The sequence below is a fragment of the Salmo trutta genome, chromosome 4 (assembly GCF_901001165.1).
Source record: "Salmo trutta chromosome 4, fSalTru1.1, whole genome shotgun sequence".
Taxonomy (NCBI): Eukaryota; Metazoa; Chordata; class Actinopteri; order Salmoniformes; family Salmonidae; genus Salmo; species Salmo trutta.
The window spans coordinates 2,687,130-2,831,308 of NC_042960.1; the positions used below are offsets into that span (position 1 = coordinate 2,687,130).

General features: G+C 43.4%; 4 protein-coding genes and 1 long non-coding RNA gene across 6 annotated transcripts in view; 4 read left to right on the forward strand and 1 right to left on the reverse strand.

The window, feature by feature from the left end:
• Positions 1-19,205: 19,205 nt before the first annotated feature.
• On the forward strand, positions 19,206-30,682 carry LOC115191578 (uncharacterized). Its single transcript, XM_029749366.1, has 10 exons — positions 19,206-19,345; positions 22,417-22,525; positions 22,934-23,095; positions 23,793-24,065; positions 25,985-26,381; positions 28,717-28,818; positions 28,926-29,087; positions 29,207-29,349; positions 29,468-29,568; positions 29,900-30,682. The coding sequence occupies exons 1-10, from the start codon at positions 19,206-19,208 to the stop codon at positions 30,039-30,041; spliced, it is 1,731 nt and encodes a 576-aa protein (XP_029605226.1). The 3' UTR covers positions 30,042-30,682.
• Positions 30,683-62,750: 32,068 nt separating this feature from the next.
• On the reverse strand, positions 62,751-66,018 carry LOC115190906 (CD209 antigen-like protein C). The gene is made up of 6 exons (XM_029748946.1): positions 65,746-66,018; positions 65,484-65,585; positions 64,441-64,611; positions 64,210-64,334; positions 64,033-64,133; positions 62,751-63,085 (listed from the first exon to the last, which is right to left on the reverse strand). The coding sequence occupies exons 1-6, from the start codon at positions 65,930-65,932 to the stop codon at positions 62,929-62,931; spliced, it is 843 nt and encodes a 280-aa protein (XP_029604806.1). The 5' UTR covers positions 65,933-66,018; the 3' UTR covers positions 62,751-62,928.
• Positions 66,019-105,968: 39,950 nt separating this feature from the next.
• LOC115191654 (uncharacterized) lies at positions 105,969-107,030 on the forward strand. Its single transcript, XR_003877752.1, has 3 exons — positions 105,969-106,087; positions 106,175-106,275; positions 106,763-107,030. It is a non-coding gene; the product is annotated as an uncharacterized LOC115191654 (long non-coding RNA).
• A 5,959-nt stretch (positions 107,031-112,989) lies between these two features.
• LOC115191653 (CD209 antigen-like protein E) lies at positions 112,990-116,685 on the forward strand. The gene is made up of 6 exons (XM_029749457.1): positions 112,990-113,389; positions 113,568-113,666; positions 114,539-114,709; positions 114,816-114,940; positions 115,059-115,159; positions 116,368-116,685. The coding sequence occupies exons 1-6, from the start codon at positions 113,173-113,175 to the stop codon at positions 116,522-116,524; spliced, it is 870 nt and encodes a 289-aa protein (XP_029605317.1). The 5' UTR covers positions 112,990-113,172; the 3' UTR covers positions 116,525-116,685.
• An 8,256-nt stretch (positions 116,686-124,941) lies between these two features.
• Positions 124,942-144,179, forward strand: part of LOC115191657 (rho GTPase-activating protein 7) — a 149,457-nt gene continuing 130,219 nt past the window's right edge. The window contains exons 1-4 of one of the 2 annotated variants that reach the window (XM_029749459.1): positions 124,942-125,717; positions 128,072-130,185; positions 136,915-137,082; positions 137,606-137,749. In XM_029749459.1, coding sequence (XP_029605319.1) covers positions 128,134-130,185; positions 136,915-137,082; positions 137,606-137,749 — 2,364 coding nt within the window. In that variant the 5' untranslated portion in view covers positions 124,942-125,717; positions 128,072-128,133. The remainder of the gene's footprint in view (positions 125,718-128,071; positions 130,186-136,914; positions 137,083-137,605; positions 137,750-144,179) is intronic. The other variant, XM_029749460.1, reaches the window with a different exon arrangement.

The following is a 144,179-nucleotide window of genomic DNA, read 5'->3' on the forward strand; positions in this document are numbered from 1 at the left end:
GGGTGTAGCACAGGGACCGTCGTTGACGGTGGCCACCCTCCCTTCCCTCGCTTTAAGTTTGGGGTTGTTTTTGTGGGGTTTTTGTTTTTGAGGTGCATTCGGGGCCTGCACCTTTGGGGGGGGGGGGGGGGGGGGGTACTGTCACGTCCTGACCAGTAAAAGGGGTTATTTGTCATTGTAGTTTGGTCAGGGCGTGGCAGGGGGTGTTTGTTTTGGTGTTTTTGGTTTAGGTTCTATGCTTTCTATTTCTATGTTTAAATCTAGTTTTCTATTTCTATGTTGGGGTTTTGGCAATGGCCTCCAATTAGAGGCAGCTGGTTGTCGTTGTCTGTAATTGGAGGCCATATTTAGTTGTGTTTGTTTCACTTGAGCCTTATGGAACTGTTTCGTTGTTTGTTTATTTTGTTTAAGTGTTTAAATAAATTAAGAAGATGAGCACTTTACCCGCTGCACCTTGGTCCTATCCTTACGACGCCTATGACACAGTTATTTAACCAGGTAGGCCAGTTGATAACAAGTTCTCATTTACAACTGTGACCTGGCCAAGATAAAGCAAAGCAGTGAGTCAAAAAAACAACACAGAGGTACACGTGGGATAAACAAAAGTACAGTCAATAATACAATAGAATAATCTATATACAGTGTGTGCAAATGGAGTAAGGAGGTAAGACAATAAATAGGCCATAGTAGCGAAGTAATTACAATTAAGCTAATTAACACTGGAGTGATAGATGTGCAGATGATGATGTGCAAGTAGAAATACTGGTGTGCAAAAGAGCAAAAAAAGTAAATAAAAACAATATGGGGATGAGGTAGGCAACTAACGTTGGATGGGCTATTTACAGATGGGCTGCGTACAGCTGCAGCGATCGGTTAGCTGCTCATATAGCAGATGCTTAAAGTTAGTGAGGGAGATATAAGTCTCCAACTTCAGAGATTTTTGCAATTTGTTCCAGTCATTGGCAGCAGAGAACAGGAAGGAAAGGCGGCCAAAGCAGGTGTTGGCATTGGGGATGACCAGTGAGATATACCTGCTGGAGCGCGTGCTACGGGTGGGTGTTATGGTGACCAGTGAGGTGAGATAAGGCGGAGATTTACCTAGCAAAAACGTATAGAAGACCTGGAGCCAGTGGGTCTGGTGACGAATATGTAGCGAGGGCCAGCCAACAAAAGCATACAGGTCGCAGTGGTGGGTGGTATATGGTGCTTCGGTGACAAAACGGATGGCACTGTTATAGACTGCATCCAGTTTGCTGAGTAGAGTTTTGTAGGCTATTTTGTAAATGACATGAGTCTCCTTCCAGACTCATATTAAGCATCTCCAATCCAAAATGAAATCTAGAATCGGCTTCCTATTTCGCAAACAAAGCCTCCTACACTCACGCCGTCAAACATAACCTCGTAAAACTGACTATCCTACCGATCCTCGACTTCGGTGATGTCAGCAATGTGGTTCGACACCAGTGTTGCCAACTGCTCAGTAAGGAAAGTAGCTATTGGCTGCCCTAAAAGTTGCTAGAAGTCGCTAAATGACATCATCACCTAATTTGCATTATTGGCCATGTGCATGTAATTGTGATGGACGCTGTAGGAGAGAGGAAGAACGTCTTGGGAGAGACAAAAAGTGAGTAAAATAAACTAAATATGTTTAGAACTACAAAATAACTTTCTTCTGTCGATTCTTGATTTTTTTTATGTCACAATTCCAACCCTTCTCCTTTATCCGGGTTTGGGACCGGCAAAAGTGACCCATAAGAGACACTCTGGCGGAGTTACTTATTTATTAATTTTTATTTTTTAGTTTAGTTTTCTTAATTTGGTTTGGTTTTTAACCTTATGGTCCACTTAGGAGCCTACAACAAGTCACAGTAAAACATGAAAATTTTTAACCATAACATCTTTTACATTTTTTGTACACAATCTACATTAACAATCTAAATGGACCAAAAAGAGACAATAGAATAAACTGTCAAAGACAATGTGAGAAAATGATGGTAACTTGTCTGGCCCTAATTCAGGTTAATTGTTTTTTTGAATGTAAGCCAGGGCGGGATCAGCCAGAGGCGGCTTACCGCATACGCGATTCATTTGCAGTCTGGACGCGGAGGGGTGAACATCTGCTCTGACTGCAGCTGGGAGTGACTGCTGCGCGAGGACTGGGCCGCCTGTGAGTGCTTTGGGACGGGGGCAGCAGCCGCTGCTCGTTGAGAAGAGTAAGAACGATAGGTGCTTTCACGTCAGAGTCTCCAATAACACCAGAAAAAGTCGCTAGATTTGTCGCTAGTCGCTTTTTTGAAAATGTGTTGCTAGAGGGGTCTGAATGCTCGCTAAATATAGCGACAAAGTCACTAAGCTGGCAACACAGTAATCAACACACAAGTTAACTTCGCTATATTAGTACATACATTTACACACTTTATTCTTACCTCCCGTCAGAAACAGCTTATGGTATAAAGAATATACAGACAAGCGTTCATGTTTAATTTAAGAAACGTTTATTGTATTTGTCACGTCCTGACCATAGAAAGCTTTTATTTTCTATGTTAGAGTAGGTCAGTGCGGTGTAAAAGGCTGCATGTGTTCAAATCTGATATAGGAACAAAGAGTCAATTAATTTTCATATTATGTTAATATTTATTCAGCAGTTAATAAATGGCAAATGCAATTTCCGTATATACGGGTTCACTGTAACACCTCGCAGGGCAGACAGAGAACTCAAAATGTCATCACAAGTTCTTCTTTAAATACTTCTTGACAGACGTAGTTCCCACTCCTTGCTGGGCCTGTCAGAGTAGAGACTGGGTGTGGTTTAGACTTACTCCAGCCTATCGTAGGCGTGCAGGTTGGTCCCAACCTCTTGACGCATCACATGTTGCCTGGCGTTGGATCTTATCTTCTTAGTGTATACTCAAGTGTCAGCAACCACTCAATTTCCAGTGATTTACTTATACTGTTGTTTCTCCACTCTACCCGTTCCTCACATGCTCCCCTTGTGATGGGTTTCACAACCTCCTATCACTAAGTCAGCTGCCTACAATGCACAGTTCTCTAAAACCCCTACATTGCAACCATTATCTTGTTATTGCTGTTGTTCAGCAGAAAGCTCATGCAAAACCCTGTTTTAAAGCATCAGCATTCTGTCCACATGACCCACCATCACATCGTTGCATTACACAAGTTGTTTGTTTTAATATTACGCAAAGTTTCATTATACATATTAGTTTAAAGGTATAGCTTAAAGTTTAACACCCCATTATGCAGGGCCAAATCTCACAGCGGGACAGAGGGTTTTCTATTTGTTATTTTCTATGTGGGGTTCTAGTTGAGTTTTTCTATGTTTGGTGATTGGTATGATTCCCAATTAGAGGCAGCTGGTAATCGTTGTCTCTAATTGGGGATCAGCTGCCTCTAATTGGGATCATACTTAAGTAGCTTGTTTTTCACTTGGGGGTTATGGGATATTGTTTATGTATAGTTGCATTGTAGTCATGGCTCGTCTATTCGTTATTTGTTTTGTATTTGCATTACGTTTCCCTTTATGATAAATTATGTGGAACGCTACTCACGCTGCGCCTTGGTCTGATCATTCTAACGAACGTGACAGTATTTATCAATGTTATTGATGAGTGTGTTGTTTGGTTCTGTTTCCTCTCTCTCCGTCTCTGTAGCTTCCGGGTATGCTGGGATAAGGACCAGAGCTGGCTTTGTAGTGCCTGTTCCGAATGTCTCGTTTATGTGAATGGGCATATTGGAAGACACCATGTCAGTAGGGATGGGATTTTGTAAATGTGATATATTGGTATATTGCATCATGAGAAACGGATTGCAAAGGTGCAATGTCCCGTCATGTACTGTATGCTCTCTCTCCGGTGCTCTAGGGCACCATGCTCCAGTGTCTCAGCCAGATTGACAGGTTTCCTGCTCCTCAGCAGAGGTGACCGGTCCGCTCCTGATCCCCAGGATTGTCATTTTGGTAGGGGTCCTGTGGCTGGAGCCGCGCATCAGGGAGGGGGTACTGTCACGTGTGCTCCCTCTCGGCCTCTAGGTCACCAGGCTGCTCATTATGGCGCACGCCTGTCACCATCGTTACGCGCACCTGCGCATCGTCAAACTCCCCTGGACTCCATCACTTCCCTGATTACCTTCCCTATATATGTCACTCCTTTGGTTCCTTCCCCAGGTGTTATTGTTTCAGTTTCCTGTCTGTGCGTTGTTAGTGTTTCTTGTTTTGGATTATGTTTATTTTATTAAAACACTCACTCCCTGAACTTGCTTCCTGACTCTCAGCGCATATCGTTACAATTGAGCAGTTGATGGGGCAGCATTGTTTTTAGCTGTCCCATAATGTATACTTTTGATGGCAGTAATGTTTTTCTTCCAGATTCACTATGTAAATAAACACCCATACAGAGAAGTACTTTTGTGGCTCCGCCATCTTTTTATTTGAGGTTAGGTTTTTCAGTTTAGCCTTCTGGCCTACTCTACGTGACAGGAGGGAATCAGTAACATAATGGTGAATATAAACACAATATTGATGGAGGGAATCAGTAACATAATGGTGAATATAAACAATATCGATGGGGTGGTGGGACCACAGTGCACATGCTAACAAATGTCAACATATCACAAATTTCCATTAGATTAAATTTCAACAAATTACTATACAACTTCCAGAAATTCAATCTTGATCTTATTCTGAGCAAACAATGCAGGTTAAACTTTTTTAACAGGATCATTCCAATGGAAAGGAGTGTAATGGTTCCAGATTACTTCTCGTTGGACATTGGTGGGAGGGAATCAGTAGTATATATGAATGTATTAATTGAATGTATTAATTTATATTAATTCATGAAATGATCAAGACATGTCAACAATGTAAAGAGGAAAACACTAACCATTACAGGTTTAACTGGATCATTATAACAGAAATAGAGTAATCTGAACTTTCCTTCTGGTACATTGGTGGGGGTTGTGGAAGGATTAGTGATATACAGAAAAGATGGACATAATACAGAGCATTAAGTAGCCTGTAGCTGATGCTCTGCTGAATGAAAAACAGCTGCTTCTCAAGATTGATTTTGCTACATTTGGCAACTTGACACCACAGTTTATTTTTAACATTTTGAATAGAACAGAATATAATAAAATAGAACATCTTCATTGTTTATTAAAATATATCACAATAGCTAAATATGGAATGATACCAGTCAGTCAGTCATCAGGGTGACTTTATGCATGACTTCTCACTGCTGTTCAGCTCTTTCCTAATCTCAGTCACAGATCTGTTTGGGCTGTCTTGACAATTGTATGCAAACAATAACTATCACGTTTGAAGTTAAGACCCAGGTACAGACAGTGTCGAAGTAACAAAAGTTTATTAAACTGCCTCCTACTCAAACTCAGAAGCTAGGATATGCATATTATTAGTAGATTTGGATAGAAAACACTCTGAAGTTTCTAAAACTGTTTGAAGAACATTACACAAAGAAGTTCATTTTATTCTCCCTCCCCGCTTACGCACATACCTCCACACAAACAGTAGATATCCTACGCACACCCATACACACGAACAGTAGGTGAATAGTATCCCTCCCCGGACTTCCCACCACGGTTAATCACTATCCAGCACTGCCTGTTCCTTTCCCCTGAGATTAGGGGGACCTTGAAGGATACTCCCTGTTTCTTCACACACACATGTCCACCGTTCCCTTAGGTCCACTAATCACACCCACACCCACACATGTCTCTCCCTTCCGGGTCTCTACTAGACCTTATGGGACTTCCGTTCAGTACTTTAACCTGTCAGGGCTAGGGGGCAGTATTTTCACAGCCAGATAACAAATTTACCCGATTTAAACTGGTTACTACTCTTTCCCAGAAACGAGAATATGCATATTATTTGTATATTTGGATAGAAAACACTCTAAAGTTTCTAAAACTGTTTGAATGGTGTCTGTGAGTATAACAGAACTCATATGGCAGGCAAAAACCTGAGAAGATTCTAAGCAGGAAGTGCCCTGTCTGCGATTTTGTAGTTCTGCTTTTGCTTGTCTATCGAAACTACAGTGTCCGTGGGGTTATGTTGCACTTTCTAAGGCTTCCATTGGCTCTCTAAAGCTGCCAGAAAGTGGATTGGGGCGTCACCTGTCTCTGGGCAAAGTATAGTAACTCATTTTGTCAGTGGACTGCCTGAGGACAAAGGGAATGGAAACGCGCATTCACGAGACCTCGCAATTTTTTCTCTTCCTTTTGAATGAATACAGCATTGTCCGGTTGGAATAGTATCGCTACTTTACGAGAAAAATGGCATAACAATTGATTTTAAACAGCGTTTGACATGCTTCTAAGTACGGTAAAGGAACATTTTGAAATTCTTTGTTTCGAAATGCACTCGCGCGTTACCCTTTGGATAGTGACCTGAACGCACAAACAAAACGGGGATATTTGCACATACCTATGGACTATTTGGAACAAAAACAACATTTGTTGTGGAAGTAGCAGTCCTGGGAGTGCATTCTGACGAAGAACAGCAAAGGTAATCCAATTTCTCTAATAGTAATTCTGAGTTTAGGTTGCCCCGAAGTTGGCGGGTGTCAAATTAGCTAGCTGTGATGGCTGAGCTATGTACTCAGAATATTGCAAAATGTGCTTTCGCCGAAAAGCTATTTTAAAATCTGACACCGCGATTGCATAAAGGAGTTCTGTATCTATAATTCTTAAAATAATTGTTATGTATTTTGTAAACGTTTATCATGAGTAATTTAGTAAATTCACCGGAAGTTTTGGGTGGGAATGCTAGTTCTGAACATCACATGCCAATGTAAAAAGCTGTTTTTTGATATAAATATGAACTTGATTGAACAAAACATGCACGTATTGTGTAACATAATGTCCTAGGAGTGTCATCTGATGAAGATCATCAAAGGTTAGTGCTGCATTTAGCTGTGTTTTGGGTTTTTGTGACATATATGCTTGCTTGAAAAATGGCTGTGTGGTTGTTTGTGTCTATGTACTCTCCTAACATAATGTAATGTTTTGTTTTCGCTGTAAAGCCTTTTTGAAATCAGACAATGTGGTTAGATTAACGAGAGTCTTGTGTTTAAAATTGTGTAAAATAGTCGTATGTTTGAAAAATTGAAATTATTGCATTTGAGGTTTTGGTATTTCGCGCCACTCTATTCTACTGGCTGATGAATAGAGTGGGACGCTGACGTCCCACTGGCCCAGAGAGGTTAATTATTTATTACCCATGCTACATAACTACAAATTACTAATTGGTTATGTGACAGGGTCGGATTCTTTATTCATTTACCTTTATTATATAATTTTCTTATCACTAACCTTTGACGATCTTCATCAGATGACACTCCCAGGACTCAATGTTAGACAATACATGTATGTTTTGTTAGATAAAGTTCATATTTATATCCAAAAAACCCATTTTACATTGGCACATGATGTTCAGAAAATGTATTTCCACCCAAAACTTCCGGTGAATGAGCACTTCAATTTACAAAAATACTCATCATAAACGTTGATAAACTTTACAACAGTTACAACAGTTACAACAGTTATCAGATTTTAAAATAGCTTTTCAGAGAAAGCACATTTTTCAATATTCTGAATACAGAGCTCAACCATCAAAGCAAGCTATACAGTTACCCGCCAAGTTCTGGAGTCAACTAAACTCAGAATTAGTATTATAAATCTACACTTACCTTTGCTGATCTTCATCAGAATGCACTCCCAGGTCTCCTACTTCCAAAAGAAATGTTTGTTTTGTTCGAAATACTCCATATTTATGTCCAAATACCTCCTTTTGTTCGCGCGTTCAGATCACTATCCAAAGGCATAATGCGCGAGCGTAAATCCAGACACGAAAAGTCAAAATGTTCCATTACCGTTCGTAGAAACATGTCAAACGTTGTTTACAATCAATCCTTGGGGTCTTTTTAACATAAACCATCGATAATATTCCAACCGGACAACAGCGTATTCATTCCAGAAGAAAAAGAAGGAACGGCGCTCTCGCGTGCTCGTGCTTAACCAAGTCCTTTGTCCTCAGGCAGTCCACTGATTGACTGAGCTCCTATTTTCTGCCCAGTAACAGGAGAAGGATGAATCAAGTTTCTAAAGGCTGTTGACAGCCAATGGAAGCCTTATGAAGTGCAACATGACCCCACAGACACTGTAGTTTCGATAGGGATTCAAAAGAAAAACTACAATTCTCAGATTTCCCACTTCCTGGTTGGATTTTTCTCAGGTTTTTGCCTGCCATATGAGTTCTGTTATACTCACAGACATCATTCAAGCAGTTTTAGAAACTTCAGAGTGTATTCTATCCAAATCTACATATTCTAGTTTCTGGGCAAGAGTAGTAACCAGTTTAATTTGGGTACATTTTTCATCTGACTGTGAAAATACTGCCCCCTACCCTTAACAGAAGAAATTCTTACTACAATGACAGCCTAGGAACAGTGGGTTTACTGCCTTGTTCAGGGGCAGAACAACAGATTTTTTATTTTGTCAGCTTGGGGATTTGATCTAGCAACCTTTCAGTTACTGGCCCAACACTCTAACCACTAGGCTACCTGCCACCCACAACTGTCGTGTGCCACGTTATCGATTTCGCTGTCGGGCATCAGATTTAGAAGGAGTGCAAGGTCAAATTCAAGTTGTTACACATGCACACTTCAGAGAAGAGATAGATAGTTTTAGATATGTGTTCTATTACAGTCTAGATAGATGGGTTCAGTTATGTGTTCTAATACAGTCCAGATAGATGGGTTTAGATATGTGTTCTATTACAGTCTAGGTAGATGGGTTTAGTTATGTTTTCTCATACAGTCCAGGTAGATGAGTTTAGTTATGCATTCTAATACAGCTTAGAAATGTATGTTTAGTTATGTGTTCTAATACAGTCGAGGAAGACGGGTTTAGTTATGTGTTCTAATACAGTCCAGATAGATGGGTTTAGTTATGTGTTCTAGTAAAGTCTTGGGAGATGGGTTTGGGTTAGTTATCTGTGTTACAATACAGTCTAGGTAGATGGGTTTGGTTTAGTTATCTGTGTTAAAATATAGTAAAGGTAGATGGGTTTGGGTTAGTTATCTGTGTTCCAATACAGTCTAGGTAGATGGGTTTAGTTATGTGTTTTAATCCAGTCTAGGTAGATGGGTTAAGTTATGTGTTCTAGTAAAGTCTAGGCGGATGGGTTTAGTTATGTGTTCTAGTACAGTCTAGGTGGATGGGTTTAGTTATGTGTTCTAGTACAGTCTAGGTAGATGGGTTTAGTTATGTGTTCTAGTAAAGTCTAGGCGGATGGGTTTAGTTATGTGTTCTAGTACAGTCTAGGTAGATGGGTTTAGTTATGTGTTCTAGTACAGTCTAGGTAGATGGGTTTAGTTATGTGTTCTAATACAGTCTAGGTAGATGGGTTTAGTTATGTGTTCTAATACAGTCTAGGTAGATGGGTTTAGTTATGTGTTCTAGTAAAGTCTAGGTGGATGGGTTTAGTTATGTGTTCTAATACAGTCTAGGTAGATGGTTTTAGTTATGTGTTCTAATACAGTCTAGGTAGATGGGTTTAGTTATGTGTTCTAGTACAGTCTAGGTAGATGGGTTAAGTTATGTGTTCTAGTACAGTCTAGGTAGATGGGTTTAGTTATGTGTTCTAATACAGTCTAGGTAGATGTGGTTGGGTTAGTTATCTGTGTTCCAATATAATGTAGGTAGATGGGTTTAGGTTAGTTATTTGTGTTCCAATACAGTCTAGGTAGATGGGTTTGGGTTAGTTCTTTGTGTTCCAATACAGTCTAGGTAGATGGGTTTGGGTTAGTTATCTGTGTTCCAATACAGTCTAGGTAGATTGGTTTGGGTTAGTTATCTGTGTTCCAATATAATGTAGGTAGATGGGTTTGGGTTAGTTATTTGTGCACATACAGTAGTGTGCCCTTCAAACCACAAACACTAAATCCCCAGCCACGCACAAACACACAAGTACACACAACAGAATATAATAGAACATCTTTATTGTCCATTTAATATTTCATAAAATATTTTTAATTTGATAAAACGTGGAACGATACCAGTCATCAGTCAATCATCAGAGTGACTTCTGACTTCTGTTTATATCTTTCCCACTAACAAGGTACCTTTTGTGGTCTTCCCCCCTCAGAAACCCCCTGCTATCAAGACTGAGGCTGTCTTGAAGGTGTGACACAGTCATCATCAGGCGTTTAGTGCAAACAGTTATCAGAGAACCAGTTTAGTCAGTAGGTAGTTATGACAGTTAACCTGTGGATAGACAGTAGATGTTATGACAGTTCACTGCCACCCTATGACCTCTGTTGTCTCTGCTAGTCAACATGATGGCTGCTGAAAGCTTCTTGGTAACTGAGTCCCTCCCCATCCCTCATCCAACCCTGCTAAATTGAAGTCGCCTGCCAGATCTCACAACTCCTGGATAGATGTGGAACATACATTTATCAGCTAACCATATCATATGCTATAGCAATCTGATGCCCAACTGCACAGTCAATGACTTGGCCAGCAGCCATGGGTTAAATGGCTGCAGCCTGTGTGGAATGAGACTGTCCTATCCTTGCTGTGGTTGATAGACTGAATGGTGCTGAGCTCTGACCACACAGACACAGGAAACTACTAACCCTGCTACTGTTCTCCCTCCCATCTCACTCTGACCTCACAGATACAGGAAACTACTAACCCTGCTACTGTTCTCCCTCCCATCTCACTCTGACCTCACAGATACAGGAAACTACTAACCCTGCTACTGTTCTCCCTCCCATCTCACTCTGACCTCACAGATACAGGAAACTACTAACCCTGCTACTGTTCTCCCTCCCATCTCACTCTGACCTCACAGATACAGGAAACTACTAACCCTGCTACTGTTCTCCCTCCCATCTCACTCTGACCTCACAGATACAGGAAACTACTAACCCTGCTACTGTTCTCCCTCCCATCTCACTCTGACCTCACAGATACAGGAAACTACTAACCCTGCTACTGTTCTCCCTCCCATCTCACTCTGACCTCACAGATACAGGAAACTACTAACCCTGCTACTGTTCTCCCTCCCATCTCACTCTGACCTCACAGATACAGGAAACTACTAACCCTGCTACTGTTCTCCCTCCCATCTCACTCTGACCTCACAGATACAGGAAACTACTAACCCTGCTACTGTTCTCCCTCCCATCTCACTCTGACCTCACAGATACAGGAAACTACTAACCCTGCTACTGTTCTCCCTCCCATCTCACTCTGACCTCACAGATACAGGAAACTACTAACCATGCTACTGCTCTCCCTCCCATCTCACTCTGACCTCACAGATACAGGAAACTACTAACCCTGCTACTGTTCTCCCTCCCATCTCACTCTGACCTCACAGATACAGGAAACTACTAACCCTGCTACTGTTCTCCCTCCCATCTCACTCTGACCTCACAGATACAGGAAACTACTAACCCTGCTACTGTTCTCCCTCCCATCTCACTCTGACCTCACAGATACAGGAAACTACTAACCCTGCTACTGTTCTCCATCCCATCTCACTCTGACCTCACAGATACAGGAAACTACTAACCCTGCTACTGTTCTCCCTCCCATCTCACTCTGACCTCACAGATACAGGAAACTACTAACCCTGCTACTGTTCTCCCTCCCATCTCACTCTGACCTCACAGATACAGGAAACTACTAACCCTGCTACTGTTCTCCCTCCCATCTCACTCTGACCTCACAGATACAGGAAACTACTAACCCTGCTACTGCTCTCCCTCCCATCTCACTCTGACCTTACAGATACAGGAAACTACTAACCATGCTACTGCTCTCCCTCCCATCTCACTCTGACCTCACAGATACAGGAAACTACTAACCCTGCTACTGTTCTCCCTCCCATCTCACTCTGACCTCACAGATACAGGAAACTACTAACCCTGCTACTGTTCTCCCTCCCATCTCACTCTGACAGTTTCCTCTTCTCTTATTCCTGTAGTTACTATTAAACTCTTTGGCTTCATGGTAATTTCAAAGCCATAACTAATTTCATGCTGAAAAATAAAATCAAATTATTCAATTTTACATTCAATTTTCATTACTGCACAATATAGATTTATTTTACAAAAATAATCGTATTCTTAAATTGAGGAAGTAATGCGGGTTTAACCATTTAACAGGATCATTACAACTGAGAGCTGAAAAAGATATATTTGTTTCAGATTACATCCCGTTGTACATTGCTGGGGGGATGATCAGTAATATACAGAACAAAATTAAAGAGAATTTTGTTGCCTGTATCAGCTGATCGTAAAAAAAAAAAAAAACGTTTAAAAAAACTACTTTTCTGATTTATTTTGGCACCAATTTGCAGTTCAGCTCTTACAAAGTCCAGTGGTCTCTAATGTGTAGGTGACTTCACACCACAGTTTTTTCTCTGGTGGCTTCATCTGGATGTTGGTCACTGTGAATACCTCATAGGGAGGAATTAAGACTTCTCTCTCTCCTGTAAATACAGAGTAATATAATATGTCAACTCCAAAATATGTGGAGATCTCAAAGCAGGACGTCTCTCCAAATTAATCTCTGTCTTTTCCCCTGCATAGAGTGTCCGAGGTGAAGGTGCCTAAACTAATATTTTTTGTTGACAACGTTCTGATCAAAATACACTTTGGTTCTATGATAGGTAGTAGTGCTGAGTGATTAGTGCTTTTTGAGGTTGGTTCGGTTTCTGTTTGATGATTAAAAAAATATATATACTTTTTTTAACATTAAATACACTATGCATTATGTGGGTTGAATGATGTAACAACACAAAATAAAACTATTAATAAAGGTCCCATGATGGTAGTGACTGACCATTACTGGTTATCACTTAATCATTTTTAACCATCATTTATTCACATTACTTTAATTAAATATTTCAGTTACATTGGTTTTATTTTATGCCTTTATGTCATTCCAAGTCATCATCTCATCTCTATAGAGCTGCTGCCTAAACTGTCTGACAAAATCACTATTTTAGTGTTGTAAATATATGAACACTATTGTGACTATGAACATAGTTAATAGCTTTATGTAGCAGTAGCCTGTTTCTATTGCTTTACAATTCAGGTCACTTCCATTTCCCAGTGCTCTTTAGAGTGTAGACGACTTTACACCACAGGTTACTGACTGCTGACTTTGTCTGGATGTTGGTGACTTTGAATACCTCATAGGGAGGAATCAAATCTTCCCCCTCGTTTGCAAAGGCAGAGTAATATGTCAGGTTAACACCAAAACATGTGTTGATCTCAAAGCAGGATGTGTCTCCAAAATTGTATAAGGTCTTAAGTAAAGAACTTGAGACAAAATAACCAAAGCGCATTTCTTTGTTGACAACATTCTGATCAAAAGTTATATTGGTTCTAAGGTAGGTGGTCCTACATGTTGTTTGACTTTGTTTGAGAATCTGCATGGCGTCAGTTAGATAGAAGTGCAGGGAATGGTACTGGAATGATGTTACATACCCATAACTGCCTTGTCTAACTGCTTCGTTGAAGTCTAGGTAGATGGATTCAGAGGGAGGTTGAGGTTTGTTATTTGTGTACAAATACATAGGGATGGAATGCACTTTTTGCAGACCATCTTTTGGAATGGATGCATGTTTCTCTGCTATGTCCCAGCCTTTTATAAAGTTAGTGGTGGTGGTTTTCTCATGTGGGAGGTAGTAGCTATTCACCCTCTTAAAGGCTTCATCTCTGCAGCCATCATATTTGTCATCAACAGAATCAGGTGCCATGTCCAGTGGGAAAATCTTGTTCTGTAACAGTAACATTCTTTAGTGACATTCTCTTTATTCAGACCCAACAGGTCCCTGCTTGGGTGATGAATTGTTTACCAATCCCTTATTCGCCACAGCTTCCTGTTTGTGAGGCCAAATATGATGAAAACAATAGTAAGTCAATGTGCAAAATGAAAGTACAAAATAAAGGCACCGCCAAAGTCCTAAAGCAGGATGACAAAGATCTGATCCACAATAGTTTTTTTCTGCATAGCTCAGGGCGTAGTCAAAACAACATGAAGCCTATTCACAGGTACTGCCCATAACATTTAAGGACTCTCTTTTCTTCTCAGAAAAAACAATCGTGGGACAATCTTTTATTTTCTTATATCTCTGTAAAAGGAGTACTTGTTCAACTTAAAAATATAAATGAACCCTGCTGGTGTTAAATGTAATGTTGTATGTAACAATATAACTATGTTTTATTGGCTTTTCGTTTACTCAACTTGATTTCCTGATTTGAAATAATTTATTATAATCAGGGTAAATAAACTAAACTAGGTAAATTAAATATTACGTGTGAGGTTGTATTTTTCTTAGGGTACCTGTTTCACCAGTCCAAAGTGAAGACAGAGAATCAACATCAAGACAAAGATTGTGTTTCTCTTCTTCTCAGTTCTCTTCACATCTAAAGATGAGAACAAAACCAGTGAAAGGATGAGAAACATTTCCATTGTGCCTTTACATACAAATAAGTTACAGATACATACAAAACTGTTGTCATTGTAAAACATTATTAAAAAATCTCACCATCTATTAAGAGATATCCACCACCACCCACATTGCAGTAGTTGTTGGCCTCAAATCTACAGCATATTCAAAGTATAGTTTCCATTGATAAAGATTGATGGATTGATGTGGTTCAGAATGTCAACACATTGGACACACCCAAACACGTATGGACACACAGTGGATGTTAACAGTTGGCCCTGTGGGTGACTGTGTCGTAACAGAGGAGGCCATTAGAATGAGAATATACTGACACAATCATAGATTTCTACAGATTCTTAAAGTAGGTGTCAATGTTCTCTCAAGAACGCTGTAGAACAGAATGTCTGCATTCCAGCAACGTTTAGCAAACATTCTGATGTGTTTGGATAAAATGGCTCCATAGTTGTACATCTGACCTGGGTCACTAAAGTTGTCACTGATGTTGTATTATAAACTGTGTGGTTCCATCCCTGAATGATGATTGGCTGACAGCCGAGGAATATCAGACTGCATACCACGGCTATGACAAAGAATATTTTTTTTACTGCTCTAATTACGTTGGTAACCAGTTTATAATAGCAATAAGGCACCTCAGGTTTGTGATGTATGGCCAATATACCACGGCTAAGGGCTGTGTCCAGGCACTCTGCGTTGAGTCGGGATGAAGAATATCCCTTAGCCGTGGGATATTGGCCATATACCACACCCACTCTGTCCTTAATGCTTAATTATACCACAGCTGTTCAGTATTGCTAGTGCTAGAGAATCTAGCAAAGGTGAAACACATTGACGGTGATTTCTGGGTTGAGAAATTAGGTCATGTTTTAGATAATAACAGTGTGGTCCTAGCGATGTGGTGGGTTTGATTCCCACTGGAGTCACATATCCTAAACTCAAATTCTATGCACCCACTGTACTGTAAATCACTTCGGATTAAAGAGGTTGCTAAATGACTAATATTGTTATGTAACAGACTTCAGCTAAAGGTAATCTTATTAAAAAACTACGTATTTTGGAGACGGTTATCACCTACAGTATCAATCCTGATTCAACCACAGTGTGTAGAGTACAGTATGTAACAATACTGTATATCACCTACAGTACCGGTCCCGATTCAACCACAGTGTTTAGAGTACAGTATGTAACAATACTGTATATCACCTACAGTACCGGTCCTGATTCAACCACAGTGTGTAGAGTACAGTATGTAACAATACTGTATATCACCTACAGTACCGGTCCCGATTCAACCACAGTGTGTAGAGTACAGTATGTAACAATACTGTATATCACCTACAGTACCGGTCCCGATTCAACCACAGTGTGTAGAGTACAGTATGTAACAATACTGTATATCACCTACAGTACCGGTCCCGATTCAACCACAGTGTGTAGAGTACAGTATGTAACAATACTGTATATCACCTACAGTACCGGTCCCGATTCAACCACAGTGTGTAGAGTACAGTATGTAACAATACTGTATATCACCTACAGTACCGGTCCCGATTCAACCACAGTGTGTAGAGTACAGTATGTAACAATACTGTATATCACCTACAGTACCGGTCCCGATTCAACCACAGTGTGTACAGTACAGTATGTAACAATACTGTATATCACCTACAGTACCGGTCCCGATTCAACCACAGTGTGTAGAGTACAGTATGTAACAATACTGTATATCACCTACAGTACCGGTCCCGATTCAACCACAGTGTGTAGAGTACAGTATGTAACAATACTGTATATCACCTACAGTACCGGTCCCGATTCAACCACAGTGTGTAGAGTACAGTATGTAACAATACTGTATATCACCTACAGTACCGGTCCCGATTCAACCACAGTGTGTAGAGTACAGTATGTAACAATACTGTATATCACCTACAGTACCGGTCCCGATTCAACCACAGTGTGTAGAGTACAGTATGTAACAATACTGTATATCACCTACAGTACCGGTCCCGATTCAACCACAGTGTGTAGAGTACAGAATGTAACAATACTGCATATCACCTACAGTACCGGTCCCGATTCAACCACAGTGTGTAGAGTACAGTATGTAACAATACTGCATATCACCTACAGTACCGGTCCCGATTCAACCACAGTGTGTAGAGTACAGTATGTAACAATACTGCATATCACCTACAGTACCGGTCCCGATTCAACCACAGTGTGTAGAGTACAGTATGTACCTACAGTACCGGTCCTGATTCAACCACAGTGTGTAGAGTACAGTATGTAACAATACTGTATATCACCTACAGTATCAATCCTGATTCAACCACAGTGTGTAGAGTACAGTATGTAACAATACTGTATATCACCTACAGTACCAGTCCTGATTCAACCACAGTGTGTAGAGTACAGTATGTAACAATACTGTATATCACCTACAGTACCAGTCCTGATTCAACCACAGTGTGTAGAGTACAGTATGTAACAATACTGTATATCACCTACAGTACCAGTCCTGATTCAACCACAGTCTGTAGAGTACAGTATGTGACAATACTGTATATCACCTAGTTGGAAGACGTGTTTAAATTTCATGTGGTATTATGTGAAAAGGTACTGTATGATGTTGTGTTGTCATGGCTACAGCCATGGTTCTCTTCTCTGTTACTGATGTTGTGTTGTCAAGGCTACAGCCATGATTATCTTCTCTGTTCCTGATGTTGTGTTGTCAAGGCTACAGCCATGATTCTCCACTCTGTTCCTGATGTTGTGCTGTCAAGGCTACCGCCAGGATTCTCCACTCTGTTCCTGATGTTGTGTTGTCAGGATACAGCCATGATTCTCCACTCTGTTCCTGATGTTGTGTTGTCAGGCTACAGCCATGTTTCTCCACTCTGTTCCTGATGTTGTGCTGTCAAGGCTACCGCCATGATTCTCCACTCTGTTCCTAATGTTGTGATGTCAGGACACAGCCATGCTTCTCTTCTCTGTTCCTGATGTTGTGTTGTCAAGGCTACAGCCATGATTCTTCACTCTGTTCCTAATGTTGTGTTGTCAAGGCTACAGCCATGATTCTCTTCTCTGTTCCTGATGTTGTGTTGTCAAGGCTACAATCATGATTCTCTTCTCTGTTCCTGATGTTGTGTTGTCAAGGCTACAGCCATGATTCTCTTCTCTGTTCCGGATGGTGTGTTGTCAAGGCTACAATCATGATTATCTTCTCTGTTCCGGATGTTGTGTTGTCAAGGCTACAATCATGATTCTCTTCTCTGTTCCTGATGTTGTGTTGTCAGGGCTACAGCCAAGATTCTCTTCTCTGTTCCTGATGTTGTGTTGTCAAGGCTACAATCATGATTCTCTTCTCTGTTCCTGATGTTGTGTTGTCAAGGCTACAATCATGATTCTCTTCTCTGTTCCTAATGTTGTGTTGTCAAGGCTACAATCATGATTCTCTTCTCTGTTCCTGATGTTGTGTTGTCAAGGCTACAGCCATGATTCTCCACTCTGTTCCTGATGTTGTGTTGTCAAGGCTACAGCCATGATTCTCTTCTCTGTTCCGGATGTTGTGTTGTCAAGGCTACAGCCATGATTCACCACTCTGTTCCTGATGTTGTGTTGTCAAGGCTACAACCATGATTCTCTTCTCTGTTCCTGATGTTGTGTTGTCAAGGCTACAGCCATGATTCTCTTCTCTGTTCCTAATGTTGTGTTGTCAAGGCTACAGCCATGATTCTCCACTCTGTTACTGATGTTGTGTTGTCAGGCTACAGCCATGATTCTCCACTCTGTTCCTGATGTTGTGTTGTCAAGGCTACAATCATGATTCTCTTCTCTGTTCCTGATGTTGTGTTGTCAAGGCTACAATCATGATTCTCCACTCTGTTCCTGATGTTGTGTTGTCAAGGCTACAGCCATGATTCTCTTCCCTGTTCCTGATGTTGTGTTGTCATGGATACAGCCATGATTCTCCACTCTGTTCCTGATGTTGTGTTGTTAGGGCTACAGCCATGATTCTCTTCTCTGTTCCTGATGTTGTGTTGTCAAGGCTACAGCCATGAATCTCCACTCTGTTCCTGATGTTGTGTTGTCAAGGCTACAATCATGATTCTCCACTCTGTTCCTGATGTGATGTCATGGCTACTGCCAAAATTCACCTGATGCTTGTACAAACTCGAACCCAGTCACAGAGAAACACAGCAAGCAGAGGTAAGGGTAAATCCAGATATTTACTTAAAATATAGGCAGAAACAAGTTAACAGCACAAGAGTGCACTAAACAAAACATAAGACCTAAGCAAGGCTCCAGGCCAACAGAGGAACCTAAATAGCCAGGCAACCAGGTGAACAGAGAGGGCAATCAAACACAGGTGAAACCAATAAGAACAATCAGGGTAACCTGGAGACTAGAATCAAGGTATGGGTTCTCTCCAGTGGTAACCAAAAGAAACACACACAAAAGAAACAGAAACTGTGACATATGGGCAAGGACTAGGCTACTGTATGATGAGGGAGTTGTCATGGTAAACTGTTGGGAGGAGCTAAGATAACAAAGTGTGTTATTGGTTCATAATTACTACTCCCTAATCTCTCTCTTTCACTCTATCTCTCTTTCTCGTTCCCTCCCCCTCCTTCTCTCTCTTCTCTCCCTCCCTCCCTCCCTTGTCATCGACACCTCAGGCAGTATGAGTGACGATGTCACTGATTCTAAGAGAGTGTCCTTCTCCATCATGGACAGTAAGAGAGGAACCCAGCAGGACCCTTCATCATACATCCTGGTCCCAGATCAGCAGGAACATACATCCTGGTCCCCTTCAAGACCCAGGTGGGTGTTAGCCTGGTCTCAGATCAGCAGGAACATACATCCCGGTCCCATTCACAGACCCAGTTGGGTGTTAACCTGGTCCCAGATCAGCAGGAACGTACATCCTGGTCCCCTTCAGAGACCCAGGTGGGTGTTAGCCTGGTCCCAGATCTGTTAGTGCTGTCCTACTCTGACATTACGATCACGTCACATGCCAAATGCCTTCCCTGAAACTGGGAGCAGAATAACTGTTTTAACCCAAAGTTCTTTTTTTTTTACTTGTGTGGAATAAAAAAGTTTCACATCCAAACAAATCTTACACAATTAGTCTTTTGAGGTGTGTGTGTTTGCAGGATTTGGGCCTCTGATCATCACAACAAATGACAGACATTTTCTAACAGAGCATCAACACCCTGACAGCATCAGGAGGAGGAGATGTACCACAGCTGTGTCTGTCAGGACTACGTGTGTGTGTGTGTGTGTGTGTGTGTGTGTGTGTGTGTGTGTGTGTGTGTGTGTGTGTGTGTGTGTGTGTGTGTGTGTGTGTACAGGCAAAGTCATGAGCAAAAGTTACTTTCACAGAGCTGGTTAGTTAGCCAGTGGACTGAACATGTTCTTTCCCATAGAGTTCCAGTACTTGATCCCAGTGTGGTCTGACTCTCTGTGTGTGTTGTAATTCCCAGCTGGCCCTCACGGTGGCGCCACCCTCCTCTGAAATCTTTGTGTTCACTGATGCTCCTGCTAAAGACAACGCACTGAAGAGCACACACACACACAAACCAGTGGAGGCTGGTGGGAGGAGCTATAGGAGGACAGGCTCATTGTAATGGCTGGAATGGAATCAATGGAACGGTGTCAAACACATCAAATATATAGAAACCACATATTTAACTCCGTCCCATGAATTCCAATCCAGCCATTACAATGAGCCCGTCCTCCTATAGCTCCTCCCACCAATCTCCACTGACTGTCACCAGCCTCATAGAGAGCACCAAGTCTGTGGTTACTAGGGCTTTCACTACTGTTTATTTCTCTATCTTTCTTCTCTCTCACTTTTTGTCTCTATCTCTTTATCAATTCAACTCAATTACATTTTTCAATTCAAGGGGCTTTATTGGCATGGGAAACATATGTTAACATTGCCAAAGCAAGTTAGGTAGATAATATACAAAAGTGAAATAAACAATAAAAATGAACAGTAAACATTACACTCACAGAAGTTCCAAAATAATAAAGACATTCCAAATGTCATATTATGTCTATATACAGTGTTGTAATGATGTACAAATGGTTGAAGTACAAAAGAGAAAATAAATAAGCATAATATGGGTTGTATTTACAATGGTGTTTGTTCTTCACTAGTTGACCTCTCTCCTCTGACACTCTTCTCTCTCTATTTCTGTCTCTCTCTCTCTTTCTGTCTCTCTCTCCGACACTCTTCTCTCTCTCTCACTCTCTCTCTGACACTCTTCTCTCTCTCTCTGACACCCTTCTCTCTCTCTCTCTCTCTCTCTGACACCCTTCTCTCTCTCTCTCTCTCACTCTGACACTCTTCTCTCACCCTGTCTCTCTTTCTATCTCTCTTTCTCTCTCTCTCTCTCTGACATTTTTCTATCTCTCTCTCTGTCTCTCTTTCTGTCTCTCTCTTTCTCTCTTTCTCTCTCTGACACTCTTCTCTCTCTCTTTCTGTCTCTCTCTCTCTGACACCTCTCTCTCGCTCTCTCTCTCTCTGTCGCTCTCTCTCTGACACTCTTCTGTCTCTCTTTCTCTGACACTCTTCTGTCTCTCTTTCTGTCTCTCTGACACTCTTCTCTCTCTCTGTCTCTCTCTCGCTCTCTCTCTCTCTCTCTCTCTCACACACACACATTCTTCCCTCTCTCTCTCTGTTTCTCTTTCTGTCAATTCAATTCAAGGGCTTTATTGGCATGGGAAATATATGTTAACATTGCCAAAGCAAGTGAAGAAGATAATAAACAAAAGTGAAATGAACAATAACAATTAACAGTAAACATTACACTCACAGAAGTTCCCAAAAAATATAGACATTTAAAATGTCATATTATGTATATATACAGTGTTGTAACGATGTACAAATAGTGAAAGTACAAAAGGGAAAATAAATAAATATGGGTTGTATTTACAATGGTGTTTGTTCTTCACTGGTTGCCCTTTTCTTGTGGCAACATGTCACATATCTTGCTGTTGTGATGGCACACTATGGTATTTCACCCAGTAGATATGGGAGTTCATCAAAATTTGGTTTGTTTTTAAGTTCTTTGTGGATCTGTGTAATCTGATGGAAATTTGTGTCTCTAAATGGTCATACATTTGGCAGGAGGTTAGGAAGTGCAGCTCATTTTCCAAATCATTTTGTGGGCAGTGTGCATATAGCCTGTCTTCTCTTGAGAGCCAGGTCTGCCTACGGTGGCCTTTCTCAATAGCAAGGCTATGCTCACTGAGTCTGTACATAGTCAAAGCTTTCCTTAAGTTTGGGTCAGTCTTTCTCTCTCTCTCTGACATTATTCTCTCTCTGACACTCTTCTGTCTCTCTCTCTGACACTTGTCTGTCTCTCTCTCTGACACTCGTCTGTCTCTATCTCTCTCTGACACTCTTCTCTCTCTCTTTCTGTCTCTCTGTCTGACACTATTTTCTCTCTCTCTCTATGCATCTCAGTGTATCTTCTTTCCTTACTCCTATCCTTTCATTCCTTTTACTTTCCTTTACTTTCATACAGGATTATACAACCATACAGGATTATGGGAAGTCAGTCTGAACTCCATAGAGTCCTCCTCACTGAAGGTCCTAGGTCAGCATAGTGGAGAGTGGTGAGCCCTGATCCCTGGTCAACAGTAGATCATTATGTAATAGAGTTCCATTTCAGAAATTGTCCATTCTCCAAATGTTCCCTCCTCATCACAACATTAAGATATCTATCTATATTCTCCATGTAACAACTGTTTAATGGATCAGCTAAAGTGTGTATGTGTGTGTGTGTGTGTTTCAGGTCAGAGCTCTGTTCATTTTTCCTACCATTTCAAAGACGGCCGTCCTCTAACAGGTAACAATAAATCACAGAAGTACCCGTCTTCAGTACGGACTTTGTCATCTTCATCTTGGCCCTGATCGAAGCCTCTGGATCAGGGGCAGAAGTCAACGGATCTCTGAAGTTGCTAGGCGGCACTGGCGGCGGGGACTTCCTGGTTACTATGGCCAGAGTCCCACAGGGGAGTTTGTGATGCGTCTGAGGGGAGAGAGAAACGGCACCACCACCAAATCATCACCTAGCCTCTTCCAGAGACAGGCCTCCACTCAGATAAACACTTCCAGCATCTCTGTTACGGTCAGCTGGTTTCCTCTTGTAGAAATCTCTGGCTGGGTCTGAAAGTGCACACTTTTCCTCTGGACCAGGGCCTCTAGTGTTCTGGTGAAATGTAGTCCACTATATATAAGGAATAGGATTCCATTTTGGACACTGTATTATTGTTAAAAAGTGAAGTTCTTCTCTCCCCAGGCCCAGGCTAAAACTACTCTAGAACCTGGTTCTACCATCTCTGTCCCCTTCACTGTGATAATGGCCAACTGAACCGGAGGAACCTTTACCGTCCAAGACATCAACAACCTTCACTTCCTCCTTCCCCGCCGGCATCACCACGGTGTTCCTCATAGCGCCTGCCAGCACACTGTCGGGAACGGACGTCACCCTGAACATTGAGTACGCTGGAGCCACAGACTTGAACGATACAGACCAGCGTCTCTCTGTTGTCAACAAGGTAAGGATCATGTTCCAAAACTCTATAATGGGCTTCCTTTCCTCATATCGTCTCCGGTCACTGATTTCAAAGGACTTGATTGGTGTAAGATACCAGCTCTACTGATCAGAGATGGTGCCACCATTACCACCACTACTACCACTACCACCACTACTACCACTACTACCATTACTACCACTACTAACATTTCTACCACAACTACCACTACCACCTCTACCTCCACAACTACCACTACTACCACTACCACCGCTACCACCACAACCACCACTACCACCACCACTACCACCACTACTACCACCACTACCACAACCATCGCTACCACCACTACTACACCACTACTACCACCACAACTACTGCCACTACCACCACTACTACCACTACTACCACGACTACCACCACTACCACCACCACTACTACCATCACTACTACCACAACTACTACCACCACTACCACCACAACCACCACTGCTACCACTGCTACCACTACCACAACCACCACCACTACCACTACTACCACCACTACCAAAACAACCACCACTACTGCCACCACTACCACTACTGCCACCACTACCACCGCTACCACCACTACCACCACAACTACCACTGCGACCACTACCTCAGTTGTCTGACTAAGCTCTCCTGTGTCTCTGTCTCTGTCTCCGTCTCTCTCTGTCCCTGTGTATCCATTTCACCTCCAGGTGACAGATCCCCCCCACTCGTCCAACTGCCCGGCTGACTGCAGTGCCTCTAACTGGCAGCTTTCTGCCAACCTGACTCAACAGGACAGGCATCGTCTGTGTCACTCTATGCCAGGGCAACGAGACCCTGAACACTTCCCCAGGGCCGAGAACGTGACCCGGGTGTCTTGCAGCAACACCTGCTGTTCAAAAAAGGTGGAATTGGTGGCAGTGGACAGGGCAGGCAATGTGGATGTGTATCTGGGCTCAGTGAAGGACTCTGTTGGGGTGGTTGTGAGCTCTACAGCCCAGGGCCCCGTTTCCCAAAGCATCTTAAGGCTAAGTCCATCGTTTCAACCATAGGATCCTATTGTTCTCAGATGAACTTAGCCTTAATATGCTTTTGGGAAACCAGGCCCAGGTCTCTGTCACCAACACTACAGCTGTACCTGTAGTTAGTACTACGTCCACCCAGGTCTCTGTCCCCAACACTACAGCTGTACCTGTAGTTAGTACTACGTCCACCCAGGTCTCTGTCACCAACACTACAGTTGTACCTGTAGTTAGTACTACATCCACCCAGGTCTCTTTCACCAACACTACAGCTGTACCTGTAGTTAGTACTACATCCACCCAGGTCTCTGTCACCAACACTACAGCTGTACCTGTAGTTAGTACTACATCCACCCAGGTCTCTGTCACCAACACTACAGCTGTACCTGTAGTTAGTACTACATCCACCCAGGTCTCTGTCACCAACACTACAGCTGTACCTGTAGTTAGTACTACATCCACCCAGGTCTCTGTCACCAACACTACAGCTGTACCTGTAGTTAGTACTACATCCACCCAGGTCTCTGACACCAACACTATAGCTGTACCTGTAGTTAGTACTACATCCACCCAGGTCTCTGTCACCAACACTACAGCTGTACCTGTAGTTAGTACTACATCCACCCAGGTCTCTGTCACCAACACTACAGCTGTACCTGTAGTTAGTACTATATCCACCCAGGTCTCTGTCACCAACATTACAGCTGTACCTGTAGTTAGTACTACATCCACCCAGGTCTCTGTCACCAACACTACAGCTGTACCTGTAGTTAGTACTACATCCACCCAGGTCTCTGTCACCAACACTACAGCTGTACCTGTAGTTAGTACTATATCCACCCAGGTCTCTGTCACCAACACTACAGCTGTACCTGTAGTTAGTACTACATCCACCCAGGTCTCTGTCACCAACACTACAGCTGTACCTGTAGTTAGTACTACATCCACCCAGGTCTCTGTCACCAACACTACAGCTGTACCTGTAGTTAGTACTACATCCACCCAGGTCTCTGTCACCAACACTATAGCTGTACCTGTAGTTAGTACTACATCCACCCAGGTCTCTGTCACCAACACTACAGCTGTACCTGTAGTTAGTACTACATCCACCCAGGTCTCTGTCACCAACACTACAGCTGTACCTGTAGTTAGTACTACATCCTCCGGGAGGCCACGTTTGAATCTGTCCCTGTATCTAATCAGTGCAGAGAGAGTTGTCTCATTAGATGTAACCAGTATGTATATGTTATGTTGTACTAAAAGACAGGGTTTAGATATTATTTTTTGTCATAAAACAAGTGAAGGGTTTTTTATTCCTCTTTCTCTTAAAACTGTCTAACTGAATCTATGGAGATATTGTCAGAACTTCTGCTTTTTCATTCTGAGTAACTCTTCACAGACGGCATAGATAGAACAAAGACCCTTATACGGTCATTGGTGACCTGTCACACTTCGGGGAAGTTTCCCCTAGGTACAGATCTAGGATCAGGTTCCCCTCCCCCAATCCTAACCTTAACCATTTGTGGAGGAAATACAAAACTGACCTAAAATCAGCATCTAGAGGTAACTTCACCCTACACCACCAGTCACAGAGTGAGAGCCCTAATATGGTCTCCCTTTGAAGGCTGTGAGTGCTGTAAACTCAGTCAGGATATATGTAGTGTATATGTCAATTAACAGGATCCCAATTTGTTTTAGCACATCCACAATTGGGACCCTGTGAATTCACACGTACATCATATAGCATGATATAGAGTCATATCATGTAGTATATTATCAAACTAAGACTGGTGTGAGTCACGTGGTGGCCAGTGTTGTCTTAATGTCACACTGTGGTTGACTGAAAAATAGTGTAACAACCATAAGTCACACAGACACAGGACAGTGCAGGGAGAAGACGCAGGACAGTGCAGGGAGAAGACGCAGGACAGTGCAGGGAGAAGACACAGGACAGTGCAGGGAGAAGACGCAGGACAGTGCAGGGAGAAGACGCAGGACAGTGCAGGGAGAAGACGCAGGACAGTGCAGGGAGAAGACGCAGGACAGTGCAGGGAGAAGACACAGGACAGTGCAGGGAGAAGACACAGGACAGTGCAGGGAGAAGACACAGCTACAGACGTATATTAGAGTTGAGGTTAGAAGTAGAAGTTACTGTATTTGATCACAAGTGTTTAAAGATGTCAGAGGGAGTCTATGAAAACTCAGATGGATTTAAAGACGATGAGCCTGATGCAATGAAGAACACAGACATTTCAAGAGATGGAGTTGTTGCTTCAGGTAAGATTGCATGAACACACCCACACACACACACACACATTTTACACACTATATATTAAACAGGTGAGATTACCCTGTAGTGCTATATCTTTATTTTTCCCAATCCTGGATGATACAGTAAAACATATTACCAAAGATCTTTAATCATTTGTGATTCAGTACATGTTCAGTGGTGGAAGAGACCCTCAGGAGTTGTTGCAGTGTGTCTGGGGCTGCTGTGTTCTCCTAATACTCTTTGAAAGTCAGGCTTTGTTGTCAAGTTACATACTGTATAAGCACAGTATCAAATGCTTATATTTGACTGTTGTTCCCCTATATGGGTCCCAAAAGAGGGAAGTGAAGTGGATCTTTTCTGTCATTCAACCAGCTGTCACTCAAAATCTCCTCGACCAATCAGGTTCATTAAGAGAGATGGAGGCAGGTCGTCTAGCGTTTAAGATTGTTTGGCCAGTAGCCGAAACGTTGCTAATTGTCACGGCTGTCTGAAGGATCGGACCAAAATGCAGCGTGTTCGTAGTTCCACATATTTTATTTACCGTGAAATTAAATGCAATACACTAAATACTTGAATTTACAAAAAAAAAAAATCGTGACGCAGACAGGAAAACACACTACTCAAAAAATAATCACCCACAAACCCAGGAAGAAAAACCCCTACTTAAATATGATCTCCAATCAGAGGCAATGAGGACCAGCTGCCTCCAATTGGAGATCAACCCAAACAAAACCCCAACATAGAAAGGGAAAAACTAGAACTAAAACATAGAAATAGAAAAACACAAAACACCCCCTGTCACGCCCTGACCTACTCTACTATAGAAAATGACATCTTACAAGGGTCAGGACGTGACACTCATCAAATTCCCGAGCCGACTACGCGAAAAATCTGTCGATGTGCCCTTGAGCAATGCACTTAACCCTAATTGTTCCTGTAAGTCTCTCTGGATAAGAGCGTCTGCTAAATGACTAAAAGGTAAATGTAGATGAGAGCCCTGGTGGTTGCTGTTGTCATCTCATCCTCACTGGTTAAGACTACCCACCCTCAATATCCACTTGGAGCAGTTTGTAGTGTCACATCTATTGTAAGGACATTATAATGACCCATGTTTGTAGTCCTGGACCTCCTGAACATGTTGATGTATATTTGGGAGTAAACAGAGGGTCCAAATCAGCAGAAAGGTGAAAGGAAGGCGGAGTTCTGGAAAATCCCTGAATTATCTTGTGGCTGTTACATATGATATTTAATATATGTTAACAGCTTGTCTTTGTTCTCCACTTCCCCTCTATGATCTATATCTTCCTGGTATGATAGTGTCCTGTCCATCATCAAAAATAGCAAGTCCCATTCCCTGGACAGGAGGACTGTGTTGAGATATACTCTGGACAAGATGACCATGTAGAGACATGATATGATTTATATTGTGCTGCAGAAAATGGTTTAACAATAACCACTGTAACAATCTCTCACACGCACACATACAAATCAAATCAAAGTGTATTTGTCACGTGCGCTGAATACAACAGTGAAATGTTTACTTACAGGCTCTAACCAACAGTGCAAAAAAGGTATTAGGTGAACAATAGGTAAGTAAAGAAATAAAAAAGAGGGGTTGGAGGAGGGGCACACAATGGAAATAGTCCGGGTAGCCATTTGATTACCTGTTCAGGAGTCTTATGGCTTGGGGGTAAAAACTGTTGAGAAGCCTTTTTGTCCTAGACTTGGTACTTTGATACCGCTTGCCATGCGGTAGAAGAGAGAACAGTCTATGACCGCACACAAGTACACACACAATTACACACTCAAGTATGCAAACTTGTTCTATTTTTTGTATTAGAACAGCCATAGCTACCTGTGTCATTTTGTTGATACTTCCCTGGAGTTAACACCTACAACAGTCACACAGACAGAGACACAGATGACTTAGAGACAGAGATATCACTAGAAGCAGAGACTTAACATATAGAGGGCTGGAAGTTGACGTACGACGCCTCCTGGCGGCCATGTTGGAAGACCACCACATTAATTCTAGAAGCAGAGACTTAATGTATAGTAGACCTACATAGAAAGAAAGACCCAGGCATTGTTAAAGATGTCAAAGGTCATCTATGCTGAGCCAGACATGAACAAGAAGGTCAAGTTTGACAGAGGTGAGATGGAGGAGAGGATTGTGGATATCTACGTCAGTGCAGACACCCTGAGAGACGGTGAGACCAGCACCAAGAGAGAAGAGACAGCAGACACTGCTCCTAATTATGGACCAGGAGACCAGCACTCAGGTAACACACACACACACAGACACAAACAAAATGTGAAGTCTCTTGTACGTGTCCACAGAGCCTGATAGCTCAGAGAAGAGACCCTTCCTAGTTGCTGCAGTGTGTCTGGGGCTGCTGTGTGTTCTCCTACTGGCTGGGATCATAGGCCTGTCCATCTACTGTGAGTTTGTGTCCAAGTTCATTGCTTATCACCTTGTTATAAGAGGTGCTGGTTACTATGCTTATTTACCTGGTGTTTTACCTAGTTACTGTGTTTACACGTTGTAGATAACAGAGCCATTAAAGATTCTGAGGATAAACGGAACACCTTCTTCCAGAGTTTCTCCCTTTATAAAATCAACGCAACTGAAGAGAGAGACCAGCTACAGACCAGCTACAACAACCTGACTAAAGAGAGAGACCATATTCAGGCAAAGCTTTTGGTGATAGGTGAGATATAAACTGTGATAAATTAGAAGTAAAATACACAGTAATTATATATCAATGGGTTTATGAGTATAAAGATACTGGCTAAGTTTCTCAATGTGTTCACCTTTGCTCTTCAACAGAGCAGCATTGTCAGGAGGGATGGAGATACTTTGACTCCAGTTTGTACTTCCTCTCTACTGAGAAGAAAACCTGGGAGAAGAGCAGACAGGACTGTCTGGAGAGAGGAGCAGACCTGGTGATCATAAACAGCAGAGAGGAACAGGTGTGAGAGAGAGAGAGAGAGAGAGGAGCAAGTATAATTTTCATCAGTACACTACTATGTTTGCAGTATTTTAGAAATATATTAAGCATGACATCATCTTTATCTTTCTGAACAACAGACATTTCTCTTCAACCTCAACCTGAAAGCCTGGATTGGTCTGACGGACTCTGTTACTGAGGGGACCTGGAAGTGGGTGGACGGCACAACACTGACCACAGGGTGAGATATTTGACCATTTTACCCTGTGATATGGAGATTAAAAACAACAATGATATATTGCTTCTCGTCATTTTCATCAGAATGTGTGTTTCTACTCATGGATGTTATTCAATGAGAACTATAGATTTGTCACAGTAATCAAGTCATATTTTTAGATTAAAATGTCATTATATAAAAAATAAAAAATCTTAGTTAATGGCCCATTCTGTATAATGGTGTGCTCATCTTACAGAATTTGTCTTTAAAACTGTAAAAACATTGGACTATGTTTATAAATGAGGGTGATGTTTGTACCACAGTGTCTGACTGTCTGGTTCTCTGTGTTGTTTAGGTACTGGGGGGCAGGACAGCCTGATGATAGTGGGCAGGAGGACTGTGTTGAGATATACTATGGACAAGATGACCCTGTAAAGACATGGAATGATGACAAATGTGGCACAAATAACAACTGGATCTGTGAGAAAGTGGTGTAACAATCTCTCTCTCTCTCTCTCTCTCTCTCATTGTTATTATCATATTGATGGTTGGATACAGTACTGAATGGTTTAGTGGTGATTCCACCTGGTGGTTAAATTCAGAGATGAACACACCAAAGAGGAGAAAAAGTTGTATTACAGAGTTGCCTAAGGGCTCTTTTTCAATTAGACCTTATTCAATTCCTCCTCACATCCTCTCTCTTTGACTCCTTCTCCAAACACATTGGAGAATACAATCCTAGGGGAGGGACTATGGACCTTCTCCTCCAGTAGGGTTGAGAAGGAGGAGAGGAGGGAGGAGGAGAGGAGATAGGAGGAGAGAAATCTAGCAAAGACTAGTTGAGATAGAGCCTTAGTGTCAGAGAGAGCCATAGTGGAGGAAGAAGACATTTAAGAGAATGAGGAAGAGAGGAAAAATAATTGTTGTGTTTAGATTTAGAGGAGAGTATGTAGACATACTGTATTCTGGAAAATGATTCTTCATTAGTTTTATTAGAAACATGTCATGTGATTTGCCATAGGCTTGTGCTTAGTAAAAAAAAGTGTGTCCAATTATTAACCCATGCTTATCGCTTTAATAATAAGAATAACAAAGTCAAAGATTAATAAATAAAGGAACAATGTTCTTTAACAAGGTCTACCAGCTTCCTGATTGAATGAGATTGGATAATTAAAACAGTGTGACCTGGACACACACAGAGGTGTCATGACGTTGGCCTGTGGGTAAGGTTTATGACCCCCCCCCCCATAAATACCTTTCTCCCTTCCCCTCTCTGACCCTACTGAAGGACTTGAATAGCCTGTGTTAAATATAGAGAGTCTGGGAACATCAAACAAATGGGGAAAGGAACCATATTTTGGTAATAAAACCAGTTGGAAATATGCTTGATAACGTAATGAGTATAGGTCAGTTCAGTTGTCATCTGAGACATTATGACTGATGACAGGACGACATAAACTGTACCTGGGAAAGTATCCACCCTCTAGTTATCAGAGTCACATGGAATTGCTATGCAATTGAAATGTTTGATATTGAAATTGTTTGTTAGGAGATTAAATGTAATTTTAGCTTCCAAATGAGAGATTTGGGTTTTCATAAGGAAAGTGCCCTGCTTGATCAGTGGCCCACCCCTGTGAAGAGGAGGGGTTATAAACGATGAAACACATCCTTCCCCCCTCTCCACTATATAAGCCTTTGACGAAAAGATAACCAGGTTGTTCCAGCACGTGAGGTCTGCAGCCTCTACGTTAGAAGGACACACATGTCAACTAAACCATATCAAGGACAGAACTAAGCCAACCTCGGCGTGAGCTATGGTATGAACTGGTATGAACTTTGAGCTTATTCACTACAGAAGTGATACTTCCTAGCCGTTGAGTTAGCAGCGGCCGCTGTAGACGGGGGCTAGGAAAGGACGGACGACGGATCCAGTCTAACAGACGGACGAAGATACCACCACGTATCCAATTTACCACCAGAGACATTGTTCCGAGTACAGGAAGATCTGTTGGCCAACCCGGCCAGCATCTACGACCAATCTACCGAAGCGCAGCTCAGAGTAAATATTTATTGCATTTTCCTTTTCCAAATGGGCGGTAATTTAGAATGCATAAGATAATGTATTTACGATAGCATAGCTGCTGTTTGTGGTTCCTAAGTCTTCCCGCTCTTTCATTCAAGCCCAACCCCCCTTTCCTTTGTGTAACCAGGTTCCGTCCACCGGGACGTTTTCTGTATGACATCATTTGTATTCTGTGTGATTAATTTAGGTATTTTGTAAATAAATAATTAAACCCAATTTTGTATTGTGAAGATAACCAAGAATTTACAACTTTCATTATGAGACTGAAAATAAGACAAGGGTTAATATTGACTGCTATCGATGTAAAATATTACTAAGTATTTTAAGAGATTATTCGGAAGATAACGGCTCTATAAACGTTCTTCCGTGGTGCCCCGACTTTCTAGTTAATTACATTTACATGATTAGCTTAATCAGGTAATATTAATTACAGAGAAATCATTTTATAAGTTAGCATGTCATATCACTTAATCCGGCATAGCCGAAGACACGACAGAGGGCAGAACAGTTATGAGGAAACACACACACACCCAAAAAAAATATGCTAATGAAAGGTGATAATGACACAAACTTCACTGTTGGGACAACGTCTAGGTTACCAATAGCAACACCAAGCACCAGTGGACCTGCCTGCTACATACCCACACACTCATCATGGGGTCTATCTGCTGTTGTGTCTCTTCCTGGAGGTTGCTGTCTGCTCAAACCACTGGTTAAGGTATGAAGTCCTCCCTACATCTATAACACTGTAAGTTCTCAGACACAACAGACTGTTAAACTAAAGCAGCTGTTTAACAGGATATACAACATAATATACTGTCTGTTGTACTGTGTGCATATCTATAAAGTGCATTTAGAATTAGCCTTTATATGGAGCAGTCTGAGGAGATTTTTGCTAATGTGGACAGGAAGAGCTGTGGACAGGATACAGTGAACAGGACCATAGATAAACAACCTGAATCTCAGAACACTGGTAAGTACACCATAGTCATAGAGACACACATATGGAAGTGTAAACCAATAGTTATTATTCTTCCAATTGTCACACAAACAATTTGGCTTCTGTTAATGTGATGAGGTTGGCTGATGCCCCATGCCCCAAGGCTTCAAAATTCATCTGAGTAAAATAAACTGGAACAAACAGATGATTAATATTGAAAAACAGAATACAATGTGTCTTCCAAATGAAGGTACCTTACTTCACAAGGGAAAGCTTTTGAAATGACATATTTTCGGAAATTGACACATAAAACGCTAAATACTACATCTCCTAAATGAAAGGTTGTTCCTTTAAGACTAGAGGTTAAATGTTCTGAAATGTTCGAGGCTCTAATTCAGGATGTATAGTAACTGCAGAAACATCCATTTTCATGTTCATAAAGTCCTATGTAACTCGCCATTGTGTATTTCCAAACTGCTCTCAAAGCATTTCGTATTATTCTGTACATCAATCCGTGACACTCCATTTTATATGATTTGTTACCTTTCATATGGTATGTATCAATTTGTGGATGCCCATCATCCATTTTGAATGATGTGTTACGAATTACAATGTGTATGATGTGTTACGGATTACAATGTGTATGATATGTTACGATTTGCAATTTGTATGATATGTTACGAATTTTTTCAAAACGTACAATGTGCTATGAATTTGCTAAACATATGATATGTTCTGAATTCTACTAACATTAACTGGCTGGCTAACGTTAGCAAGGCTAAGGGTTAACTGTAACTGGCCGCTATATTTCCTGTTGATGTGAGACAGGAAGAGAGGTGGTGTGAGATCTGATCACTTTAAAAGTACATCTATTCATCCCCCATTTACATATGATATAAAATAGATTCTTAATACTCTGGGATCATATGGGGCAAATTCTATCTTCTGATTAAGTCAGATGTGCACTTAGTCATTCATTGATGTCAATGGGAGTGTAACAACAGTTGTCATGGAGAGAAGACCAAGGCGCAGCAGGTATGTGAATACTCATATTTAATTTCAAATAAGGAGTAAAGCATCCACTTAACAAAAACATTAAAGGTGACAACAGCAACAGTTCTGCAGGCTATGAAACGCAGTGCAAAAACAACCACCCACAACCCCAAAGAAAAACACACACACCTATATAGGACTTCCAATCAAAGGCAACTCAACACACCTGCCTTCAATTGGAAGTCCCAAATCAACAATCAAACATTCACATACACAAAAACTGTCACGTCCTGACCCCAACACTAAAACAATAGCTCCATCTGCTGGTCAGGACGTGACAGTACCCCCCCCTCAAGGTGCAGACCCCGGAATGCACCTACCAACAAAAACCCCCAACACAAAACCCATAAACAATAACCCTAAAACAATAAGGGAGGGAAGGGAGGGTGGCTGCCGTCACCGACGGCACTGTGCTACACCCTCCCTCCCCAACCCACCTATCCTGGAGGTGGCTCAGGTGCAGGGCGTGGACCTTGTTCCACCTTCGGCGTAGCCCACTTCGGTGGCGCTGCTAGCTGCGCCGGGCAGATGGGCCACTTGGGCTGACCCTGGCAGACGGACCACTCGTGCTGGGCCGGAGGACAGGAGGGCCACTCGGGCTGGGCCGGAGGGCAGGAGGGCCACTCGGGCTGGGCCGGAGGGCAGGAGGGCCACTCGGGCTGGGCCGGAGGGCAGGAGGGCCACTCGGGCTGGACCGGAGGGCAGGAGGGCCACTCGGGCTGGACCGGAGGGCAGGAGGGCCACTCGGGCTGGACCGGAGGGCAGGAGGGCCACTCGGGCTGGACCGGAGGGCAGGAGGGCCACTCTGGCAGATCCTGACAGGCCGGGCACCCTGGCAGATCAGGGCAGGCGGGCACCTCTGGCAGACCCGGGCAGTCTGGCCACTCTGGCAGAACAGGGCAGTCTGGCAGAACAGGGCAGTCTGGCCACTCTGGCAGAACAGGGCAGTCTGGCCACTCTGGCAGAACAGGGCAGTCTGGCCACTCTGGCAGAACAGGGCAGTCTGGCCACTCTGGCAGAACAGGGCAGTCTGGCCACTCCGGCAGAACAGGGCAGTCTGGCCACTCTGGCAGAACAGGGCAGTCTGGCCACTCCGGCAGAACAGGGCAGTCTGGCCACTCCGGCAGAACAGGGCAGTCTGGCCACTCCGGGAGAACAGGGCAGTCTGGCCACTCCGGCAGAACAGGGCAGTCTGGCCACTCCGGCAGTTCAGGGCAGTCTGGCCACTCTGGCAGTTCAGGGCAGTCTGGTGACTGTTGACTGGCGGGCAGCTCTGGTGACTGTTGACTGGCGGGCAGCTCTGGTGACTCACGACTGGTGAGGCTGGGCTGACGCACCAGACTCCTGATGCGTGGGGCTGGTACCGGGCGGACTGGGCTGTGCGTCCGTATCGGCGAGATGGTGCGTACCTCAGCGTAACATGGCACCCTCCACCTCATACGCACCTCCCTGTAGTCACGGGTAGCTGGCTTACGGCTCTTCCCTGGCCTGGCCAAACTACCCGTGTGCCCCCCCAAAAAAAATCTTGGGGCTGCCTCTCGGGTTCCCTTAGCTCCCTTAACTTGTCCTCCCAGAATTGTCTCTCGTCTTGCCAGGTCCATTCCTCCTTTTTTCTCTCCTGTGGCTTCCTCCTCTTCTGCTGCTTGGTCCTGGTTTGGTGGGTGGTTCTGTAACAACAGTTGTCATGGAGAGAAGACCAAGGCGCAGCAGGTATGTGAATACTCATATTTAATTTCAAATAAGGAGTAAAGCATCTACTTAACAAAAACAATAAAGGTGACAACAGCAACAGTTCTGCAGGCTATGAAACGCAGTGCAAAAACAACCACCCACAACCCCAAAGAAAAACACACACACCTATATAGGACTTCCAATCAAAGGCAACTCAACACACCTGCCTTCAATTGGAAGTCCCAAATCAACAATCAAACATTCACATACACAAAAACTGTCACGTCCTGACCCCAACACTAAAACAATAGCTCCATCTGCTGGTCAGGACGTGACAGGGAGACTAAGTGAAAACTTGAATTAACGGGAAACTTCAGGATTTAAGCAATGATGCCCTTTACCTACTTCCCCAGAGTCAGATGAGCTTTGGATGCCATTTTTGTGACTGTATCCAGTATGAAGGAAGTTAGAGGTAGTTTCGTTAGCCAATGCTAACTAGAGTATGACTGGAGGTGAATGGGCTTTTATATAATTGTAATGCGGGGTTAGTAATTATAATAATAATTGTTTTGAAATTAAGGATGCATTATGAAAGGAAAATGACATGCGCAAGAGACGGTGGAATATATTTTTATTTATCCCAATTTTCTTTAACTAATTTTGGTCTTTAATGCAGGGTCAACAGACAAGTTCGTTACTTTTTTCTCTTTTTTTTACTGAAATTGCAAGCAACTTTCTATGGCTTGTTTAAAAAATAACAATATTTTGGAGATGATTTTGTTTCAAATAACCGAAAGTGAACGATTGTAATCTGAATAAAGGGAAAAAGGCCATTCTTGAACATGAGATGAGACATTCTTGCTAATTTGTAAATAAAGCCAGTTGGTTATTTATAATTATTTATTTATGTTTTTGGAGGGAGAGAAACCAAAAGCCTACTGTGCCTATTTTTTGAAAATCGTCAGTCCACATGTCAAATGTAATTCCCAATTGTATTAACCCAAGTTCTCTCTTAAAGACCTGGTAATCTTTTACCTCAATGGCCGTCAATATTTAATCGTCACCTTATTTAGTCTCATCTGAAAGTTGTAAATTCTTGGATATCTTCACGAACCCTGGCTAACAAGTTGAATCAGCAATACAAAATTTGGTTTAATTATTTATTTACTAAATACTTAAATAATCACACAGAATTACATCTACACAGAATGGATCATACATTGATTACAAATGATGTCATAAAGGAAAACGTCCCTAGCGGACGGAACAGATATGACGGCTGGTTACAGAAAGAAAGCGGGTTGGGTTTGAGTGAAAAAGCAGGAAGACTGAGGAGCAAAAAGGTTTTGTGTCTCTATCGGGCCGTAGGCAGTTATGCTATGAAAAAGGAAAATGCAATAAATATTTACTTTGAGCTGCGCTTCGGTAGATTGGTCGTAGATAGTAGGCCGGGTTGCCCAGCAGGGATCTCTTGTCCTTTGAAGAATGTCTCTGGTGGTAAACTGGATACTTGGTAGTACCGTCGTCGTGTGGTAGAATAGATACTCTGTCAGTCCTCTCCTAGCCCACGTCTACAGTTGCTGCGCTAACGCAACGGCTCTTCATGCTGAGGTTGGCTTAGTTCTGTAGGTGGTCTTTGTCCTTTCAACATGGGGATGGTAAGTCCTCACGTCCTTGGAACAGGAAGTTATATTTTCATCAACAGGTTTATAATAGTGGCGAAAGAAGGGCGTTTTTCATAGTTTACAACCCATGTCTGTTCACTTGGGCGGGGCCTCAGTGAGTAGAGTGGTGTTCTTATGACAATCGTTCTCTCATTAAGAAGCTAAAAATTACATTTAATCTTTTCACAAATAGATTCATATTTAAACATTTAAATTGCACAACAATTCCATGTCAATCTGATAACTAGAATGTGTCAACTTTCCAAGATACAGTTTATGTCGTCCTATCATCAGTATTAATATCTCAGACGCAAACTGATCTGACATCATATTCATTAAGTACCAACGCATATTTTCAACTGGTTGGATTACCGAAATATGGTTCAGTTTTCCACCTTTTGATGTTACCAGACTCTCCACGTTAACAAAGGGATTTTCAATAGTCACATCGACAGAGTAGGGAGAGGAAAAAGGGGAAAGTTATTTATGGGGGTAATAAACCTCCCCCAACAGGCCAACGTCATGACACCAGTCGTGATGGATCGGCGGGGCTCTGTGTCGACAAAGGGTCCAGGCCAATTGGCAAAAGAGGTATTGTAGCCCAATAATTAGTTGATATACCTCGTTGGCTAGCCGGGAGATGGGCCTAGCTCAAGCCTAGCTTGAGGCTAACTAGTGCTTGCTTTGGGACAGAGGCGTTAGCCACAATAGCCACTCAGTTGCAGCTATCTAGCTGTGATGATCAGGTGTAAAGGTCCAGAGCTTGCAACAGGAATCCGATGATGTAGTAGAGAAAAAGCAATCCAATATGCTCAGGGTTGATATCGCACTGTGCAAACTGGCAGGTATTATCCGAGCTAAACCGGCTGGTGTCCGAGCTAAAGGTGAAGCCCACTAGTAGTGGCAAGCAAAGACTAATAGCTATTAGCTAGTTAGCAGGCTAGCTGCTGATGGAGGTTCCAGTTATAAGGTAAAAAGTGGCAGATCCATACCCCATTGGGAGAGGCAGACTGCAGGGAAGTATATTTAATTCTTAAATGAAAAGTGAGATTAAAATATATACGAAAAATAGCAACAAAAAAAACGCAAAAAGAACAGAATATTTACACGGGACAAGACAAACACACGTCCGACCGCTACTCCATCTTGGATACAAGTATGAAACGCCCTTACGTTGATGACTTTTTGCAAATCCTATCAGTTTCCCATGTTGATTCAACGTCATCACATAGATTTTTTTTGTTTACGTTCACTTGGAAACAGCGTTGATTCAACCAGATTTTGCCGTGGAAAACTATTGCAAAATGTAGTTCAGAAAGGAAACACCACACAGAAATATGTTTAACCATTTATTAAAGAAGTCTTGACGATATGAATGAATAGTTGATCTGATGTGTCTCCACCCGGTCCCTCCCTGTTCTCTGTCTGTGGCCCACAGATGGTGGCAGGATGCTTCATGGCTCCATCTACCAATAAGAAGGTGACTTGGGATGCATCCAAAATGGCACCCTATTCTCTATATAATGCACTACAGAGGGAAATAGGGTTCCATTTTTCTACTAGAAATGTAAGCACACACACACACACACACACTCAAACACAAGTCATATTTTAATAAATCAACTAAGCTGATGCTGTGTTGTTTGAGTCGAGTGTATGTGTTTGTGTGTGCTGCTACTCGCTGTTTATTATCTATGCATACTCACTTTACCCTACATACATGTACAAATTACCTTGACTAACCTGTACCACCGCACATTGACTCTGTTCCGGTACCCACAGTATATTGTGTGTGTGTGTGCATGTGTTCCCTCAGTACATTCCTGCCTTCTGTTTCTGTCTAACACAGTTTTAGGTATCTAATCACATTCAATCAGGAAACAGGTAGACTTCAGAGGACATGGTTCCTTTATTATCAGCTGGGCATTTGATCTTCTTATTATTACAGAGATTTATGCTTAGAATTGATCATGAAAAAAAAAATCATAAGACTACATGGCAAATAACATGTCAGGTTGCTGAAAAAACTGAATACAAGCATTTTATAGAGTACAATATGTTTACATACAAACCGTCCTCTGAATCTTAATATAACTGTACTTTTTTTCTCTTTATGTTCTCTCTCTCTGTCTCACTCTGACACTAAGTCCTAGATTCAATCCATAGAGCAGAAGATCTGCGCTATAACGCTATTGAAATGTGAAGTTAATTTTCAATTAAGCTGACATATGCAGAGTTTACAGTGAATGCAGTCTCTGCAAAGGCAGGAAGATTGCCTTTTAATTGCACTACAGCTCTGATCTTCAGCGTTATGGACTGAATCTAGTACCTACAGCGTGTGTGTGTGTGTGTGTGTGTGTGTGTGTGTGTGTGTGTGTGTGAGAGAGAGAATGAAGGAGGAAGTTGTGTGCACTGTAGGCTACTGTATGTGTTACAGTATGTTGTCATGGTGATGTTAAACCGTTTCTCAGAAATCCAGTTGAGTTTGCTGCCACATGACAAGTCATTCCATGCCTTCAGAGGATGCTGATCTTGTTGTATCTCATCACAGTCCTCCTCCCCAGTAGGACCTGCATTATCAGGCTGTGGGTCATACCAGTACCTACAGGGTTTAAAACAGTCAGACATCACGGTTAATACCAGTACCTACAGGGTTAAAACAGTCAGATATCATGTTTAATACCAGTACCTACAGGGTTAAAAACAGTCAGATATCATGGTTAATACCAGTACCTACAGGGTTAAAAACAGTCAGACATCATGGTTAATACCAGTACCTACAGGGTTAACAACAGTCAGATATCATGGTTAATACCAGTACCTACAGGTTTAAAAACAGTTAGATATCATGGATAAATACCAGTACCTACAGGGTTAAATATAGTCAGATATCATGGTTAATACCAGTACCTACAGGGTTAAACAACGTCAGACATCACAGTTAAAACATCACAAACATCAGTAATATACTTACAGTTGAAGTCGAAAGTTTACATACACATTAGCCAAATACATTCAAACTCAGTTTTTCACAATTCCAGACATTTAATCCTAGTAACAATTCCCTGTTTTAGGTCAGTTAGGATCACCACTTTATTTTAAGAATGTGAAATGTCAGAATAATAGTAGAGAGAATGATTTATTTAATATTTTATTTCTTTCATCACATTCCCAGTGACTCAGAAGTGTACATTCACTAATACAATCAGTATTTGGTTACATTGCCTTTAAACTGTTTCACTTGGGTCAAACGTTTCAGGTAGCCTTCACATGCTTCCCACAATAAGTTGGGTGAATTTTGGCCTATTCCTCCTGACAGAGCTGGTATAACTGAGTCAGGTTTGTAGGCCTTCTTGCTTGCACGCGCGTATTCAGTTCTGCCCACAAACGTTCTATGGGATTGAGGTCAGGTCTTTGTGATGGCCACTACAATACCTTGACTTTGTTGTCCTTAAGCCATTTTGCCAAAACTTTGGAAGTATGCTTGGGGTCATTGTCCTTTTGGAAGACCCATTTGTGACAAAGCTTTAACTTCCAGACTGATGTCTTGAGATGTTGCTTCAATATATCCACATAATTTTCTTTCCTCGTGATGCCATCTATTTTGTGAAGTGCGCCAGTCCCTCCTGTAGCAAAGCACCCCCACAACATGATGCTGCCACCCCCGTGCTTCACGGTTGGGATGGTGTTCTTCGACTTGCAAGCCTCCCCCTTTTCCTCCAAACATAACAATGGTCATTATGGCCAAACAGTTCTTATTTTGTTTCATCAGACCAGAGGACATTTTTCCAAAAAGTAAGATCTTGTCCCCATGTGCAGTTGCAAACCGTAGTCTGGCATTTTTATGGCGGTTTTGAAGCAGTGGCTTCTTCCTTGCTGAGCGGCCTTTCAGGTTATGTTGATATAGGACTCGTACCTGATATAGATACTTTTGTACCTGTTTCCTCCAGCATTTTCACAAGGTCCTTTGCTGTTGTTCTGGGATTGATTTGCACTTTCTTGAATTACCCCGCTTAGTGAATATTTCATTTTTTACCCTAGCACTACACAGCTGATTCAAATAACCAACTCATCATCAAGCTTTGATGATTTGAATCAGCTGTGTAGTGCTAGGGTAAAAAACTAAACGTTCACCCAGGGGTGTGGTGGGCAACAGGACCGAGTGTCTATGTGTCCGAAGCTGACTGTTTTTGGCCCTGTCGTAGGTGGGGATTTGTGGAACAGAAACATGTCCCGGCTGGTTATACAGTAACATGTCCTGGCTGGTTATACAGTAACATGTCCTGACTGGTTATACAGTAACATGTCCTGGCTGGTTATACAGTAACATGTCCTGGCTGGTTATACAGTAACATGTCCTGGCTGGTTATACAGTAACATGTCCTGGCTGGTTAAACAGTAACATGTCCTGACTGGTTGTACAGTAACATGTCCTGGCTGGTTGTACAGTAACATGTCCTGACTGGTTGTACAGTAACATGTCCTGACTGGTTGTACAGTAACATGTCCTGACTGGTTGTACAGTAACATGTCCTGACTGGTTGTACAGTAACATGTCCTGGCTGGTTATACAGTAACATGTCCTGACTGGTTAAACAGTAACATGTCCCGGCTGGTTATACAGTAACACGTCCTGGCTGGTTATACAGTAACATGTCCTGGCTGGTTATACAGTAACATGTCCTGGCTGGTTATACAGTAACACGTCCTGGCTGGTTATACAGTAACATGTCCTGGCTGGTTATACAGTAACACGTCCTGGCTGGTTATACAGTAACATGTCCTGGCTGGTTATACCGTAACATGTCCTGGCTGGTTATACAGTAACATGTCCTGACTGGTTGTACAGTAACATGTCCTTGCTGGTTATACAGTAACATGTCCTGACTGGTTATACAGTAACATGTCCTGGCTGGTTATACAGTAACATGTCCTGACTGGTTGTACAGTAACATGTCCTGGCTGGTTATACAGTAACACGTCCTGGCTGGTTATAGTTGGGACACTTTCTTCTTCTTTTCACCTTGTTATCTGATTCCTGAGTTACTTCCTGGTCTACTGGAGGACGTTCCACCCACATACTGTGAAGCAACACAACCATAGACACATACACATGCATACACACCATCTTATATGATCTCTTTCTACTCTATATCACTGATTCACATATTGGATGTATCTTAATAATGTTTCTTGATGCTTTAAAAAATAACGAATAACCAAAACTGGGCTTAAAAACTATTTGAAATACGTCAAATATTTTGAGTGTTTGAGAGTATTATATTGGTTCAATTAAGCCAAGCAAGCTCAACCAAGCACAGCTAAAGTATGTGGGTTGTATTCATTGGGCACAAAATGGAAGAAAGGAAACTGAAACAGGGAAGGATGAGCTGTACCTGTCCAAAAAGAAAAATGTGTTTTAATTTGCTGTTGTAAAATTTTTTACTATGGTGTGCACCTAAAGAACACGTGGTCCAGGTCTGCTAAAAACCACCAACCACTGACGGACAGACAGACAGACAGACAGACAGACAGACAGACAGACAGACAGACAGACAGACAGACAGACAGACAGACAGACAGACAGACAGACAGACAGACAGACAGACAGACAGACAGACAGACAGACAGACAGACAGACAGACAGGAAGCTGTTATGAAAGGAAGTTAGTGGTAGGGCTAAATAGCAACGCATGCTGAAATCAACTGAAATTACAATACAATAGGTGCTCAAGCAATAACTTCCCTAAACTCTGTGTCCCAAATGGAACCCTATTTCTTACATAGTGATGGACCTGGTCAAAAGTAGTGCACTATACAGGGAATATGGTGCCATTTGAGACGTACCCTTAATGTCATTATTCACATTCTATGTAGGTCTTTTGCCCGGCATCTGTCCTAAAAACAAGTAACACCACTAAAGTAACACCATTTTATTTAATCATAAAACATTTATCATCTGTTCAGTTTCTGAATTGGTTAAAATTAAGTGAAGGTTAGGTTTAAGGTAAGGGTCAGTTTTAAGTTTTGTCAATAATCTGCTTGTCAATGGGATGCTGGTCAAAAAAGTCCCTCAAGTTGGGTATAATACCTACATTTATAAGTGTTTGTCACTGGCTGTTTTCTACAAGCTCAGTTTCTTCCTTCTATTAATGTGACCTTGACCCATAGAGATAGATAGAGGATTCATCTTTATATCTGTTAAATTATAGTGTTTGTGACAACATGGGCAGCACCACAGAGGCTACAACCTATAGGAAAATCCACGCAGTTAACTACCTTGACTACTTTAAAATGGTGGAAGGATGGTGGGAGCTGTCAATGGCGCTGCCAGTGCCTTACTCTCTAATTTCTAGTTTAACATTTGGTATTCTACCAAATCAAATCAGTCTTCAGACCATCATTAACATATATTATTGAGTTCCTTAAACAGCAGTGCAGAGAAAGTACCTACAAAAGGTCTTTCTCACAGATCCAGTACTCTGGATATGAAAAATCATTGTCCCACTACTCTCCTTGGCCTGATAACCAGTAAGGTACCAACACACAGTTCTGACCTCCACCACCATTAGAATCTCCACTCCACCAATACCAGCAGTAGAACATAGTTAGACTGACAACTCTCTCAGAACCTAGAGTATGAACAACACAGAGTTAGACTGACCACTCTCTCAGAACCTAGAGTATGAACACGGAGTTAGATTGACCACTCTCTCAGAACCTAGATTATGAACAACACAGAGTTAGACTGGCCTCTCTCTCAGAACCTAGAGGATGAACAACACAAAGACTGACCACTCTCTCATAACCTAGAGTATGAACAATACAGAGTAAGACTGACCACTTTCTCAGAACCTACAGTATGTACAACAAAGAAAATCAGTCCAACTACTTAAACTGTAATGTTGTGTCTAATGTCCTGACCTCATGTTGTGTCTACTGTACTGACCTCGGCGTTACTCTGGACCCTGATCTCTCTTTTGAAGAACATATCAAGACTGCTTCAAGGACAGCTTTTTTCCATCTACGTAACATTGCAAAAATCAGAAACTTTCTGTCCAAAAATGACGCAGAAAAATTAATCCATGCTTTTGTTACTTCTAGGCTCGACTACTGCAATGCTCTACTTTCCGGCTACCCGGATAAAGCACTAAACAAACTTCAGTTAGTGCTAAATACGGCTGCTAGAATCCTGACTAGAACCAAAAAATGTGATCATATTACTCCAGTGCTAGCTTCCCTACACTGGCTTCCTGTTAAGGCAAGGGCTGATTTCAAGGTTTTACTGCTAACCTACAAAGCATTACATGGGCTTGCTCCTACCTATCTTTCCGATTTGGTCCTGCCGTACATACCTACACGTACGCTACGGTCACAAGACGCAGGCCTCCTAATTGTCCCTAGAATTTCTAAGCAAACGGCTGGAGGTAGGGCTTTCTCCTATAGAGCTCCATTTTTATGGAATGGTCTGCCTACCCATGTGAGAGATGCAGACTCAGTCTCAACCTTTAAGTCTTTACTGAAGACTTATCTCTTCAGTAGGTCCTATGATTAAGTATAGTCTGGCCCAGGAGTGTGAAGGTGAACGGAAAGGCTGGAGCAACGAACCGCCCTTGCTGTCTCTGCCTTGTCGGTTCCCCTCTTCCCACTGGGATTCTCTGCCTCTAACCCTTTTACAGGGGCTGAGTCACTGACTTACTGGTGTTCTTCCATGCCGTCCATGGGAGGGGTGCGTCACTTGAGTGGGTTGAGCCACTGACGTGGTCTTCCTGTCTGGGTTGGCGCCCCCCCCTTGGGTTGTGCCGTGGCGGACATCTTTGTGGGCTATACTCGGCCTTGTCTTCGGACGGTAAGTTGGTGGTTGTAGATATCCCTCTAGTGGTGTGGGGGCTGTGCTTTGGCAAAGTGGGTGGGGTTATATCCTGCCTGTTTGGCCCTGTCCGGGGGTATCATCGGATGGGGCCACAGTGTCTTCTGATCCCTCCTGTCTCAGCCTCCAGTATTTATGCTGCAGTAGTTTATGTGTCGGGGGGCTAGGGTCAGTCTGTTACATCTGGAGTATTCTCTTGTCTTATCCGGTGTCCTGTGTGAATGTAAATATGCTCTCTCTAATTCTCTCTTTCTTTCTTTCTTTCTTTCTTTCTCTCGGAGGACCTGAGCCCTAGGACTACCTGGCATGATGACTCCTTGCTGTCCCCAGTCCACCTGGCCATGCTGCTGCTCCAGTTTCAACTGTTCTGCCTGCGGCTACGGAACCCTGACCTGTTCACCGGACGTGCTTGTTGCACCCTTGACAATTACTATGATTATTATTATTTGACCATGCTGGTCATTTACGAACATTTTAACATCTTGACCATGTTCTGTTATAATATCCACCCGGCACAGCCAGAAGAGGACTGGCCACCCCTCATAGCCTGGTTCCTCTCTAGGTTTCTTCCTAGGTTTTTGGCCTTTCTCAGGAGTTTTTCCTAGGGAGTTTTTCCCAGCCACCGTGCTTCTTTCACATGCATTGCTTGCTGTTTGGGGTTTTAGGCTGGGTTTCTGTACAGCACTTTGAGATTTCAGCTGATGTACGAAGGGCTATATAAATAAATTTGATTTGATTTGATGTTGTGTCTACTGTACTGACCTCATGTTGTGTCTAATGTCCTGACCTCATGTTGTGTCTAATGTACTGACCTCATGTTGTGTCTAATGTACTGACCTCATGTTCCGAAAGCTGACCTGTTATCCAAATCAAATAACATTTTATTGGTCACATACACATGGTTGCAGATGTTATTACGAGTGTAGCGAAATGCTTGTGCTTCTAGTTCCGACAATGCAATAATATCTAACACATTCAGAACGACTACCTTATACACACAAATGTAAAGGGATGAATAAGAATATGTACATATAAATACATGGATGAGCGATGGCTGTGCAGCATTGGCAAGATGCGGTAGATGGTATAGAATACAATATATACATTTGAGATGAGTGATGTAGGATATGTAAACATTATTAAAGTGGCATTATTAAAATGACTAGTGATACCTTTATTAAGTCAATTTATTAAAGTGGCCAGAGATTAGAGTCTGTATGTTGGCAGCAGCCTCTATGTTAGTGATGGCTGTTTAACAGTCTGATGGCGTTGAGATAGAAGCTGTTTTTCAGTCTCTCGATCCCAGCTTTAATGCACCTGTACAGACCTCGCCTGCTGGATGAAAGAGGTGGCTCAGGTGGTTGTTGTCCTTGATGATCTTTTTGGCCTTCCTGTGACATCAGGTGCTGTATGTGTCCTGGAGGGCAGGTAGTTTGCCCCTGGTGATGTGTTGTGCAGATCGCACTACCCTCTGGAGAGGCTTGCAGTTCAGGGCGGTGCAGTTGCTGTACCAGGCGGTGATACAGCCAGACAGGATGCTCTCAATTGTGCATCTGTAAAAGTTTGTGATTGTTTTCGGTGACAAGCCAAATGTGTTGCTCTTGTGCCTTCTTCACCACGCTGTCTGTGTGGGTGGACCATTTCAGTTTGTCCATGATGTGTACTCCGAGGAACTTAAAACTTTCCACCTTCTCCACTACTGTCCCATCGATGTGGATGGGGGGGTGCTCCCTCTGCTGTTTCCTGAAGTCCACGATTATCTCCTTTGTTTTGTTGACTTTGAGTGATAAGTTATTTTTCTGACACCACACTCCGAGTGCCCTCACCTCCTCCCTGTAGGCCGTCTCGTCATTGTTGGTAATCAAGCCTACCACTGTAGTGTCGTCTGCAAACTTGATGATTGAGTTGGAAGTGTGCATTGCCACGCAGTCATGGGTGAACAGGGAGTACATGAGAGGGCTGAGAACGCACCCTTGTGGGGCCCCAGTGTTGAGGATCAGCGGGGTGGAGATGTTGTTTCCTACATTCCCCACCTGGGGGCAGCCCGTCAGAAAGTCCAGGACCCACTTTCACAGGGCGGGGTTGAGACCCAGGGTCTCGAGCTTAATGACGTGTTTGGAGGGTACTATGGTGTTAAATGCTGAGCTGTAGTCAATGAACAGCATTCTTGCATAGGTATTCCTCTTGTCCAGATAGGATAAGGCAGTGGCAGTGTGATGGCGATTTCATCATCAGTGGACCTATTGGGGCAGTAAGCAAATTGGAATGGGTCTAGGGTATCAGGTAGTGTGGAAGTGATATGATCTTTGACTAGTCTCTCAAAGCACTTCATGATGACAGAAGTGAGTGCAACGGGGTGATAGTCATTTAGTTCAGTTACCTTAGCTTTCTTGGGAACAGGAACAATGGTGGCCATCTTGAAGCATGTGGGTACAGCAGACTGGTATAGGGATTGATTGAATATGTCCATAAACACACCAGCCAGCAGGTCTGCTTATGCTCTGAGGACGCGGCGAGGGTTAACACGTTTAAATGTTTTACTCACATTGGCCATGGAGAAGAAGAGCCCACAGGCTTTGATGTCAGTGGCACTGTATTGTCCTCAAAGTGAGCAAAGAAGGTAGTTCTGTCACAAGCGTCGTTGTATGTGGACCAAAATGCAGCGGGTATATTAATCATCTTCTTTATTATAGAAAGAAAGACACTATAAACAAAACAAACAAACAAACAAACAAACAAACAAACGAACAAACGAACAAACGAACAAACGAACAAACGAACAAACGATGAAACAGTCCCATCAGGTACACAGACTAAACAGGAAATAACCACCCACAAACACAAGAGAAAATTAAGCCACTTAAATATGACCTCCAATTAGAAGCAACGACAACCAGCTGCCTCTAATTGGAGGTCATTCCAAAACCCCAACATAGAAATAGAAAAACCAGAACAACACATAGAAATAGAAAATATAGAACATACACCAAAAACCCCGAAACACACAAAACAAACACCCCCTGCCACGCCCTGACCAAACTACAATAACAAACAACCCCTTTTACTGATCAGGACGTGACATTGTTTAATTTGTCTGGGAGCAAGACGTCGAAGTCTGCGACGGGGCTGGTTTTCTTTTTGTAATCCGTGATTGACTGTTGACCCTGTCACATACGTCTTGTGTTTGAGCCGTTGAATTGCGACTCTACTTTGTCTCCATACTGACGCTTTGCTTGTTTGATTGCATTGCGGAGGGAATAGCTGCATAGTTTGTATGGAAGTATGGAAGTAGTTTTGCACCTACCCTAAAAAAGGGCAAATGGCTTAGACTCTCATTCCACCACTATGTCGCCTTTCAGCATCTGTAGTGGAAAGTGCTGTTTGTCAGACAGGAGACAAAATCGGTCTTTTCACAAAAACCTCTGTAGCATCTGAACAGTTCAGCCTACTAACTAATATGGCCACTCTATGGAAAGTTGGGACGTTGTGTACTACTTCCATCACAGAACAGTGCAAACTGGCTCTAATCAGAATAGAAAGAGGAGTGGGAGGCCTGGTGCACAACTGAGCAAGAGGACAAGTACAATAGAGTGTCTAGTTTGAGAAACAGATGCCTCAACTGGCAGCTTCATTAAATAGTACCCGCAAAACACCAGTCTCAACATCCATAGTGAAGAGACAACTCCAGGATGCTGGCCTTCTGGGCAGAGTTCCTCTGTCCAGTGTCTGTGTTCTTTTTCCCATCTTAATCTTTTATTTTTATCGGCCAGTCTGAGATATGGCTTTTTCTTTACAACTCTGCCTAGAAGGCCAGCATCCCGGAGTCGCCTCTTCACTCTTCTTCTGTGAAAGCAACTCAATATTAGGTAGGTGTTCTTAATGTTTTGTATACTTAGTGTATCTTTCCATAGGCATATTTAAATATATATATATTTATTTAACCTTTATTTAACTAGGCAAGTCAGTTAAGAACAAGTTCTTATTTACAATGACGGCCTACACCGGCCAAACTCGGACAATGCTAAGCCAATTGTGCACCGCCCTATGGGACTCCCAATCACGGCCGGTCACTATGCATCAGAGTCACGTCTTTCACATTTTAAAGGTTTTTCTAAGCAGAAGGCAGCACATAGTTAAGCATTGTTATAGAACACTTTATTTAATCAGATTGCTTTTACTTTATTTATTTCTAAATATAAAGCTAACAATAGGTATTCTGCTCTTACTTTTCACAACGGGTATGAAATACCCTCACTCAATTCCAGCCCTGGCTTTAACCAAACAAACCAAGTCTTTCACAGACACAGAGGTATTTAAGGAGTGAATGGTGACAGTATTGAAGGGTTTGGTATACCGACAAATCTATGAATAGCATAATTTCATCTGTCAAACACGTAGGCCTGCCTCTTCTTTTCTGAGTAGGAAGAAATAAGCTCCAACAATGTGCTCATGTGTTTTTGAATTGTCTGAGAACGTACAGTTATAGATTTAGGGAGGACTTCACACCTTAACCAGTGGTTTGAGCAGACAGCAACCTCCAGGAAGAGGCACAACAGCAGATAGACACCATGATGAGTGTGTGGGTATGTAGCAGGCAGGTCCACTGGTGCTTGGTGTTGCTATTGCTTTTTTCATGTGTTGGTTCTTGTGTGTGTGTGTGTGTGTGTGTGTGTGTGTGTGTGTGTGTGTGTGTGTGTGTGTGTGTGTGTGTGTTAACAATTCAATCACATTCAATCAGGAAGCTGGTAGAGCACAGAGGACATTGTTCCTTTATTACTTAATCTGGGCATGTATTCATGTCAAATCACATGTGATGTTTCTAATAAAAAGAATGAAGAATCATTTTACAGAGTACAGTATGTCTACATACTCTCCTCTAAATCTAAACAGAACAATTATTTGTCTTATTTTTTTCTCTCTTCCTCGTTCTCTTAATTTTCTTCTTCCTCCTTTATGTCTCTCTCTGACACTAAGGTTCTATCTCAATTAGTCTTTCCTAGATTCCTCTCCTCCAATCTTCTCTCTTCCTATCTCCTCTCCTCCTATCTCCTCTCCTTCTCCACCCTATTGGAGGAAAAATTCCAAGGTCGCTCCCCTTTGACCATATTCTCCAATGCGTTTTGAGAATGAAGCGCGGAGGACGGACAGGAGGAGGATTCGAGGAATGCTGATTGAGAAAGAGCCAGTAGGCAAGTCTGTAGTACCACTATTTAACCTTAATGGTAAAGTAATATCTCACTTTAACCACTAGGTGGCAGCATCACTTAACCATTCAGCACTGTGAACAACCATCAACATTATCATTTCTTGCCACAGAGAGAGAGAGAGAGAGAGAGAGAGAGAGGGAGGAAAAGAGAGAAAGAGAGAGTGCTCTCTATCTCTCTCTCTCTCTCTCTGTCTCTCTGTCTGAAACTACACGGGTGTAGGGTAGATGTCTCTAGAGAGACATATCCCTCCCTGCCTCCCTCCCTCTCTCTCTCGCTCAGCTATGCTCCTCTCTCCACACAGTTCTTTCTGCTCTCCTCCCAGGTTTTTTTCTCAGTAGAGATGAAGCAACAGCGGCAGAGAAAGTTTTGCCAGCCTTTAAGACAGGGTTGTTCTCCAAGATTAAACATGAATTGACTTAAACTTACCACACTGAAAGAATACAGACTTATGATCAGGTGTGTGTGATTCTTGACATGAAAATGTATTCCTGTAGCTTTACTCACTGCAATTGGTAAGCCTCCTGAATGAACAGGATGTTAAATATAATAATAAACTCTGTTCATCCGTTCATCAATCTGACTCAACTATTATGTGAATAAATGCAACAAGACCTGTTCGTTTCTGGAGGATCTAGTCAATGTAGCAAGCCTTACATCACCTCTCAGTATGACCGTAATGAAAATGTGTCTAACTTGCACCGTTATGCAATTATTAATGTACAAATAACTAATTCTAGCAACCAATGTTCTAGCATTAATTTATTGAGGCAAGCAGCTCAGGGACGTCAAGGTGGATCCCAAGCATGTGCTTTGTATACTGTAAATAACGTCTATCAATAGACCTACTAAATGAACAATGTATAGTCAATCACAATTACTATGGAAAACGAGGAATGCATTTACTCAATTCAACTAAAAGGATGTATTAGTCACAAAATAACGGAAACGCAAACCATTCCAACGTACATTAAATACATGACACATTATAGACTACACAGAGTAAATTACTATCAAGTAAATACTTTACGTGGTTACACGCTTCTTCAGTTCAGAACAATCTGTAAGAGACACAACGATGTGTTTGACACACACAGGAGCTTGCTAACAACTTCTCAAAGTATGACTGAATTCACTGCCCTTTTAACCAAATTCAAGCAAAACTCACCCACAACCTGAGTTAAAAGCTCTCTAGGGTACGTGGGACGGTAGCGTCCCACCTGGCCAACATCCAGTGAAATTGCAGAGTGCAAAATTCAAAGATACTCAATTCAAATATTTAACATTCTTGAAAATATGTGTTATACATCAAAATAAAGCTTAAATTCTTGTTAATCCAGCCGCTGTGTCAGATTTCAAAAAGGCTTTATGGCAAAAGCATACCATGCGATTATCTGAGGACAGTGCCCAGCACACAAAACATTACATTCAGTTACCAGCCTAGTAGATTAGTCACAAAAGTCATAAATAGCAATAAAATGTATCACTTACCTTTGATGATCTTCATATGGTTGCACTCACAAGACTCCCAGTTACACAATAAATGTTCGTTTTGTTCGATAAAATCCATCTTTATTTCCAAAAACCTCTGTTTTGTTGGCGTTTTTTGTTCAGTAATCCAACGGCTCAAAGGCAGTCACAACAGGTAGACGTAAAATCGAAATAGTATCAGTAAAGTTCGTAGAAACATGTCAAACGATGTTTATAATCAAGCCTCAGGTTATTTTTATTCATAATAATCAATAATATTTCAACCGGACAATAGCTTCGTCAATATAAAAGAAAAACAAGAAAGGCGCGCTCTCGGTCATGCGCAGCAAACAGGTCTGGGGACTTCCCAGGGTCCACTCACTCAGAGTGGTCTTACTCCCTCATTTTTCAGAATACAAGCCTGAAACAATTTCTAAAGACTGTTGACATCTAGTGGAAGCCATAGGAAGTGCAATTTGAGTCTTAAGTCATGGGATACTGTATTCAATATAAAACTACAAACGTAAAAGAAAATCCCACTTCCTGGATGGATTTTTCTCAGGTTTTCGCCTGCCATATCAGTTCTATTATACTCACAGACATTATTGTAACAGTTTTGGACACTTTAGAGTGTTTCCTATCCAAATCTACCAATTATATGCATATCCTAGCCTCGGCCTGAGTAACAGGCAGTTTACTTTGGGCACGCTTTTCATCCGGAGGTGAAAATAGTGCCCCCTACCCTAGTGAGGTTAACATTTCTCTGCATTTCGTTAGTTAAAACAATAGGCAGGAACAACACAATCAGATTCTAATGTAATCAACTCAGTTTGAATGTTATGACCAGACAACAGGGATGTTCCTGATAACCAGTCAACCCAACATACAATTTCAATCCAGTCACTTTAAAATACATCAACCAGAAAACATACAATGCAATAAGATATATCAAAATATGCAGCTCTTTATCAGCTCCTGAAACAAACCAAACATGACCATGTAATTCACACAGTAACATTAATTTATTCGATTCAAGTTTCATCAGTCGTTACACCTCTCTTGGTGTCAGTGACCACAGGATTCCTTGGCAACGTCTCGTCTCCAGAAGATGTGGCTCTTTTGTGTGAGGTGTGTCACTCTTCTGTAAGAAGGTGTGGCTCTCTTCTGTGAGAAGGTGTGGCTCTCTTCTGTGAGAAGGTGTGGCTCTCTTCTGTGAGACGCATATACACTCAGTGGATAGTTTATTAGGTACACCTACCTAGTACCAGGTCGCACCCCCCTTTGCCTCCAGAACAGCTACAGGTACGCTATGGCATTCAAATGTCAATCAATTGGTTTTAAAGGGCCTATCATGTGCTAGGAAAACATTCCCCACACCATTACACCACCGCCACCAGCCTGTACCGTTGACACCAGGCAGGATGTTGCAATGGACTCATGCTGTTTACGCCAAATCCTGACACTGTCATCAGCATGACGCAACAGGAACTGGAATTCATCGGACCAGGCAATGTTTTTCCACTCCTCCATTGTCCAGTGTTGGTGATCGCGTGCCTATTCACTAATAGGAGTGGAACCTGGTGTGGTCGTCTGCTACTATAGTCCATCCATGACAAGGACCGACGCGTTGTGCATTCTGAGATACTGTTCCGCATACTACTGTTGAAATGCGCCATTACTTGCCTGTTTGTGGGCCTCGTGTTAGCTTGCACGATTCCTGCCAATCTCTTTCGACCTTTCTTATCAACAAGCTGTTTTCGCCCACAGAACTTCAGCTGACTGGATATTTTTAATTTGTCACACAGTTGGCCGGCCGTTTCTGAGATACTGGAAACGGCACCTGGCACTGACGATCATACCACGCTTAAAGTTGTTTAGGTAGCTTGTTTTACCCATTCTAATGTTCAGTTGAACAGTAAGTTAATGCCTCGATGCCTGTCTGCCTGATTTATATAGCAACCCATGGCCACCTGACTCAATGTCTGTAGGAGCGAACTATTTTCAGGAACAAGGTGGTCCACCTAATAAACTGGCCACTGAGTTTATATGGCCATTCATCTAAAGTTTCTCATGCTGGGCATCGGTGCCTTCTCTAATTTTTTTTCACTAGTGATTTAATTTATTCCGGCGACCGCCACAATTGTTTATTTTATTGGCCTAACGACAGAACTATATCTAGAATTAGAATCCCTATTAATTTAATAGGATCTCTATGGGCCTAGTAGTAAATATTTAACTTTTCAAATGTATTTGACTACCTGTTAAGGTGGCATAAACAACAACCAGTCATCTTATTGTCAAACAACTACTTCAAAAGGCTCATGCATAGGCTAACTGCACACCTTACTCAGGGACAGCATAACGACAGGTGGTGTGAAAAAATTTGATATTTTTAAGCCTCATTTAGATATCATTACTTCCAACATGGCAGGCTATTTGTGAGTGAACTTGTCTATAATTAGATACATGCAGCTTCTCTTCTGTCATGACTTGATGTTCTAGAGTGAAACATAAATTAGATACATTTTGTTAGTCAACTTGTCTGTAATTAGATACATGCAGCTTTCCAATAGTATATCAGTTCATCATGGATACATATTTTATGTGGTTGAAAATGAAATACTGTCAGCTGTTATGTTGCTGAAAGAAATTGCACGTTTAGTGTACACAACAGGTCCCAAAGCATGTATTTGCATTCTCTGAAGATGATAAAATAAATAAATATTTCTTCAGTCCTGTTCCCAAGGCAACATTTGGTCTATACTTTTTTGCTGTGAGGAACACTTAATTCTGCAGGAGTTAATATTATAAGGCTACATGTGAGGCCTACAGTCAGTGTCCAGACTACAGTTAATATTATAATAGGCTACATGTGAGGCCTACAGTCAGTGTCCAGACTTCAGTTAATATTATAATAGGCTACATGTGAGGCCTACAGTCAGTGTCCAGACTTCAGTTAATATTATAATAGACTACATGTGAGGCCTACAGTCAGTGTCCAGACTACAGTTCATATTATAATAGGCTACATGTGAGGCCTACAGTCAGCGTCCAGACTACAGTTCATATTATAATAGGCTACATGTGAGGCCTACAGTCAGCGTCCAGACTTCAGTTAATATTATAATAGGCTACATGTGAGGCCTACAGTCAGTGTCCAGACTACAGTTCATATTATAATAGGCTACATGTGAGGCCTACAGTCAGCGTCCAGACTTCAGTTAGCCTACTATTCCAACTAGGCTACTCTACCAAAATGCTTCCTGCATCCATACAGTGCCAGTTGATACATGCAAAGAGTCAGTTACAAAACACCAAACAGTGTTCTGAATGACATTCAGAGATAGTCATTCGTTAGGCCTACACAAGTCCTGAACTGAATTCATGTGTACACTTCTGTCCACTCGCGTCTCGGTCTCGGGCACACATCTCTGCCTTGGCAAAATGTCTGTGTTATTGTTGGATTACAAATCATTTTGGAAAGTATATTTGCTCATTTTTAATGCAGTTTACTTGTGGTAAGGATAAATAAATAGTGTCGTTTTTTTGGAATCTATGTTTTAATTATTGTGATAGGCTCATGTTCTAATTGTATGGCGTAACCCCACTATTTATTTGACTGGTACTCTGTACCAGACCATTCAGGATTACATTAACCCATTGCATACTAGGCTCCTAAAAAATCTCTCTCAATCTGTAGCTGGTCTCTCTCTCTTCAGTCAGGGTGTTGTAACTGGTCTGTAGCTGGTCTCTCTCTCTTCAGTCAGGGTGTTGTAACTGGTCTTTAGCTGGTCTCTCTCTTTAGTCTTTAGTCAGGCTGTTGCAACCGGTCTGTAGCTGGTCTCTCTCTTTAGTCTTTAGTCAGGTTGTTGTAACTGGTCTGTAGCTGGTCTCTCTCTCTTCAGTCAAGGTGTTGTAACTGGTCTGTAGCTGGTCTCTCTCTCTAGTCAGGGTGTTGTAACTGGTCTGTAATTGGTCTTTCTCTTTATTCATGTTGTTGTAGCTGGTCTGTAGCTGGTCTCTCTCTGCAGATGAGTTGGTCTTATAGGCTAAGAAGCTCTTAGAGACCCCATCATCTGTCACAACAACAGAAAAGTATAGCTAATGGAGATAATCACAGACCTGCTGGTGATTTGTAGAAATGATAACTTAAGACTTACAGTGGACAGACAGGCCGATTATCCCGGCCAGTAGAACACACAGCAGCCCCAGACACACTGCAGCAACTAGGAAGGGTCTCTTTCCTGTGTTATCATGATCTGTGGACGCATGAAAAGATGTGTATAGTATATTTGTGTGTGTGTGTGTGTGTGTGTGTGTGTGTGCGAGCGAGCGTGCGTGCGTGCGTGCGTGCACACACGTGCTCTTGCGTTCAAGGGTAAACGAGTTCGGCTGGACACTAATAAAATGGATTTTATCATCCGAGTGTGTTATTATTGTACTTACACACTAACCAACATTGTATGACATAGCATTTAACACTAATGCAGTTAATGTCCTGTTCTGACAGCTGAAAATGCATCCAAGGCACGTCTTCTACATGGGTTTGGACAAAGCTTTGTGGCAACAGCTAGCCTCTATTTGTGTTAACTGGCTCTCACAGAAGCATGCAGACACAGGAGCGGGGTCCACAGAAACAGTGTATGTGTGTGCAGTATGTATGTGTGTGTGTATGTGCAGACATACACTGCACGCACTGACTCACTCACAGACACGCACACACACACACACACACACACACACACACACACACACACACACAGGCACGCGCGCACACACACACACAGACACGCACACACACACACGCACACGAACACACACACACACAAAGCTATTGGCAATATTTGACTTCATTGACATCCAACCCTGAACTCCATCTCTGGAGACGGACTGACTGTTTGTTTTCAAAGGTCAACTGATTCACAAAGAACACCCTGTCTCAGTCTCAGAACCAAAAGCAGAGCAGAGTTACACATGCAGGAGACAAACTCGGTTTTATAGAGGCCCATCCGAAAGAGAAAATGTACAGTCAGGGGCTGTAAGTGTGCTTCGAGGGGTTCTGGGTTACATGGTCTGTTACACATTACAGTATAAGGTCCTGTGTGGCTCAGCATCTGCAGGGCTGTGGGTTCAACTCCCGCAGGGATGAAATGCACTTAAAAGTCTAATCATTCACTGTCAGGTAAGATGCTTTGAATAAAAGTGTCTCCTCTGAAAAGGAAATGGTGAAACACTAAACATGAGGGTTGTACAAGCCCTCAAAAATGCAGATTCTGGCATGGGACTGATAGGGTTTAAGGTCTCTGCATTCACTGTCCTGGAAGTGTAACGGCTGTCTTCGGGTAGAGAGGACCAAGGCGCAGCGGGTTGCATGTTCATCATATATATTTATTAAATAAATGTGAACACGAGAAAAACAAGAAAACAAAGAACGACAGACCGACAGTTTCACAGGCTATACTTATAACAGCAGTGCGAAATGCAACTACCCAAAATTAACAAACAAAACACATCCCTAATTATAGGACTCTCAATACCTAACATAGAAAATATTAAACTAGAAAGAACATAGAAATACAAAAAACATAGAACATAACCCAAAACCCGGAAATAATAAATCAAACACCCTTCTAAACAAACCACCACCCCGAACCACATAAAACAAATACCCTCTGCCACGTACTGACCAAACTACAATAACAAATAACCCTTATACTGGTCAGGACGTGACAGTACCCCCCCTAAAGGTGCAGACCCCGGATGCACCTCAAAAATAAAATAAATAAATAAATAAACCCCTAACTAAAGGGAGGGAATGGAGGGTGGCTGCCGTCTATGACGGCACCTGTGCTACACCCCCCCTCCCCAACCCACCTATACTGGAGGTGGCTCAGGTGCGGGATGTGGACCCCGCTCCACCCTTGGCTTAGCCCACTTAGGTGGCTCCCCTGGCTGCGCCCGGCTGGCGGGCGACCCTGGCGGCTCCAGACTGGCAGGCGGCTCTGGCGGCTCCAGACTGGCGGGCGGCTCTGGACTGGCGGGCGGCTCTGGCGGCTCCGGACTGGCGGGCGGCTCTGGCGGCTCCGGACTGGCGGGCGGCTCTGGTGGCTCCGGACTGGCGGCAGACTCACCCTGTTCCGGGTCGCAGGCAGACTCACCCGGTTCCGGACAGTGGGCCGTCTCCCCTGGTTCCGGACAGTGGGCCATCTCCCCTGGTTCCGGACAGTGGGCCGTCACACCTGGTTCCGGACAGTGGGCCGTCACACCTGGTTCCGGACAGTGGGCCGTCACACCTGGTTCCGGACAGTGGGCTGTCACACCTGGTTCCGGACAGTGGGCCGTCACACCTGGTTCCGGACACTCTGGACGAGGCACTGTTGCCGGATACTCTGGACGAGGCACTGTTGCCGGATACTCTGAACGAGGCACTGTTTCCGGATACGCTGGACGAGGCACTGTTGCCGGATACTCTGGACGAGGCACTGTTGCCGGATACTCTGGATGAGGCACTGGAAGCCTGATGCGTGGGGCTGGTAGTGGAGGTACCAGCCTGGGGACACGCACCTCAGGGCTAGTGCGTGGAGCGGGAAACACTGGACCGTAGAGGCGTACTGGCGGTCTCGAGCGCAGGACTGATATCACCCGTACTGGCTGGATGCCCACTTTCCCCTGGCACATGCGGGGCGCTGGTACTGTGCATACAGGCCTGAAAATACCCGGCAGGTATAAATGCTTATCCTCAGTTCTGCCCATGTCTCACGATAGTCCATCCGTTGCTCCCTCCTCCGCTGCTTGGTCCATTTTTGGTGGGTAGTTCTGTAACAGCTGTCTTCGGGTAGAGAGAACCAAGGCGCAGCGGGTTGCATTTTCATCATATATATTTATTAAATAAATGTGAACACGAGAAAAACAAGAAAACAAAGAACGACAGACCGACAGTTTCACAGGCTATACTTACAACAGCAGTGCGAAATGCAACTACCCACAATTAACAAAAAAAACACATCCCTAATTATAGGACTCTCAATACCTAACATAGAAAATATTAAACTAGAAAGAACATAGAAATACAAAAAACATAGAACATAACCCAAAATCCGGAAATAATAAATCAAACACCCTTCTTAACAAACCACCACCCCGAACCACATAAAACAAATACCCTCTGCCACGTACTGACCAAACTACAATAACAAATAACCCTTATACTGGTCAGGACGTGACAGGAAGTCACTTTGATAAAAGCATGCCCTCCTTGGCTTACAGTACATATGGGGCTTTCTGCTGAAGCATCCCATTCAGTACGTCTTGTAGCAGCATATCGCAATGGATGAATCCGTAAGAATCCGTAATCATTAGTCCAAAACGTTTTGCAATGGAAATAATTTACTCCAAATGGAAAATGTTTTGCAACGAAAACAAGATTTTCTATTGGACTAATATATCTAGGTCCCTCCCCGTTTGGTTCTGTTTCGTACTGTTTGGCTCTGTTTGGTTCTTAGTGAACACCCCTGTTGTCTCCTCCTGTAGTTTATTGGCTGTAGTGTCTGGGGGCTAGTGTCTGGGACTTGGTGATGACGAGAGTTCCCTGGATGAAACAACACTGACGCTGGACACCGGTTGTGCTGGCATTGGTCGCCTCCAGCAGACTGCCAGGAAAGGTCTGTTTTCATTGGATACGGTTGCCATAGCAGCATCAACAGGAAATACTGAAGACAGAGAGTCAGGGGGAGAGGGGAGGGGCCGCAGGCTGCATGTTGCTTGTGACGGAGGCAGCTGGCTGATAGTATACACATTGGATGGGACGATGATGCGCTCATCTTCGCTTGTCAAATGTTTTTGAGGGCATTCCACACATGCCTCTAAAGCAGTAGGAGGCATGAAGGGGAGAGTGTATGTGTGTGTGTGTTTGTGTGAGTGTGACTGTACAAAAGTGTGTGTGTGCACAGCAGTGGAGGCTGGAAGGCTGCAGAGGGGAGGACAGCTGATAATAATGGCTGGAATGGAGTCAATGGAATGGTATCAAACACATCAACGACGTGATTTAAATATGGTTGATATGGATACCATTCCAACCATTATTATGAGCCGCCCTCTCCTCAGCAGCCTCCACTGGACCGCAGTCTATATGTGCCCCCACTTCTGTCAATAATAAAACAGGTGTCCCCACTCACCTCACTTTAGACATAGAGCTAGATTGTATAGAATGTTATGAATTGTTCAACTCTTGAATTATGCCTGTTCAGCTTTCCAACGATAGAACAGAAATCTAAATACTTTAGGCTGTGAGACTATGTGAGGAATTCTAGCCCTTCACTGAAGCATGTTCAACAGGTATAAGTGTCTGATTGTGCCCGAGTTCATGGCAAGAGGGGGAAAGTGGATAAGATGACCTCAGACAAATGTTTCTCTAGCCTTGAGGTCTCCTGGTCCTGGTTTTCTTTTTTTCTTTTTTCTTTCTTTCTTTCTATCTTTCTTTCTTTCTTTCTTTCTCAGGAAACGGATCTGCATTCCAACCCACACAGGAAGCGGACAGGTCAGGAAAACGTAGCTAGACACTAGAGAGGGAGAGGTTATAGACGGAGGTTCCAATAGCTCAGTTGGATAAACCAGGGTCTGTAGTGTTTCAACACCAGGGTCTGTAGTGTTACAACTACAGGGCCTGTAGTGTTTCAACACCAGGGTCTGTAGTGTTTCAACTCCAGGGTCTGTAGTGTTTCAACTCCAGGGTCTGTAGTGTTACAACACCAGGGTCTGTAGTGTTACAACTCCAGGGTCTGTAGTGTTTCAACACCAGGGTCCGTAGTGTTTCAACACCAGGGTCCGTAGTGTTACAACTCCAGGGTCTGTAGTGTTTCAACACCAGGGTCTGTAGTGTTTCAACTCCAGGGTCTGTAGTGTTACAACACCAGGGTCTGTAGTGTTACAACTCCAGGGTCTGTAGTGTTTCAACACCAGGGTCTGTAGTGTTTCAACACCAGGGTCTGTAAAACACCAGGGTCTGTAGTGTTACAACACCGGGGTCTGTAGTGTTACAACACTAGGGTCTGTAGTGTTACAACACCGGGGTCTGTAGTGTTAAAACACCAGGGTCTGTAGTGTTACAACACCGGGGTCTGTAGTGTTAAAACACCAGGGTCTGTAGTGTTACAACAGCAGGGTCTGTAGTGATACAACACCAGGGTCTGTAGTGTTACAACAGCAGGGTCTGTTGTGTTAAAACAGCAGGGTCTGTAGTGTTAAAACAGAAGGGTCTGTAGTGTTACAACAGCAGGGCCTGTAGTGTTACAACAGCAGGGTCTGTAGTGTTACAACACCGGGGTCTGTAGTGTTACAACACCGGGGTCTGTAGTGTTACAACACCGGGGTCTGTAGTGTTACAACACCAGGGTGCGTAGTGTTACAACACCAGGGTCTGTAGTGTTACAAGACCAGGGTCTGTAGTGTTACAACACCGGGGTCTGTAGTGTTACAACACCGGGGTCTGTAGTGTTACAACACCGGGGTCTGTAGTGTTACAAAACCAGGGTCTGTAGTGTTACAACACCAAGGTCTGTAGTGTTACAACACCAGGGTCTGTAGTGTTACAACACCAGGGTCTGTAGTGTTACAACACCGGGGTCTGTAGTGTTACAACACCAGGGTTGTAGGTTTGACTCCACATGGGTCACATATTATAGATACATAAATGTCTGTCTGTTTGGGAGAAAAAAGTATTTGCAACAGTGTACCAGGAGTTCAACTTGCTGACCACCTGACCACAAGAACTCTGTGCTGTCATTATAATAATGGGGGTCTGGAGTTTTTGCTGGTCCGGATGGATGGAAGGAGAGACAGTAAGAGAGAGAGAGAAAGAGAGAGAGAGGAGGAATAAAGGAAAACCGGTGACAGGCGTTTTGCTGAGTGTAACAGTGATTTTTCCTCTGACAAAAGATCCACCGCAGTGGTAGAGGGTGCAGCATTACCATGACACAGACTGGCTGTAGAGGGCGACAGAGATACAAACTCTTCCTTCATAAAATCACCTCTTCGCAGAGAGATCATCACTTTGAATTGTCAGCAGGTGGAGCCAAAACTCTTTCATTCCCTCGAGGCCCATCAAGGAAAATGTAGCTCTTCCTGCTTCACCTGCAGTGCAGAAGAGAAAGTAGGATATGTGTCAGACCTGGATTGAAATACATAGGAGTATTAGAATATTAGAATATTTGTATTTGAAAATACATTCCAATACTAGACTACCCATACTAAACTACATGCTAAATGCATTGCAGAAAAGTTATTGTGCAACAGGGGGATCAAATTTAGATCCTACACCTGTGTACAGCACTATCACCAACACCCCCACTACTTTGGCCCTATCATATGCTACATCAGGCCGTCGGCCTGGGAGGATGGAATCCCTTCTCTCAAAACCCCTGTGGATCTTCTGCACTAAAATCTCTCACACTGTTGCTGCTACAACACAGAATCTGCTGGGATTTCCGCTCCATCAGTGTAGTACAATTAATGACCATGACAATTAATGCAAGAAATCGAAATCATATCTTCTCTGGATCTCTGTCTTCAGTCCTACTCACTGGGGGACTACCAGTCGAATCACTCACCCTTGGACAATTCCACTTCTTGAAAATGTGACATATGTAACAGTTCCCAGTTTGTTCTATGCCCAGCTTGACACAACATATGGGTCGGCCAAAGAGCAGGGATCCACTTTTTCTCAAAATCTCACTCCTACCCGTCCAAAATCCTGTCTGGTATGATCAGGGCCAAGGCTGGAAGTCTCTACTACACCTGCCGCTGCAGTCACTTCATCCTGGCTAGGCTTCATTTCAGAGCAAACATTACTGGCAACCGACTCCACCTTGAGTTTCTAATCAGAGCTAGCAGAATGATGGGATCCACAATCCTCAAGAGGGCAAATAGATTTGTTTTTAAATTGACTTGGCTTGTATGCAGCAGACAAAGGTTTTTGCTTAGCGCCGTTACCTCGGACTCGCATCATCACACTTCCACAATGTTTTGTTGAACATAACTAGCCTATTGGTAGACAGGAAGCTTCAATCAGGAAATAAGTAGGAATTGTGTTAATATGCTCATACAAACATGTAAACGAGTGTGTGTGTGGTTTGGTATTATAACAGCAAAACTATACATTTTCATTGTTAAATGTATTCTGTTGAATCCACACTACTAACTTCATGTTGTGTCTGATAATGTGTGAAACATAACCACTGGGACACAGGAACCACAATCAGGAAATAAGTTGGACTTTTATTAATATGCTAATACAAACAAATAAAACATGCGAGTGCGTGTGTGTGTGGGTTTGAGAGCGAGAGAGAGAGAGAGAGAGAGAGAGAGAGAGAGAAAGAGAAATTTGTGTGCACTGAAGGCTGCTGTACGTGCTACAGTATGTTGTCATGGTGATGTTAAAGCACTTTCTCACAAATCCAGTGAAGTTTCTTCGCACATGACAAGTCATTCCATGCCTTCGGAAGACTCTGATCTGTGCGTATCTCAACACAGTCCTCCTCACCATTTTCTGTTATGCCACCACCATTATCAGGCTGTGGGTAATACCAGTACCTACAGGGTTAACAACAGTCAGATATCATGGTTAATATCAGTACCTACAGGGTTAAAAACAGTCAGATATCATGGTTAATATCAGTACCTACAGGGTTAACAACAGTCAGATATCATGGTTAATACCAGTACCTACAGGGTTAACAACAGTCAGATATCATGGTTAATATCAGTACCTACAGGGTTAAAAACAGTCAGATATCATGGTTAATATCAGTACCTACAGGGTTAAAAACAGTCAGATATCATGGTTAATACCAGTACCTACAGGGTTAAAAACAGTCAGATATCATGGTTAATATCAGTACCTACAGGGTTAAAAACAGTCAGATATCATGGTTAATACCAGTACCTACAGGGTTAAAAACAGTCAGATGTCATGGTTAATATCGGTACCTACAGGGTTAAAACAGTCAGATACCATGGTTAATACCAGTACCTACAGGGTTAAAAACAGTCAGATATCATGGTTAATACCAGTACCTACAGGGTTAAAAACAGTCAGATGTCATGGTTAATATCGGTACCTACAGGGTTAAAACAGTCAGATACCATGGTTAATACCAGTACCTACAGGGTTAAAAACAGTCAGATATCATGGTTAATACCAGTACCTACAGGGTTAAAAACAGTCAGATGTCATGGTTAATACCAGTACCTACAGGGTTAAAAACAGTCAGATGTCATGGTTAATACCAATACCTACAGGGTTAAAACAGTCAGATACCATGGTTAATACCAGTACCTACAGGGTTAAAAACAGTCAGATATCATGGTTAATACCAGTACCTACAGGGTTAACAACAGTCAGACATCACAATCTTAAATAATATACAGACATGTTTCATCTTAAAGTTAACTTTGTTGATTGCTTCCAGCAATGACAATAACCTGTATAGAAAAAGGTTGAAAGGAGCCTTATTGACAGATTAGTTATCATCTCTCACCCTGTGGTCAGTGTTGTGCCGTCCACCCACTTCCAGGTCCCCTCAGTAACAGAATCAGTCAGACCAATCCAGACACTCTTCTTGAGGTTGAAGAGAAATATCTGTTGTTGAGGAAGATAAATATATATTCATATGTTTGATCATATCTACCTGTCGCTCTCTCTTTCTCTCTCTCACCTGTTCCTTTTCACTGTTTATGATCACCAGGTCTGCTCCTCTCTTCAGACAGTCCTCTCTGCTCTCTTTCCAGGTTTTCATCTCAGTAGACAGGAAGTACCAACTGGATTCAAACTTCTGCCAGCCTTCAGGTCAGGTTTGTTATACAAGATGAAAACATGAATTTCCTTCAATTTATCACCCTGGATACTTAATGAAAGAATGATAATGTATTACTGTAGGTTTACTCACTGCAATTGGTAAGCCACCTGCTAAGAAAACCTCTCTCAGTCTGTAGCTGGTCTCTCTCTTTAGTCAGGTTGTTGTAACTGGTCCGTAGCTGGTCTCTCTCTTTAGTCAGGTTGTTGTAACTGGTCTGGTGCTGGTCTCTCTCTGCAGATGAGTTCTTTGAGACGTTGCTGTCTGCAACAACAATAAAGAAGAAGTTGCTTACAAAAATAGATCACATCAGAACTACTAAATCTGAATTATAAGAACTATTTAAACAGTGAACAAAAATATAAATGCAACATTTAAAGTGTTGGTCCCATGTTTCATGAGATGAATTAAAAGATGCCAGAAATGTTTCATATGCACAAAAAACGTATTTCTCTCAAATGTGTTTACATCCCTGTTAGTCAGCATTTATCCTTTGCCAAGATAATCCATCCACCTGACAGGTGTGGCATATCAAGAAGCTGATTAAACAGCATGATCATTACACAGGTGCACCTTGTGCTGGAGACAATAAAAGGCCACTTTAAAATGTGTAGTTTTGCCACAGATATCTCAAGTTTTGAGGGAACGTGCAACTGGCAGGCTGACTGCAGGAATGTCCTCCAGAGCTGTTGCCAGATAAATTAATGTTCATGTCTCTACCCTAAGCTGCCTCCAATGTTGTTTTAGAGAATTTGGCAGTACGTCCAACTGGCCTAACAACCAGAGACCACGTGTAACCACGGCAGCCCATGACCTCCACATCCGGCTTCTTCACCTGTTGGATCGTCTGAGGGAGGGTGCTGAGGAGTATTTCTGTCTGTAATAAAGCCCTTTTGTGGGCAAAAACTCATTCTGATTGGCTGGGCCTGGTTCCCCAGTGGTTGGAATCTGGCTGCCAAGTGGGTGGACCTATGCCTTCCAAGGCCCACCCATGGCTGAACCTCTGCCAGTCATGTGACATCCATAGATTAGGGCCTAATGAATTTATTTCAATTGACTGATATGAACTGTAACTCAGTAAAATCTTACATGTTGCGTTTATATTGTTGTTTAGTATAGATATACTGTAGACTTACATTGGACAGACAGGCCTACAATCCCAGCCAGTAGGAGAACACACAGCAGCCCCAGACACACTGCAGCAACTCCAGAGGGTCTCTTCCACCACTGAAAATGTACTGAATAACATATTATTTAAGATCTTTGGTAATGTGTTTTACTGTATCATCCAGGATTGGGACAAATAAAGGTCTAGTACTACAGGGTAATCTCACCTGTTTAATGTCTTGTGTGTGTAACTTATTTGCGTGTGTGAGTGCGTGTGTGTGTTTGTTTTACCTGAGTGCTGGTCTCCTGGTCCATAATTAGAAGTAGTGTCTGCTGTCTCTTCTCTCTTGGTGCTGGTCTCACCGTCTCTCAGCGTGTCTGCACTGACGTAGATATCCACAGTCCTCTCCTCCATCTCACCTCTGTTAAACTTGACCTTCTTGGTCATATCTGGCAGAGCATAGATGGCCTCAGACATCTCCAATAACTTACTGTGTTTTCTGTCTCTACTCAGGTTCTGGTACTATCGCTGCTCCTCTGTCTGTGTCTGTTTCTGTCTGCTCTGAGTCTGTGTCTATTTCTGTCTCTGCTAACTAACTAACTGTTTATGATATCATCCACAGAATAAAAGGGAAATGTAGAAAGAGGAAGATAATTAAAGGGTAACATAGTGGTTGAGGTTGGGACAATTTCTGCACCAGTTTGTCTTCATAGCTAATTCCTGAGAACAGTGGACTTACTTATCAGGAGAAACTATATAACCTCATGTTGTGTCTACTGTACTGACCTCATGTTGTGTCTAATGTACTGATCTCAATTTGCATCTACTGCACAGGCCTCATGTTGCGTCTAATGTACTGACCTCATGTTGCGTCTACTGCACAGGGCACATGTTTTGTCTAATGTACTGAACTCATGTTGTGTCTAATGTCCTGACTTCATGTTGTGTCTAATGTTCTGGCCTCATGATGTGTCTAATGTACTGACCTCATGATGTGTCTAATGTACTGACCTCATGATGTGTTTCTAATGTCCTGACCTCATGATGTGTTTCTAATGTCCTGACCTCATGTTGTGTCTAATGTACTGACCTCATGTTGTGTCTACTGTACTGACCTCATGATGTGTTTCTAATGTCCTGACCTCATGATGTGTTTCTAATGTCCTGACCTCATGTTGTGTCTAATGTACTGGCCTCATGTTGTGTCTAATGTACTGACCTCATGTTGTGTCTACTGTACTGACCTCATGTTGTGTCTAATGTACTGATCTCATGTTGTGTCTACTGTACTGACCTCGTGTTCTGTCTAATGTCCTGACCTCATGTTGTGTCTAATGTACTGACCTCATGTTGTGTCTACTGTACTGACCTCATGTTGTGTCTACTGTACTGACCTCATGTTGTGTCTACTATACTGACCTCATGTTGTATCTACTGTACTGACCTCATGTTGTGTCTACTGTACTGACCTCGTGTTGCGTCTACTGTACTGACCTCGTGTTGTGTCTAATGTACTGACCTTATGTTGTGTTTCTAATGTCCTGACCTTATGTTGTATCTACTGTACTGACCTCATGTTGTGTCTAATGTACTGACCTTATGTTGTGCTTCTAATGTCCTGACCTCGTGTTGTGTCTACTGTACTGACCTCGTGTTGTGTCTAATGTACTGACCTCATGTTGTGTCTAATGTACTGACATAATGTTGTGTCTAATGTACTGACCTCGTGTTGTGTCTACTGTACTGGCATCGCTTTGCGTCTAATGTACTGACCTCATATCTGTAAAATACTTTGAGCGTTTGGGACTATTCTATTGGTTACATTAAGCCAGACAAGCTCAACCAAGCACAGCTAAAGTATTTGGGTTGTATTCATTAGGCACCAAAAAGAAGAAAGCTAACTGAAACAGGGGACTAACTGTACCTGTCCAATAAGAAAAATGCTAAACATTTATGCTATGGTGTGCCCTAATCAATACGTTTCCCAGGTCTGCTAATAAGCACCAACCACTGACAGACATGAAGAAAGGAAGCTTTTATTAAAGGAAGTCAGTGGTATGGGCTAATATGTGTTGGTACAGCAACGCATGCTGAAATCAACTGAAATTACAATACGATAGGTGTTCCAGAAATAACGTTTCTAAACTTACTGTGTCCCAAATGGAACCCTATTTCCTATATGGTGATGGAACCTGGACGAGATGTCCCCTTAACCTCTCTGGGCTAGGTGGCACCAAATCGTCCCACCTACGTAACAGCCAGTTGAATCCTGTGGCGCGATTTTCAAATACCTTAGAAATGGTATTACTTCAATTTCTCAAACATATGACTATTTTAAAGACAAGACTCTCGTTAATCTAACCACACTGTCCGATTTCAAAAAGGCTTTACAACGAAAGCAAAACATTAGATTATGTCAGCTGTGACGACCCTCCCACTCTGTCTGCCGTATTCTCTTTCTTTGTTCTTGTTTCCTTATTAGGATGCCGGTGGGCGGAGTTGGAAGGGTCGTCAGCTAGATGGGAAACACCTGGGCTCGGGTGTGTCCCAGGATAAAGACAACTCTTCCACAGTCATTGGGGGACTCTCTCCACGCAGACACTTTGTTGATTTTGGTTGTGTAGTTTTGTGGCTTTTTGGTTATTTGCTTTGGCACCTTTCAACACCCTGCATTATTACATTCAGGTATGCAAAACACTCACTTACACTACTGATTACTGATTACACACACCATTGTTAATTACTTAGTTACTTTATTTAATAAATATATATTTTGATACTCCTTGTCTCCACGTTGTCTCCCTTTTGTTGCGAACTCAGAGCCGGTTCGTAACACAGCAGAGTACCCAGCCAGAAATAATCAGACACCCATTTTTCAAGCTAGCATATAATGTCACAAAAACCCAGAAGACAGCTAAATGCAGCACTAACCTTTGATGATCTTCATCAGATGACACACCTAGGACATTATGTTATACAATACATGCATGTTTTGTTCAATCAAGTTCATATTTATATCAAAAAACAGCTTTTTACATTAGCATGTGACGTTCAGAACTAGCATACCCCCGCAAACTTCCGGGGAATTTACTAACAATTTACTAAATTACTCACGATAAACGTTCACAAAAAGCACAACAATTATTTTAAGAATTATAGATACAGAACTCCTCTATGCACTCGATATGTCCGATTTTAAAATAGCTTTTTGGTGAAAGCACATTTTGCAATATTCTAAGTACATAGCCCAGCCATCACGGGCTAGCTATTTAGACACCCGGCAAGTTTAGCCTTCACCAAAATCAGATTTACTATAAGAAAAATGTTATTACCTTTCCTGTTCTTCGTCAGAATGCACTCCCAGGACTTCTACTTCAATAACAAATGTTGGTTTGGTCCCAAATAATCCATCGTTATATCCAAACAGCGGCGTTTTGTTCGTGCGTTCTAGACACTATCCGAAATGGTAAATCAGGGTCGTGCGCATGGTGCATTTCGTGACAAAAAAATTCTAAATATTCCATTACCGTACTTCGAAGCATGTCAACCGCTGTTTAAAATCAATTTTTATGCAATTTATCTCGTAAAAAAGCGATAATATTCCGACCGGGAATCTGCGTTTCGGTAAATAGAGGGGAAAAAAGAAAGACGGGGGCGGCCAGTGCACGTGCCTAAGCCCACTGTCCCCTGATCGGCCACTTGACAAAGGCGATAATGTGTTTCAGCCTGGGCCTGGAATGACGACATTCAGGTTTTTCCCGGGCTCTGAGAGCCTATGAGAGCCGTGGGAAGTGTCATGTTACCGCAGAGATCCTTTTGTTTGGAAAGAGATGTCAAAGAAAGCCAATAAATGGTCAGACAGGCCACTTCCTGTAAAGGAATCTCGCAGGTTTTTGCCTGCCATATGAGTTCTGTTATACTCACAGACACCATTCAAACAGTTTTAGAAACTTTAGGGTGTTTTCTATCCATATCTAAGTATATGCATATTCTAGTTACTGGGTAGGATTAGTAACCAGATTAAATCGGGTACGTTTTTTATCCGGCGGTGTAAATACTGCCCCCTAGCCCTAACAGGTTAATGTCATTATTCATATTCTATGTAGGCCTTGTGTACTGTATCTGTCTTGAAAACACAGGCCACGTTTCATCCATGGATATAAGGTCACCACAAGTACAATAGGACATCTATAGAGAAAAAGGCTTCATTTTAAACTTCAAGAACATTATTTTATTTAATCATAAAACATGTATCTGTTCAGTTTCTGAATTAGTTCAAATTAGGTGAAGGTTAGGGTCAAGGTAAGGGTCAGTTTTAGGTTTTGTCTATAATCTGCTTGTCAATGGGATGCTGGTCAGAAAAGTCCCTTATAAAAGCAGGTATTACACTCAACATAAGTGTTTGTCTCCACCTACTGGCTGTTTTCTACAAGCTCAGTTTCTTCCTTCTATTACTGTTACCTTGACCCATAGAGATAGATATAAAGATGAGTCCTCTATATCAAGCTCCAGCTGAAATGTCATTCTCAGTTGTCTAATGAGAGATGTAAATAAGAGTTTGTATAGTGTAATTGTAGATCAGAGACCATAAGTCTCTGAGGTGTAAACCTAATAATAAACTGTGAAAGTTAAATCATGTTTTATGTTTTTGTTCATTTAGAAGTAATTTCCAAGTTTATATCATGTTGAACAGTATGGAATTATTGTTCAAAATTCATTAGGGGGGACTGATGGGTTTTAAACTTGAAATATGAAATATCCTTGTTCATGGCACTGAGGGAGAGAGGGGAATGCAGAATGTTTACATTTCGTCAGAACATGTTATTGTTTGACATCAGGTATCCTATGGAAAGGAGAAGGGCCACAGTCTGGTTTGAGCTGTTGGGTTGTAATTTGAAATACTTGCTAACCCAGACGTTAATGGTTATCTGTAGGAGGAATGTATATGGTGGGGTCAATTAAGGTTGAATATGAACCAGGGGCTTGGAATGTTACTGAGTAAGGGAAAGACAATAACATGGTTGCAGTCACAGATAAGGGTGGAGAGCTGTGGATTAGTGAGGAATGGAGGATGATGTCAGCTCAGATCACATTAAGGGAGAAGGAACAGTTTATTAGCCAAATCACTTAACTTTCTGCTATGCAATAAAGATGTAATGTTTAGAGGGAAGGAGGAGACTCCACCTAAACTGGGGTATATATGCTTGTGCTGTTGGGAACATGTCTTTGTCTGTTCAGCTGTCTCACCCATTGGCTGAATAAACTTGGTTTGAGCTTTTCCTAGTTGCCCGTTAGTGTTGACTCTGTTTATTTAGTACCTAACAATTCAATAACCTGGTCATTGATGTAGTTATCCATCTTAACTAACTGTATTTGTCTTTCTAACTGACTCCTGATGGTAATATCTACTGTATGATTACCTTTCTAACTGACTCCTAATGGTAATATCTACTGTATGATTAACTTTCTAACTGACTCCTAATGGTAACATCTGCTGTATTATTACATTTCTACCTGATTCCTAATGGTAATATCTACTGTATTATTACATTTCTAACTGATTCTTAATGGTAATATCTACAGCATGATTGTGCACTACATAGCGACATAGGATGCCATTTGGTATGCAGACTTGTAGACCAGACAGGTGTGTATAACGTCCTCTCTATCACTTGTTAATTCTGTTCCATGCCATCTTTCTTCCTCTTTTAAGGTTATTTATGATCCAGGCTTCATTCTGGTGTTGTCACCACAAAGAGGAAATTCTCTGTGTGGTGACACAACTCAATTAGTGGAGAGGAAGCAGAAACTGTAATCAAAGTATCTCCATCCCTTCTAACAATGCTGCTTTGTTGAAGAGTAAGGGTGAAAACATTGAACAACTTAGCCTGTATCTTTATACTCATAAACCTATTGATATAAACAGTGCATTCGGAAAGTATTCAGACCCCTTGACTTTTTTTCCATATTTTGTTACTTTACAGCCTTATTTCAAAATGGATTCAAATGTTTTTTCCCTCATCAATCGACACATAATAATAATAATGACATAACGACAATGCAAAAACAGGTTTTCAGAAATTTTTGCACATTTATTAAAATCAAAAAGCTAAAATATCACATTCAAATAAGTATTCAGACCCTTTACTCAACTTTGTTGACGCACCTTTGGCAGCGATTACAACCTCGAGTCTTCTTGGGTATAACGTTACGAGCTTGGCACACCTATATTAGGGGGGTTTGGATGGGGAGCGTTGCTACACAGCTATTTTCAGGTCTCTCCAGAGATGTTTGAACGGTTTCAAGTCCGGGCTCTGGCTGGGCCACTCAAAGACATTCAGAGACTTGTCCCGAAGCCACTCCTGTGTAATCTTGGCTGAGTACTTAGGTTCGTTGTCCTGTTGGAAGGTGAACCTTCACCCCAGTCGGAGGTCCTGAGCACTCTGGAGCAGGTTTTCATCAAGGATCTCTCTGTACTTTGCTCCATTCATCTTTGCCTTGATTCTGACTAGTCTCCCAGTCCCTGCCGCTGAAAAACATCCCCACAGCATGATGCTGCCACCAACTATTATACAGTGTAGGGAGGGTGCCAGGTTTCCTCCAGACTTGACGCTTGGCGATCCGGCCTTTTTTGGGGCATTTCATCAGACAAGAGAATCTTGTTTCTCATGGTCTGAGAGTCTTTAGGTGCCTTTTGGAAAACTCCAAGCGGGCTGTCATGATGCCTTTTACTGAGGAATGGTTTCCGTCTGGCCACTCTACGATAAAGGCCTGATTGGTTGAGTGCTGAAGAGATGTTTGTCCTCCTGGAAGATTCTCCCATCTCCACAGAGGAACTCTGGAGCTCTGTCAGAGTGTCCATCGGGTTCTTGATCACCTCCCTGACCAAGGCCCTTCTCCCTCGATTGCTCAGTTTGGCCGGGCGGCCAGCTCTAGGAAGAGTCTTGCTGGTTCCAAACTTCTTCCATTTAAGAATGATGGCTCTGACATGTACTGTCAACTTTGGGACCTTATATAGACAGGTGTGTGCCTTTCTAAATCATGTCCAATCATTTGAATTTACCACAGGTGGACTCCAATCAAGTTGTAGAAACATCTCAAGGATGATAAATGGGAACAAGATGTACCTGAGCTCTATTTCGATTCTCATAACAAAGGGTCTGAAAACAATGCCTTCAAAAGTATTCATCCCCCTTGGTGTTTGTCCTATTTTGTTGCATGACAACCTGTAATTTAAATCGATTTTTTTTTAGATTTCATGTAATGGACATACACAAAATAGTCCAAATTGGTGAAGTGAAATGAAAAAAAATTTACTTATTTCAATTTTTTGGTTTTAAATAACGGAAAAGTGGTGCGTGCATATCTATTCACACCCTTTGCTATGAAGCCCCTAAATAAGATCTGGTGCAACCAATTACCTTCAGAAGTCACATAATTAGTTAAATAAAGTCCACCTGTGTGCAACCTAAGTGTAATATCATCTCGGTGTATATATACACCTGTTCTGAAAAGCCCCAGAGTCTGCAACACCACCAAGCAAGGGGCACCAGCAAGCAAGCTGCACATTGAAGACCAAGGAGCTCTCCAAACAGATCAGGGACAATGTTGTGGAGAAGTACAGATCAGGGTTTTGGTTATAAAAAATATCAGGAACTTTGAACATCCCACGGAGCACAATTAAATCCATTATTAAAAAAAATGAAAGAATATGGCACCACAACAAAACTGCCAAGAGAGGGCCGCCCACCAAAACTCATGGACCAGGCAAGGAGGGCATTAATCAGAGAGGCAACAAAGAGACCAAAGATAACCCTGAAGGAGCTGCAAAGCTCCACAGCGGAGATTGGAGTATCTGTCCATAGGATCACTTTAAGCCGTACACACCACAGAGCTGGACTTTACGGAAGAAAAAAAACATTGCTTAAAGAAAAAAATAAGCAAACAAGTTTGGTATTCGCCAATAGGCATGTGGGAGACTCCCCAAATATATGGAAGAAGGTACTCTGGTCAGATGAGACTAAAATTGAGCTTTTTGGCAATCAAGGAAAACGCTCTGTCTGGCACAAATCCAACACCTCTCATCACCCCGAGAAAAGCATCCCCACAGTGAAGCATGGTGGTGGCAGCATCATGCTCTGGGAATGTTTTTCATCGGCAGGGACTGGGAAACTGGTCAGAATTGAAGGAATGATGGATGGCGCTAAATACAGGAAAATTCCTGAGGGAAACCTGTTTCAGTCTTCCAGTGATTTGAGACTCGAACAGAGGTTCACCTTCCTGCAGGACAATGACCCTAAGCATACTGCTAAATCAACACTCGAGTGGTTTAAGGGGAAACATTTAAACGTCTTGGAATGGCCTAGTCAAAGCTCAGACCTCAATACTATTGAGAATCTGTGGTATGACTTAAACCCATTCAACTTGAAGGAGCTGGAGCAGTTTGCCTTGAAGAATGGTCAAAAATCCCAGAGGTAGATGTGTCAAGCTTATAGACACATACCCCAAGAGACTTGCAGCTGTAATTGCTGCCATCAGTGGCTCTACAAAGTATTTACTTTTTCTTTGGGGGGGGGGGTGAATAGTTATGCACGCTCATGTTTTCTGTTTTTTTTGGTCTTATTTCTTGTTTGTTTCACAATAAAAAATATTTTGCATCTTCAAAGTGGTAGGCATGTTGTGTAAATCAAATGATACAAACCACCCAAAATCAATTTTAATTTCAGGTTGTCAGGCAACAAAATAGGAAAAATGCTAAGGGGGTGAATACTTTTGCAAGCCAATGTACTTTTATTTTTTTTGTCATTATGAGGTATTGTGTGTCGATTGAGGAGGAAAACTGTTTCTTTAATCGATTTTAGAATAAGGCTGCAACGTAACAAAATGTGAAAAAAATAAGAGTGTGAATACTTTACGAATGCACTGTAATTACTGTTGATTTTACTTGTAATTAATAACAGTTTATGTCTCACCTATCACAAAAAGCTTTGCCTGAAGATGGCAGGGTGTTGTAGCTGGTCTCGCTCCTCAGTGAGGGTGTTGTAAATGGTCTGTAGCTGGTCTCTCTCATTATTCAGGGTGTTGGAACTGGTCTGTAGCTGGTCATTGTCAGGAGGGATGAAGATACTTTGACTCCAGAACCAAAAGAGTAGAGCCAAAAGTCTTTAAAGTGAAAAAACAGGACTATGTGTATAATTGAGGAGGATGTTTGTACCACAGTGTCTGACTGTCTGGTTCTCTGTGTTGTTTAGGTACTGGGGGCAGGACAGCCTGACAATGGTGGTCAGTTCTCTGGGCAGGAGGACTGTGTTGAGATATACTATGGACAAGATGACCCTGTAAAGACATGGAATGATGACAAATGTGGCACAAATCATAACTGGATCTCTGAGAAAGTGATGTAACATTAACCTGCTATTGCTCTCTCTAATTTTCTCTCTCTGATACAGTGAGGTTGCCACCTACTGGTTAAAGTAGGAGATGAACTCACCAAAGAGGTGAAACAGTGGTATTGTCTATGGGCTCTTTGTCAATTAATCTTTCCTAAATTCCTCCTCACATCCTCTCTCCTCCCTTCCTTCTCAAAACACATTGGAGAATACAATCCTAGGGGAGGGGCCTCGGACATTCTCCTCTAATAGGGTTAAGTGTGTGTGTTACCTGAGTGCTGGTCTCCAGGTCCATTATTAGGAGCAGTGTCTGCTGTCTCTTCTCTCTTGGTGCTGGTCTCACCATCTCTCAGGGTGTCTGCACTGACGTGGATATCCACAATCCTCTCCTCCATCTCACCTCTGTCAAACTTGACCTTCTTGCTCATATTTGGCTCAGCATAGATTACCTTTTACATCTTTAACAATGCCTGGGTCTTTCTTTCTTTGTAGGTCTACTATACTTTAAGTCTCTGATTCTTGAATAATGCGGTGGTCTTCCAACATGGCCGCCAGGAGGCGTCATACGTCAACTGCAAATGTTAAGTCTGATTCTAGTGATATCTTATGTGTCTGAGTCATCTGTGTGTCTGTCTGTGTGACTGATGTAGGTGTTAACTCTAGGGTAGTATCAACAAAATGACACAGTAGTTGTGGCTATGCTAATACAAAGAAAAGAACAGGTTTGCATACTTGTGTGCGTATTTGTTTCCTCGCTTGCGCGTGAGAGATAGTTACAGTGGTTATTGTTAAACCATTTTCTGCAGCACATTATAAATCATTCCATGTCTCTACATGGTCATCTTGTCCAGAGTATATCTCAACACAGTCCTCCTGCCCAGGGAATGGGACTTGCTACTTGTGATGATGGACAGGACACTATCATACCAGGAAGATATAGATCATAGAGGGGAAGTGGAGAACAAAGGCTAGCTGTTAACATATATTAAATATCATATGTAACAGCCACAAGATAATTCAGGTAGTTTCCAGAACTCCCCCTTCCTTTCACCTTTCTGCTGATTTGGACCCTCTGTTTACTCCCAAATATACATCAACATTTTCAGAAGGTCCAGGATTACAAACATGGGTCATTGAAACATCTTCGGGATCGGTGTCCCTTCCATGGGACAGTTGAGCTAATGTAGGCTAATGCGATTAGCATGAGGTTGTAAGTAACAACAAAACTTCCCAGGACATAGACATATCTATTTTCAGAAAGCCTAAATTCTTATTAATCTAACTGCACTGTCCAATTTACAGTAGCTATTACATTGTTTGAGGAGAGTGCAGAATTTTGAACATGAAAAGTTATTAATAAAGAAATTAGGCACATTTGGGCAATCTGATACAAAACTTTGAACAGAAATGCAATGGTTGATTGGATCAGTCTAAAACTTTGCACATACACTGATGCCATCTAGTGGCCAATATATAAATTGCACCTCAGCTGGAATAATACATTATGGCCATTCTCTTGCAGTTCGAAGATGATGGTACAAAAAAATACAAAAGAACGGTTGTTTTTTTCTTTGTATTATCTTTTACCAGATCTATTGTGTTATATTCTACTACATTCCATTCACATTTCTATAAACTTCAAAGCGTTTCCTTTCAAATGGTACCAAGAATATGCATATCCTTGCTTCAGGGCCTGAGCTACAGGCAGTTAGATTTGGCAACATTTCGGTTACTGGCCAAACAATCTTAACCGCTAGACTACCTCTCACCCTCTCTCTTAATGAACCTGATTGGTCGAGGAGATTTTGAGTGACAGCTGGTTGAATGACTGAAAAGATCCACTTCACTTCCCTCTTTTGGGACCCATATAGGGAAACAAAAGTCAAATATGAGCATTAGATATTTTGCTTAAATGTAACTTGACAACAAAGACTGACTGTCAAAGGTTATTAGGAGAACACATAGCAGCCCCAGGCACACTGCAGAAACTCCAGAGGGTCTCTTCTACCACTGAAAATGTACTGAATTACAAATTATTTAAGATCTTTGGTAAATGTGTTTTACTGTATCAAATAAAGATATAGTAACACAGGGTAACCTCACCTGTTTAATATATAGTGTGTAATGTGTGTGTGTGTGTGTGTGTGTGTGTGTGTGTGTGTGTGTGTGTGTGTGTGTGTGTGTGTGTGTGTGTGTGTGTGTGTGTGTGTGTGTGTGTGTGTGTGTGTGTGTGTGTGTGTTCATGCAATCTTACCTGAAGCATCAACTCCATCTCTTGGACTGGGCTTAAAGGCTCTTACGTTGGCATATAATTTGCCATCAATGTCTGTGTTCTTCATTGCATCAGGCTCATCGTCTTCAAATCTATCTGGGATTTCATAGACTCCCTCTGACATCTTTAAACACTTGTGATCAAATACAGTAACTTCTACTTCTTACCTCAACTCTAATGTACGTCTGTAGCTGTGTCTTCTCCCTGCACTGTCCTTCATCTGTGTGATTTATGGTTGTGAAACTCTGTCAGTGAAATGAACACAACACTGGCCACCACGTGACTCCCACCAGCCTTATATCATGCTATATGATGTATTTACGAATTCACAGGGTCCCAATTTTGGATCTGCGAAAGTAAATTGGGATCCTGTTAATTGACATATACACTACATATATCCTGACTGAGTTTACAGCATCCCCAGCCTTCAAATGGAGACCATATTAGAGCTCTCACTCTGTGACCGGCGGTGTAGGGGGAAGTTGTCCCTAGATGCTGATTTTAGGTCAGTTTTGCATTTCCTTCACAAATGGTTAAGGTTAAGATTGGGGGAGGGAAACCTGATCCTAGATCTGTACCTAGGGGAAAGTTCCCCCCGAAGTGTGACCGGCCATAAATGACTTATAGGAGTCATTGTTCTATCTATGCTGTCTGTGAAGAGTTACTCAGAATGAAAAAGCAGAAGTTCTGACAATATCTCCATAGTTTCAGATTTAAGAGAATAGAATGAAGAATAAAAACCCTTCACATATTTTATGACAAAAAGGTCATATTTCCACCCTGTCTTTTAGTACAACATAACATATACATACTGGTTACATCTAATGACACAACTCTCTCTGTACTGATTCCACTGTTCCACATGACATCTACCTACATGAACTATTATACAACTCTATAGCTCTACTCTATTCCACAGGAGGAGAGAATGCATCACACAGATCCCTAGATACAGGGACAAGTCAAAGGTCACCCTCTGGTGGACGTAGTATTAACTACAGGTACAGCTGTAGTGTTGGTGACAGTGGATGTAGTACTAACTACAGGTACAGCTGTAGTGTTGGTGACAGAGACCTGGGTGGTGGTAGTTGTGGTGGTAGTGGTAGTGGTGATAGTTGTGGTAGTGGTAGTGGTGGTGGTGGTAGTGGTGGTGGTGGTAGTTGTGGTGGTAGTGGTAGTGGTGACAGTTGTTGTGGTAGTTGTGGTGGTAGTGGTAGTGGTGATAGTTGTTGTGGTAGTTGTGGTGGTAGTGGTAGTGGTGGTAGTGGTAGGGGTGGTAGTGGTAGTAATGATAGCAGTGTTGGTAGTGGTGGCAGTGGTGGAAGTAGTGGTAGTAGTGGTGTTAGTGGTAGTGGTGGTAGTGGTGGTAGCAGTGCTAGTAGTGGTGGTGGTAGTGGTGGTGGTGGTGGTAGTGGTGGTGGTGGTAGTAGTGGTAGTGGTGGTGGTAGTGGTGGTAGTGGTGGTGGTAGTGGTAGTGGTGGTGGTAGTGGTTGTGGTAGCTGTAGTGGTTGTGGTGGTTGTGGTAGCTGTAGTGGTTGTGGTGATTGTGGTAGTAGTGGTGGCACCATCTCTGACCAGTAGAGCTGGTATCTTACACCAACCAAGTCCTTTCAAATCAGTGACCAGAGAGACGATATGAGGAAAGGAGGCCCACTTTAAAGATTTGTAACATGACGCTTACCTTGCTGACAGAGAGACGCAGGACGGAGTAGCTCATTTTGGAGTTTTGGAACATGACCCTTACCTTGCTGAAAACAGAGAGACGCTGGACGTAGTAGTTCATGTCTGTGACTCCAGCGGACTCAATGTTCAGGGTGACTTCCGTTCCCGACAGCTTGCTGGCAGGTGCTATTTCTTTTTTTATTTTATTTATTTCACCTTTATTTAACCAGGTAGGCAAGTTGAGAACAAGTTCTCATTTACAATTGCGACCTGGCCAAGATAAAGCAAAGCAGTTCGACAACATACAACAACACAGAGTTACACATGGAGTAAAACAAATATACAGTCCATAATACAGTAGAAAAATAAGTCTATGTACAATGTGAGCAAATGAGGTGAGATAAGCGAGGTAAAGGCAAAAAAGTCCATGGTGGCAAAGTAAATACAATATAGCAAGTAAAACACTGGAATGGTAGATTTGTAGTAGAAGAAAGTGCAAAGTAGAAATAGAGATAATGGGGTGCAAAGGAGCAAAATAAAATTAATAAAATAAATAAATACAGTAGGGGAAGGGGTAGTTGTTTGGGCTAAATTATAGATGGGCTATGTACAGGTGCAGTGATCAGTGAGCTGCTCTGACAGCTGGTGCTTAAAGCTAGTGAGGGAGATAAGTGTTTCCAGTTTCAGAGATTTTTGTAGTTCGTTCCAGTCATTGGCAGCAGAGAACTGAAAAGAGAGACGGCCAAAGGAGGAATTGGCTTTGTGGTGACCAGAGAGATATACCTGCTGGAGCGCGTGCCACAGGTGGGTGCTGCTATGGTGACCAGTGAGCGGAGATAAGGGGGGACTTTACCTAGCAGGGTCTTGTAGATGACCTGGAGCCAGTGGGTTTGGCGACGATTATTAAGCGAAGGCCAGCCAACGAGAGCGTACAGGTCGCAGTGGTGGGTAGTATATGGGGCTTTGGTGACAAAACAGATGGCACTGTGATAGACTGCATCAAGTTTGTTGAGTAGGGTATTGGAGGCTATTTTGTAAATAACATCGCCAAAGTCGAGGATCGGTAGGATCGTCAGTTTTACGAGGGTATGTTTGGCAGCATGAGTGAAGGATGCTTTGTTGCGAAATAGGAAGCCAATTCTTGATTTAACTTTGGATTGGAGATGTTTGATGTGAGTCTGGAAGGAGAGTTTACAGTCTAACCAGACACCTAGGTATTTGTAGTTGTCCACATATTCTAAGTCAGAACCGTCCAGAGTAGTGATGCAGGACAGGCGGGCAGGTGTAGGCAGCGATCGGTTGAAGAGCATGCATTTAGTTTTACTTGTATTTAGGAGCAGTTGGAGGCCACGGAAGGAGAGTTGTATGGCATTGAAGCTCGTCTGGAGGGTTGTTAACACAGTGACCAAAGAAGGGCCAGAAGTATACAGAATGGTGTCGTCTGCGTAGAGGTGGATCAGAGACTCACCAGCAGCAAGAGCGGCATCATTGATGTATACAGAGAAAAGAGTTGGCCCAAGAATTGAACCCCGTGGCACCCCAATAGAGACTGCCAGAGGTCCGGACAACAGGCCCTCCGATTTGACACACTGAACTCTATCAGAGAAGCAGTTGGTGAACCAGGCGATGCAATCATTAGAGAAACCAAGACTATTGAGTCTGCCGATGAGGATGTGGTGATTGACAGAGTCGAAAGCTTTGGCCAGGTCAATGAAAACGACAGCACAGTATTGTTTCTTATCGATGGCGGTTACGATATCGTTTAGGACCTTGAGCGTGGCTGAGGTGCACCCATGACCAGCTCTGAAACCAGATTGCATAGCGGAGAAGGTGCGGTGGGATTCGAAATGGTCGGTAATCTGTTTGTTGACTTGGCTTTCAAATACCTTAGAAAGGCAGGGTAGGATGGATATAGGTCTATAGCAATATGGGTCAAGAGTGTCCCCTCCTTTGAAGAGGGGGAAGACAGCAGCTGCTTTCCAATCTATGGGAATCTCAGACGACACGAAAGAGAGGTTGAACAGGCTAGGAACAGGGGTTGCAATAATTTCGGCAGATAATTTTAGAAAGAAGGGGTCCAGATTGTCTAGCTCGGCTGATTTGTAGGGGTCCAGATTTTGCAGCTCTTTCAGAACATCAGCTGAATGGATTTGGGAGAAGGAGAAATGGGGAAGGCTTGGGCGAGTAGCTGTGGGGGGTGCAGTGCTGTTGACTGCAGTAGCGGTAGCCAGGTGGAAAGCATGGCCAGCCGTAGAAAAATGCTTATAGAAATTCTCAATTATAGTGGGTTTATCGGTGGTGACAGAGTTTCCTATCCTCAGTGCAGTGGGCAGTTGGGAGGAGGTGTTCTTATTCTCCATGGACTTTACAATGTCCCAGCACTTTTTTGAATATGTGTTGCAGTAAGCAAATTTCTGCTTGAAAAAGCTAGCCTTAGCTTTTCTAACTGCCTGTGTATATTGGTTTCTAACTTCCCTGAAAAGATGCGGGGGCTGTTTGATGCTAATGCAGAACGCCATAGGATGTTTTTGTGTTGGTTAAGGGCAGTCAGGTCTGGGGAGAACCAAGGGCTATATCTGTTCCTGGTTCTAAATTTCTTGAATGGGGCATGCTTATTTAAGATGGTGAGGAAGGCATTTAAAAAAAAATAACCAGGCATCCTCTACTGACGGGATGAGGTCAATATCCTTCCAGGATACCAGGGCCAGGTCGATTAGAAAGGCTTGCTCGCTGAAATGTTTCAGGGAGCGTTTGACAGTGATGAGTGGAGGTCGTTTGACCGCTGACCCATTACGGATGCAGGCAATGAGGCAGTGATCGCTGAGATCTTGGTTGAAAACAGCAGAGGTGTATTTAGAGGGAAAATTGGTTAGGATGATATCTATGAGGGTGCCAGTGTTTACGGCTTTGGGGTGGTACCTGGTGGGTTCATTAATAATTTGTGTGAGATTGAGGGCGTCAAGCTTGGATTGTAGGATGGCTGGGGTGTTAAGCATGTCCCAGTTTAGGTCACCTAGTAGCACGAGCTCTGAAGATAGATGGGGGGCAATCAGTTCACATATGGTGTCCAGAGCACAGCTGGGGGCCGAGGGTGGTCTATAGCAGGCGGCAACGGTGAGAGACTTGTTTTTAGAGAGATGGATTTTTAAAAGTAGAAGTTCAAATTGTTTGGGTACAGACCTGGATAGTAGGACAGAACTCTGTAGGCTATCTCTGCAGTAGATTGCAACACCGCCCCCTTTGGCCGTTCGATCTTGTCTGAAAACGTTGTAGTTAGGGATGAAGATTTCAGAGTTTTTGGTGGACTTCCTAAGCCAGGATTCAGACACGGCTAGGACATCCGGGTTGGCAGAGTGTGCTAAAGCAGTGAATAAAACAAACTTAGGGAGGAGGCTTCTAATGTTAACATGCATGAAACCAAGGCTATTACGGTTACAGAAGTCATCAAAAGAGAGCGCCAGGGGAGTAGGAGTGGAGCTAGGCACTGTAGGGCCTGGATTCACCTCTATATCACCCGAGGAACAGAGAAGGATGAGGGTGAGGGTACGGCTAAAAGCTATAAGAATTGGTCGTCTGTGACATCCGGAATAGAGAGACAAAGGAGCTGGTTTATTGGGGCGATATAATAGCTTCATGGTATAATGTACAGACGAAGGTATGGTAGGATGTGAGTACAGTGGAGGTAAACCTTGGCATTTAGTGATGATGAGAGGGATATTGTCTCTAGAAACATCATTGAAACCAGAAGATGTCATAGCATGTGTGGGTGGAGGAACTGAGAGGTTGGATAATGTATAACGAGCAGGGCTAGAGGCTCTACAGTGAAATAAGCCAATAAACACTAACCAGAACAGCAATGGACAAGGCATATTGACATTAAGGAGAGGCATGCTTAGCCGAGTGATCAAAGGGTCCAGTGAGAGTTAGATAGCTAGCCGAGCCATAGGTAGCAAGCTGGTAGAAGATGGAGGGAGGTCTGTTTTTAGCCACCTCGTGCAATTCCGTCTGTAGATTAGTGGGGTTCCATGTGGTAGGGGGACCAGTACCATTGGCAAAATAGTTATAGTTATAGTGGCCCAAGAAAATTGTCCGATAGACCTATTCAAATAGCAGCCGATAAGACAGCTAACGATTAGCGGGCCGCAGATGGGCATTCGGGTTACGTCGCGACGGAGGGGCCAGTTGGATAACTCCCTCGGGCAGATAACGTCAGTGGTCCAGTCGTGAAGGCCCGATGGGGCTCCGCATCGGCAGTAAAACGGGTCCGGATAGGTGATTGTAGCCCAGGAGAGGCTGATGGAACTCTTCAGCTGGCTAGCTCCGGAATAGCCCAGGAGTGGCCGATGAAACTCTTCAGCTGGCTAGCTCCGGAATAGCCCAGGAGTGGCTGATGAAACTCTTCAGCTGGCTAGCTCCGGAACAGCCCAGGAGTGGCTGATGAAACTCTGCAGCTGGCTAGCTCCGGAATAATTTATGTTAACTCCGGGACAGACGTTGCCAATAGTCACTCAGGTAGCAGCTAGCTAGCTGCAAGATCCAGGTGTAAATGTTCAGAGCCTGCGGTAGAAATCCGGGGATATGGAGAGAGAATAGGTCCGTTAAGCTCTGGTCTGAGTCGCGCTGTACAAAAACTGGCGATAGCTTTTCGAGCTAATGGATAGTTGAGGACCGCTAACCGTGGCTAGCTGAACTCCAACGTTAGCCAGTGAACTGGCTAACCTCTGGCTAACTTCTGTTGTGGATTTCAGATTTGAGGTAAATAATACTTTTATTTTTTAAATTGGTGATGGGGGTTGCAGGAGAGTGTTTTGAGGTTGAGTTTTTAGAAAAAAAAATATGTTAAAAGATATGCGAAGAAAATATGTAAATACACTGCTCAAAAAAATAAAGGGAACACTTAAACAACACAATGTAACTCCAAGTCAATCACACTTCTGTGAAATCAAACTGTCCACTTAGGAAGCAACACTGATTGACAATAAATTTCACATGCTGTTGTGCAAATGGAATAGACAACAGGTGGAAATTATAGGCAATTAGCAAGACACCCCCAATAAAGGAGTGGTTGTGCAGGTGGTGACCACAGACCACTTCTCAGTTCCTATGCTTCCTGGCTGATGTTTTGGTCACTTTTGAATGCTGGCGGTGCTTTCACTCTAGTGGTAGCATGAGACGGAGTCTACAACCCACACAAGTGGCTCAGGTAGTGCAGCTCATCCAGGATGGCACATCAATGCGAGCTGTGGCAAGAAGGTTTGCTGTGTCTGTCAGCGTAGTGTCCAGAGCATGGAGGCGCTACCAGGAGACAGGCCAGTACATCAGGAGATGTGGAGGAGGCTGTAGGAGGGCAACAACCCAGCAGCAGGACCGCTACCTCCGCCTTTGTGCAAGGAGGAGCAGGAGGAGCACTGCTAGAGCCCTGCAAAATGACCTCCAGCAGGCCACAAATGTGCATGTGTCTGCTCAAACGGTCAGAAACAGACTCCATGAGGGTGGTATGAGGGCCCGACGTCCACAGGTGGGGGTTGTGCTTACAGCCCAACACTGTGCAGGACGTTTGGCATTTGCCAGAGAACACCAAGGTTGGCAAATTCGCCACTGGCGCCCTGTGCTCTTCACAGATGAAAGCAGGTTCACACTGAGCACGTGACAGACGTGACAGAGTCTGGAGACGCCGTGGAGAACGTTCTGCTGCCTGCAACATCCTCCAGCATGACCGGTTTGGCGGTGGGTCGGTCGTGGTGTGGGGTGGCATTTCTTTGGGGGGCCGCACAGCCCTCCATGTGCTCGCCAGAGGTAGCCTGACTGCCATTAGGTACCGAGATGAGATCCTCAGACCCCTTGTGAGACCATATGCTGGTGCGGTTGGCCCTGGGTTCCTCCTAATGCAAGACAATGCTAAACCTCATGTGGCTGGAGTGTGTCAGCAGTTCCTGCAAGAGGAAGGCATTGATGCTATGGACTGGCCCGCCCGTTCCCCAGACCTGAATCCAATTGAGCACATCTGGGACATCATGTCTCGCTCCATCCACCAACGCCACGTTGTACCACAGACTGTCCAGGAGTTGGCGGGTGCTTTAGTCCAGGTCTGAGAGGAGATCCCTCAGGAGACCATCCGCCACCTCATCAGGAGCATGCCCAGGCGTTGTAGGGAGGTCATACAGGCACGTGGAGGCCACACACACTACTGAGCCTCATTTTGACTTGTTTTAAGGACATTACATCAAAGTTGGATCAGCCTGTAGTGTGGTTTTCCACTTTAATTTTGAGTGTGACTCCAAATCCAGACCTCCATGGGTTGATAAATTGGATTTCTATTGATTATTTTTGTGTGATTTTGTTGTCAGCACATTCAACTATGTAAAGAAAAAAGTATTTAATAAGATTATTTCTTTCATTCAGATCTAGGATGTGTTGTTTAAGTGTTCCCTTTATTTTTTTGAGCAGTTTATATATATACACGGGACACGACAAGAGGAAGACAAAGGACGTCTGAACTGCTACGCCATCTTGGGATGATGGTGACAATGGTGTTTGTTCTTCACTGGTTGCCCTTTTCTTGTGGCAACATGTCACACATCTTGCTGCTGTGATGGTACACTGTGGTATTTCACCCAATAGATATGGGTAGATATCAAAATTGGGTTTGTTTTCAAATTCTTTGTGGATCTGTGTAATCTGAGGGCAATATGTGTCTCTAAATGGTCATACATTTGGCAGGAGGTTAGGAAGTGCATCTCAGTTTCCAAATCATTTTGTGGGCAGTGTGCACATAGCCTGTCTTCTCTTGAGAGCCAGGTCTGCCTACGGTGGCCTTTCTCAATAGCAAGGCTATGCTCACTGAGTCTGTGTATAGTCAAAGCTTTCCTTAGGTTTGGGTCAGTCTTTCTCTCTCGCTCTGACATTATTCTCTGTCTGACACTCTTCTGTCTCTCTCTGTCTCTCTCTGACACTCTTCTCTCTCTCTTTCTGTCTCTCTCTCTCTGACACTATTTTCTCTCTCTCTATGCATCTCAGTGTATCTTCTTTCCTTACTCACATCCTTTCATTCCTTTTTCTTTCCTTTACTTTCATCCTTTATCCTCTCCTCTCCTCTCGTGACCTTCATGTTGACTGACAACCCTCGCTCCAGTCATCGCCGTTGTAGCCATTCCATGGGCGGAGCTTCAGCCGTATGGCCCAGTCAGGACGGAGCCTCCAACCGGATGACCAAATCAATCGCTCAGCTGTACAGTGACCTTGCCCAGTCCTCTGGAGGTCAATCAATCAATCAATAAATCAATCAATCAATCAATTAATCGTATTCATAAAACAGTTGTCCCAAAGTGTTTTACAGCATCTTATAGAATTCTCAGAACATACTGTGCTCCCTTCCTCCAGGTCAGGCCATTGAGGTTACCAAGGAGGATCTGCACCGGGCCACCAGCGTCATCAAGGATGCCTCCTCTGCAGCACAGGTATGGTACTGTCTTGACTTACAGGCTATAGACCAATGTCCTCCAGCTCAGTGTTCAGTCAGTTACTCTCACTGTACACCCTAACAATGACCTCAACGTTGTTGTTAACATATCTAATGTTAACATCTAATGTTAACCCCTCCTCCTCCTCCTCCTCCTCCTCCTCCTCCTCCTCCTCCTCCTCCAGGTGACTGTGTTGTTAACATATCTAATGTATTGTCTATTAACCCCTCCTCCTCCTCCTCCTCCTCCTCCTCCACCAGGTGACTGTGTTGTTAACATATCTAATGTATTGTCTATTAACTCCTCCTCCTCCTCCTCCTCCAGGTGACTGTGTTGTTAACATATCTAATATATTGTCTATTAACCCCTCCTCCTCCTCCTCCTCCTCCTCCTCCTCCTACTCCTCCTCCTCCTCCTCCTCCTCCTCCAGGTGACTGTGTTGTTAACATATCTAATGTATTGTCTATTAACCCCTCCTCCTCCTCCTCCTCCTCCACCTCCTCCTCCTCCTCTTCCTCCAGGTGACTGTGTTGTTAACATATCTAATGTATTGTCTATTAACTCCTCCTCCTCTTCCTCTTCCTCCTCCTCCTCCTCCTCCAGGTGACTGTGTTGTTAACATATCTAATGTATTGTCTATTAACCCCTCCTCCTCCTCCTCCTCCTCCTCCACCAGGTGACTGTGTTGTTAACATATCTAATGTATTGTCTATTAACTCCTCCTCCTCCTCCTCCTCCTCCTCCTCCAGGTGACTGTGTTGTTAACATATCTAATATATTGTCTATTAACCCCTCCTCCTCCTCCTCCTCCTCCTCCTCCTCCTCCTCCTCCTCCTCCTCCTCCTCCTCCTCCAGGTGACTGTGTTGTTAACATATCTAATGTATTGTCTATTAACCCCTCCTCCTCCTCCACCTCCTCCTCCTCCTCTTCCTCCAGGTGACTGTGTTGTTAACATATCTAATGTATTGTCTATTAACTCCTCCTCCTCTTCCTCTTCCTCCTCCTCCTCCTCTTCCTCCAGGCGACTGTGTTGTTAACATATCTAATGTATTGTCTATTAACCTCTTACATCTAGACCTTCCGCTAGCGGAACACCTGCTCCAATATCCAATGATGGGCGTGGCGCGAAATACAAAGTCCTCTAAAATCCGAAAACTTCCATTTTTCAAACATATGACTATTTTACAGCATTTTAAAGACAAGACTCTCATTAATCTAACCACACTGTCCGATTCCAAAAAGGCTTTACAGCGAAAGCAAAACATTAGATTATGTCAGCAGAGTACCCAGCCAGAAATAATCAGACACCCATTTTTCAAGCTAGCATATAATGTCACAAAAAACAAAACCACAGCTAAATGCAGCACTAACCTTTGATGATCTTCATCAGATGACAACCCTAGGACATTATGTTATACAATGCATGCATGTTTTGTTCAATCAAGTTCATATTTATATCAAAAACCAGCTTTTTTACATTAGCATGTGACGTTCAGAACTAGCATACCCCCCGCAAACATCCGGTGAATTTACTAAATTACTCACGATAAACGTTCACAAAAAACATAACAATTATTTTAAGAATTATAGATACAGAACTCCTCTATGCACTCGATATGTCCGATTTTAAAATAGCTTTTCGGTGAAAGCACATTTTACAATATTCTCAGTAGATAGCCCAGCCATCACGGCTAGCCATTTAGACACCGACCAAGTTTAGCCCTGACCAAACTCCGATTTACTATTACAAAAGTTTGATTACCTTTGTTGTCTTCGTCAGAATGCACTCCCAGGACTGCTACTTCAATAACAAATGTTGGTTTGGTCCAAAATAATCTATCGTTATATCCAAATAGCGGCGTTTTGTTCGTGCGTTCAAGACACTATCCGAAGTGTAAATAAGGGTCACGAGCATGGCGCAATTCGTGACAAAAGATTTCTAAATATTTCATTACCGTACTTCGAAGCATGTCAACCGCTGTTTAAAATCAATTTTTATGCAATTTTTCTCGTAAAAAAGCGATAATATTCCGACCGGGAATCTGCGTTGAGGTAAACCGACGAAAGAAAACAAAGCATGGGTTCGACGCGGGCACGCGCCTGAGTCTGACAGTACTGTAACCAGCCACTACCCAAACGCGCTACTTTTTTTCAACCAGAGCCTGCAAAGCCACGATTCAGCTTTTTGCCGCCTTCTGAGATCCCATGGGAGCCGTAGGAAGTGTCACGTAACAGCAGAGATCCTCTGTAATGGATAGAGATAATCAAGAAGGGCAAGAAATTGACAGACAGGGCACTTCCTGCATGGAATCTTCTCAGGTTTTGGCCTGCCAAATGAGTTCTGTTATACTCACAGACACCATTCAAACAGTTTTAGAAACTTTGGAGTGTGTTCTATCCAAAGCTAATAATTATATGCATATTCTAGTTTCTGGGCAGGAGTAATAATCAGATTAAATCGGGTACGTTTTTTATCCGGCTGTGAAAATACTGCCCCCTAGCCATAACAGGTTAACTCCTCCTCCTCCTCCAGGTGACTGTTCTACAGGCGGAAAGAAACCCAGGAAAAGCAGATCATTTCTCCTTCACAGTAGACGAGTCTATGAGAAACCTGAATGCTTACATCACAGGATGATTCCTCTCCTTCACTCTCGCCAGCCCTTCAGGTGTATGTGTGACAGCCAGGTGTAACTGGATTTACTATACATGTCACCTGTCCAGGTAAAGTTTGGGATAACCAGATGTCCCTCTCCTCCCTCTAGGCGTGTAACAGTGAGGCCAGCGGTCCGCTGGGGACCATCCAGACCGTAGGAAACCTATGCTGCATCTCTCTGACCTCACACAACCATACAGGATTATGGGAAGTCAGTCTGAACTCCATAGAGTCCTCCTCACTGAAGGTCCTAGGTCAGCATAGTGGAGAGTGGTGAGCCCTGATCCCTGGTCAACAGTAGATCATTATGTAATAGAGTTCCATTTCAGAAATTGTCCATTCTCCAAACATTCCCTCCTCATCACAGCATTAAGATATCTATCGATATTCTCTATGTAACAACTGTTTAATGGATCAGCTAAAGTGTGTATGTATATGTGTGTGTGTTTCAGGTCAGAGCTCTGTTCATTTTGCCTACCATTTCAAAGACGGCCGTCCTCTAACAGGTAACAATAAATCACAGAAGTACCCGTCTTCAGTAGCGACTTTGTCATCTTCATCTTGGCCCTGATCGAAGCCTCTGGATCAGGTGCAGAAGTCAACGGATCTCTGAAGTTGCTAGGCGGCACTGGCGGTGGGGACTTCCTGGTTACCATGGCCAGAGTCCCGCAGGGAGAGTTTGTGGTGCATCTGACGGGAGAGAGCAACGGCACCACCACCAAATCATCACCTAGCCTCTTCCAGAGACAGGCCTCCACTCAGATAAAGACTTCCAGCATCTCTGTTACGGTCAGTTGGTTTCCTCTTGTAGAAATCTCTGTCTGGGTCTGAAAGTGCACACTTTTCCTCTGGACCAGGGCCACGAGTCGTCTGGTGAAATGTAGTCCACTATATAGAAGGAATAGGATTCCACTTTGGACACTGTATTATTGTTAAAAAGTGAAGTTCTTCTCTCCCCAGGCCCAGGCTAAAACTACTCTAGAACCTGGTTCTACCATCTCTGTCCCCTTCACTGTGATAATGGCCAACTGAACTGGAGGAACCTTTACCGTCCAAGACATCAACGACCTTCACTTCCTCCTTCCCCGCCAGCATCACCACGGTGATCCTCATAGCGCCTGCCAGCACGCTGTCGGGAACGGACGTCACCCTGAACATTGAGTCCGCTGGAGCCACAGACTTGAACGATACAGACCTGCGTCTCTCTGTTGTCAGCAAGGTAAGGGTCATGTTCCAAAACTCTATAATGGGCTTGCTTTCCTCATATCGTCTCTGGTCACTAATTTCAAAGGACTTGATTGGTGTAAGATACCAGCTCTACTGGTCAGAGATGGTGCCACCATTACCACCACTACTACCACTACCACCACTACTACCACTACTACCATTACTACCACTACTAACATTTCTACCACAACTACCACTACCACCACTACCTCCACAACTATCACTACTACCACTACCACCGCTACCACCACAACAACCACTACCACCACCACTACCACCACTACTACCACCACTACCACAACCATCCCTACCACCACTACTACACCACTACTACCACCACAACTACCACCACTACCACCACTACTACCACTACTACCACAACTACCACCACTACCACCACCACTACCACCACTACTACCACCACTACCACAACCATCGCTACCACCACCACTACCACCACTACTACCACCACAACTACTACCACTACCACCACTACTACCACTACTACCACGATTACCACCACTACTACCACCACTACTACCATCACTACTACCACAACTACCACACCACCACAAGCACCACTGTTACCACTGCTACCACTACCACAACCACCACCACTACCACTACTACCACCACTACCAAAACAACCACCACTACTGCCACCACTACCACTACTGCCACCACTACCACCACTACCACCACTACCACCACAACTACCACTGCGACCACTACCTCAGTTGTCTGACTAAGCTCTCTCTCTCTCCGCTCTGTCTCTGTCTCTGTCTCCGTCTCTCTCTGTCCGTGTGTATCCATCTCCCCTCCAGGTGACAGATCCCCCCCCACTCGTCCAACTGCCCGGCTGACTGCAGTGCCTCTTACTGGCAGCTTTCTGCCAACCTGACTCAACAGGACAGGCATCGTCTGTGTCACTCTATGCCAGGGCAACGAGACCCTGAACACTTCTACGGCGGTGGGCCCCAGCGCCGAGAACGTGACCCGGGTGTCTTGCAGCACCACCTGCTGTTCAAAGAAGGTAGAACTGGTGGCAGTGGACAGGGCAGGCAATGTGGGTGTGTATCTGGGCTCAGTGAAGGACTCTGTTGGAGTGGTTGTGAGCTCTACAGCCCAGGGCCCGTTTTCCAAAAAGCATCTTCAGGCTAAGTCTGTCGTTTCAACCATAGGATCCTATTGTTCTCAGATGAACTTAGCCTTCATATGCTTTTGGGAAACCAGGCCCAGGTCTCTGTCACCAACACTACAGCTGTACCTGTAGTTAGTACTACATCCACCCAGGTCTCAGTCACAACACTACAGCTGTACCTGTAGTTAGTACTACATCCACCCAGGTCTCTGTCACCAACACTACAGCTGTACCTGTAGTTAGTACTACATCCACCCAGGTCTCTGTCACCAACACTACAGCTGTACCTGTAGTTAGTACTACATCCACCCAGGTCTCTGTCACAACACTACAGCTGTACCTGTAGTTAGTACTACATCCACCCAGGTCTCTGTCACCAACACTACAGCTGTACCTGTAGTTAGCACTACATCCACCCAGGTCTCTGTCACAACACTACAGCTGTACCTGTAGTTAGTAATACATCCACCCAGGTCTCTGTCACCAACACTACAGCTGTACCTGTAGTTAGTACTACATCCACCCAGGTCTCTGTCACAACACTACAGTTGTACCTGTAGTTAGTACTTCATCCACCCAGGTCTCTGTCACCAACACTACAGCTGTACCTGTAGTTAGTACTACATCCACCCAGGTCTCTGTCACAACACTACAGCTGTACCTGTAGTTAGTACTACATCCACCCAGGTCTCTGTCACAACACTACAGCTGTACCTGTAGTTAGCACTACATCCACCCAGGTCTCTGTCACCAACACTACAGCTGTACCTGTAGTTAGTACTACATCCACCCAGGTCTCTGTCACAACACTACAGCTGTACCTGTAGTTAGCACTACATCCACCCAGGTCTCTGTCACCAACACTACAGATCTACCTGTAGTTAGTACTACATCCACCCAGGTCTCTGACACCAACACTACAGCTGTACCTGTAGTTAGTAATACATCCACCCAGGTCTCTGTCACCAACACTACAGCTGTACCTGTAGTTAGTACTACATCCACCCAGGTCTCTGTCACCAACACTACAGCTGTACCTGTAGTTAGTAATACATCCACCCAGGTCTCTGTCACCAACACTACAGCTGTACCTGTAGTTAGTACTACATCCACCCAGGTCTCTGTCACAACACTACAGCTGTACCTGTAGTTAGTAATACATCCACCCAGGTCTCTGTCACCAACACTACAGCTGTACCTGTAGTTAGTACTACATCCACCCAGGTCTCTGTCACAACACTACAGCTGTACCTGTAGTTAGCACTACATCCACCCAGGTCTCTGTCACCAACACTACAGCTGTACCTGTAGTTAGTACTACATCCACCCAGGTCTCTGTCACAACACTACAGCTGTACCTGTAGTTAGCACTACATCCACCCAGGTCTCTGTCACCAACACTACAGCTGTACCTGTAGTTAGTACTACATCCACCCAGGTCTCTGTCACCAACACTACAGCTGTACCTGTAGTTAGTACTACGTCCACCAGGGGGAACCTTCTGTCCCTGAATCTGTCCCTGAATCTAATCAGTGCAAAGAGAGATATGCAATTAGATGTAAACGGAATGTATATGTTATGTTGCACCAAAAGACAGGGCTTAAATATTATACTTTTGTCATAAAGAAGGTAAAGGGTTTTTTATTTCTCTTTCTCTTAAATCTGTCAAGCTGAATCTGTGGAGATATTGTCAGGAATTCTGCTTTTTCATTCTGAGTAACTCTTCACAGACAGCATTGATAGAACAACGACCACTATATGGTCATTGGTGGCCAGTCACACTTCGGGGGGAAGTTTCCCCTAGGTACAGATCTAGGATCAGGTTCCCCTACCCCAATCCTAACCTCAACCATTTGTGGGGGAAATGCGAAACTGACCTAAACTCAGCATCTAGGGGCAACATCTCCCTACACCACCAGTCACGGAGTGAGAGCTATAATGTGGTCTCCATTTGAAGGCTGGGGATGCTGTAAATTCAGTCAGGATATATGTAGTGTATATGTCAATTAACAGGATCCCAATTTACTTTAGCAGATCCAACATTGGGACCGTGTGAATTCACACATGCATGATATAGAGTCATATCATGTAGTATATTATAACACTAAGACTGGTGGGAGTCATATCATGTATTATATTATCAAACTAAGACTGGTGGGAGTCATATCATGTAGTATATTATCAAACTAAGACTGGTGGGAGTCATATCATGTAGTATATTATCAAACTAAGACTGGTGGGAGTCATATCATGTAGTATATTATCAAACTAAGGCTGGTGGGAGTCATATCATGTAGTATATTATCAAACTAAGGCTGGTGGGAGTCATATCAAGTATTATATTATCAAACTAAGACTGGTGGGAGCCATATCATGTAGTATATTATCAAACTAAGACTGGTGGGAGTCATATCATGTAGTATATTATCAAATTAAGACGGGTGGGAGTCATATCATGTATTATATTATCAAACTAAGACTGGTGGGAGTCATATCATGTGGTATATTATCAAACTAAGGCTGGTGTGAGTCATATCATGTAGTATATTATCAAACTAAGGCTGGTGGGAGTCATATCATGTGGTATATTATCAAACTAAGGCTGGTGGGAGTCATATCATGTATTATATTATCAAACTAAGGCTGGTGGGAGTCATATCATGTAGTATATTATCAAACTGAGGCTGGTGGGAGTCATATCATGTGGTATATTATCAAACTAAGGCTGGTGGGAGTCATATCATGTAGTATATTATCAAACTAAGTCTGTTGGGAGTCATATCATGTGGTATATTATCAAACTAAGGCTGGTGGGAGTCATATCATGTAGTATATTATCAAGCTAAGGCTGGTGGGAGTCATATCATGTGGTATGTTATCAAACTAAGGCTGGTGGGAGTCATATCATTTAGTATATTATCAAACTAAGGCTGGTGGGAGTCATATCATGTATTATATTATCAAACTAAGGCTGGTGGGAGTCATATCATGTATTATATTATCAAACTAAGGCTGGTGGGAGTCATATCATGTATTATATTATCAAACTAAGGCTGGTGGGAGTCATATCATGTTGTATATTATCAAACTAAGACTGGTGGGAGTCATATCATGTATTATATAATCACACTAAGACTGGTCGGAGTCATGTGGTGGCCAGTGTTGTGCTAATATTACACTGTGGTTGACTGATAAAGAGTTTCACTCCCATAAATCACACAGACGCAGGACAATGCAGGGAGACGACACAAGTACAGACGTATGTTAGAGTGTAGGTTAGAAGTAGAAGTTACTGTATTTGACCACAAGTGTGTTAAGATGTCAGAGGGTGTTTATGAAACTTCAGATGGATTTGAAAAAAAAACAAACCTGATGCAATGAAGAACACAGACATTGATGACCAATTATATGCCAACGTAAGAGACTTCAAGCCCAGTCCAAGAGATGGAGTTGTTGCTTCAGGTAAGATTGCATACACACACACACACACACACACACACACACACACACACACACACACACACACACACACACACACACACACACATCACACACAATATATTAAAAAGGTGAGCTTATCCTGTAGTACTCTAGCTTTATTTGTCCCAATCCTGGATGATACAGTAAAACATATTAGCAAAGATTGTTTTTATAATTTGTTATTCAGTACATTTTCAGTGGTGGAAGAGACCCTCTGGAGTTTCTGCAGTGTGCCTGGGGCTGCTCTGTGTTCTCCTAATAACCTTTGAAAGTCAGTCTTTGTTGTCTTGTTACATATAAGCACAATATCAAATGCTTATATTTGACTGTTGTTCCCTTATATGGGTCCCAAAAGAGGGAAGTGAAGTGGATCTTTTCTGTCATTCAGCCAGCTGTCACTCAAAATCTCCTCGACCAATCAGGTTAATTAAGAGAGAGGGAGGCAGGTAGTCTAGCGGTTAAGATTGATTGGCCAGTAACCGAAGAGTGCTGAATCAAAATCCCGAGCCGACTACGTCAAGAATCTGTCGATGTGCCCTTGAGCAAGGCACTTAACCCTAATTGCTCCTGTAAGTTGCTCTTAATAAGAGTGTCTGCTAAATGACTGGAAGGTAAATGTAGAGGAGAGCCCTGGTGGTTTCTGTTGTCATCTCATCCTCATTGGTTAAGACTACCCACGCTCAATACCCATTTGGAGCAGTTTGTAGTGTCAAATCTATTGTCTGGACATTATAATGACCCATGTTTGTAGTCCTGGACCTCCTGAACATGTTGATGTATATTTAGGAGTAAACAGAGGGTCCAAATCAGCAGAAAGGTGAAAGGAAGGGGGAGTTCTGGAAACTCCCTGAATTATCTTGGGGCTGTTACATATAATATTTAATATATGTTAACAGCTTGTCTTTGTTCTCCACTTCCCCTCTATGATCTATAACTTCCTGGTATGATAGTGTCCTGTCCATCATCACAAGTAGCAAGTCCCATTCCCTGGGCAGGAGGACTGTGTTGAGATATACTCTGGACAAGATGACCATGTAGAGACATGGAATGATTTATAATGTGCTGCAGAAAATGGTTTAACAATAACCACTGTAACAATCTCTCACGCACACATGCAAATCAAATCAAAGTTTATTTGTCACGTGCGCCGAATGCAACAGGTGTAGACCTTACAGTGAAATGCTTACTTACAGGCTCTAACCAACAGTGCAAAAAAAGGTATTTGGTGAACAATAGGTAAGTAAAGAAATAAAAACAACAGTAAAAAGACAGTGAAAAATAACAGTAGCGAGGCTATATACAGTAGCGAGGATATAACAGTAGCAATGCAAATAGTCCGGGTAGCCATTTGATTACCTGTTCAGGAGTCTTATGGCTTTGGGGTAAAAACTGTTGAGAAGCCTTTTTGTCCTAGACTTGGCACTCCGGTACCGCTTGCCATTCGGTAATAGAGAGAACAGTCTATGACTGCACACAATTACACACACAAACACACACTCAAGTATGCAAACTTGTTCTATTTTTTGTATTAGAACAGCCATAGCTACTTGTGTCATTTTGTTGATACTTTCCTAGAGTTAACACCTACAGTAGTCACACAGACAGAGACACACAGATGACTCAGAGACAGAGATATCACTAGAAGCAGAGACTTAACGTATAGAGGGCTTGCAGTTGACGTACGACGCCTCCTGACAAATGTGGCACACATAACAATCTGTGAGAAAGTGGTGTAGGAGGTTGGAGGAGAGGAGATAGGAGGAGAGGAATCTAGGGAAGACTAATTGAGATAGAGCCTTAGTGTCAGAGAGAGACATAGTGGAGGAAGAAGAAAATTAAGAGAATGAGGAAGAGAGGAAAAATAATTGTTGTGTTTAGATTTAGAGGAGAGTATGTAGACATACTGTATTCTGGAAAATGATTCTTCATTAGTTTTATTAGAAACATGTCATGTGATTTGCCATAGGCTTGTGCTTAGTAAAAAAAAAGTGGGACCAGTTATTAACCAATGCTTATCACTTTAAGAATAAGAATAACAAAGTCACAGATTAATAAATAAAGGAACAATGTTCTTTAACAAGGTCTACCAGCTTCCTGGTTGAATGTGATTGGATGCTTAAAACAGTGTGACCTGGACACACACAGAGGGCAGAACAGTTGTAAGAGGAAACACACACACAGTAAAAAATATGGAAATTGATACATGAAATGCTACATGCTGTGTCCCAGGCTAAATGTTCTGAAGTTTTGGAGGCTCCTAAGGTGTATTATAGGATGTATACTAACTGCTGAAAGTTATTTCAATGTTAATTTAGTCCTGTGTACTGTAACTGGCCAATGTCTTCTTCCTGTTGCTGTGAAAACTTGTATGGTTAACAACAACATGCACGTCCCCCTCAACAGGAAGAGAGATGTGGGTGAGAAACCAGCACTTTAAAAGTACAACTATTCTTATTTTTTCATTAACAGATGATACAGAAGAGAATCTTTATACTTAGAATTCACCCCATAATGTGTGATCCCATCTTCCACTTAAATCCTATTTTAAGTTAATGATACTGGGAGACTCAGTCACATTTGACTAAAGCTGAACACACACACACACACACACACACACACACACACACACACACACACACACACACACACACACACACACACACACACACACACACACACACACACACACACACACATTAAATAGGTGAGATTACCCTGTAGTACAGATCTCAGTGAGAAAACCTACAGTAATACATGTTCATTAATCCCACACTGTGTGCAGATCCATAAAGTACCAAAGTATATTTTAAGGGGGTAATTAGAATGAGCCTTTATATGGAGCAGTCTGAGGAGATTTATGATAATGTGGACAGGAAGAGCTGTGGACAGGATACAGTGAACTGGACCACAGATAAACAACCTGAATCTCAGAACACTGGTAAATACACCGTAGTCATAGAGACACACACATGGAAGTGTAAACCAATAATTATTATTCTTCCACTTGCCACACAAACAATGTACCTTATGTTAACGTGATGAGGTTGGCCGATGCCCCATGCCCCAAGGCTTCAAAAGTCAACTGAGTAAAATAATCTAATAAACATACATTGTATTCTGTTTTTCAATATTAAAAGTATCTTCCAAATTAAGGTACCTTACTTCACAAGGGAAAGCTTTTGAATTGATATACTTGTGGAAAAGGATACATGAAACGCTAAATACTACAGCTCCTAAATACTACGTTCCTTTAAGACTAGAGGTCAAATGTTCTGAAATGTTTGAGGCTCTGTATTTCAGGATGTATACTAACTGCAGAAACATTTATTATCATGTTCATAAAGTCCTATGTAACTCGCCACTGTGTCTTTCCAACCTGGTCTCAAAGCATTTCGTATTATTCTGTACGTCAATCCGTAACACTCCATTTAGTATGATTTGTTACCTTTCATATCGTATGTATCAATTTGTGGATGCCCAACATCCATTTTGTATGATATGTTAATGATTAAGAATTACAATGTTACGAATTCCAATTTGTATGATGGGTTACGAATTTACAAAAGGTACAATATGTTATGAATTTGCTAAACATATGATATGTTCTGAATTCTACTAACATTAGCTAAATGGCTAACGTTGGCAAGGCTAGGGGTTAACTGTAACTGGCCACTATATTTCCAGTTGATGTGAGAAGCTGTATCTTTAACAACCACAAGTCCCCCTCAACAGGAAGAGAGATGGTGTGAGATCCGACCACTTTAAAAGTACAGCTATTCATCCTCCATTTACAGATGATATAAAAGAGATTCTTCATATTCTGGGATCATATGGGGCGAATTCTATCTCCCACTTAAGTCAAATTTGCACTTAGTCATTTATTGATGTCAATTTGAGACTAAGTGAAAACTTGAATTAACGGGAAACTTCAGGATTTAGGCAATGATGCCCTTTATCTACTTCCCCAGAGTCAGATGAGCTTTGGATAACATTTTTATGACTGTATCCAGTATGAATGAAGTTAGAGGTAGTTTTGTGAGCCAATGCTAACTAGAGTTAGCGCAATGACTGGAGGTGTATGGGCTTTTATATAATCATGATGAGGGGTTAATAATTATAATAATAAAAATGCATTATGCATTATGCATTATGAAAGGAAAATGACATGCGCAAGAGACCGTGGAATATATATTTTTGTAAGGGCTTTGGTAGTTGCGTTTGCAGGAATGAGGCGCAGGAAGCAACGAACACAGGGAGTGGTGTTTTTAATAACACTTGAAGAAAAAACAAAGTTCCCAAGCACAGGGGAATAAATACAATGAGCGACAATGCCAAGCCGACACGAACAAGACAGTCGACATACAACAATCAATCCCGCACAACAAGGAGCGGGCCAGCTAAACTAAATAGCCCCTCTAATGGCTAATTGACCACAGGTGTCCAAAATCAAAAAAAAAGGGAAAAGCAAAAGGGAATCGGTGGCAGCTAATAGGCCGGTGACGACGACCGCCGAGCGCCACCCGAGCAGGAGGGGGTGCCACCGTCGGTGGGAATCGTGACAGTACCCCCCTCCTGACGCGCGGCTCCCGCAGCGTGCCGACACCGGCCTCGAGGTCGACCCGGAGGGCGAGGAACAGGGCGATCCGGACGGAGGTGGTGGAAATCCCTCAACATAGATGGGTCCAAGACGTCCTCCGCCGGCACCCAGCACCTCTCCTCCGGGCCGTACCCCTCCCAGTCCACGAGGTACTGCAGGCCCCTCGCCCGGCGTCTTGAGTCCAGAATGGCTCGTATGCTGTACGCTGGGGACCCCTTGATGTCCAGAGGGGGCGGAGGGACCTCCGGCACCTCATCTTCTTGAAGGGGACCAGCTACCACCGGCCTGAGGAGAGACACATGAAACGAGGGGTTAATACGGTAATAGGAAGGGAGTTGCAACCGATAACACACCTCGTTTATCCTCCTCAGGACTTTGAAGGGCCCCACACACTGCGGCCCCAGCTTCCGGCAGGGCACGCGGAGGGGCAGGTTCCGGGTCGAGAGCCAGACCCTGTCTCCCGGTGCGAACACGGGCGCCTCACTGCGGTGGCGGTCAGCACTCCTCTTCTGCCCCGCACTGGCCTCCTTTAGTGATCCTGGACGGCTCTCCAGGTCTCCTTGGAGTGCTGGACCCAGTCCTCCACCGCAGGAGCCTCGGTCTGGTTCCGGTGCCATGGTGCCAGGACCGGCTGGTAACCTAACACACACTGAAAGGGTGATATGTTAGTAGAGGAGTGGCGAAGTGAGTTCTGGGCTAATTCAGCCCAGGGAATATACCTCGCCCACTCCCCTGGCCGGTCCTGGCAATACGACCTCAGGAACCTGCCCACCTCCTGGTTCACCCTCTCCGCCTGCCCATTGCTCTCGGGGTGATAACCGGAGGTCAAACTGACCGAGACCCCCAACCGCTCCATAAACGCTCTCCAGACCCTGGATGTGAACTGGGAACCTCGATCAGAGACAATGTCCTCCGGCACCCCGTAGTGCCGGAAGACGTGGGTAAATAGGGCCTCCGCAGTCTGCAGGGCCGTAGGGAGACCGGGCAATGGGAGGAGATGGCAGGACTTAGAGAACCGATCCACAACCACCAGAATCGCAGTGTTCCCCTGAGAGGGGGGAAGATCTGTCAAGAAGTCGATGGACAGGTGCGACCATGGTCGTTGTGGAACGGGGAGGGGCTGTAACTTCCCTCTTGGTAGATGCCTAGGAGCCTTACTCTGGGCACACACCGAACAGGAAGAGACATAGGACCTCACGTCCTTCGCCAAGGTGGGCCACCAGTACTTCCCCCTTAGACTCCGCACTGTTCTCGCCACACCAGGATGACCCGCAGTAGGTAGCGTGTGCGCCCACCGAATCAAACGATCACGAACACCGAGCGGCACATACATGCGCCCCACGGGCACCTGCGCAGGCGCAGGTTCCAACACCAATGCCCGCTCGATGTCCGCGTCCACCTCCCATACCACTGGTGCCACCAGCCTAGACGCTGGAATGATGGGAGTTGGATCAATGGGCCGGTCCTCCGTGTCATAGAGACGGGACAGCGTGTCGGCTTTAGTATTCAGGGAACCCGGTCTATAGGAGATGGTAAACCTAAACCGGGCGAAGAACATGGCCCACCTCGCCTGACGTGGATTCAGTCTCCTCGCTGCCCGGATGTACTCCAGGTTTCGGTGGTCGGTCCAGATGAGAAAGGGGTGCTTAGCCCCCTCAAGCCAGTGCCGCCACACCCTCAGGGCTTTGACCACCGCTAGCAACTCCCTGTCCCCCACATCGTAGTTACGCTCCACCGAACTGAGCTTCTTCGAAAAGAAAGTGCAGGGGCGGAGTTTTGATGGCGTACCCGAGCGCTGTGATAGCACGGCACCCACCCCAGCCTCGGATGCGTCCACCTCCACTATGAACGCTAAAGACGGGTCCGGGTGCGCCAACACGGGTGCGTCGGTGAACAGCGTCTTCAACTTCTTGAAGGCTCCGTCCGCCTCCGTCGACCATCGCAAACACACCGGCCCCCCCTTCAGCAGTGAGGTAATGGGAGCCGCTACCTGGCCAAAACCCCGGATAAACCTCCGGTAGTAATTGGCAAAGCCTAAGAACCGCTGCACTTCCTTCACCGTGGTTGGACTCGGCCAATTACGCACGGCCTTAACGCGGTCACACTCCATCACCACCCCCGTGGTGGAAATGCGATAACCCAGAAAGGAGACGGCTCGTTTGGAAAACTCACACTTCTCAGCCTTAACGTATAGGTCATGCTCCAGCAGTCTACCAAGCACCTTGCGCACCAGGGACACATGCGCGGAGCGGGTGGTGGAATATATCAGAATGTCATCGATATAGACAATCACGCCCTGCCCGTGCAGGTCCCTGAGAATTTCGTCAACAAAGGATTGAAAGATGGCTGGAGCATTTTTCAACCCATACGGCATGACGAGGTACTCATAATGGCCTGATGTGGTACTAATGGCGGTTTTCCACTTGTCTCCCTTCTTGATACGCACCAGATTATACGCGCTCCTGAGATCCAGTTTTGTGAAGAACTGTGCTCCGTGAAATAATCAATAAGGAAAAAACGAATGCGTTCCTTATGATTCCCCTGCGTTACCATGTCCAGTGGCACCGTAGACTCCCTGACTAGCCCTGACCCTAATGGTCGGCTATCTAGGGAGTGCACGGGGAAAGGGGAATCTATCGGCACCCGCGGAATGCCCAGCTTAATGGCAAGTCCACGGTCCATAAAGTTCCCAGCTGCGCTTGAATCGACTAGCGCCCTATGCTGGGAAGAGGGAAAAAAAATTGTAAACAAAACAGGTAAAAACACGTGACCAACAGGGGCTTCTGGGTGAATCTGGTGCTGACTCACCTGAGGTGACCGGGAAGTGTTCTGCCTGCCCTCTCGACTCCCAGACTGGCTCCTCCAGCACCGGTCGGCCGTGTGTCCTCTCCGACCACAGCTGGTGCAGGAGGAGCCACCTCCTCCGGTGCCCCTTGGCACGGCCCCCCTACCTCCATAGGGGTAGGGGCGGGGGTGCACGGGGGTGGAACGGGCAGGACCATCTCCGAACGCCCGCGGGCAGCCAGCAAATTGTCCAGACGTATGGACATGTCTATCAGCTCGTCCAGGGACAGAGCTGTGTCCCGACAGGCCAGCTCCCTGCGGACGTCCGCCCGGAGACTGCAGCGGTAGTGGTCTATGAGGGCCCTGTCGTTCCACCCCGCTCCAGTAGCCAAGGTCCTGAACTCCAGTGCGAAGTCCTGATTTTTTAACTAATTTTGGTCTTTAATGCAGTGCCAACAGACAAGTTTTTTTTACTGAAATTGCAAGCAACTTTCTGTGGTTTGTTAAAAAATAACAATATTTTGGAGATGGTTTTGTTTCAAATAACCGAAAGTGAACGATTGTAATCTGAATAAAGGGAAAAAGGCCTTTCTTGAACATGGGATGAGACATTCTTACTAATTTGTAAATAAAGCCAGTTGGTTATTAGAATTATTTATTTATGTTTTTAGAAGGAGACAAACCAAAAGCCCACTGTGCCTATTTTTTTGAAAATCGTCAGTCCACATGTCAAATGTAATTCCCCCATTGTATTAACCTCTCTAGGGTCGGCGGGACGAAATCGTCCCACCTACGTAACAGCCAGTGGAATCCTGTGGCACGTTATTCAAATACCTTAGAAATGCTATTACTTCAATTTCTCAAACATATGACTATTTTACACCATTTTAAAGACAAGACTCTCGTTAATCTAACCACACTGTCCGATTTCAAAAAGGCTTTACAACGAAAGCAAAACATTAGATTATGTCAGCAGAGTACCCAGCCAGAAATAATCAGACACCCATTTTTCAAGCTAGCATATAATGTCACAAAAACCCAGAAGACAGCTAAATGCAGCACTAACCTTTGATGATCTTCATCAGATGACACACCTAGGACATCATGTTATACAATACATGCATGTTTTGTTCAATCAAGTTCATATTTATATCAAAAACCAGCTTTTTACATTAGCATGTGACGTTCAGAACTAGCATACCCCCTGCAAACTTCCGGTGAATTTACAAAAAATTTACAAAATTTCTCATGATAAACGTTCACAAAAAGCATAACAATTATTTTAAGAATTATAGATACAGAACTCCTCTATGCACTCGATATGTCCGATTTTAAAATAGCTTTTCGGTGAAAGCACATTTTGCAATATTCTAAGTAGATAGCCCGGCATCACAGGGCTAGCTATTTAGACACCCAGCAAGTTTAGCACTCACCAAAGTCAGATTTACTATAAGAAAAATGTTATTACCTTTGGTGTTCTTCATCAGAATGCACTCCCAGGACTTCTACTTCAATAACAAATGTTGGTTTGGTCCCAAATAATCCATAGTTATATCCAAACAGCGGCGTTTTGTTCGTGTGTTCAAGACACTATCCGAAAGGGTAAAGAAGGGTGACGAGCACGACGCATTTCGTGACAAAAAATTCTAAATATTCCATTACCGTACTTCGAAGCATGTCAACCGCTGTTTAAAATCAATTTTTATGCCATTTTTCTCGTAAAAAAGCGATAATATTCCGACCGGGAATCTGTGTTTAGGTTAAAAGACGAAAGAAAATAAAAGCATGGGGTCGACTCGTGCACGCGCCTCAGCCCATTGTCCTCTGATGGAGCACTTGCCAAAAGCGCTAATGTGTTTCAGCCTGGGGCTGGAATTACATCATTCAGCTTTTTCCCGCCTTCTGAGAGCCTATGGGAGCCGTAGGAAGTGTCACGTTACAGCAAAGATCCTCAGTCTTCAATAAACAGAGTCAAGAAGCTCAAGGAATTGTCAGACAGGCCACTTCCTGTAAGGAATCTTCTCAGGTTTTTGCCTGCCATATGAGTTCTGTTATACTCACAGACACCATTCAAACAGTTTTAGAAACTGTATGGTGTTTTCTATCCAAAGCCAATAATTATATGCATATTCTAGTTACTGGGCAGGAGTAGTAACCAGATTAAATCGGGTACGTTTTTTATCCGGCCGTGCAAATACTGCCCCCTATCCCCAACAGGTTAACCCAAGTTCTCTCTTAACTCCAGGACCACCGACATTTTTTGTTGTTGTTGCCTGATGCAGGACTCTAGTGCTAGAGGAGAGACTCTCAGACTGAAAAAGCCTCCATTAATTGCCACAGTTTAGACCACCGATAGATCAGCATTCTAACTCCCCCTTGTGATAGTGTGGTGCAATGGCAGAATGACACCAACTACCACAAACGGTCACAGCATAAGCTCGTAACTTTTAAAGGAAGAACCACTGTAGCAGATACCCAGGAAATCAGCTCCTATTGACTTTAATTTTGAAAATCTGTTCCAAAGTATAATAGAGATACACACTAATGTAAGCAAGGTTTGAAATTATTACGTTTTAGTCAAATGTTATATCTATTTCGGCTTCTTGCAGTCTGCTAATTATATGCAATTATGTTCCGGCCCCCTGACCATTTGCTCAAGACAAAAATGTGTCCGCAGCTGAATCTAGTTGATGATCCCTAAACTATATAGGCCATGTTTGATTGTGTCTCTATGATGATGTTATGCATAGTACCTGTGTCCAAAGATCCTGATAACTCAGGGAAGAGATCCTCCAGAGTTGCTGCAGTGCGTCTGGGGCTGCTGTGTGTCCGGGGCTGCTGTGTGTCCTACTGGCTGGAATCATAGGCCTGTATGTCCACTGTAAGTCTTATTAAGTTACAATTCCTACAATTCACCAGCAGTTCTGTGATAATCTCTTCTAATGATAAACGTTGTTGTTGTTGTGACAGATGATGGGGTCTCTAAGAGCATCTTAGCCTATAAGACCAACTCATCTGCAGAGAGAATCCAGCTACAGACCAGCTACACCAACCTGACTACTGAGAGAGACCAGCTACAGACCAGCTACACCAACCTGACTAAAGAGAGAGACCAGCTACAGACCAGTTATAACAACCTGACTAAAGAGAGAGACCAGCTACAGACTGAGAGAGATTGTCTTAGCGGGAGGCTTACCAATTGCAGTGAGTAAACCTACAGTAATAAATTATAATTAATCCCACACACCTGATCATGAGTCTGTATTCTTTCATAAAGTGTACAGTGTGATAAGTTGAGGGATATTAATATTAATCTTCTTGTAGAACAAACCTGTCCTGAAGGCTGGCAGAAGTTTGAATCCAGTTGGTACTTCCTGTCTACTGAGACTAAAACCTGGAAGATAGCAAAGAGGACTGTCTGGAGAGAGGAGCAGACCTGGTGATCATCAACAGTGATAAGGAACAGGTGAGAGTGAGAGAGTGTCGTGGAAAATTGTCTTAAGAATAACACTTCTTACAAGAACTTGTAAATTCAATATAGACTTTAATACAGAGTAATAAAGCCGAGTCGGCCCGCGGATGACAACTCCATTTCTTAGGCCCCGGCTCTGCTTTTATGCATATACAAAACATAGGTCCATCCTTTATGCAAATGAGGTAAAACCCCCTATGCGTTCTACCACCTTTTTCTTTCTATCCAATGGATAACGCCCGTATCTGCTTTTAGCTCTAACATAGTATGGGCTAGCCTCCTCATATGGATATGAAGTAATGCTTGCACTGCATGCTTACGCTTGGTATATATTTAGTCATGGTCATACATATAGCTTAGCCTTTGCATGTTTTCTGCTTAGAGCAACATAACCACCTGTCACCTCCACTCAGGGAGTGCTGTCCTTCTCCTCTTTCGCTATTCTATGTATTTATATTTCTTCCCCTCATCAAGTCTACTTTTCTCCCACAAGAGTAAGAGTGAGAGAGAAAGAGAATACGGTTTGCTTTGGGTAAATATGGTCAAACATATGAATATATATTTATCTTCCTCAACAACAGATATTTCTCTTCAACCTCAAGAAGAGTGTCTGGATTGGTCTGACTGACTCTGTTAATGAGGGGACCTGGAGATGGGTGGACGGCACAACACTGACCACAGGGTGAGAGATGATAACGAATCTGTCAATAAGGCTCCTTTCAACCTGTTTCTATACAGGTTATTGTCATTGCTGGAAGCAATCAACAAAGTTAACTTAATGATGAAAAATGTCTACATATTATTTAGAATTGTGATGTTCTAACTGTGATGTCTGACTGTTGTTAACCCCTATTATCCATGATATCTGACTGTTTTTAACCCTGTAGGTATTGGTATTAACCATGATATCTGACTGTTGTTAACACTGTAGGTAATGGTATTAACTATGATATCTGACTGTATTATATCCTGTAGGTACTGGTATTAACCATGATATCTGACTGTTTTTAACCCTGTAGGTACAGGTATTAACCATGATATCTGACTGTTTTTAACCCTGTAGGTAATGGTATTAACTATGATATCTGACTGTTTTAACCCTGTAGGTACTGGTATTAACCATGATATCTGACTGCTTTTAACCCTGTATGTACTGGTATGACCCACAGTCTGATAATGCAGGTCCTACTGGGCAGGAGGACTGTGCTGAGATACCAAATATCAGCATCCTCTCGAGGCATGGAATGACTTGTCATGTGACAGCAAACTCAACTGGATTTGTGAGAAAGTGTTTTAACATCACCATGACAACATACTGTAACACATACAGCAGCCTACAGTGCACAGAACTTTCTCTCTCCCTCTCCCACTCCCCTCCCTCCTTCCCTCCCACACGCATACACACTTGCTATTTGTTTGTATTAGCATATGAATAAAAGTCCTACTTATTTCCTGAAATTGTAGCTTCCTGTGAAACCAGCATTTATGTTTGACACATCATCAGACACAACATGAAGCTCGCACTTTTGACTTTGTTCACACTCTGCATGCAGTTCATTCCATCAATTCCAATTCAAATACATTCTTCTTACTTGATACAGATGTTTACATGCTCTAATTTAGGACTGGTGGAAACATTCTAGGCTGTACCAAACCACCATTACATACACTGTATAGGAGTTGACTGTATCACCAATCAATGAGTGTAGTAGAGATATCAAAGGATGGTACTTAAAAATCTTTGACAGTCAGTCTTTGTTGTCAAGTTACATATAAGCACAATATCAAATGCTCATATTTGACTGTTGTTCTTCTGTAAAGTGCCTTAAAAAAGTATTCAGACCCCTTGACGGTTTCCACATTTTGTTACGTTACAGCTTTATTATCAAAAATGGGTTGAATATGTTTTTTTCCCCCAGCAATCTAGGACAGTTAACCTGTGGATAGACAGTAGATGTTAGGACAGTTAACCTGTGGATAGACAGTAGATGTTATGACAGTTAACCTGTGGATAGACAGTAGATGTTATGACAGTTCACTGCCACCCTATGACCTCTGTTGTCTCTGCTAGTCAACATGATGGCTGCTGAAAGCTTCCTTCATAACTGAGTCCCTCCCCATCTCTCCTCCAACCCCACATTCAAGGCTGACTACATTCAAATCACCTACCATCAATTCCAATTCAAATACATTCTTCTTACTTGCTACAGATATTTACATGCTCCAATTTAGGACTGGTGGAAACATTCTAGACTGTACCAAACCAACATTTCGTACACTGTGTAGGAGTTGACTGTTTCACCAATCAATGAGTGTAGTAGAGATATCAAAGGATGTTACATCACAATATTTGACAGTCAGTCTTTGTTGTCAAGTTACATTTAAGCACAATATCAAATGCTCATATTTGACTGTTGTTCCCCTATATGGGTGAAGTGGATCTTTTCAGTAGTTCAACCAGCTAACACTCAAACTCCTCAACCAATCAAGTTTCTTAATACGCCAGCGGGACACCTGTTGAGCTTCCGGTGAAATTGGAGGGCGCGCAATTCAAATAAATAATCATTAAAATTATGGATATTAAACATTTAGGTACATACAAGTGTCTTATATCGGTTAAAAGCTTCAATTGTCTGTCTGTCTGTCTGTCTGTCTGTTGGTGGTTGGTGGTTATTAGCAGACCTGGGTCATGTATTCATTAGGGCACACCATAGCAAAATGTTTAACAACCGCAATGGATTTTTTTTTTCTTATTGGACAGGTACAGTTAGTTCCTCCCTGTTTCAGTTTGCTTCCTTCTTTTTGGCGCCTAATAAATACGACCAGAATACTTTAGCTGTGCTTGGTTGAGCTTGTTTGGCTTAATGGAACCAATAGAATAGTCCCAAATGCTCAAAGTAGTTGACAGATTTCAAATTGTTTTTGGTTATGGTTATTCATTATTTTTGAAAGCATCCGGAGACATTATTAAGATGTCCAATATGTCCAACATCCAATATGTTCATCAGTGATATAGAGTAGTAAGAGATCATATAAGAGGGTGTGTGTGTCTGGTCTATGTATTTGTATTTAATATGGATCCCCATTAGTTCCTGCCAAGGCAGCAGCTACTCTTCCTGGGGTCTAGCAAAATTAAGACGTAAACAATTTTAACAACATTACATTCACAACAGATTTGACAACACATTAAGTGTGTGCCCTCAGGCCCCTACTCTACTACCACATATCTACAACACAAAATCCATGTGTACGTGTGTGTATAGTGCCTATGTTATCTAGTGTGTGTATGCATGTGTATGTGTCTATGTTTGTGTTGCTTCACAGTATGTGGGTGGAACTTCCCCCAATAGACCAGGAAGTTTCTCAGGAATCAGATAACAAGGTGAAACGAAGAAGAAAGTGTCCCAACTACAACCAGCCATGACATGTTTCTGTTCCACAAATCCCCACCTACAACAGTAAACTTCAGACTCAGACACTCTGTACTGGGGGCCCTTCCCTGGGTGCATGATGCGTTTTTTACCCTAGCACTACACAACTAATTAAAATCATCAAAGCTTAATGATTAGTTGGTTATTTGAATCAGCTGTGTAGTGCTAGGGCAAAACCAAAAATGTTCACTAAGGGGGGCCCCAGGACTGAGTTTGGGAAAGCCTGCTTTAAGACACTGTAGCTGGAGTCAACAAACATTGTTGAACATGTGTGAGTCCATCTATGCCAAGCCAGATATGACCATTAAGGTTTGACAGAGGTGAGATGGAGGAGAGGATTGTGGATGTCTACATCAGACCAGACACAACACATCTGCAGAATGGCCAGCTACATGACAGTTACAACACCCTTACTGAGGAAAGAGAGCAACTACAGACCAGTTAAATCAAGTAGACTAAAGAGAGAAACCAGCTTCAGACCAGTTAAATCAAGTAGACTAAAGAGAGAAACCAGCTTCAGACCAGTTAAAATACCCTGACTAAAGAGACAGACCAGCTACAACAAACTGACTGAGGAGAGAGACCACCTACAGGCAAGCTACAACAACTTGACTAAAGAGACACCATCTACAAAGGGAGAAAGATGATTTTGAAGGCTGGTACTACATCTTGACCAAGACTAAAAACTGGAGAGACAGCAGAAAGGACTGAATGAACAGAGGAACAGCATTGAGGCCTCATTTATCAAAACTACTCCACCCATCATAGTCTAAGCCCTGTTTCATCCCGGGGGGGGGGGTTGTTTAAAGAATGTCATACCAAGGATAATTTAGATATTTGATTTTATATATTAAATATAATAAAATTATTTGCAGAAAAAAGATTTTTGGGCCTTGCTGCTATTAGCCCATGCAAACACATTTATTAACAAATTCACTACATGGAACAACAGATAGTTGTTCTGTTCTCTGTATACATCAATGATGTCACTCTTGCTGCTGGTGATTCTCTGATCCACCTCTACGCAGACGACACCATTCTGTATATTTCTGGCCCTTCTTTGGACACTGTGTTAACAAACCTTCAGACGAGCTTCAATGCCACACAACTCTCCTTCCGTGGCCTCCAACTGCTCTTAAATGCAAGTAAAACTAAATTGCTCTTCAACCGATCGCTGCCCGCACCTGCCTGCCCATCTAGCATCACTACCCTGGACGGTTCTGACTTAGAATATGTTGACAACTACAAATACCTGGGTGTCTGGTTAGATTGTAAACTTTCATGACTCACATTAAGCATCTCCAATCCAAAATGAAATCTAGAATCGGCTTCCTATATCGTAACAAAACATCCTTCACTCATGCTTCCAAACATACCCTCGTAAAACTGACTATCCTACCGATCTGTAACGGCCATCGCGAGAGAGAGTAGACCAAGGTGCAGCGGAGTTAGTGTTCATCATCATTTTTAATTAGAACAAAAGAGAACACTACACAAAAATAAGAAAACCGACAGCCAAACAGTCCTGTCAGGTGCAAAACACTAACAGAAACAGTTACCCACAAAACCCAAAGGAAAAACATGCTCCTTATGTGTGACTCCCAATCAGCAACAACGAGCTTCAGCTGTGCTGATTGGGAGCCACACACGGCCCAAAACAAAGAAATACAAAAACATAGAAAAAGGAACATAGAACGCCCACCCAATGTAACACCCTGGCCTAACCAAAATAAAGAACAAAAACCCCTCTCTATGGCCAGGACGTTACATGATCCTTGACTTCGACGATGTCATTTACAAAATAGCCTCCAACACTCTACTCAGCAAATTGGATGCAGTCTATCACAGTGCCATCCGTTTTGTCACCAAAGCCCCATACACTACCCACCACTGCGACCTGTATTCTCTCGTTGGCTGGCCCTCGCTTCATATTCGTCGCCAAACCCACTGGCTACAGGTCATCTATAATTATTTTCTAGGTAAAGCCCCGCCTTATCTCAGCTCACTGGTCACCATAGCAGCACCCACCCATAGCAGGCGCTCCAGCAGGTCAATTTTTTTTTTGCTCCTTTGCACCCCAGGAGCTCTACTTGTACATTCATCTTTTGCACATCTATCACTCCAGTGTTAAATTGCTAAATTGTAATTATTTTGCCACTATGGCCTATTTATTGCCTTACCTCCCTAATATTACTTCATTTGCACACACTGTATATAGACTTTTCTATTGTGCTATTGACTGTACGTTTGTTTATTCCATGTGTAACTCTGTGTTGTTTGTGTAGCACTGCTTTGCTTTATCTTGGCCAGGTCGCAATTGTAAATGAGAACTAGTTCTCAACTAGTCTACCTGGTTAAATAAAGGTGAAATAGAAAAAATACAAATAAAAATAGTCCCAAAAAAAGATCAAAAGGAGGTTTGTTCTGAAAACTCTCTCCTATCTGAGAGTTATAAGAAAGATCAGGAAACATGTATTTTTTTACATGTATTTCAACCGTAATTTTGTCAATGAGAACGGAATTTAGAATGTTGGTATGCATAGAAAAGGTGTGATTTATCAAACAATCCCACCAACTTCATACACACACCAGTAGGAGACGACCTTTGATGAATACCCTTTTTTCTCAACCTCAGTGCTCATGCTATTCGGATTACGAAACGCCCATAATGAACTAAATATGGTAAAAATCATCCCTTTAATCCTGTGAGAATATACAACTAAGAGAGGACCATTAGGATAATTGAAGTTGCTTTAGCAGTGGTGAATCTACTTGAAATGAGTAGTCAACACTCACCAATAAGCCATCCATCCTCAACAGCTCCTTCCAGTAGGTATAGAGACCAACATTGCTGTTCTACAGAATGAACGATTCATGGTTCCAACGGGCCACTTTAAAACCACATTCAGCAGCGTTTTTGTTGTCATATAACCTATCACCTGCACATTAAGAGTGGAAGCCTTTTCTGTTCACATAGTGCCGTCTTTTGATCCGTTTGTATTTGGGAATCCATTGATGGGAAAGAAACCCCTCTTGATTTCTACATGTTTGTGGTGGTGGTGTATGGATATTGTATGTTACAGTTTGTTTTGCTGATGATTGCATCCAAAACATTGGCTCATCGAGGGATGTGAGATGCCGATTGGCAAGCTCCCACTGAAAAGTCCCCATTGCCAATAACCAGAGGCTGGATGGCACTTGATGTGCACCGGAATGGCATGTTTTTGCCTTTCTTAGGTAGGTCTTGAATCCTCAAAAAATCTATACAATTTGTTTTGGGAAACGATATCTGATGAGCCAATCTGTACTTTCTGGAAAAATGTCCCACTGGTCTCTAAAAACACGGTTTGTAAAATGCATCATGTGCCAAATCTTCTAACAGAGCAACATCAGGCATCTCTAATTCCATTTCCATTATTGCAGTATTTGCACTGTTGGAGCTAGGAACACAAGCATTTCGCTACACCTGCAACAACAACTGCTAAATATTTGTATGTGACCAATACCATTTGATTTGATTACACACAGCCTGTCAAGATCTGCTGCATTAATTGACACTCACTGTTCCTACGGATGGTCATGTCTGTGCGTCAATTCAAGCAAACGTTCATATAAATCTCAGACTTTGCGTGGAAATGGCGCTACGCATGGTTTACTAACAGATGTGTGTCTATCTGCGGTTGATGAGGCCTCTGGTGAACAGGAACAGGTGTCAGAGTTGGATGGGATTTTAATATTAAGACAAATATTTGTGGAAAGAAAGTTGTAATTGTCCCGTCTTTCAAGAATCCATGAGCTCTAAAACAGCAACATTTTCTCACAGCCTCATGCCAAAATGTGGAGATTAGCTACAAACTGAGCTACGCCACTGTCGCAACAGAAAACGACACACACATTTTTGTTGGTATGAATATATTAATGTAATCACTACTTATCATCATGCTGTGTGTCAAGAGTTGAAGAAGAATAAAATGTCCCAACCTCAACCACCATGTTACTATTTCATCATCTTCCTCTTTCTACATTTCCCTTTTATTCTGGGGATGACATCTTAAACAGTTAGTCTCAGACAGAGCGGAGACAGAGACACAGACTCAGAGCAGAGACAGAAACAGACACAGGGTCACCGATAGGACCAGAACCTGAGTATGGACAGAAAACACAGTAAGTTATTGGAGATGTCTGAGGCCATCTATGCTGAGCCAGATATGAACAAGAAGGTCAAGTTTGACAGAGGTGAGATAGAGGAGAGGATTGTGGATATCTACGTCAGTGCAGATACCCTGAGAGACGGTGAGACCAGCACCAAGAGAGAAGAGACAGCAGACATTGCTCCTAATAATGTACCAGGAGACCAGCAGCCAGGTATAACACACACACACACGCAGTCACTCACACACACACACACACACACACAAATAAATGACACACACAATATATTAAACAGGTGAGATTATCCTGTAGTACTAGACCGCAATTTGTCCCAATCCTGGATGATACAGTAAAACACATTACCAAAGATCTTAAATAATATGTTATTCAGTACATTTTCAGTGGTGGAAGAGACCCTCTGGAGTTTCTGCAGTGTGTCTGGGGCTGCTGTGTGTTCTACTGGCTGGGATTGTAGGCCTGTCTGTCCAATGTAAGTCTACAGTATATCTATACTAAACAACAATATAAACGCAACATGTAAGATTTTACTGAGTTACAGTTCATATCAGTCAATTGAAATAAATTCATTAGGCCCTATTCTATGGATGGCACATGACTAACAGAGGTTCAGCCATGGGTGGGCCTTGGAAGGCATAGGTCCACCCACTTGGCAGCCAGATTCCAACCACTGGAGAACCAGGCCCAGCCAATCAGAATGAGTTTTTCCCCACAAAAGGGCTTTATTACAGACAGAAATACTCCTCAGCACCCTCCCTCAGACGATCCAACAGGTGAAGAAGCCGGATGTGGAGGTCATGGGCTGCCGTGGTTACACGTGGTCTCCAGTTGTTAGGCCAGTTGGACGTACTGCCAAATTATCTAAAACAACATTGGAGGCAGCTTAGGGTAGAGACATGAACATGAATTTATCTGGCAACAGCTCTGGTGGACATTCCTGCAGTCAGCCTGCCAGTTGCACGTTCCCTCAAAACTTGAGACATCTGTGGCAAAACTACACATTTTAAAGTGGCCTTTTATTGTCTCCAGCACAAGGTGCACCTGTGTAATGATCATGCTGTTTAATCAGCTTCTTGATATGCCACACCTGTCAGGTGGATAGATTATCTTTGCAATGGATAAATGCTGACTAACAGGGATGTAAACACATTTGAGAGAAATAAGCTTTTTGTGCATATGAAACATTTCTGGCATGTTTTAATTCATCTCATGAAACATGGGACCAACACTTTACATGTTGCATTTATATTTTTGTTCACTGTTTAAATAGTTCTTATAATTCAGATTTAGTAGTTCTGATGTGATCTATTTTAGTAAGCAATTTCTTCTTTATTGTTGTTGCAGACAGCAACGTCTCAAAGAACTCATCTGCAGAGAGAGACCAGCACCAGACCAGTTACAACAACCTGACTAAAGAGAGAGACCAGCTACAGACCAGTTACAACAACCTGACTAAAGAGAGAGACCAGCTACAGACTGAGAGAGATTTTCTTAGCAGGTGGCTTACCAATTGCAGTGAGTAAACCTACAGTAATACATTATCATTCTTTCATTAAGTATCCAGGGTGATAAATTGAAGGAAATTCATGTTTTCATCTTGTATAACAAACCTGACCTGAAGGCTGGCAGAAGTTTGAATCCAGTTGGTACTTCCTGTCTACTGAAAAGAAAACCTGGAAAGAGAGCAGAGAGGACTGTCTGAAGAGAGGAGCAGACCTGGTGATCATAAACAGCGATAAGGAACAGGTGAGAGAGAGAGAGAGAGAGAGAGAGAGAGAGAGAAAGAGAGAAAGAGAGAGAGAGAGAGAGAGACAGGTAGATATGATCAAACATATGAATATATATTTATCTTCCTCAACAACAGATATTTCTCTTCAACCTCAAGAAGAGTGTCTGGATTGGTCTGACTGACTCTGTTATTGAGGGGACCTGGAGATGGGTGGACGGCACAACACTGACCACAGGGTGAGAGATGATAACTAATCTGTCAATAAGGCTCCTTTCAACCTTTTTCTATACAGGTTATTGTCATTGATGGCAGCAATCAACAAAGTTAACTTTAAGATGAAACATGTCTGTATATTATTTAAGATTGTGATGTCTGACTGTTGTTAACCCTGTAGGTACTGGTATTAACCATGATATCTGACTGTTTTTAACCCTGTAGGTACTGATATTAACCATGAAATCTGACTGTTTTTAACCCTGTAGGTACTGGTATTAACCATGATATCTGACTGTTTTTAACCCTGTAGGTACTGATATTAACCATGAAATCTGACTGTTTTTAACCCTGTAGGTACTGGTATTAACCATGATATCTGACTGTTTTTAACCCTGTAGGTACTGGTATTAACCATGATATCTGACTGTTTTTAACCCTGTTGGTACTGGTATTAACCATGATATCTGACTGTTTTTAACCCTGTAGGTACTGGTATTAACCATGATATCTAACTGTTTTTAACCCTGTAGGTACTGATATTAACCATGATATCTGACTGTTTTTAACCCTGTAGGTACTGATATTAACCATGATATCTGACTGTTTTAACCCTGTAGGTACTGGTATAAACCATGATATCTGACTGTTTTAACCCTGTAGGTACTGATATTAACCATGATATCTGACTGTTTTAACCCTGTAGGTACTGGTATTAACCATGATATCTGACAGTTTTTAACCCTGTAGGTATTGGTATTATCCATGATATCTGACTGTTTTTAACCCTGTAGGTACTGGAATTAACCATGATATCTGACTGTTTTTAACCCTGTAGGTACTGGTATTAACCATGATATCTGACTGTTTTAACCCTGTAGGTACTGGTATTAAACATGATATCTGACTGTTTTAACCCTGTAGGTACTGGTATTAACCATGATATCTGACTATTTTTAACCCTGTAGGTACTGGTATTAACCATGATATCTGACTGTTTTTAACCGTGTAGGTACTGGTATTAACCATGATTTCTGTCTGTTTTAACTCTGTAGGTACTGATATTAACCATGATATCTGACTGTTTTTAACCCTGTAGGTACTGGTATTAACCATGATATCTGACTGTTGTTAACCCTGTAGGTACTGGTATTAACCATGATATCTGACTGTTGTTAACCCTGTAGGTACTGATATTAACCATGATATCTGACTGTTTTTAACCCTGTAGGTACTGGTATGGCAAACAGCCTGATAATGGTGGTGGCATACCAGAAAATGGTGAGGAGGACTGTGTTGAGATACGCACAGATCAGAGTCTTCTGATGGTGTGGAATGACTTGTCATGTGCGGAGAATCTTCACTGGATTTGTGAGAAAGTAGCTTAACATCACCATGACAGCATACTATAACACATACAGCAGCCTACAGTGCACAGAACTTCCTCCTTCATTCTCTCTCTCTCTGTCTCTGTCTCAAACCCACACACACGCATGTTTTATTTGTTTGTATTAGCATATTAATAAAAGTCCAACTTATTTCCTGATTGTGGTTCCTGTGTCCCAGTGGTTATGTTTCACACATTATCAGACACAACATGAAGTTAGTACTGTGGATTCAACAGAATACATTTAACAATGAAAATGTATAATTTTGCTGTTATAATACCAAACCACACACACACTCGTTTACATGTTTGTATGAGCATATTAATACAATTCCTACTTATTTCCTTAATGTAGCTTTCTGTCTACCAATAGGCTAGTTATGTTCCACAAAACATTGTGGAAGTGTGATGATGCGAATCCGAGGTAACGGCGCTAAGCAAAAACCTTTGTCTGCTGCATACAAGCCAAGTCAATTTAAAAACAAATCTATTTGCCCTCTTGAGGATCGTGGATCCCATCATTCTGCTAGCTCTGATTAGAAACTCAAGGTGGAATCGGTCGCCAGTAATGTTTGCTCTGAAATGAAGCATAGCCAGGATGAAGTGACTGCAGCGGCAGGTGTAGTAGAGACTTCCAGTCTTGGCCCTGATCATACCAGACATGATTTTGGGTGGGTAGGAGTGAGATTTTGAGAAAAAGTGGATCCCTGCTCTTTGGCCGACCCATATGTTGTGTCAAGCTGGGCATAGAACAAACTGGGAACTGTTACATATGTCACATTTTCGAGAAGTGGAATTATTTAGACTTTGTGTGCATCCAGAGGTAGAGGGTGCTCCACATCACACATCTCATGGCTCAACCTGTGGTGTGCTTTGTTCTACGGAGCAGGGTGCCTCTCAAAGGAGTGATCAGTGGGGTGGCGTTGAGTGTAGATCTGAAAAACAATATTCTGGTGTTTTTTACATCCTCAGTTGGTGAGAAGTAGACCCGGTGACTGAGACTGAGAATACCCAGTATGTCTTGTTGAGCTGTAATAGAGAGTTCTTACCTGTTATGTCTGGTTCTTGGGATATGTCAGCTATTTTGGTGTTTTGCAGAGGGTTTCCTATGCTGAGTCAGTGAGGAAAGTAGATGATAGCCCAAGGGTGAGTGATTCGACTGGGAGCCCCCCAGTGAGTAGGACTGAAGACAGAGATCCAGAGAGGATATGTTTTAGATTTCTTGCATTTATTGTCATGGTCATTAATTGTACTGCACTGATGGAGCGGAAATCCCAGAAGATACTGTGTGGTGGGGTAGCAGTGTGAGAGATTTTAGTGCAGAAGATCTACAGGGGGTTTTGAGAGAAGGTGTTCCATCCTCCCAGGCCGACGGCCTGATGTAGCATATGATAGGGCCAAAGTAGAGGGATTTTGTGGTGGGTGTCTTGGTGAAAGTGCTGTGTACAGGTGTAGGATCTGATAGGGCCAAAGTAGCGGGATGGGGTGGTGGGTGTGTTGGGCATAGTGGTGTATACAGGTGTAGGATGTTAATTTGATCCCCCTGTTGCACAATAACCTTTCTGCAATGCATTTAGCATGTAGTTTAGTATTGGTAGTCTGGTTTTGGCATGTATTTTCAAATACTAATATTCTAATATTCTAAAACTCCTATGTATTTCAATCCAGGTCTGACACATATCCTACTTTCTCTTCTGCACTGCAGGTGAAGCAGGAAGAGATACATTTTCCTTGATGGGCCTTGAGGGAATGAAAGAGTTTTGGCTCCACCTGTTGACAATTTAAAGTAATGATCTCTCTGCAAAGATGTGAGTTTTTGAAGAAACAGTTTCTCTCTCTGTCGCACTCTGTGTCATGGTAACGCTGCACCCTCTACCACTGCGGTGAATCTTTTGTCAGAGGAAAAATCACTGTTACACTCAGCAAAACGCCTGTCACCGGTTTTCCTTTATTCCTCCTCTCTCTCTCTTTCTCTCTCTCTCTTACTGTCTCTCCTTCCAGCCATCCGGACTAGCAAAAACTCCAGGCCCCGTTATTATAATGACAGCATAGAGTTCTTGTGGTCAGGTGGTCAGCAAGTTGAACTCCTGGTCCACTGTTGCAAATACTTTTTTCTCCCAAACAGACATTGATGTATCTATAATATGTGGAGTCAAACCTACAACCCTGGTGTTGTACACTACAGACACTGGTGTTGTAACACTACAGACCCTGGTGTTGTAACACTACAGACCTTGGTGTTGTAACACTACATACCCTGGTGTTGTAACACTACAGACCTTGGTGTTGTAACACTACAGACCCTGGTGTTGAAACACTACAGACCCTGGTGTTGTAACACTACAGACCCTGGTGTTGTAACACTACAGACCCTGGTGTTTTAACACTACAGACCCTGGTGTTGTAACACTACAGACCTTGGTGTTGTAACACTACAGACCCTGGTGTTGAAACACTACAGACCCTGGTGTTGTAACACTACAGACCCTGGTGTTGTAACACTACAGACCCTGGTGTTTTAACACTACAGACCCTGGTGTTGTAACACTACAGACCCTGGTGTTGAAACACTACAGACCCTGGTGTTGTAACACTACAGACCCTGGTGTTGTAACACTACAGGCCCCGGTGTTGTAACACTACAGACCCCGGTGTTGAAACACTACAGACCCCGGTGTTGAAACACTACAGACCCTGGTGTTGTAACACTACAGACCCTGGTGTTGTAACACTACAGGCCCCGGTGTTGTAACACTACAGACCCCGGTGTTGAAACACTACAGACCCCGGTGTTGAAACACTACAGACCCTGGTGTTGAAACACTACAGACCCTGGTGTTGAAACACTACAGACCCTGGTGTTGAAACACTACAGACCCTGGTGTTGAAACACTACAGACCCTGGTTTATCCAACTGAGCTATTGGAACCTCCGTCTATAACCTCTCCCTCTCTAGTGTCTAGCTACGTTTTCCTGACCTGTCCGCTTCCTGTGTGGGTTGGAATGCAGATCCGTTTCCTGAGAAAATAAGAAAGAAAGAAAGAAAGAAAGAAAGAAAGAAAGAAAGAAAGAAAGAAAGAAAGAAAGAAAAAAAAAAGAAGGAAAGAAAAAAAGAAAAAAAGAAAACCAGGACCAGGAGACCTCAGAGAAACATTTGTCTGAGTTCATCTTATCCACTTTCCCCCTCTTGCCATGAACTCGGGCACAATCAGACACTTATACCTGTTGAACATGCTTCAGTGAAGGGCTAGAATTCCTCACATAGTCTCACAGCCCAAAGTATTTAGATTTCTGTTCTATCGTTGGAAAGCTGAACAGGCATAATTCAAGAGTGGAACCATTCATACCATTCTAAACAATCTAGCTCTGTGTCTAAAGTGAGGTGAGTGGGGGCACCTGTTTTATTATTGACAGAAGTGGGGGCACATGTAGACTGCGGCCCAGTGGAGGCTGCTGAGGGGAGGGCGGCTCATAATAATGGTTGGAATGGTATCCATTTCAACCATATGGAAACCACATCGTTGATATGTTTGATACCATTCCATTGACTCCATTCCAGCCATTATTATCAGCCGTCCTCCCCTCTGCAGCCTTCCAGCCTCCACTGCTGCGCACACACACAATATTGTACAGTCACACTCACACAAACACACACACACACACACACACACACACACACACACACACACACACACACACACACACACACACACACACACACACACACACACTCTTCTCTTCATGCATCCTACTGCTGCAGAGGCATGTGTGGAATACCCTCAAAAACATTTGACAAGCGAAGATGAGCGCATCACCATCCCATCCAATGTGTATACCATCAGCCAGCTGCCTCCGTCACAAGCAACATGCTGCCTGCGGCCCCTCCTCTCTCCCCCTGACTCTCTGTCTCCAGTATTTCCTGCTGATGCTGCTGTGGCAACCGTATCCAAGGAAAACAGTCATTTCCTGGCCGTCTGCTGGAGGCGACCAACGCCAGCACAGCCGGTGTCCAGCGTCAGTGTTGTTTCATCCAGGGAACTCTCGTCATCACCAAGTCCCAGACACTAGCCCCCAGACACTACAGCCAATAAACTACAGGAGGAGACAACAGGGGTGTTCACTAAGAACCAAACAGAGCCAAACAGTACGAAACAGAACCAAACGGGGAGGGACCTAGATATATTAGTCCAATAGACAATCTTGTTTTCGTTGCAAAACATTTTCCGTTTGGAGTAAACTATTTCCGTTGCAAAACGTTTTGGACTAATGATCACAGATTCTTATGGATTCGTCGACATCCATTGCGATATGCTGCTACAAGACGTACTGAATGGGATGCTTCAGCAGAAAGCCCCATATGTACTGTAAGCCAAGGATGGCATGCTTTTATCAAAGTGACTTCCAGGACAGTGAATGCATAGACCTTTAACCCTATCAGTCCCAAGCCAGAATCTGCATTTTTGAGGGCTTGTACAACCCTCATGTTTAGTGTTTCACCATTTCCTTTTCAGAGGAGACACTTTTATCCAAAGCGTCTTACCTGACAGTGAATGCATAGACTTTTAAGTGCATTTCATCCCTGCAGGAGTCGAACCCACAGCCCTGCAGATGCTGAGACACACAGGACCTTATACTGTAATGTGTAACAGACCATGTAACCCACAACCCCTCGAAGCATCCTTACAGCCCTGACTGTACATTTTCTCTTTCGGATGGGCCTCTATAAAACCGAGTTTATCTCCTGCATGTGTAACTCTGCTCTGCTTTAGGTTCTGAGACTGAGACAGGGTGTTCTTTGTGAATCAGTTGACCTTTGAAAACAAACAGTCAGTCCGTCTCCAGAGATGGAGTCCAGGGTTGGATGCCAATGAAGTCAAATATTGCCAATAGCTTTGTGTGTGTGTGTGTGTGTGTGTGTGTGTGTGTGTGTGTGTGTGTGTGTGTGTGTGTGTGTGTGTGTGTGTGTGTGTGTGTGTGTGTGTGTGTGTGTGTGTGTGTGTGTGTGTGTGTGTGTGTGTGTGTGTGTGCGTGTGTGTGTGTGTGTGTGCGCATGCGTGCGTGAGTCAGTGCATGCCGTGTATGTCTGCACGCAACTCTCTTGCCCAGGTGCCTGTGTCTGCATGCTTCTGTGAGAGCCAGTTAACACAAATAGAGGCCAGCTGTTGCCACAAAGCTTTGTCCAAACCCATGTAGAATACGTGCCTTGGATGCATGTTCAGCTCTCAGAACAGTACATTAACTGCATTGTTCTTAAAGAAGTGTTAAATGCTATGTCATACAATGTTGGTTAGTGTGTAAGTACAATAATAACACACTCGGATGATAAAATCTATTTTATTCGTGTCCAGCCGAACTCGTTTACCCTTGAACGCAAGAGCACGCGTGCACACACACACAAACACACACACACACCAAAGTCCTCTCTTAAGGCCCATGCACACAAAAACAGACATCCCAGAGAGAAGATAGCATGGATTATTTCAGCCTGGAAATTATTATGCTCTGTATCACTAGTAACTCGGACTTCCTGTTTCCCACGGTTGCCGGGGGTCTGACTATCAGCCGTAACCGACGGTCAAGACCCCCCTTACATTGACTTACTCCCACACAAGCATAGATACAGTCAGTCACATTACATACAGTACAACGCTTTTCTTGCTGTGTCACTCAAAGACACACACTTGCATGAACAGTTTCAGACATCTGTGAGCTATGTGTATTATGGGAGATGCCATAGGCATCCATAGTGTATGTTTTAAGATTTGTTGGAAAAAGTGAATGAAATGATCATGGTTTGGGTTGTATATGTATTTTTTAATCTACCCTTTAATCTGAGTGTACTTTCACAAGTGTTAAATGTTATTACAGCCTCTGCTAACTACTGGTCATGTACTGTACCGTAGAAAATGGCTGTTTGAGGTTGGCCTACAAAGACCACAGCAAAATGTTCTCTAAGCGTTCTTTGTAAAAGTGAGAACTTGATTGGCCCAGTTTTGGTAGGGATATGGATTTTCTTAATTTGTTCTTTTTTTGAATCACCCACATTTTCCTACGAGGGCTAGGCTAACTCTGCTTATCCTTCAGTGCTCACGATTTAGACTGGAATTTTTTGAATAATAAACTATATCAGCAAAGAATTTGAGACTGTTTCCTTTGGGCCCTCTGTGCGCCACTTAAGAAGTGGAGGGGAGCCGAGTGGGGGATTATAGGAGGCATCATGAATGGGGCTTTCTTCATCCTTTTCACCCCTCCCATGTGACCTGCCCCTCCCATGTGACCTAGCGAGAGGTCACATGACTGATGATCTCAGAATGTGTCCCTCCTCATCTTTCAGGAATAAATGGGGAAAAGTTGGTCCGTAGGTAGTGATTCATCTAGGATAAACACACACTCTCACACACTGTAACAAATTACACACACACACACACAGTCAGATATCCAAATATGCACTCAGTCATTTCCGATGATCCTCAGAACCACTGCAATACTGCGCTGGCCTCTCCACTTCACTAACCAGCCATAACCACACGCTAGTTACCGTCACCACGCTAGTTACCGTCACCACGCCAGTTACCGTCACCACGCTAGTTACCGTCACCACGCTAGTAACCATCACCACGCTAGTAACCGTCACCACACTAGATACCATCAACACGCTAGTTACTGTCATCACGCTAGTTACTGTCATCACGCTAGCTCTGTGATGAGTGCTAGTTACCGTCATCACGCTAGTTACCGTCATCATGCTAGCTCTGTGATTAGTACTAGTTCCTGTGACCAGTGCACCAAGCACATGCTGTGACGACAAATTAAACCTTGCATCCCCGACCATCTGTGTGTCTGTCATCACTATCTGGCCAAGTTGCAAAGTCAGAATCCCTGCCTAAAATCAGATTTTAAACCTTAACCCTAATCTTAACCACACTGCTAACTTTATGCCTAACACTCAACTTAAATTAAGATAAAAAATATATATGTATGTTTATATAAATGTACATTTTTACTTTGCAGCTTAGCCATGTAGTGGGAACCCTATGTGTCCCCTGAGACCCAAAATGGCGGGTCAGAAATAGGACAGCTTGAGTTTCCCACAGAGAGTTCTAAAAAGCAGAAGTCAAGATCTCCCCCAGGCCCCAGAGCCTCCCCTCCTCCCATCTGGATGACCCAGAAGAGGAAGAGGGGGCACAAGGGTGGAAAATAGTTTTTTGTTGTTGTTGGTGGGGGTTTGTCCGTTTTTCCCTTCCATTATCTGTTTTTGCTATAGCAACTGCTACCCTCAGGTCCATACTTCTAAAACCCAACAGAAAACAATCATAGACATTGACATCAACAACCAAGGGACTGTAAATGGAAATGGTGGAATTGGAATGACAGGTATGTTAGCCAGCTGAGACTGTAAGAGTCCGCGTGTAAAACAAACACATTTCCTATGGTCGGTCTTTTCATTCTGATGGTTTGAAGCACACAGACCATATCTCCTGGTTGTAAGTCAGGCTAGATTGGGCCTGTGAGACCCTTACAGAGGGTGGGGGGAGACCATGCCTGGGTGTGGAGTTCTGCAGTGCCTTTTACAACCCCGCAGTGCTTCACAGGACTACAGTCTACAGAGCTCTCGCAAAGTTACAACAACTAAACGGAGGGTTTCCTAAGCTTTTTGGTTTGGTAAGAGATGCCGTTTTGATTTCACTTGAGATATTCTCACTATGAAGCTGAAGCTGTGATATCAGAGCCCGGTAGTGTTCCTAACAAATGACATGTCTATATTAGGGAATGAATGGTCGGCACTCAAAAATGCGGTAAGATGTTTTGCTTTGAAGACTTCCTAAAAACACAGTGATTCTGAAGTCAAACTACCACTTTGCCCAGATGTGTTCTGTAAAGAAAAGGCACACAGCTCGTAGGCAGCGAAGTTAACAGTTCTCGCACAGAGTGGCATATTCTCCAGGAATGTCTGTAAACAAGTCATGCTTTAATGTCTTTTTTGGGGAGGTCGAGATGTTTGTGCAAGGATGCTTGTACAGTTACAGGGTGACATATGAAAAAAGAAAACCTCTCAGAAAGCCCTGCCAAAACATTACTGCAATCTCACTTGGCCCAAGGCCTGAGTTTTCACAGTGGTCTGTCTGTTACTAATCAAAACCAACTGGAGGGAGTCTTTCCCAGCTTAAGGAGAGAGAGTGTAAGAGAGAGTGTGAGAGAGAGTGTGAGAGTGAGAGTGAGAGTGAGAGTGAGAGTGAGAGTGTGAGAGTGAGAGTGAGAGTGAGAGTGAGAGTGAGAGTGTGAGAGAGAGAGAGAGAGAGAGAGAGAGAGAGAGAGTGAGAGTGAGAGTGTGAGAGAGAGAGAGAGAGAGAGAGAGAGAGAGAGAGAGAGTTGTCTTAACTCTGTGAAAGGGTGGAGTAAGAAAGTAGGATAAACAGCTGAGACGATCTCGTTGGCGTGGAGAGCCTTGGAAGAGCTGTGAGGGAACCAGGGAGAAAGACAGTGATTAGGATGTGACTGAGATTCCCTGTCAAACCAGCCAGGAGGCGGAGAAGAGAAGAGGTGGGATTGGACAGAGGGAGAGGAGGAGAGTGAGAGAACCCCCTCCTCCCACTCCAGCCCATTTCACCCCACCCATACTCCAGTCGTTCAGCGTCAGTGAAAACTCTAATGTGATCAAGATGGAAGCTCAAGCTATCTTTGGACTTTATACTGCGCTCCGGATTTTCGGCTGGCTCCTGGGGCTCCCTGCTCTCTGCTCCCAAAAAAGGGTAAAGTCAGCAATGGATTTGATATGAATCCGCAAACCCTGAGAGCATTCCTCGGGACATGGAATTAGGACCGACATCTCAGAAAAGGGGGGATTCGTTCCTTGAGAAAGGCTTGTAGGATTGGATTTGTCTGTCCCCTGACTTTGATGGATGGCTAACCCTTCAACCCCATAGTGTTTATCCTCTGTTATCTTCTGTTATTCAGTCTTATGTTGCTACTGTGTGGGACTGTGACAGTACCCTCTGTATTCTGGTGGAGTATTGACATCCAGGCATGTTGTGTGAAGTGGCACACGGATTACGCTAATTGTGTACATTTTACTTCTGTGTGAGAAGTTGTAATAAGTACGCAGTGCCCTCCCTAACTCAAGTGCCAGTTGATGTCAGAGGAGGAAGTCACCCCGGTTCACCCTCCATCCAACAGCAGTCCTGAGGATGCTTAAGGTATAGACTGACTAGAGTCTGACTAGAATCTTGTTTTGAGACTTCCTCTGGCAGCTTTCCCCCTAATAGAAGCATACACACACACACACACCTTTCCTACTGGCAATAGAATGCTCACAGCTCAAATGTCACTCCAAGTTCAAGGCAGTCAAAATGCTCAAAATGAACAGTCCCTGAAAAGAGATGATGATTAACATGGTAATCTGATGCTCCAGTTGTTGAGGCCAGAGGACAGATGTACAGACCTAGGGAACGTTTCCCATTCAGTGCAGATGGTGGATGAGCGATAAGATCTCCTAGCAACAGCCTTCACAGCCGTTCCTTTACATCTGCCGGTGGGGGTCTTCAGAGAACCATACAACGACCGGCTGGCAATTATATACACAGATATTGGGTTGATTACAAATTTCGCCCTATTCCCTATATAGTGCACTACCATATCCCTATGGGCCCTGGTCAGAAGTAGTGCACTACATAGGAAATAGGATGTCAAACCAAAGTCTTTCAAAACCTTGTTGTCTCCAATATATAGCACATACGTAATTGTGACGTGATTTATGGAATATATGCTTCTTTAATTTTTTAATGGGCAACTTCATCAGCTTTTGATAGATTGACACAATGTTTTAAAGAATCCTCCATTGTAATCCTTCCTTCTTATCACTTCTGTCGTAATGGTGCCAATTACCTTTTTTCTTTAACAGAAATGGTTGCTTATGTTACTGTGCTGCTCTGTTTAAGCCATAGTGGAGGCTGTCTGTCTGTCTGTGTGCATGTCCCTGTCTGTTTCTCTCTCTCTCTCTGCCTGTCTGCCTGTCTGCCTTTCTGCCTGTCTCCTCCATCACTGAGGTACGACATAGGCCAACAGCATTGTCCCATCAAAGTAAACAATTATTTAAGATTAGGGTTAAGGTTAAGATTTCAGTAAAGTGGTTAAGTCGCTTGGCATTTGTCAACCCAAAAACAAAAACTGTGTTACGGACTTATTATTATGCTTCCTCCATCACTGGAACTATGTAGGCCCTTCAGGCAGCCTCTTCCCCTCTGACATTCCCAGACAGTGAATATGGCTATCCAGAGGCTCGCAGCAAGAGACACACAAACACACACAGACACATTCACAAGCTGGAGGGTGAGACACACTAATAGTTCTGTTATGAATGGGTTAGAGTCATGTGACGCACAGTGGTTTCTTGACGACCTCGTCCCTGATGTGGACAAATTGTCCCGGGGCGTTGTTGGTCCTCTTCCTTTGTCATACTCATAAAATCCTTGACTAGACTTCATGGTGGAAATCTTCTTCCAAAATGTATTAAGCCGTTGGTGAAAGGGGTATGTATGGAGGCTTCCCAGCTCTTAATGTGTACACATGCAGGGTCTTAATCTGATCACCCTGTTCCAGGAGAACTGTCCTGCAATGCAGGAAATGTAAAACGTGTAGTGTATTTGAAGTTTAAAAAGGCTTCTGAAGTTTGTAATTTCCACTTTGAAATTTCAGACTCGATTTTCCCTTATGAAAAATGTGTCAACCACTTCCAAAAATCTCCATTAATTACAAACCACATAATAATTCACATTTCCTGTTGCTGCAGGATTATTTTCCTGATGTAGCAAACTGTCTCAAATGAATATCCTACATCTGTACAGTGCTTGATAGGGACTGTCTCAGTGTAATGTGTGTCCAATGTTTACAGTTTAAACTCAGGTTCACTGTCTTGTCTGGGAATGTTGAAATTAGGTTGAGAAGCAACTCTCTTCTCTTAACCAGTCGCATGTAAAACACTGGAAAAAGTCTCAGCACACTTTAATAATAGTGAGAAAATAAAAGCAAACCACTGTCTGAGAACTTGGTTTACCAGAAGTGGAAAGATGCTCATTACTGTCTCATAGTAGCAAGTGCAATTAACTATTCTGTTTTGTAATGTTAAAATCCTGTAAGGTTCATGATTGTTCCATGAATGCTTGACATGGGGTTCATAACTATAACAGTAACCTGGGTTCATGTCAGCTTGGGTTCACAACTATAGCAATGACCAGGGTCCATGACATCATACACAGACAACTCAGTTTATAATATCGCAAAGAACACAAACAGAACATGATTACAGTACTCTTATTAACCCCTCCTCTCTAAAGTTTGCTAACCCCATAACCTGAGTAACTCATAACCTGAGTAACTCATAACCAGAGTAACCCATAACCTGAGTAACCCATAATCTGAGTAACCCATAACCTGAGTAACCCATAACCTGAGTAACTCACAACCTGAGTAACTCACAACCTGAGTAACTCACAACCTGAGTAACTCATAACCTGAGTAACTGATTCCCGCCCCCTCTCTTTCTCTCTTACAGGAAGTTCAATAGAACTGCACCGTCTGGTCCGCCATTTTGGTTCTACGTCTTTAAAGGGCTCAATGGTTAGCTGTGGGAGTGCGCCCACCATGCTTGTCACCATACGGAAAAGAAGTTGGGAGGATCACGTGACTCACCGCTCCGGGTTACAGTACAGCTACGACGACCTGGACCTGGTCTGTTGCCATGGCGTCAACGGCAACGGGCCTAGGCTGGCATCGGAGGGGTCCAAGCAGGGGCGCAGGGAACGATGTGCCTCCATGCCGGAGTGCTGTCACCGGCCACGCCCCGATGGCCTCAACAATGGGCCGGGTCACACATTGGAGTTTGTGACCTCGGTCAACGTGGAGGACAATGGCAATCACTCTGAGCCGGGGCACATGATGTCAGCAGGCGACTTTGATTCAACTGTTGTCCCTGTGTTCCAGGCTGTGCTGGTAGACGGCACTGATGTGGCTGTTGATGATGATGATGACCTCACCGGGAGGCTGACGGAGTCTGAACCTGGAGGAATGCCGGACGCCGGTGAGGACTCAGTTGGCAGCCAATCTCACTGTGACCTGGGCAATGGGATTCTTCAGCCAAAGTCAAACATCATCTGTACTGCAGACAGCGGTCGTAAGGATGAGGATGACATTGAGGATGGCACCGATGAAAACGAGCATACTAACGTTGTTGACGACCGTGTTGCAATCGTTGTTCAATCTGTCTCTGTTGACGAAGGACAAAGGGTCTCTATCTGTCCGGACAATGGATTTTCACTGGCCTTTTCTGTTGGTGAGAGAACTGGCAGACATCCAGAACTCCTGGAGAGAATGGCCGACCATACAGACGGTCAGGTTGGACTTCCAGAACCCTTAGTGGACACACAGACCCAGTCTCCTCATACTGAAGTTGAACCACGAGAGGACCTCTCCACCTTGGATGAAAGCAACATTACTGACCCGGGTAAAAGAACAGGAGCAACACAGCCAGCGGCCATTTTGAATTCCTCAAATAAACCAGAGTGCAATAGTGATGTAATATCAGATGTTAACGTGGAGATCTTGGAAGCTCCTGTTGCAGACGTTATGGAGGGGGAAGCTATGGAGGAAGACGTTGAGAGTAAAGCCTTAGAATGGAAGGCTGAGGATAGTGTTGAAGATGCTGACGGATTGAATGTTCAGAGGAAAATGTATGAAAGTCGTGATAAATTTGACCAGATTCTGAGGGGACAACGTGCTGTGTCAGTGGATGGCAGACAAACAGAACAAGAGCAGCATGATAGCATGAGGACTGATGATGGTTGTGAAATAGCTCAGGACCAGACAGTGTTGAGAAAGGAGGATGTTGACATGGTGGAGATGGAAGGGACCCGAGGAGAGGAAAGGGCTCTGGAAATGGGCAGGGAGAAAACCCCAGAGGATAAGGCAAGTGTAGAGTCTGTGAATGCTCTGTGTGTCACAGTGCAACGTTCTGAGGACCTGGACAGACGCCCATTAGCTGGACAGCAGAATCTTGAAAGTTCAAAAATGGACGGAATACAGAAACGTACTACCATAGAGGACACGGATCGTCCAATGATACAGGTGCATTCTGATGACCTCACAGTGGAGAATAGGAGTAGTGGCTTGGGGTCCAAAGACTCAACGTGTTCCGAAGAACTAACCTCGGCTGTAACAGCCCAAGGTCAGCACAGCGATGGTGGCTCAAAGCTGGACACCATCCATGAGATTAACCAATCCGAAGAGTATAACTCAGTCCTACTGGGGAGACAAGGGGCTTCGGACATGGGTATACCCACCTCTCCAGCAGCCCGGCTGCCCAATATGGACACTCTCAGTCAACCAACGTGTCCTAAGGAGGCAAATGAGACCTTGCTGGAGAGATGCCATGGCAACCAAGCCCCTGTTAAACAATTATGTGAGTCACCTGTTTTAGAGGCAGCAGCCGGTCAGAAAGAACAGGACAGGCCTGGTGATACACAAGCTATAACGGAGGCAATTGAGGAAGTAGCGCATCCAGGTAACCACGGCAACACTCACCTTGGCGACAAGGCTTCAGACGTGAAGCGAGAGGCCAAATGCGGGGATGACAAGGGGGAGGACCATGTGGTGAAACTTCGCGCTAGAAAGGTAAGCTATAAATTCAGTTCTCCGTTGCATGGGGGTCAGGATTTGCTGGTGTGTGTGTGTGTGTGTGTGTGTGTGTGTGTGTGTGTGTGTGTGTGGGTGGATGGGTGGGTGGTGGAGGCGGCCGTCTGTGCGCGTGTGTTAGGAAGTGTCCGTGTGTACACTCACTATGTTCCGTATTTTGCTGTTGTTTATGAGTGTGTGCTGAGTAGTACTGCGCTATGTAGTCCCTTTCTTACTGTCAGTTATTGGGCGGTGGTGAACGTTAAGCCCAGCACATAAATCATTATGTCCCGCGCTGTGCCTGGCGTGCCTCTCGGAAAACAATGACTTCACTTTCACATGCCTACCCATCTGTGACTACATTTGGGGATCTGTAAAATGTTCTACACTTTCCCAATGTTCTGCTGCAAAACAAGTTCCTATAAGGGCATGGAAGTTGTGTGTGAGGGCACTGGAAACACATAGCCAGAGACGGAGTGGCCATAGGGCAATTCTGGCAAATGCCAGATGGGCTGGTCCAACTTTAGCTCAGTGGATCTAAACATTTTTGGGCTAATATTTGGAAAGAAATGGTCTAGTGTGGTGACCTGAATGCCTGGGCCGATATCTGGTCCCAGTCCACCCCTGCACACAGCGCTGGGTGGCAGTAGCTACAGCAGCCAGAACAGCCGTAGCTTAGCATCCCTGAGGTGAAAGACTCAAACCGCGCTGAGCCAAATACCTCACACACTGTTTGTACACCATTAACCTTAGTGCTAGCTAGCCTGTCAAATACCTTGCACTGTTATACCATTATCCGCGGTACTAGCTCGCCCTGTCAAATGCCAAATACTTTGCACTGTTTATACACCATTAGCCAAAGTGCTAGCCTGTCTGGAACGACCTAAGGCTGTTAGTACATAGTTAGCAGTAGTGCCAGCCTGTTGGCAAAAACCAAATATCAAATACCTGAGACTGTTTATCTACTATTAGCTGTAGTGCTAGCCCTTAGCGAACAACCACAACAGAACCATATTTACAGAGTCGTTAGGCCTATTTACGAGTCTGCTTGTTTTTATTAGGCACATTGGAGAGGGACTCCGCCCAAGCACAACACTCATGCCACGTACTACGCTCCTTCCAGACATACTCTTCACTGTTGTGGTTGTCGCTCGCCTTGCCACAACGTCAAGCCATGTCACGGTACATATGGTGAAACACCTACGTAGTTAGCGGTCAGAGTTGTGACATTTTCTAAACGGATGTAGTCCCTGATGGCCTCTAAAGAGAGAGTGGTTGATTGCCTTGTTGAATGAGTAATGGGTGTAGTCTTTAACTTTCCTCATCTAAACGATGATGCCCCATGCGTTGACACCGTTGATGTCCTCCAGTACAATCTGTAGACGGATAGTCAAAAGGCTGGGAAATTGCATAATGCCTCTAGGCTTGATGTGGCGTTGCTTCAACATAAATCTCACGTTTGCGTAGCATTTTTCAGTGCCAAAAACCATCCCAAAGCCTGTGAGATCACTGTCCTCAGAAAACATAGAAAACCCATGAAGCTTTTATTGTGGACATCTCCGGTTTCAATCTCCGACTGAAAAGAATTCCACTGTGATTTAAAGGTGGGGAGGTTGCAAAGACAATCTATTTGTCATACGGGAAAGAGTTGTCTGACGTTACCACAGCGTTCGAGTACTTTTGCGCTGCGTGCGGCCAATTTACTTAGCAAATATGCACTCGAGTAGGTCAGTTAGAGAAGCTCCAGGTCTGACTCAGGGTTTCCCCTCTCTCTCCTCTCTCTCTCTCTCTCTCTCTCTCTCTCTCAACCTTCTCCTAGGCAATAGAGGCATATAACGGATCCAATATATCAGTGTCCTATACACCCCCAGCGTGTGAACGAGAGATGGCTCAGATATGGATCATTGTACAGAGCCGCTTATTTGCTTCATCAACACAGCAACAACACAGGACCAGATACTGGCTCAAATATGGTTATTTTTAGACATCTACATTTGGAGGACATAGGAGAGAGAGGGGGGAGGGGACAGAGAGACAGAGAGAGAGAGAGAGAGAGCTTCAGGGAGAGACAGAGAGAGAGAGAGCTTCAGGGAGAGAAAGACAGAGAGAGAGAGAGAGAGAGAGAGAGAGAGAGAGAGAGAGAGAGAGAGAGAAAGCTTCAGGGAGAGAAAGACAGAGAGAGAGAGACAGAGACAGAGAGAGACAACAGGAAGTGTCTAACTGTGTAAGAGAGAGAAACCCCCGAAGACAACACTGTTTGAGGAAAACCAAAACCACTGGAATTGCCCCTTCAAAAACACATGCTGTTTTTTTACCCCATCATTGTTGCTGTTGTTGTTGTTGACTTCTGACCCAGCCATCTATGTTCATTCAACAAACCTCCACAAAGAAATCATTGTCGCATTGGATTGCAGCGAGACGTCGGGACGCACACAGCGAGCCCTTACATAGAGGGAAAAGTTAAGCATCATCATGCCATGAACATTTCCATTACATAGGCTACATAGTTAAGGTCTGTGTATCCAATAGGAACTGCTCTGACAGCCTAATTCAGTGAACATTTTGCAATAAGACAGAAGGACGCCCATCTCCTCACAAACACGTACATGCATGTACACACACACACACACACACACACACACACACACACACACACACACACACACACACACACACACACACACACACACACACATCTCATAAAATGATTCCAGAGGTCTGTTTGTGCAAATTGTAACAGGGTTTCTTTGGAACTAATAATCCAGCCCTTCTGATGTCATCCCAGCACTTTCTGTAGATGGGCATAGAAAGCAAAAAGCCCCACCCAGAGAGGAGAAAGAGGAGGGATGGATGGAGGGAGGGCGAGAGGAGGCATGGAATGAGAGAAAAGGAGGAGTGGAAGGATGGAGGATAGGGGAGGGGAGAGGGATACAGTTGAGGGGGGATGCAGACAGAGAGAGAGAGAGAGAGAGAGAGAGAGAGAGAGAAGGAGAGGAGAGAGACAGAGAGAGAGGAGAGAGACAGAGAGAGAAAGCGAGAGAGAGAGAGAGAGAGAGAGAAAGAAGGAGAGAGAGGAGAGAGACAGAGAGAGAGAGAGAGAGAGAGAGAGAGGCAGGAGAAAACAAGGAGAAGGAGAAAAATCAATAGAAGGGAAAAGAGAAAGATGCCACACGTCTTAATGCAGATAGACCACCTGAGGTCAGTGTAAGACCTGCTATGACAGACAGGCCAGCTGAGATTAGTATAATACCTGCTATGACAGACAGGCCACCTGATAGGTCAGTGTAAGACCTGCTATGACAGACAGACTACCTGATGAGTCAGTGTAAGACCTGCTATGACAGACAGGCCACCTGAGTTCAGTGTAAGACCTGCTATGACAGACAGGCCACCTGATAGGTCAGTATAAGACCTGCTATGACAGACAGACCACCTGATGAGTCAGTGTAAGACCTGCTATGACAGACAGACCACCTGATAGGTCAGTATAAGACCTGTTATGACAGACAGGCCACCTGATAGGTCAGTATAAGACCTGCTATGACAGACAGACCACCTGATAGGTCAGTGTAAGACCTGCTATGACAGACAGACCACCTGATAGGTCAGTGTAAGACCTGCTATGACAGACAGGCCACCTGAAATCAGTATAAGACCTGCTATGACAGACAGACCACCTGATAGGTCAGTGTAAGACCTGCTATGACAGACAGGCCACCCGATAGGTCAGTATAAGACCTGCTATGACAGACAGACCACCTGATGAGTCAGTGTAAGACCTGCTATGACAGACAGACCACCTGAGATCAGTATAAGACCTGCTATGACAGTCAGGCCACCCGATAGGTCAGTATAAGACCTGCTATGACAGACAGGCCAGCTGATAGGTCAGTGTAAGACCTGCTATGACAGACAGGCCACCTGAGATTAGTATAAGACCTGCTATGACAGACAGACCACCTGATAGGTCAGTGTCAGACATGCTATGGCAGACAGGCCACCTGATAGGTCAGTGTAAGACCTGCTATGACAGACAGACCACCTGATAGGTCAGTATAAGACCTGCTATGACAGACAGGCCACCTGATAGGTCAGTGTAAGACCTGCTATGACAGACAGACCACCTGATAGGTCAGTATAAGACCTGCTATGACAGACAGGCCACCTGATAGGTCAGTGTAAGACCTGCTATGACAGACAGGCCACCTGATAGGTCAGTGTAAGACCTGCTATGACAGACAGACCACCTGATAGGTCAGTATAAGACCTGTTATGACAAACAAGCCACCTGTTGAGTCAGTATAAGACCTGTTATGACAAACAGGCCACCTGATAGGTCAGTATAAGACCTGTTATGACAAACAGGCCACCTGATAGGTCAGTTTAAGACCTGTTATGACAAACAGGCCACCTGATAGGTCAGTGTAAGACCTGCTATGACAGACAGACCACCTGATAGGTCAGTATAAGACCTGTTATGACAGACAGGTCACCTGATAGGTCAGTATAAGACCTGCTATGACAGACAGACCACCTGATAGGTCAGTGTAAGACCTGCTATGACAGACAGACCACCTGATAGGTCAGTGTAAGACCTGCTATGACAGACAGACCACCTGATAGGTCAGTGTAAGACCTGCTATGACAGACAGGCCACCTGATAGGTCAGTATAAGACCTGCTATGACAGACAGACCACCTGATGAGTCAGTGTAAGACCTGCTATGACAGACAGACCACCTGAGATCAGTATAAGACCTGCTATGACAGTCAGGCCACCCGATAGGTCAGTATAAGACCTGCTATGACAGACAGGCCAGCTGATAGGTCAATGTAAGACCTGCTATGACAGACAGGCCACCTGAGATTAGTATAAGACCTGCTATGACAGACAGACCACCTGATAGGTCAGTGTCAGACATGCTATGACAGACAGGCCACCTGATAGGTCAGTGTAAGACCTGCTATGACAGACAGACCACTTGATAGGTCAGTATAAGACCTGCTATGACAGACAGACCACCTGATAGGTCAGTGTAAGACCTTCTATGACAGACAGGCCACCTGATAGGTCAGTATAAGACCTGCTGTGACAGACAGGCCACCTGATAGGTCAGTGTAAGACCTGCTATGACAGACAGACCACCCTATAGGTCAGTATAAGACCTGTTATGACAGACAGGCCACCTGATAGGTCAGTGTAAGACCTGCTATGACAGACAGGCCACCTGATAGGTCAGTGTAAGACCTGCTATGACAGACAGACCACCTGATAGGTCAGTATAAGACCTGTTATGACAAACAGGCCACCTGTTGAGTCAGTATAAGACCTGTTATGACAAACAGGCCACCTGATAGGTCAGTATAAGACCTGTAATGACAAACAGGCCACCTGATAGGTCAGTATAAGACCTGTTATGACAAACAGGCCACCTGATAGGTCAGTGTAAGACCTGCTATGACAGATAGACCACCTGATGAGTCAGTATAAGACCTGTTATGACAAACAGGTCACCTGATAGGTCAGTATAAGACCTGTTATGACAAACAGGCCATCTGATAGGTCAGTGTAAGACCTGCTATGACAGACAGACCACCTGATAGGTCAGTGTAAGACCTGCTATGACAAACAGACCACCTGATAGGTCAGTATAAGACCTGCAGGTTAACAGAGGAGAATAAAATAAGTGAGTGAAGAAGAAAGTGAAAGAGTGGTGGCAAGGAGAAGGGAGGAAAGACAACAGGAAGGGATGTTGTAATAAAAAAAGGATATGAAAGGATATAATTGGAGAGGGGGGGGGCTTTTCGGTGGAAAATGTTAGAAGAAAAAGGAGGGAATGGTGGAAGAGAACCAAAAAGAGAGAGAGAGAGACAAGGAGAGGGCATGAGAGGTTGCCCAATTAATTTGAGTGCATCTGAGGATCCCATTCCAGGATTCTATCAAAGTATTTCTGTGGTCTACATGATATTGAATCAAAGCCTTAGTTGATATATATCTCTGGCATGCACTACATCAGACCTTTCCTGTCTCATTCACCAGGCCACAATTCAATCAAACACACATAAGAAAACTGCTCAACATAATGCTTTCAGAGGGCTAAGAGAAAAAACGTAACTAAACAGTGAAGTCCCTGTCTGTGTTATGTATTATGTATTAGAGTTGACATACATATACATATACCTGCTCCCTTCCCTTAAAAAGAGAGCAAGAGAGGACATGACTAAAGATGAACAGGCTTATTAGATGATAGTCAGTTAGCTTTATCTAACCACAAAGTGGAAGGACCATCAGAAGAAAGAAAGAACCGAAGCCTAGAGTATCCTTTAGCTGTTTATGCCCAGTAAAGACACAATATAAATCTCGCATTATCACTGATGTTCTCCTTGAATCAAAAATAGTCAAATATAGAGCGGCAAGTTGCCGGTTAAGAGCATTGGGCCACTAACAGAAACATTGCTGGTTCAAATCCCTGAGCTGACTTGGTGAACAATCTGTCGATGTGCCCTTGAGCAAGGCACTTAACCCTAATTTATCCTGTAAGTCGCTCTGTATAATAGCGTCTGCTAAATGATTAAAATGTAAATCAATAACACTGATTCCATATATTTTAAGTACAAATAATCTTTCCCTCCCTCTCTCTCTCTGTCTCTCTCTCTCTCTCTCTCTCTCTCTCTCCCTTCCTCCTTCCCTCCCTGCCTCCCTCCCATCCTCCCTGCCTCCCACCTGTAGAGCTCTAGAGAGGAGCAGGAGCGTTCTCGTCTGGACTCTATGGTGTTACTGCTGATGAAGCTAGACCAGCTGGACCAGGAGATCGACACGGCCCTCAGTGCCTCCTCCTCCTCCTCCTCCTCCTCCTCCATGGCCATCACCCCCACCCTCAGAAGACACCACCGACGGGTCAGTACCAGGACACAGAGACAACTTTTACAATTTACAATATTGTCTCTAATTCTAGACATTCCGTTACATAGCATTTTTTAAATATTCCCCATTTAATGTTAATGGGGGGCTAACATGGCCGCCATAGAATGTTGAAGTGTCATGTAAATGCATCATAATACAGAAACCTCAATGTCCCAACTCTCTAAATACATGGCTCTGTCAGTAACTAGCTAGACGTTACAGGAGACAGTCAGTACCTAGCTAGCTTCAGGAGAACCTAATACTAATCTGGCTAGCTTCAGGAGAACCTAATATTAACCTGGCTAGCTTTAGGAGAACCTAATACTAACCTGGCTAGCTTTAGGAGAACCTAATACTAATCTGGCTAGCTTCAGGAGAACCTAATATTATCCTGGCTAGCTTTAGGAGAACCTAATACTAACCTGGCTAGCTTCAAGATAATAAGTAATAGAAATAGCCGTAAACTATTGCTCTAAAGTTTATCTCTAAACCAATCAATGTCCTTCCTCGGTTGCAGGAAGTGGACTTAGACTCAGTAAAGGCCGTTGGGACAGTGTCAAGCACTTCTCAGTCTGTGAATACTCCACAACAGCATCAAGTATCCACTACTCTGACCTCCGCTAGGCCGACTGCTGCTCCCGGGACCAAACCAAAGACTGGGGTAAATCAGTCAATCATTGTGATGCTTACGCTTTAACCCAGATTTCAACCTCAAATCAACGATATAGGGTGTCAAGGTTTTGGGGATCATTTCAATTGAAGTGTTAGGTTTGGTCACATTTTAACCTACCATTTCAAACAAAATCCACAGCAGGGTCTCAAGGCTTTGTTTGTGACGGATCTGTCAAACAACAACAGAGGTTTTAAGGTTTGGTTTATTTCAAGGCAAATTCACGTTTTGTGACGGATCTGTCAAAGTTGATGTCAGTCAAAAGTGTAAAGGATCTCTGGTTCGTTCTAACCTGACATCTGTCTCTTAATGGATCTCTGGTTCGTTCTAACCTGACATCTGTCTCTTAATGGATCTCTGGTTCCTTTTAACCTAAAATCTGTCTCTTAATGGATCTCTGGTTCGTTCTAGCCTGAAATCTGTCTCTTAATGGATCTCTGGTTTGTTCTAACCTGAAATCTGCCTCTTAATGGATCTCTGGTTTTGTCTAGCCTGAAATCTGTCTCTTAATGGATCTCTGGTTTGTTCTAACCTGAAATCTGCCTCTTAATGGATCTCTGGTTTTGTCTAGCCTGAAATCTGCCTCTTAATGGATCTCTGGTTTTGTCTAGCCTGAAATCTGTATCTTAATGGATCTCTGGTTCGTTCTAACCTGAAATCTGTCTCTTCATGAATTTCTGGTTTTGTCTAGGCTGAAATCTGTCTCTTAATGGATCTCTGGTTCGTTCTAGCCTGAAATCTGTCTCTTAATGGATCTCTGGTTTGTTCTAACCTGAAATCTGCCTCTTAATGGATCTCTGGTTTTGTCTAGCCTGAAATCTGCCTCTTAATGGATCTCTGGTTTTGTCTAGCCTGAAACCTGTATCTTAATGGATCTCTGGTTCGTTCTAACCTGAAATCTGTCTCTTCATGAATTTCTGGTTTTGTCTAGGCTGAAATCTGTCTCTTAATGGATCTCTGGTTCGTTCTAGCCTGAAATCTGTCTCTTAATGGATCTCTGGTTTGTTCTAACCTGAAATCTGCCTCTTAATGGATCTCTGGTTTTGTCTAGCCTGAAATCTGTCTCTTAATGGATCTCTGGTTTTGTCTAGCCTGAAATCTGTATCTTAATGGATCTCTGGTTCGTTCTAACCTGAAATCTGTCTCTTAATGAATCTCTGGTTCCACCTGTCTCTTAATCTCTGGTTTTGTTCATCCTGAAATCTGTCTCTTAATGCGTCGGCCGGCTAGTCGCTCAACTGAGCAGCTATAGAAGGAGGTACGGGGCATTTAACACCAGGCCAACTGTGTGATTAGGTTTAGACCCCATCGGAGAAGGGAGAGAAGGCTTATTGGCTTTCTTTACACACCTCAAGTCCCTCCAATCCCTCTGTCTGTGTCTGTTTACTATACAGTCCCTTGAGGAGTGTTTGCAGTGCACTTAGTGAGCTGGCAAGGCACAAGGCACGCACTAAAACCCAGAGAGGATCTCACAGACGGATGGAGGGATGGACAGACAGACAGTGAACACACACGCACGCGCACACACAGACACACACACACAAACACACACACACAATCACACACAGAGTGACTCTGACTGGTAGGAATGTGGCCCAGCCATTCCGAGGGCCTGGTTCCTTGGCAGACTGCTAAAGCCCGTAATTAGCAGGTTCCTGGGTCTTGAGCCACCTCGCCCAACAAAAGGGTCAAGGGGGGGGGGGCTGGGGTCGTGACAGGACAGACCAAGTGGGGCGAAGGGGGCCGAGGGAGGGGGTGGGACTTTGTTCAAGAGAGATTTACATCTTGACCTCTTTAGTCGCTCACTTAATGGCTTTTTTGTCTGACTGTGTTGTCTTTGTGTTTTTGGGACAAGCACACAATGAACACACAGGTGGGTTGACCATTTCTTGGACAAATTTTCGGGGACTGAATCACTTTATCCAGTGTTTGTTTTTGGCTGTTGTCTTGTGATTGAGGGGACGCTGAATTAGACTGCTATTCTATTGACAAATTGCCACATAGAAAGACATATAACATTATGAGTTGTTAAAAAGAAATGATATCAAAGGTTATGCTCTTATCTGTTGTTTACAAAAGCAACAGAAGTTTTTTGGGGTTCCAGGGTTCACTTCCGCTCCTCTTCAAAAAGCTGTTAAAAAGTTTATTTCAAAGGTTATGGTCTTTTAACAAGTAATTCAACACTTGAGAATGGAAGAAGGTCGTTACACAGAATCTATCGCTTAATCTAGTGATTTATTTGTTATTTATCAGCACAGAATTGTGCTTTCCAGACAAAATACTAGATAGGTGATTGGCTTTGTATCTTTAAACAGGAAAAACAGATTTCTGTGTTATCTGTTGTCATTGCTCTTCCATATATAAAATCAGCAAAAAAATAAACGTCCTCTCACTGTCAACTGCGTTTATTTTCACCAACTTAACATAAGTTAAGTAAATATTTGGATGAATATAACAAGATTCAATAACTGAGAAATAAACTGAACAAGTTCCACAGACATGTGACTAACAGAAATGGAATAATGTGTCCCTGAAAAAAGGGGGGGGGGGTCAAAATCAAAAGTAACATTCAGTATCTGGTGTGGCTTCCAGCTGCATTAAGTACTGCAGTACATCTCCTCGTGGACTGCACCAGATTTGCCAGTTCTTGCTGTGAGATGTTACCCCACTCTTCCACCAAGGCACCTGCAAGTTCCCATACATTTCTGGGGGGAATGGCCCTAGCCCTCACCCTCCGATCCAACAGGTCCCGGACGTGCTCAATGGGATTGAGATCCAGGCTCTTCGCTGGCCATGGCAGAACACTGACATTCCTGTCTTGCAAGAAATCCCGCACATAACAAGCAGTATGACTGGTGGCATTGTCATGCTGGAGGGTCATGTCAGGATGAGCCTGCAGGAAGGGTACCACATGATGGAGGAGGATGTCTTCCCTGTAACACACAGCATTGAGATTGCCTGCAATGAAAACAAGCTCAGTCAGATGATGCTGTGACACACCGCTCCAGACCATGACGGACCCTCCATCTCCAATTCGATCCCGCTCCAGAGTACAGGCTTTGGTGTAACGCTCATTCCTTTGACGATAAACGCGAATCCGACCATCACCCCTGGTGAGATAAAACCGCGACTCGTCAGTGAAGAGCCCTTTTTGCCAGTCCTGTCTGGTCCAGCGACGGTGGGTTTGTGCCCATAGGCAACATTGTTGCCGGTGATGTCTGGTGAGGACCTGCCTTACAACAGGCCTACAAGCCCTCGGTCCAGCCTCTCACAGCCTATTGCGGACAGTCTGAGCACTGATGGAGGGATTGTGCGTTCCTGGTGTAACTCGGGCAGTTGTTGTTGCCATCCTGTACCTGTCCCGCAGGTGTGATGTTCGGATGTACCGATCCTGTGCAGGTGCTGTTACAAGTGGTCTGCCACTGCGAGGATGATCAGCTGTCCGTCCTGTCTCCCTGTAGCGCTGTCTTAGGCGTCTCACAGTACGGACATCGCAATTTATTGCCCTGGCCACATCTGCAGTCCTCATGCCTCCTTGCAGCAAACCTAATGCACGTTCACACAGATGAGCAGGGACCCTGGGCATCTTTCTTTTGGTGTTTTTCAGAGTCAGTAGAAAGGCCTCTTCAGTGTCCTAAGTTTTCATAACTGTGACCTTAATTGCCTACCGTCTGTAAGCTGTTAGTGTCTTAATGACCGTTCCACAAGTGGATGTTCATTAATTGTTCATGGTTAATTGAACAAGCATGGGAAACAGTATTCAAACTCTTTACAATGAAGATCTGGGAAGTTATTTGGATTGTTACGAATTATCTTTGAAAGATAGGTCCTGAAAAAGGGACGTTTCTTTTTTCGCTGAGTTAATGTGTTATGTATGTCAAAACCTGAAGAAGAGTTTTAGATAAAAAAGGTTGGTTTTTATTTTATTATTTTTTACATGCATTTCACATTCAGCCTCTATCTAGCAGTGCCGGTCTACAGACCAAAGGTTGAGATGAGAAGTTTATAGTTTTATTCTTAGACACGTGTCTTATTGTTCTTTAGTGATGTTGTAACTGCAGACCTGTTCCAGGCCTTATAGACAGACTTCCATGAGCTGAAGAGACGAACTGAAGAGACGAACTGAAGAGACGAACTGAAGAGACAAACTGAAGAGACGAGCTGAAGAGACGAGCTGAAGAGACGAGCTGAAGAGACGAACCGAAGAGACGAGCCGAAGAGACGAGCTGAAGAGACGAGCTGAAGAGACGAGCTCAAGAGATGTGCTGAAGAGATGAACTGAAGAGACGAGCTAAAGTGACAAACTAAAGAGACGAACTCAAGAGGCAAACTAAATAGATGTGCTAAAGTAAACAGAGCTCTCACTGTGCCTAATAGACGTTGGAGAATGACTTAGTCAGAGGAAACAGAGAGCATGTGTGTGTGTGAGTTTGTGTGTGTCTTCGTGCGTGCGTGCATCTGACTGACTGTGTGTGTGTGTGTGTGTGTGTGTGTGTGTGTGTGTGAAGGTGTGCCTGTGTGTGTGATTCTGGGCACCTCTACAGTGGAGACCCCATGGAGTCAGAGAGTGATGGATTGAAGTGAAGAGGCGATGACTGTCTGAAGGGGTTGTGAGTGGTTAAGAGGATAGGGGTCTATTCAGAAACTGGAGTGGTGAGATGCCCACTCAATCAACTCTGATAGGACAAGGAGACGCTGGACAGACAGCTGGCCCTTTGAATGAAGGAAAGGTATAGGTCGTCACAAGATGGCAAAGCTGCAAAGTCAAAATGGTGAAGGAGCAATGAGTTCCCCTGATTTCCATCACCCCACTCTCTTGATATTGGGAGTCTCCAGATGCACTGGCATATGGGTAGGGTGTCATTAGCAGAACATTCCACCCTGATCGATTCCGGGGGGATGACTGACTGTGGAAAAGGCCTGATGGGATTCCCACAGTTTGAGAATTCCCAAAACGGAAATGCATGCTCCTTGTCCCTGGTTCCCACAGAGGCTGTGTATGTGTGATGATCCCCCTCTAATAAAAGAATAAAAGATAACCTCACCCCTCCTCCAGATCCACTCCCTCCATCTTACCTTCCTACTGTACTGGAGGAGCAAGGGATAGTCAGGAGGACAATCCTCTCTAAATAATTTAACAACGGGGAGAGGGAGAGCAAAAAAGAAAGAAAGTGTATGGGGCCTGGTCCAAAGTAGTGCACTATACAGGGAATTTAATTTTTGCTTTCATTTCACCTTTATTCAACTAGGCAGGTCAGTTAAGAACAAATTGTTATTTACAATGACGGCCTACCGGGGAACAGTGGGTTAAAAGGATCTCTACAGATCGGTGTTCCACCCTCGGGACGGTTGAGCTAATGTGCGCTAATGTGATTAGCATGACATTGTAAGTAACAAGAACCAGGACATAGACATATCTGATATGGGCAGAAAACGTACGTTCTTGTTAATCTAACTGCACTGTCCAATTTACAGTAGCTATTACAGTGAAAGAATACAATGCTGTTATTTGAGGAGAGTGCACAGTTATGAACTTGAAAAGTAATTAATTAACCAATTAGGCACATTTGGGCAGTCTTGATACAACATTTTGAACAGAAATGCAATGGTTCTTTGGATCAGTTAAACTTTGCACATACACTGCTGCCGTCTAGTGGCCAAGATCTAAATTGTGCCTAGATTCCTAAATCATATATTGGCCTTTCTCTTGCATTTCAAAGATTATGGAACAAAAAAATACAAAAAACGCATGTTTTTTTATTTGTATTATCTTTTAGATCTAATATGTTATATTCTCCTACATTCCTTTCACATTTCGACAAACTTCAAAGTCTTTCCTTTCAAATGGTATCAAGAATATGCATATCGTTGCTTCAGGTCCTGAGCTACAGGCAGTTAGATTTGGGTATGTCATTTTAGCCGAAAATTGAAAAAAAGTGGCGGATTAACTGCCTTGTTCAGGAGCAGAATGACAGATTTTTACCCTGTCATCTCAGGGATTAAATCCAGCAACCTTTCGGTTACTGACCCAACGCTCTAACCACTAGGCTACCTGCCACCCCAAGGGTGCCATTTGGTACGCACTTAGAGGGAGAGTGATAGAGAGATAGAGAGGGGGTGCATGAGAGTGATAGAGACAGACTGACTCATTTATCATGTGGCAGACCTAATCACTCATTCCTGTCTAGTCATATCCACACAAACGGCAGGAACGTGAGCAACCCCTCGTAACGAAGATGTCCCGCCACTCGAGGGGTGTAGGCCCAAGGAATTCTAATGGAAAATAGGTCACCATCTAGGTCTGAGATGGGACGAGAAGAAAGGGAGGAATGTGCAGAGAAAGGGAAACGAGAGATCAAGGGTCTGGCTAACGTAATTAAATGACAGCAGGGGAGGAGATCCTGCTACTGATCCTGGTCAG

Coding starts and splice junctions, on each gene's coding strand:
- LOC115191653 (XM_029749457.1), top strand. CDS start 113,173: ATGGACAGAAAACACAGTAAGTTATTGGAGATGTCTGAGGCCATCTAT. Junction 113,667..114,538: donor TGTAGGCCTGTCTGTCCAAT/GTAAGTCTACAG, acceptor TTGTTGTTGCAG/ACAGCAACGTCTCAAAGAAC. Junction 114,710..114,815: donor CAGGTGGCTTACCAATTGCA/GTGAGTAAACCT, acceptor CCTGACCTGAAG/GCTGGCAGAAGTTTGAATCC.
- LOC115190906 (XM_029748946.1), bottom strand. CDS start 65,932: ATGTCTGAGGCCATCTATGCTCTGCCAGATATGACCAAGAAGGTCAAG. Junction 65,586..65,745: donor ACCAGGAGACCAGCACTCAG/GTAAAACAAACA, acceptor TATGTTATTCAG/TACATTTTCAGTGGTGGAAG. Junction 63,086..64,032: donor GGCACAACACTGACCACAGG/GTGAGAGATGAT, acceptor TTAACCCTGTAG/GTACTGGTATTACCCACAGC.
- LOC115191578 (XM_029749366.1), top strand. CDS start 19,206: ATGAGTGACGATGTCACTGATTCTAAGAGAGTGTCCTTCTCCATCATG. Junction 24,066..25,984: donor AGGACTCTGTTGGGGTGGTT/GTGAGCTCTACA, acceptor ACACAGACACAG/GACAGTGCAGGGAGAAGACG. Junction 29,350..29,467: donor TAAACAGCAGAGAGGAACAG/GTGTGAGAGAGA, acceptor TCTGAACAACAG/ACATTTCTCTTCAACCTCAA.